This window comes from Ranitomeya variabilis, chromosome 4, assembly GCF_051348905.1.
Source record: "Ranitomeya variabilis isolate aRanVar5 chromosome 4, aRanVar5.hap1, whole genome shotgun sequence".
Taxonomy (NCBI): Eukaryota; Metazoa; Chordata; class Amphibia; order Anura; family Dendrobatidae; genus Ranitomeya; species Ranitomeya variabilis.
Genome location: NC_135235.1, coordinates 598,556,404 through 598,700,582, shown reverse-complemented (window position 1 = coordinate 598,700,582; position 144,179 = coordinate 598,556,404). Strand labels below are relative to the sequence as shown.

Sequence of the window (144,179 nt, the reverse complement as noted above, 5' to 3'; positions counted from 1 at the left end):
ATTATTGAAAAAAAAAAAAAGAATTGTGACGTCATTTCTTGGCCATACTTTTCATTTACATACTCCATTGAAGAATAATGTTTACACACACAGATAGATGGGTAGATAGATAATAGATAGATATATAGATAGATAATAGATATATCTATAGATAGATAGATCTATCTATAGATAGATCTATAGATAGAAAGATCTATAGATAGATAGGTAGATCTATAGATAGATAGGTAGATCTATAGATTTATCTATCTATCTATAGATATATCTATCCATCTATCTATCTATAGGTAGATAGGTATATCTATAGATAGATAGATAGATAGATAGATAGATAGATAGATAGATAATGCCAAGCCTGATTTTTAGTAATAAACATAAAATGGTACATAAAGAGTTAAATAAAGACACACACACACACAAAATCTGCATTAGGCCGGGGTCACACTTGCGAGAAACTCACATGAGTCTCACACCTCAATATCTGGCTCTGCCGCCCGCACTGGGACCGTAGCATTCAGCTGCATAGAAATACATGCAGCTGCACACTGTGGTCCACTCCGCCGGGTATTGATGCGAGAGACTCGTGTGAGTTTCTCGCAAGTGTGACCCCGGCCTTAAACGCTATATCTGTTTAATTTATTTAAAAAATTGAAAAAAAAATGGCGTGGGCTCCTGTTGAATTTTCTGCGCCAGAGAGGGAAAGCCAGCGACTAGGGTCCGATGTTTATAGCCTTAAAAGGGGTTAATACCCATGGATCTTCCCAGGCTATGAATATCAGCCCACAGCTGTATATTTAGCCTTTACTGGCTATTAAAATTGGGGGCCCCCCCCAAAAAAAAAAAAAAAAACGATGTGGGGTCCCCCTAAAATTAATAGCCAGAAAAGGCTATGCAGACATCTGCAGGCTGATATTCATAGCCTAGGAAGGAACCATGGATATTGCCAGCCCCCGGCTACAAACACCAGCTCACAGCCGCCCCAGAAATAGTGCATCTGTAAGATGTGCCAATTCCGGCACTTAGCCTCTCTCTTCCCACTGCCCTGTAGTGGTGGCATATGGGGTAATAGGGGGTTAATGTCACCTTTGAATTGTAAGGTGACATCAAGCCGGCTTTGTAATGGAGAGGCATCAATAAGACACCTATCCATTACTAATCCTATAGTTGTTAATGGATTATATAAACACACACATGCAGAATAAAGTATTTTAATTATATAAAACACCACAAAGTTTTGCCATCTTTATTGTTCTGCCAATCCATGCGACGCCCTCAATCTCCTGGAAAAAAAATTAAAATAAAGGATACCTTTCATCATTGTATCACCGGATCCCCTGGAGAGCGGTCACATCTGCCAATGTGACAGCTCTGCATGGGAGATCGTCGTGGGACACTCGTTATTAAATGTATTACATCGGATCAGGGAGTATACAGTTGGTTTATTATTTTTTATTTTTTTTTACAGGTGATTAAGGTGATTTTTGATCAAAATCAAACTGAAAATTTTGTAGTGGTCTCTTAATTTTTGCCAGAGCTGAAGATATATATATATATATATAGCTCTGGCAAAAATTAAGAGACCATTGCAAAATTTTCAGTTTGTCTGATTTTTCTCTTTATAGGTATATTTTTGAGTAAAATGTAAATAGTCTTTTTATTCTATAAACTACTGACAACATGTCTCCGAAGTTCAAAGCAATACATTTTATATTCATTTTCTGAAAATGAGAAAAGGTCAAAATAACAAAAAAATGCATTTCTTGCAGACCTCAAATAATACAAAAAAAGCAAGTTCATAATCATTTAGAAACAATACTAATGTTTTAACTCAGGAAGAGTTCAGAAATCAATATTTTGTGACATAACCATGATTTTTAATCATAGCTTTCATGCGTTTTGGCATGCTTTCCACCAGTCTTTCACACTGCTTTTGGGTGACCTTATGCCACTCCTGGTACAAAAATTTAAGCAGTTCTTCTTTGTTTGATGGCTTGTGACTATCCATCTTCCTCTTGATTACATTCCAGAGGTTTTCAATGTGGTTCAGGTCTGTTGATTGGGCTGGCCATGACAGGGATTTGATGTGGTGGTCCTTCATCCACACCTCGATTGACCTAGCTGTGTGGCATTGCACATTGTCCTGCTGGATAAACCTGTCCTCAGAGTTGGGGAACATTGCCTGAGCCTTGTTTGCGGCTTGATGCATACGTCCTTCGCAAAGGTTAACCTGCCCAAGTCCAGCCTTGCTAAAGCATCTCCAGATCATCACCGATCCTCCACCAAATTTCACAGTGGGTGCAAGACACTGTGACTTGTACGCTTCTCCAGGTCTCCGTGTAACCATTAGACGACCAGGTGTTGGGCAAAGCTGAAAATTAGACTCATTAGAGAAGATTACCTTACCCCAGTCCTCTATGGTCTTTTGCAAACTTCAGCCTTGCTCTCTTTTTCATCTCATTGATGAAAGGCTTTTTTTCTAGCTTTACATGACTTGAGTCCTGCCTCTGGGAGCCTGTTATGAATTGTTCTTGCCGTGCACTTCACCCCAACTGCCATTTGCTATTCCTTTTGTAGGTCACTTGATGTCATCCTGTGGTTGCTGAGTGACATTCGAATAAGATGACGCTCATCCCGGTCGGTGGAGAGTCGTTTTCGCCTTCTGCCGGTTTGTAGCTTTGTTGTCCCCAATGTCTGCTGCTTGACCTTGTTGTAATGGATTGCCATCTTAGAAATTTTAACCCCTTTACCCCAAGGACAGTTTGCATGTTAATGACCAGACCAATTTTTACAATTCTGACCACTGTCCCTTTATGAGGTTATAACTCTGGTTATAACGCTTCCATGGATCCCGGTAATTCTGACATTGTTTTCTCGGGACATATTGTACTTCATGATAGTGGTAACATTTCTTTGATATGACTTGCGTTTATTTGTGAAAAAAATGAAAATTTAGAAAATTTTGCAATTTTCCAACTTTGAATTTTCATGCTTTTAAATCACACAGATATGTTACACAAAATACTTAATAAGTAACATTTCCCACATGTCTACTTTACATCAGCACAATTTTGGAGCCAACATTTTTTTTTGTTAGAGAGTTATAATGGAGAAATTGGACCTCAAAAATTGTTGGGCAATTTGTCCTGAGTACACTGATACCCCATATGTGGGAGAAAACTACTGTTTGGGCACACGTCAGGGCTCGGAAGGGAAGTAGTGACATTTTGGAAGCAGACTTTGATGGAATGATCTGTGGGCGTCATGTTGCGTTTGCAGAGCTACTGATGTGCCTAAACAGTAGAAACCCCCACAAGTTACCCCATATTGGAAACTAGATCCCCAAAGGAACTTATCTAGATGTATTGCGAGAACTTTGAACCCCGAAGTGTTTCACTAAAGTTTATAACGCAGAGCCGTGAAAATAAAAAATATTTTTTTTCCCCACAAAAATGATTTTTTAGTCCCAAAATTTTTATTTTCCCAAGGGTAGCAGGAGTAATTGGACTGCAAAAGTTGTTATCCAATTTGTCCTGAGTACGCTGATACCCCATATGTGGGGGTAAACCACTGTTTTGGGCACACGGCAGAGCTCGGAAGGGAAGGAGCACCGTTTGACTTTTTCAACGCAGAATTGGCTGGAATTGAGATCAGATGCGATGTCGCGTTTGGAGAGCCCCTGATGTGCCTAAAACAGTGGAAACCCCCCAATTCTAACTCCAACCCTAACCCCAACACACCCCTAACACTAATCCCAACCCTAACCATAACCCTAATCCCAACCCTAACCATAACCCTAACCACACCCCTAACCATGACACACCACACCCCTAACACTAATCCCAACCCTAATCCAAACCCTAACTTTAGCCCAACCCTAACTTTAGCCCCAACCCTAGCCCTACCTTTAGCCCCAACACTAACCCTAATAGGAAAATGGAAATAAATACTTTTTTTAATTTTATTTTTCCCTCACTAAGGGGGTGGTAAAGGGGGGTTTGATTTACTATTTATAGCGGGTTTTTATGTTTGGCAGCTGTCACATGCTAAAAAACGCTTTTTATTGCAAAAAAATAGTTTTTGCATCACCACATTTTGAGAGCTAGAATTTTTCCATATTTTTGCCCACAGAGTCATGTGAAGAGTTGACGTTTTTATTGATACCATTTTCGGGCACATGACATTTTTTGATCGCTTTTTTATTACGATTTTTAGCAGGCAGAATGAACAAAAACCAGCTATTCATGAATTTCTCTTGGATGGGGCGTTTATACCGTTACGCATGTGGTAAAATTGATAAGGCAGTTTTATTCTTCGGGTCAGTACGATTACATCGATACCTCATTTATATAATTTTTTTATGTTTTGGCGCTTTTATACAATAAAAACTATTTTATATAAAAAATAATTATTTTTGCATCGTTTTTCGCTGATGACGCTGTCTGGCGGCTTGTTTTTTTGCGGGACAAGATGTCGTTTTCAGCGGTACCATTTTTATGTATATCCATCTTTTTGATCGCGTGTTATTCCACTTTTTGTTTGGCGGTATGATGATAAAGCATTGTTTTTTGCCTCTTTTTTTTTTACGGTGTTCACTGTAGGGCTTAACTAGTGGGACAGTTTTATAGGTCGAGTCATTATGGACACGGCGAAACTAAATATGTGTACTTTTATTTTTTTTTATTTACATAAAGAAATGTATTTATTGGAACAATATTTATTTTTTTATTTTTTCTTTATTTATGAATTTAAAAAATGGTTTTTTTACACAGTATAATATTTTTTTTTTACATTGTCCCAGGGTGAGAGAAAATCTCAATGAACCATAAGGCAGCATTATATCAAAGATTATATTAAATATCAAAATTTTCAAAAGGAGGAATCATCATCTTTTCATTTAAATAGCCGCAAAGGAGATGGACATATTAAAGGCCCAATCGCAACAAATATAAGTAGAAAACCAGAGAACAAAACGCGATCAAAAAAGGCCAAAATTCGTAAAAAATTGAAAAACTTTATTATACATATAATTTAGCAGGAAATAACAGTGGGTACTCCCACAAAACAATTGTGCTATCTAACAAAAGAAAACGCGGGACATGGACTGATGGCGGCATGAATAATCATAATGCATATATAGCTGCAATTAAATATTTATACATACTACCCCTCATGGCAATAAATATTATAGTGAGTCCAAGGAATCACCAAAGCCATCTAAAAAAAAGAAGCCAGGAGTAGTATAGTGATGTCACCAATAGAGAATCAATAAGTAATGCAAACACTAATGGTTTAGAGATATATCATACCTATATGGCTATCCAAGGACCACCGGAATAATGAAAGAGGGAGCCATCCATACAGTCCACGTCACCCCGACGCACTTTTCGGCAGAGCCTTCGTCAGGGGGGCATGGCTTAAACTAATAGTGCACGTTTAAATAGAAACCCGGAACCTATCGGTGAGTACCCGGAAGTGTTATCCCGTCACCATAGAGACACAATGCTGTTAATAGGCCAACGCAGTCACAAATAATGCGGCCAAGTATGTCAAATCTATCCAGAGTGCGGCATATAGCGTCAGCGTATATATTTTAATGAAAAAGTATCCCATTAATGTCACATATGTCCCATCGCTACCTAAATGACGCATGCGCTGCCGAAAACCGGGCCCTGTCAGCCGGCGTCCGCGTCACAGGGAGGCGGAGTCAGGACACATGTGACCTGACCCACGTGACCCCAAAGACGCCGAGAGCCGGGAGACACAGCCAGGTGCAGCGCGCATGTGTGCGGAGCGATGAGCACAGGGACGGGATCCCCACGGGGCCAAGAAAAAATGCAAATGTAGGTATAGCATGAAATAGTCATGACAAGGATTAAGACAACCTCAATTACATAATAGCAATACGTAATGCAATAATCATAATACAAGTATAATCAAAAATATTTAAAAGTATTATATAATACAGTGCATACGATCTATATAATTAAAGTTATAAATAGAATAATAATAAATCAATCCATCAAATAGACCAATGGTGATATTTTCAAACGAACAAAAGGTAAATTTGCTTCATTTATCTTGAGCCAGGGGGTCTAGTACTTGAAAATATTCCAGGAACACAACAAGGTTATAGATGACCCTAAAATATTAAAATAGAGTTAAAAACAAAGTAAAAAATATTAGATAGACATCGTCAGATGGAACAGAGACTACCAGCCACCAGTTTAGAGAAAAGGAGCAAAGCTAATCTGTTCATTCAGACCATTAGGGTGAAGTGTGTTTAGGGACCAGATCCAGCGTGATTCCATTTGGGCAAGTCTTTGTGACATCCTGCCACCACGGATATTACTATCTAGGGAATCGATACCCCTTGCCCGAAGTAGGGAGGCATCACAATTATGGTATAGCCAAAAATGCTTAGGGACCGTTTTCAATGATACTGAATCTGTATGTTCCTTGGCCGCAAAAATATCTCTTACATGTTCCCTTATGCGTATTTTCAGGGGGCGTGTGGTGAGCCCAATATAGATAAGCCCACAAGGGCAGGTAGCAAAATACACTACATATCGAGTGGAACATGTGATATACTTCTTAATTTTAAACGTCCTTGACCTGTCTGCATTAAAGAAGGAATCACACCTGTCGATGTTTGGGCACGCCACACACCTCCCACAGGGAACACAGCCAACTTTTCTGGGAAATTGATCCAGAAATGAAGACTTACTAGCTGCATTATAGTGGCTATGTACCAATATGTCCCATAAATTCTTGGAACGTCTAGTAGAGAAGGCAGGCCTTTCAGGTATGTATTTTGCAATTACGGGATCCGCCCGTAAAATAGGCCAAGATCTCGTAAGTGCCTCCCTCAATGATTCAAAATGATTGTGATAATTAGTAACAAATCTCACCATGTCAGTTTGTATTTTAGAGTCAGATTTGTACAATAAATCGTGGCGGGAGAATGTCTGGCACGATTGTAGGCATATTTTACCATTCTACGACTATAGCCCCTCTCATAGAATCTTGTTTTAAGGTCAATAGCCTGTCTTTCAAAATCAGCATTAATTGAACAGATTCTACGCAAACGAAGAAACTGTCCAATGGGGACCGATCAAATTACATGTCCTGGATGGGCAGATGAGGCGTGCAACAAGGTATTCGTTGATGTGGGCTTTCTAAAAATGTCCGTGTGTATATCATCACTAGCATCCCTTTGACCAAAACATCCAGAAACTCTACACTATCCCTGTCAAAGTGATATGTGAGTTTGATATTACAGTCATTCGTATTTAGAGATCCCATGAATTGTTTTAATAAGTCAACCGGACCCTGCCAGATCAGGAAAACATCATCTATGTACCGCATCCAGAGGGGGACGCGGTCAACAGATGAGGCCCGATCTGACAGGAAGAGGTCCCTCTTCCACAGCCCCAGGAACAGACCAGCATAGGCCGGCGCAAAGGCCGCCCCCATGGCTGTCCCTTGGAGCTGCAGGAAGAAGGACCCCTTGAATGTAAAAAAATTATGAGTTAACGTAAATTCAAGGATCTCCAACACAAAGTCCTGAAATTCAATAGGGTAATCCGACATACTCAAAAAATGCTTCACGGCATAGAGACCATCAGAATGTCTGATGCTTGTGTAAAGCGACTCTACATCAGCCACTACCATAAGTGCATCAGGATCAAGATGTAAATCATCAATGATCCTGAGGAACGCACCGGTATCCTTTAAGAATGAAGGAAGACTGGTAAGGAATGGCTAAAGTATGGAATCAATCCAATGATTGACATGTTCCAGGAAATTCCCCGCTCCAGAAATAATAGGGCGTCCAGGGGGGCAAGTATCATTTTTATGCAATTTAGGTAGCAAATATAAGGTAGAGATGGTACGTTCATTTATTACCAATGCCTGTGCCAGTTCTTTTTTAATAATACAGTTATCAACTGCCCTATTAAGTATGAGGTCAAGTTCAGATGTAAATTTAAAAAGAGGATTAAACGTTATTTTTTTGTAACATAGCTTATCATTCAACTGGCGAAAGGCTTCCTTCTCATACATGTTTTTGGGCCAAATAACCACATTGCCCCCTTTGTCTGCCGGCTTGAAAATAACGTCCGACAATGAACGAAGATGTTCCAGACGTTGACGTTCAAAGCGTGTCAAATTATCATGTCTGACATAGGGTACCGTCTCACAGTGTCACTTTGGTCGCTACGACGGCACGATCCGTGACGCTCCAGCGTCGCTCCAATATCGCTCCAGCGTTGTAGACTGCGGTCACACTTTGCAATGCACGACGCTGGAGCGATAATTTCATGACGTATTTGCGATGTAGAAGCCATTGGTTACTGTGCGCACATCGTATACAACCTTTGTTACACGATGCGATCATGCCGCCACAGCGGGACACTTGACGACGAAAGAAAGTTTCAAATGATCTGCTACGACGTGGGTCCCTGATCGCAGTAGCGTGTCAGACACAGCGATATCGTATGGATATCGCTGGAACGTCACGGATCGTGCCGTCGTAGCGACCAAAGTGCCACTGTGAGACAGTACCCATAGTGTGGTATTTTCATAAGGTCTTTAGTTACAACCTGGACAAACAAGTCCACGTTCGCACAAGTAGATAGAGGGGGGGAATTTCCTGGAACGAGGTCTAATCGAAGGAGGTATCTTACCATCAACTGAGGTGTTATGTTCAGCATACAGTTGTTCCAGTATTCTCAAAGCGGATTGTTCCTCTTCTGTAGGAAACAGAGAATGCAGATTACCATCGTGAAAATGCTTTTTAAATAGTAAGGATCTCGCAAAGAGATGTAAATCTTTGACAGCAGAGAAGGTATCGAATCCAGATGCAGGTGAAAAGGTAAGGCCTCTAGATAAAATAGATAGATCAGTATTAGAGAATATATGATCACTAAGATTAATTACCTTATTGTCCCTATTAAGGGGTCCAGGTGACCTATGGTTGTTACGTCTATAGGGATGATAATTTCGTTTATAAGTCTTTTTATAATTCACACCAGATCTTGTGGTATAGGTGGAAGCAGAGTCAGAAAGTTCACTTAGAGAGTATACTGAAGAGAAGGACGGAGTACGTTTAGTCCGTGCAGATGTAGATGTCGGTTTTCGCCAAAAGAAAACATTGTTCATTTGGTAATCTCTCATATCACGACTGAACTTAGTGGTTTGTGCTTCATTAATCTTTTTTACCACAGAATCAAGTGTTTTCTCCAATTGTCCCTCATAATCCTTAAACACATCAACTGGACATTTAGATTTAAATTCCATCAAAGCCACATCAACTGATGCATCAAGATTCACAATCGACTTTGAATTTAAGTCTATTAGTAGTTGCATCAATATAGTAGAACAATTACTGCACGCCTCCTCCCACTTCGAAACAAAGGACTCGTCCTCGACAGGAAAGGCTGGAATCACCTTTATACGTAAGCCTCTAGGTCAGTGATGGCGAACCTATGACACGCGTAGTCATTTTCAGTGACACGCGGCCGCCGGCCGCGGCCCCATAGAAATAGCATCCTTAAATTGCATGGCAAGCCGTTCCGATTTTTTATCGGATCGGATGCCATGCAGGAGGCCTGTAGGCCGAAACAACAGAGCTCCGGCGCAGAGCGTCTAGGCCTGGGACTTCCGGTAGACCCGGCGCAGCTCCCGGAAGTCCCAGGCCTAGACGCTCTGCGCCGGAGCACTGTTGTTTGGGGCGGCGTTGCGCTGCTCCCTGCTGCGCCGGCCGGAAGTTCGGAAGTCTGCTGGAGTGTACACGGCATGGATCCACCCTAGAAGCAGAAAGTCAGCGCCAGTGAGCAGGAGGTCGGCGGCGGCACAGGCAGGCTGGCTGCACAGCGGAGGGGGCGGCCTGCTGCAGAGCACGGCCGGCGGAGAGCACGGAGCGGAGCCGCGGAGAGCTGCTCATCGCGCTTCACTCTCCGTCACTGCAGCCAGCAATGCATGGCCTCCCAGCGGCAGGAGGAAGCAGGCGGACTCTGGCCACGGCTCACGCTCCCAACCCCCTCCCGGGGGGAAACACACACACACACTTGAGCCATTACTGACGGAGCTACGTGTGCTCCGAGGAAGCGATCCCAGGCCAGTTCAGAGGAAAGGAAGTGAACAAAAATCCTCAGAGGAGCTCATCACACGCTATGTATGGAGGGCGCCTGCCATTGTCGCACACTGCCCCTGGTGCCGCCACTAGAATGACTGGGGGTATTGTAGAGTACACCAAGGGCCGGAGGGAGAAAAGCAAAGGACTTTCACTAATGTCCTGGACAGTCACAGGACACTTCTAATTATAAGCTAGTGATTAGCATCTGCCCTGCACCCCAGCATCAGTGTACAGGAGGGACCCATCATCTGCCCTGCACCCCAGCATCAGTGTACAGGTGGGACCCAACATCTGCCCTGCACCCCAGCATCAGTGTACAGGTGAGACCCATCATCTGCCCTGCACCCCAGCATCAGTGTACAGGAGGGACCCATCATCTGCCCTGCACCCCAGCATCAGTGTACAGGTGGGACCCAAAATCTGCCCTGCACCCCAGCATCAGTGTACAGGGGGGACCCATCATCTTCCCTGCACCCCAGCATCAGTGTACAGGGGAGGCCCATCATCTTAGTTCACGGCACCCCACACAAGTTAAATAAAAGCAAGACCAACAAAAGAAACCAACTGACAGATGAACAAAGACGTCACTAAGCAAGTAAGTTAATTATAATTATACATATTTGTTATTTAAACTATACATGTCGCAAAATTATGTTTTTTTTTATCAAGGTGACACACCACCCAAGTTATGTTCGTTTTTTTGGCGAATTTTGACACACCAAGCTCAAAAGGTTGCCCATCACTGCTCTAGGTATAATTTTACTTGCTACATATTTCTCTAGAAAGGCCCGATTCCACCATATTTTGGCACGTTTGATGAATAATATTTTGAGGTCCGAATATTGGTTTTCCCAGGTAGAACTAGGTGGTGATTGTGTCTCAGGGGTGTCTCCACCGAATACCTGCTCAATTTGATTAAGCCAAGATTTTTCTTTAGCTCTATAGTCCATTTCATCAAGCAAATGAGAACCTGTGCAAAACACAGCAAATACAATCAGAGAAAATCTCAATGAACCATAAGGCAGCATTATATCAAAGATTATATTAAATATCAAAATTTTCAAAAGGAGGAATCATCATCTTTTCATTTAAATAGCCGCAAAGGAGATGGACATATTAAAGGCCCAATCGCAACAAATATAAGTAGAAAACCAGAGAACAAAACGCGATCAAAAAAGGCCAAAATTCGTAAAAAATTGAAAAACTTTATTATACATATAATTTAGCAGGAAATAACAGTGGGTACTCCCACAAAACAATTGTGGTATCTAACAAAAGAAAACACGGGACATGGACTGATGGCGGCACGAATAATCATAATGCATATATAGCTGCAATTAAATATTTATACATACTACCCCTCATGGCAATAAATATTATAGTGAGTCCAAGGAATCACCAAAGCCATCTAAAAAAAGAGGCCAGGAGTAGTATAGTGATGTCACCAATAGAGAATCAATAAGTAATGCAAACACTAATGGTTTAGAGATATATCATACCTATATGGCTATCCAAGGACCACCGGAATAATGAAAGAGGGAGCCGTCCCAGGGTGGGAGATCACTATATAAAGTCAAATCACTGATCTGACACTTTGCACAGCACTGTGTCAGATCAGAGATCTGACAGGCAGTGAAGGAGGCTTCTCAGGTCCTGCTCTCAGCAGGTACTGAAAGCCACCTCCCTGCAGGACCCGGAAATACACCGCGGCCATCTTGGATCACATCTCGTTGTTCTGAGGGTCTCAGGGAAGCACGCAGGGAGCCCCCTCCCTTCGCGATGCTTCTCTATGCCACCGGAATGCTGCAATCTTGTTTGATCACAGTGTTCCGGGGGTTAAAGTGTCGGGAGCGGTCCGTGACCACTCCTGGCACTTAGTGTTGGGTGTCAGCTGTGAGAATCAGGAGCGCGGTTGATCACATTGAACATTCTATTCGGTCAATGGGAATTAAGTCCCAGGTCACATGGACGGAATAGTATGTCCAATGCCAGAAAGGGGTTAAGGATGGAGGCTTACTGTGTCCCTCTGCTAGTAAAATCAGAATTGTGCCCTTCTTTTCCTCACTCAAGACTTTTCTTTTCAACTCCTTAGGCACGGTTAAAAGTTATTTTTTCATTCCTATTACTTTTGAGATATCACTAGCACTTGTTTTGCCATCCAGCTTGTCCTATTGCAAGAGGATTAAATAGAATTTGGTTCAGGTGATCACCTAATCAGAAGCACATTAAATAGAATGAGGTGTACACTTGTTGGCCCTTTTGCCTTCACTGTACGGTCCAGCTCACCCCAAACCATCTCGATTGGGTTCAGGTCTGGTGACTGTGGAGGCCAGGTCATCTGGCGTAGCACCCCATCACTCTCCTTCTTGGTCAAATAGCCCTTACACAGCCTGGAGATGTGTTTGGGGTCATTGTCCTGTTGAAAAATAAATGATGGTCCAACTAAACGCAAACCGGATGGAATAGCATGCCGCTGCAAGATGCTGTGGTGGCCAAGATGGTTTAGTATGCCTTCAATTTTGAATAAACCCCCCAACAGTGTCACCAGCAAAGCACCCCCACATCATTACACCTCCTCCTCCATGCGTCACGGTGGGAACCAGACATGTAGAGTCCATCCGTTCACCTTTTCTGCGTCGCACAAAGACACGGTGGTTGGAACCAAAGATCTCAAATTTGGACTCATCAGACCAAAGCACAGATTTCCACTGGTCTAATGTCCATTCCTTGTGTTCTTTAGCCCAAACAAGTCTCTTCTGCTTGTTGCCTGTCCTTAGCAGTGGTTTCCTAGCAGCTATTTTACCATGAAGGCCTGCTGCACAAAGTCTCCTCTTAACAGTTGTTGTAGAGATGTGTCTGCTGCTAGAACTCTGTGTGGCATTGACCTGGTCTCTAATCTGAGCAGCTGTTAACCTGCGATTTCTGAGGCTGGTGACTCAGATAAACTTATCCTCAGAAGCAGAGGTAACTCTTGGTCTTCTTTCCTCGGGCGATCCTCATGTGAGCCAGTTTCTTTGTAGCGCTTGATGGTTTTTGCCACTGCACTTGGGGACACTTTCAAAGTTTTCCCAATTTTTTGGACTGACTGAGCTTCATTTCTTAAAGTAATGATGGCCACTCGTTTTTCTTTACTTAGTATTTATTTCTTATGGCAAGAAAAAAGCAGCTAACAGTCTATTCAGTGGGACTATCAGCTGTGTATCCACCAGATGTCTGCACAACACAACTGATGGTCCCAACCCCATTTATAAGGCAAGAAATCCCACTTATTAAACCTGACAGGGCACACCTGTGAAGTGAAAACAATTCCCAGCGACTACCTCTTGAAGCTCATCAAGAGAATGCCAAGAGTGTGCAAAGCAGTCATCAAAGCAAAAGGTGGCTACTTTGAAGAACCTAGAATATAAGACATAATTTCAGCTGTTTCACACTTTTTAGTTAAGTATATAATTCCACATGTGTTAATTCATAGTTTTAATGCCTGCAGTGTGAATGTACAATTTTTATAGTCATGAAAATACAGAAAAATCTTTAAATGAGAAGGTGTGTCCAAACTTTTGGTCTGTACTGTATATATACATATATACATATATATATATATATATATATATATATATATATATATATATATATATATACATATATATACACTCACTGGCCACTTTATTAGGTACACCTGTCCAACTTCTTGTTAACACTTAATTTCTAATCAGCCAATCACATGGCGGCAACTCAGTGCATTTAGGCATGTAGACATGGTCAAGACAATCTCCTGCAGTTCAAACCGAGCATCAGTATGGGGAAGAAAGGTGATTTGAGTGCCTTTGAACGTGGCATGGTTGTTGGTGCCAGAAGGGCTGGTCTGAGTATTTCAGAAACTGGTGATCTACTGGGATTTTCACGCACAACCATCTCTAGGGTTTACAGAGAATGGTCCGAAAAATAAAAAAAATCCAGTGAGCGGCAGTTCTGTGGGCGGAAATGCCTTGTTGATGCCAGAGGTCAGAGGAGAATGGGCAGACTGGTTCGAGCTGATAGAAAGGCAACAGTGACTCAAATCGCCACCCGTTACAACCAAGGTAGGCCTAAGAGCATCTCTGAACACACAGTGCGTCGAACTTTGAGGCAGATGGGCTACAGCAGCAGAAGACCACACCAGGTACCACTCCTTTCAGCTAAGAACAGGAAACTGAGGCTACAATTTGTACAAGCTCATCGAAATTGGACAGTAGAAGATTGGAAAAACGTTGCTTGGTCTGATGAGTCTCGATTTCTGCTGCGACATTCGGATGGTAGGGTCAGAATTTGGCGTAAACAACATGAAAGCATGGATCCATCCTGCCTTGTATGGAGCATCTTTGGGATGTGCAGCCGACAAATCTGCGGCAACTGTGTGATGCCATCATGTCAATATGGACCAAAATCTCTGAGGAATGCTTCCAGCACCTTGTTGAATCTATGCCACGAAGAATTGAGGCAGTTCTGAAGGCAAAAGGGGGTCCAACCCGTTACTAGCATGGTGTACCTAATAAAGTGGCCGGTGAGTGTATATATATATATATATATATATATATATATATATATATATATATATATATATATAAGACAGCAGGACGCTATAGGAGCCAAGATATATGCAAACATTGGGTCTAAACTGTGTTATTATTCAGTAGGATGAACTTACAAAAATGGAGGTTTTTAGTGCATAAATTGGCCAATCCATGTGTGCCCATGAACCGCGGCAAGTTAACCTCCCTCTGATGGGTCCCTGTTCTACTGTACATACCTCTATTGAGCTATTAGCCTACAGTTAAATGGACAAAACATGTCTCTCCTGGGCCATGAGCCATCTTACTGAATAATGACACAGTTTAGACTCAATGTTTTCAGTGTTGAACTCTGCTGAACAGAGGTCAGACTGAGTCATGAGTAATTTTGCTGCCTCATTACAGTGAATGGATCCCTCGGGGGTTTCATCTGAACCACGTTGTTTGGAAATTCATATGGAAACCCCGATGTCAGTGCTCAGTGTAGAACGCCGAATAAATGTGATACTAAAAGTTATGTAAAATGTTGCCAATAATAGCTTCAGCTCAATTCAAAACAAAGCAAGTGCCTTTCCCCCCTTCCTCCCTTCTGAGCCCGTTTGCCTAAACCACATTTAGTGCCCACATGTTTGGCATTTCTGTAGTGATGAGTTTTGGTTTTTTTCCCATCCCCCCTCTTATTGTAAAGTATCAATTTTTTAGTGTATCTACATTGTTGGAGACAATTCTTACTAACAGTTCTTCACCCCATTCGTATAGGGCCTTCAATCGGTAGAAGGGATAGTCGACGGTGAGCGGGGACGCCTTTTGCGCAGGAATAGGGTGCCAACCTCCGCTGATACGTAGGGTGGATTCAGTTATAAATTAAGGTCAAGCACCCCCTTTGGCATTTCCCATCTAGTGCCTTTTTAGTATTTGGTGATGGTATTGGTTTGATTTGCACTGGTTGTTAATTTTAGATTGAATAATAAAAGGTACCTTTTAATATAGTGATTTAGTTGGGGTCTTTTTCTGTGAATTTGTTAATACTGCGTACTCCCAAAATTATCTTTTCTGCGCTGTGATTTAGTGATGAAATCCCGCCTAATTTACAGGTGCATACTGGGCACTACAACATACTGGGCACTACAATGTCCTCCACTGCACCTGCTCCCCTTCATCTATGTACTGCTTACATTGAATAAAGGATTGTTTTACTGCATCACTACATCGCATAGCACTCAGCCCAGTGTTAATTTATGGGGTAGAACACATCTGCGTTTTTTTTCTCCAGCATATTCGACGTGCGTGTAAAATCGCAGCAGGCTGCAATTGGCACCGAGACTCGCCAATGCAAGCCTATGGCTGCAAGAAAAAAAATTACGCAGCACTCGGACCAAGCAAGTCTGATGTTTACGCACCGATGTCCTTTGAAAAGTCATAAATTCATCTGCCGCATACAGTAAAATAACAGTGTGACAAGTTACAGTAGAATAGAATAGATATATACACATAGAAAAGATAGATATATAGATGTCATCAAAACCCTGTCATGGTCAGCTCATTCTCCAGTCCTGAACCCCATTGAAAACCTCTGGAATGTAATCAAGAAGATGATGGATAGTCACAAGCCATCAAACAAAGAAGAACTGTTTAAATTTTTTGCGCCAGAAGCAGTGTGAACGACTGGTGGCAAGCATGCCAAGACGCATAAAAGCTATGATTAAATATCATGGTTATTTCACAAAATATTGATTTCTGAACTCTTCCTGAGTTAAAACATTAGTTTTGTTGTTTCTAAAGGATTATGAACTTGTTTTCTTTGCATTAGTTGAGGTCTGAAAGCACTGGTTTTTATTTAATTTTGACCATTTCTCCTTTTCAGAAAAAAATAAATACAAAATGTATTGCTTGGAATTTCAGAGACATGTTGTCAGTAGTTTATAGACTAAAAGAACAATTTACATTTTACTCAAAAATATACCTATAAAGAGAAAAATCAGACAAACTGAAAATTTTGCAGTGGTCTCTTAATTTTTGCCAAAGCTGTATATATATAACATAGATAGATAGAAGAAAAATTGGCAATTCAACAGCCACGTACTGTAAAATCACAGCAGGAGCCGAAAGGATGTTAAAATCGCATTGTAATCGGATAGCAATCGCACTGCATTTGGATGTAAAGCGGATGCTAGACGTGAAAAATCAGATTGTACTAGCAGGACAGTTGCATTACACTCATGCGACTCTCCGCAGTGAGAGTCAGAAAGATTTTTTTAATACGTTTAGTGTGACTCCAGCCTTAGAACAGCAGCAGCACCCTTGCACGATTTCCCTGCCCCCTCTCTGGTTGGGTCGCCAGCGTGCTCCCTCACCTGTGCACGCTGCTCTGTTCCCTGCAGCGTCTGCTTCCACCCTGGACCTGATGTAGATCTCGTGGGAATGTTGTTAGGGCACGCGTGCACACTTCCAAAAGGGACAGCGCTCACACTTTTGAAAATGTCTCCAGCCAATGACTGAGAGACATCATGTATTCAAGGCACACTCCTCTATAGGGAGGTGCCTTAGTAACTTCAGCCTCTAGTTTGTTACAAGTGTGCCTAGTTGTAAGATCTCTGTATCCGAGCTCCCTCATCCTGTGTCAGTCCGTCCTCCTGATTCTGAGTCTGTCTGAGTCACCCGTCGGGGCCGTGGGGTACTCGATACCGGATCCGATCACAATTAAAGGGGTGGTCACGGTGGCAGCAACCCGGTCCGTGGCTCTGGGTGCCCAAGTAAAAGGGACGGTCTTTAAAGGGGTTGTGGAAATAATGAAAGTTTGTGACGCCACCTGTGGTTCTCGGTCAGAGGTGACCGACGCTGCTTAAAAGAGGGTTCTCTGGAGGCGATGGTGCTGCAGCAAAAATGGTGTCACTTCCCACAGGTGAAGCGGTGTCCCCAAGGCTCCTGATGTGTTTGGCAGGGATGGTGAAAGCCGGCGAATAAATGGAGGACACAGGGTTGAAGTCTTTACCTGGTCTACTGGTGTTAAACAGCCTCAGTCCAGGGTACCGGCAACAGGTAAAGATGAAGACAGGTGGAAATCCCCTTGACAGGTCAGTTTGGGAGCCTTCCACTATGCGCTCGTCTGTAGTCCCTTGCTGCCTGTAGTTATCTAACAAGGTACTCTTTCTTCCCTGTCCAGAGAGGCCATACTAGGCCCACGACACCTAAAGGGAGGCCGACATGACACGGTTGCGTGGGACCTGGTGAGCTGACGCAGGGATATAGCTAGGAACTGGAACAGTGGGGGTTAATTGGAATGTGAGGGGAGGGATAATCGCCACTGTTTAAACTGTGATGGAGGTGGGATTAAGGGGCGAGGGGAGAGGGTTTATAAGAGGGAGCACGTACCTCACGCAGGCATCCATTTTAGGTACATAGACGTGAGTGGAATCTCCCACCCACCCTCCCTTTATTGCTTGGTTAAACAGTGGGGTGTTGGCCTTGGAAGGGTTAGTTTATTTCTATTTATGGGGTACACAAAAAGGTAATTGCTTATGGTATTGTTAATACTAATGGTAAAAATGCCACGGCAGTTTGGCGGGGGTGGAGGTCCTCGAAGTCGGTGGAAATGGTAAATAGCGGTTCACTGGGGGGGATCTTGAGAAGTCCTGGACTCCCCATGAGTGAATTTAACAAGGTGTGGTTCGATTATCCCAATGTGGAATTTGGATATTTGAGGCTTATAACTTTGGGGCTTCGAGGACCACCCCTCCTAATTTTGGTTTGTTAAAGAAATTTGCGTTATACTTTGCTAATAAAATGGATGCTGTGGCCACTTAAATCCAAATATATGTCTCTGTCTGTTTATTGGGGTAAGGAAGAGGCGTTAATTTTATAAGGTGATTAAATGCAAGGGGACCTGTTTTAAGGGGATGGGGAGGTTTTATTCAGGTCACGGAACTCACGTATACCATTTTGTCAAGGGACAGTACCTGCACAGAAGGCAATTTGAGCCGTCTCTTTGGGGTCTCAGTCCACGATGACTCCGGACTCTGATTGCTGCTGTACCTCAGGTATTATGTGGGCAAGTCTCTTTTAGTTTCCTGCCCTCCGGTTCTGCCATGGGACCTGTAGTTCCTCACGATCCCGGTTTCTGCACTCAGCTTAGAGAGGCCAAGTCACAGCCTCCTCTAGCTCCTAAGTCCCTCTGTGCTCCTTCACTGTCTGCTACCAACTGTCAACTGTCCGCTTGTCTGCACCAGACTAACTGACTCCTCCTCCAGACCAGGATGTTCATAGGGAAGTTCCCCTTGAACCGGGTTTAGAGCTCCCCCTTCTGGCCTGGAGTCTGAATGTGTTGCATGTAAGGCTACCTGCCAAAGGGATTCCTCCTGTCTCCAGGCATGGCATTACCCTCTCCGAGAGGAAGGCAATACCACTGTGGTACCTGAACTCCTGGGGTGCCACATGTCCGTCCTGTCTGAGACTGTTCCTGATTCCGTCCTGCTTATACCAAGACCGGATTCTGATCCACCATGTCCGCACCTATACCGCTTCCCTCCTCCGTCTAGTCTGAACCTGCTCCTGTAATTCTGCACCTGTCCGTCTTGTGTTCTTGACGTCTACACTGTCTGTTTCTGTGTTCCGGTACCTTTCTTTTTACCAGCCGTGCAGTATCCATCCTGCAGCTATCCAGTTCCTGGTAGTTCTGAATTTCCAAGTCAGTTCCTGCTTCCCTACACCCTTTTGGGGGTCAGCTGCTACTTCTTCAGGGTATTTCCTGTAGTGGGACCTGGTGTCTACCTGAGTTCAAGTCTAACCACACCATCATGACTCTAGTGAAGAACCAGGTGGTTGCTTAGGCTAAGTTCACATTTGCATTTTTGTGTGCAGCGTATCATCTGCATGTGCAAACGCATGCAAAAACACATGTTTACGCAGCGTTTTTTATCCGCATCAGCTTATGCATGACGGCAAAAAAACGCTCCATGTGCATGCGTTTTTTTCCTGCTTTTGCATTATGCGCATGCGTTCGATATTTCCAGGAGGGAGTGGCTCAATGGGCGTATCTCAAAACAGTTCCTGGACATGCGCAGTCCGAAGTACTCAAGCTCATCAAACGCATGCGTACGCATGCGTTCCCATAGACAGTAATGCGTTTTTTAGCGCACTCATCCGCATGCGCATATTTGACGGATTTTTAATGCCTCCAAAATGAACCATGTTGCGTTTGCCGCGCCCAGCTGCACACCGCAAAACGACGCATGCATACACAAAAGCATGCAAACGCATGTCCATGCATACACCATGTTAAATATATGTATGCATGACGCATGCGGATCTATGAGGATCAAACGCTGAGCACAAAGACGTAAATCTGAAACCAGCCTTAGTTATGATCTTCCAGGCTCTACTCAGATTGTGGCACACTGGTTCAAAACTACGCATGTGTGAATAATTTTCTCTAGTATGAATATTTTTTTGGAGTTTTTTTGCATAGAGTTGCTCTGGAGAGATTAGATTAGAGCAGTCAGTCTGGATCCAGGCCGCCAGACCAAGAACACCGAGCGCCAACACAACTTCCCAGTTCACTTCACTGTATGAACATGTTTTCTATTATAAATCCCCCTTAGAAACGATCTGAGAAATACATCCCACTATGCGCCGCTCCATCTGTCTGATCAGTGCAAGTAGTGAGCTGTGTTGCAGGAGATTAATTCAGTGATCACAGCAAGGATGGCGAATCTGCTTGTCTTTTTAGTACAAAGCTTTTCTCAATCTGACAAACAAACCTTCCTACTTATTGTTACAACTGTCATATAAACTCCTCTCCACATGATAACCAGTAACAGAACATCTGTGTTTTCTAATGACTCATTCTCCCCCTAATCCTCCATATGGAAGTCTGCGCACAACAAAGTGCTCTTCTCACCCGAGCGAGTAGTGAACTCTGCAGAAAACTAGGGAAAGACTCACACGGAGGACGGACACGTTATATCACCACTTTATTCATTACAGGTGACCACCTCTCTGTGTACATATATCTACAAATAACATCTTATAAATAATATCATTTATGACAAAAATAATATTTCATACACAGAAGTTGTTATGCTTTGACACAAAAAATATGCTATTTTAAAGCTATTAACTGTTTATGGTTTCTGAGCGTTTGTGGCTTTTTAGCAAACTTGGATATCACATGCTGAAAGTGCACCTCATCATTTCAAGTTTTGTAACTTTACAATTAATTTACTTTATCTTTCTTGTACATATTCTCGCCACTTACTGAAGAATAAGACACAATGCAATTCAAGATTAATACAAGACAAGTAAAAGATGTAAATTGTTTTCTATATGGCTTTTTTTAACCTAAGGAGATGGGGTTAATCTAGAGTTCACTTTTAATGCCAGATACATTTATGACATGACACATTAGTATCTCTTACAGTGTTTAGCTAAGGATCAAAGGATAAGCACTATAGAGATGTAATAAGCTTCAGGGGATCTTATCCTTCTATGTTAACATGCTACAAAGTATGACATTTCCGTCCACATGAATCTTTAGCTCTAGTGTAGAGGGTGCAGTGTTTTCTTAGAAACCCAACGGATAACCACTCAAAATGTCATCTACTACCATTACTGCAATATATAGAAAAGAAATATAAGGAGACCACCATTCGTAAGAAACCCCTTCCAGTTACTGATTCCCTTTAAAAGTGCCTAAAGGGAACTAGCAGGAGATTCATGCTGCCCGAAACCACTGGCAGCATGAATAAGATGCTGGCAGTGTTATTGCAGTCGTCAATGTTTTACTCTTGAAATGCTTCAGCATTTCAGAGAAAATGTGTCTTGAAAAGTCAAGCAGGGACTATGCATCACAGATGGCAAGATCAAGACGGGTCTCTGACGTCTTCCCACTTCCCTCACTCAACTAAACTTATAAGTCTCTAGCTATACACACATAGAGAAAGACCTTTCAGTCTAGAGCAGTATTTCCCAAACTCCACTCCTCCCGGACCCCAACAGGTCATGTTTTCAGGATTTCCTTTATGCTGCACAAGTGAGAGAACTCCTGATACTTCCATCACCTGTGCAATACTAAGGAAATCCTGAAAACATGACCTGTTGGGATCCAGGAGGACTGGAGTTTGGGAAACACTAATCTAGAGGATAGATGTCTTCGAGCAGTCATCCCAGATGTCTAGTCTCTGGATGGCTTTTCTAAGTATGTTTTCACTGCATTTTGGAGTAAAACATACCAAACTGCAATAATGCAGTCGTGTCTGATTTATGTTCCCCGTGGATCGGACAGCATGAATCTCCTGACAGGTTACCTTTAAGGCTGCAGGTGACATTGTAGTCATCCCAGCTATAATGTACATGCAATCCCATCAAAGCTGTAGCCCAGCTAATATGTTATTCATATTGTGAATAAGATTTTCCTAATAGCATGAGTAAAGCCCACACCATGGATGTGTTATACTGTCCATGCCAAATAGCACTTGCTGATAATGTGCAGCTATACTAATTATAGGTTAATAAGTTTCTTAACTGCTTGTGGTGAATTGTTGTTTCATTTGTCATTAGAGATCTAAGGAACTTTGTGGTGCATGGCTCAAGTCACATGAAGTGACACTCTACAATTGTAGAGTTTATTTATTTTACTAGCTTATATTGCACCATTAATAAATAACAGCGCTTTACAGATATCATCACTGTCCCCATTGGGGCTCACAATATAAATTCCCTATCAATATGTCTTTGGAATTTGGGAGGAAACCAAAGAACCAGTTGGAAAACCACACAAGCACAGGGAGCACATACAAACTTCTCAGATGTTGTCCTTGGTGGGATTTGAGCCCAGGACTCCGGTGCTGCAAAGCAACAGTGCTAAGTACTGAGCCAACAAGCTGCCCATAGAGCTGAAGTCATAAGGGAGCTGTTCCCACCTGGGTGGTGATGATCTCAATTAATTGCTCACTTATTCTTTTTTACAGTTTGTAAGTACCATATTTTTTGGACTATGAGAAGCACTTTTCCCCAAAAAAATGTTTGTGAGAAATGGGGGGGTGTCTTATAGTCCGGATGTACTAACCAGGAGTATGGTGTTAGCAGGAGTCATGCGATTCTGCCGCTCTGGACTGGGAAGAGGGGGTGTTCGGTGGTCCAAAGATGCAGGCCGATGACCTGACTCCCATCGCAGGCCGGTGTGGCAGGTTCGGTGGTGCGGGGGCTCCGCCGACATTTTTGTGAAAGCCCAGAGCCACCGCACTTCCATTGTTGTAATGCGGTGGCAACTGGGAAAATGGCTGCCGGAGATGGCACATGTGCAGATTGAGATTTCGTCATCGAGATTTCGGGAGACGAGATATCGGTGCCGAGATCACATTCTGCGCATGCCCTGACTCCGGCGGCCATTTTCCTAGTCACCACCGCATTACAGCAATGGAAGTGCGGTGGCTTCAGGCTTTCAGAAAATGTCGGCGGAGCCCCCGCACCGCCGAAACTGCCTCACCAACCTGTGATGAGTCAGATCATTGCCAGACCATCAAACACCTCCTATGACCCTGCTCCAACAGCGATCACCCCCCCGTTAAGCTGAATTTAAACTGTAAGACGGACCCCCATTTGACACATTATTTTCCCTATTTTCCTTCTGAAAATTTGAGGTGCGTCTTATGGTCTGAAAAATATGGTAAATGTTTTTCTAAATAAACTATGGAATCGCTGTTATAAATGCATTTCTACTCTTGTACTGATCCTGCGTGAGAACCTGTTTTAGGGCTTGTTCACACATTGTGGTTTTGCAACATTTTTTTTCTGTGCGTTTTTGTGTCAATTGTTTCAGCACTTTTGCAGAGTTTTTCAAATAAAACCCACCAAAAAGCGCATGCAACAACATCCATATTTACACATTTTTCCCTGTCAACACTCTGGTTTTTACTGCCGAAAAATGTGCTGCACTCCAGAGCTGCAACCACAATTCTGCTGGAGGAGTCAGTCAACGTATATTGCTTATCATGAGCAAGAAGGAGGGGTATTTCCAGCATGTCCATCCAGTTTAAATAAAATTTCTTTTTATTGGAACATTTTAAAAAACAATTGTAAAATTGAGAGAAATAAAATGTCTTTGAATTGGAACATTTTAAAAAACAATCGTAAAATTGAGAGAGACTCTCAATTTTACAATTGTTTTTTAAAATGTTCCAATAAAAAGACATTTTATTTAAACTGGATGGACGTGCTGGAAATACCCCTCCTTCTTCCTCAGTTCAGCTGAAATCACTTCAGGTACGCCACCCATCAGTTATATTCATTTGCAACGTCTTATGATATATGTCTGTGTCAAGCTCCAACTTTTCCCAGTCCCCCACAGACATACAGGTGCTGCTCACAAAATTAGAATATCATAAAAAAGTTAATTTATTTCAGTTCTTGAATACAAAAAATGAAACTTATATATTATATAGAGTCATTGCAAACAGAGTGATCTATTTCAAGTGTTTATTTCTGTTAATGTTGATGATTATGTATTACAGCCAATGAAAACCTAAAAGTCATTATCTCAGTAAGTTAGAACACTTTATAACACCAGCTTCAAAAATGATTTTAAAATCTGAAATGTTGGCCTACTGAAATGTATGCTCAGTAAATGCACTCAATACTTGTTCGGGGTTCCTTTTGCATCAATTTGTACATCAATGCTGCGTGGCATGGAGGCGATCAGCCTGTGGTTTTGCTGAGATGTTATGGAAGCCCAGGTTGCTTTGATAGCAGCCTTCAGCTCGTCTGCATTGTTGGGTCTGGTGTCGCTCATGTTCCTCTTGACAATACCAGGCGAGTTTGCTGGCCAATCAAGCACATTGATACTGTTGTTTTTAAACCAGGCAGTGTAGACAGGTGCCGAGTTTTGCTGAAGAATGAAATTTCCATCTCCAAAAAGCTTGTCGGCAGAGGGAAGCATGAAGTGCGCTAAAATTTCCTGGTAGATGGCTGCGCTGACTTTGGTCTTGATAAAACACAGTGGACCTACACCAGCAGATAATATGGCTCCCGAAACCATCACTGATTGTGGAAACTTCACACTATTATTATTTATTATTATTATTATTATTTATTTATATAGCACCATTAATTCCATGGTGCTGTACATGAGAAAGGGGTTACATACAGGGTTATAAATATCGTTTACCGTAAACAAGTTTACAGTGACAGACTGGTACAAAGGGGAGAGGACCCTGTCCTTGTGGACTTACATTCTATGGGATAGTGGGGGAGAGACAGAAGGTCGGAGGTGCAGCAGCTCTGGCCGTGGTGAGGTGGCTGCTCTGGCGATGGCGAGGCAGCAGAATGGTTATTGCAGGCTGTAGGCTTTCTTGAAGAGATGGGTTTTCAGGTTCCGTCTGAAGGATCCGAGGGTGGTGGATAGTCGGACGTGTTGAGGCATGGAATTCCAGAGGATGGGGGATATTCGGGAGAAATCTTGGAGGCGGTTGTGTGAGGACCGAATAAGTGTGGTGGAGAGTAGGAGGTCTTGGGAGGATCGGAGATTACGCGAGGGTATTGGTAGATTAGTTCAGAGATATAGGGAGGGGACAGGTTGTGGATGACTTTGTAGATCAGTGTTAGTAGTTTGAACTGGATTCGTTGGGGAATTGGGAGCCAGTGGAGGGATTTGCAAAGGGGAGAAGCAGAGGAGTAGCAAGGAGAGAGGTGGATTAGCCGGGCAGCAGAGTTGAGGACAGACTGGAGCGGTGCAAGAGAGTTAGCGGGGAGGCCACAGAGGAGGGTGTTGCAGTAGTCGAGGCAGGAGATGATAAGGGCATGCACAAGAGCACAAGGATTCTGGCAATATTTGTGAGTTGGAGGCGACAGGAGGTGGCAAGAATTTGAACGTGCGGTTTGAAGGACAAGGCAGAGTCGAGAGTTACCCCAAGGCAGCGGATTTCAGGTGCGGGACAGAACGTGATGCCGTTTACCATAATAGATAGATCAGGTAGGGGGGATACGTGTGATGGGGGAAAGATGATGAGTTCGGTTTTGTCTACATTGAGTTTTAGGAAGCGAGAGGTGAAGAAGGAGGATATGGCTGACAGAAACTCCGGGATTCTGGACAGGAGAGAGGCGACATCTGAGCCAGAGAGGTAGATCTGAGTGTCGTCCGCATACAGGTGGTACTGGAAGCCATGGGACTTTATGAGTTGCCCTAGGCCAAGGGTATAGATGGAAAAAAGTAGGGGCCCTAGGACAGAGCCTTGAGGGACTCCAACAGAGAGAGGGCGGGATGAGGAGGTAGTGTGGGAGTAGGAAACGCTAAATGTGCGGTCGGAAAGGTATGAGGCAATCCAGGACAGGGCAAGGTCTTTAATGCCAAGGGAAGAAAGAATCTGTAGCAGTAGGCAGTGATCGACTGTGTCAAAAGCAGAGGACAGGTCAAGAAGGAGGAGGATGGAGAACTGTGTGTTATCTTTGGCTGTGAGTAAGTCATTAGTAATTTTTGTCAGGGCAGTTTCCGTGGAGTGGTTGGGGCGGAAGCCAGATTGGAGGTTGTCAAGGAGAGAGTTAGATGAGAGGTGGGAGGAAATTTGAGCATGGACATGCTGCTCAAGGAGTTTTGAAGCAAACGGGAGCAGTGATATGGGGCGGTAGCTTTGCATAGCAGTTGGGTCAAGGTTAGTTTTTTTGAGGATGGGTGTGATGGTAGCATGTTTGAAGGCAGAAGATAGCGATAGGTTGAAGAGATGTGTTAGGGCTGGAATGAGCATGTTAGTGAGGTTGGGGAGCAAGTGGGAGGGGATGGGGTCAAGTGCACAGGTGGTGAGGTGTGATTTGGAGAAGAGGTGAGTAAGCTCTCCTTCAGTGATGTTGGAGAGGGAGGTTATTAGGGAAGGGCAGAGGTCTGGTATATGGAGTGGTTGGGGTGGTGGAACAGTAAAGGTTTGCCTTGTTTGGTCGATCTTGTTTTTGAAGTAGGTGGCAAAGTCCTCGGAGGAGATGAGGGGAGTTGGGGGTGGCAGTGGTGGGCGGAGGAGGGAGTTAAATGTGCTGAACAGTTGTTTTGGGTTGTAGGATAGTGAAGATACAAGGTTAGTGAAATAGGTCTGTTTAGCAGCGGTGAGGGCTAATTTGAAGTCAAATGTAGCTTGTTTGAAAGCAGTGAAGTCGTCTGGCAGGCGTGTTTTCTTCCAACGTCGCTCTGCAACCCTGGATGCTTGTCTATACCTCAAGCTCGGATTGTGTGGCCTCTGCACTCTTCCTCCAGACCCTGGGACCTTGATTTACAAGGTCTAATGTGAAGTGTCCACAATCAGTGATGGTTTGAGGAGCCATGTCTTCTGCTGGTGTAGGTTCACTGTGACCAAAGTCAGCGCAGCTGTCTACCAGGAAATGTTATAGCACTTCTCACTTTCCTCTGCCAAAAAGCTTTTTGGAGATGGACATTTCATTCTCCAGCTGGACTTGGCACCTGTCCACACTACAAAAGTACCAATATCTGGTTTAAAAACAACAGTATCAATGTGCTTGATTGGCCAGCAAACTCGCCTGACCTTAAGCCCATAGAGAATCTTTAGAGTATTGTCAAGAGGAAGATGAGAGACACCAGACCCAACAATGCAGATGAGCTGAAGGTTGATATCAAAGCAACCTGGGCTTTCATAACACCTCAGCAGTGCCACAGGCTGATCGCCTCCATGCCACGCCGCATTGATGCAGTAATTGATGCAAAAGGAGCCAAGACCAAGTATTGAGTGCATTTACTGAGCATACATTTCAGTAGGCCAACATTTCGGATTTTAAAATCATTTTTCAAGCTGGTGTTATAAAGTATTCTAATTTACTGGGATAATGACTTTTGGGTTTTCATTGGCTGTAAGGCATAATCATCAACATTAACAGAAGTAAACACTTGAAATAGATCACTCTGTTTGTAATGACTTTATATGAGTTTCACTTTTTGCATTGAAAAACTGAAATAAATTAACTTTTTGATGAGAAATTTTGTGAGAAGCACCTGTATATTGCTTATCCTGTACTGAACCTGGATTAGGCTATGTTCACACATTGCGTTTTTGCTGCGTTTTTTAATGCAAATTTTAAGCTGCGTTTTTCAGTACCATCAAAAGCTAGGAGATTTCAGAAATCTGATGTACACACACTGTTTTTTTTCCTGACTGAATTGGAAAACTGCTGTGTTTTTGAAAACTGCATCACGTCACTTTTTTCAGCGTTTTTTCAGTGATTTTGCAGTGTTTTTTCTGGAATCAATGAGTAAGTGCAAAGACGCAGGTATCAGGTTTCGCTGTGTTTTTGGTGCAAAAACTGAAGGAGGTTGCATCATATTTTTTGTTGGGCGCTAAACATTATAAGCATTCACAAGAGACAATAAAAACGCAGCAAAACCTGCTTTTTTAAAGCAGCTTCTTTACAAGAGAGCGAGTATTGCTTGCAGAAAAAACACAGCATATGAACATAGCCTTACATTCTGAATTATACTGTTGAATAGGGGAGATTTCATCTCTGAAGCTACGGAGTTGTAAATCCAACTGTGATTTAGGATCAGTACAGGAGATTTAATGGAATTGATTTACAAAGTAACTCTACTTTTTATGCAAATTTAATCCAGGTATAAACTGTAACATTGCGTTAAATATACACGATACCATTTGACTTTCAGTATATTTGGATTCTATTGAATCTTGCTAAATTATAATTCATATCTCAAAAAATTAGGGATCTTGATTTCAAGTTAGTAGGAATTGCCTAGGAGACACATATTCTTTTTTTATTGACCATTTAAGCAAGTTGTGCTTGGTGATACCAGTATTGTTATTGGAAGCAGAAGTGCCCCATCAGTTTTGCGATTTCTAAAGCTCCTACTTAGCAGTTGCAATCAGCCTTAAGAAGCCATTACTCCAGCTGTAGCTTCTGTAGCAATTTTGTCTCGTAACGTATTAGTCCTTTGCTTCAGATGACATGCTTTCGGATACAATGTCACTTCCATGTGACATGTTGCCAAGCTGACTCTTACTCAGCAGCTGTGCCCTTCGGCAAATCATTCTCTCCTGTTCCTGTTTCAGCTCCAAATATGATCGAGAGAAGGTGTGGAAGATAGAAGTCACCGGAAAGGCCATCAGTAAAATCCCACTCAGAATGCTACTGAGAGCTACCACCTGGCCCGGTATGCTCCTCGGCACCATATCACCATAGCCAACTGTGGTCATGGTGATTACTGCCCACCAATAACAAGCAGGGATACTAGTGAACTCCTGAGAGTCTGCCATTTCGTTCTCAATCAAGTACAACAAAGGGGCAAAAAGGGCGATGGCTACACAGAGGAAAAGCAGCAACAGACCAAATTCACGAGTGCATCTTCTGGCAGTAAGGCCCAATGTCTGCAGACCTAGTGAATGCCTAGCAAGGCGCATTACATATAGAATCCTCAAGGCACGGAGTATGCGCAGTACAAGGCCTACTTTATCCAGATATGTGTTTCCTGATCCTGGCTTCTTCTGGTCCACAGACGTGTTGTCCACGACCAGCGTGATATAGTAAGGTAGTATGGCCACAATATCTATGAGGTTCAGAGGCCTCCTCAAAAATGCAAATTTGCTGGGAGCTTGAATGAATCTCAAGACAAACTCGAGAGAGAACCAGCCCACACAGACCGACTCCACTATGAAGATGTTATAGCACATGCTGGAACATTCACCCTGTAGAAAAGAGGAAACAGTCAAAAAGCAGGAAAAGAAGTCATGCAATAATTACCCAACCTAAATAAATGAATATACGGCTAGACCATTCACCATCCAGTTATTACCTAGGGGCTTGTAGTATTTCACTAAACTACTATGCAAACTGTCTTTTCAGAGAGGAAGAGGACTTCAACTCTAGCACCACTAATTGTAAGTTGCAATCCTGAAAGTCAATGTCAACTTTTGGTGAAGTTGGAGAAAAGTGGATTAAAATCTGAGCTGCCGGTGACCCAATGATAAGCAGGAGACAAGATCTGTGGAAATGCGGTTTGTCAACGTGTTTTGAAGTGACACACTACATCATGACAAACCACAAGCATTTGCACTGATCTCCTATAGAGGAACGTGTTTCAATATATTAGCTTTCTGGACCAAAAATTGGTTGCCTTCACCTACAGTGACACCTTATTTTACCAGATCCATTAGGGATACATAAGTCAACCATTTTTTGCACATGTTATAATTACATATGTCTTGTCCAGATGTTTCAAATGTATGAGTGACTCATAGATAAGATGGATACAATTAATGTGCTGACAAGCTGCTGTCATGTCTGGGACTAAATTTCAAGTGGATGTAGGATATCTTCCCCAGTGATGGAAAAATGTTTTAAATTTTATACATCTTTTACTCCAGTGATCATACACTGATTGGTGATACATGACAGGAACATGTATGTGATTATTTTATTCTACTCACTGTGTGATCAGTGTAATTTATTTCTGTACACTGACATTAGACCTGAGGCTACAGAGGTCAGTGAATGGCAACGTGACTAAATTTGATTAATGTTCACATCACTTTTTTATGACTTGTTCGATGCGTTCAACCTTTGAAGGCTACTCATTGATTGCATTCTTCATACTAAAGGCAGAGAGCATCAGGGAAAATCACTGCCCGTATCATCTAAAGCGGCTTGTTATGAAGAAAGGTTAGTGTAATTTTATATACTTATGAATATTTCTGTTTTTTGGTGTCTTTTTTCTGTAGGGCAAAATGATTGTATATTAAAATACAGCTGTGTAGACTTGTCTAACTTATTATAAAGGGACACTCTTGGCTTACAATTGCCTCTTTAAAACCTTTAAGAATTGTTGATAAAAGACAAACGTCCATCAAGTTCAACCAAGGGATTGTAGAGTATACTGAATGAAGGGATGGGGTGTGAGTACAACATACTGTACATGAACGAATCTCCTCTGAGAGCAAATTTTACCTCCTGATTCCAACTGTCAATAAACTGGATCAACATTGTACATTATAACAATTTTTCTTTTTCTCAATACAAAGATATTAATTTACATGGCCCAAATGAGATGTGGAAATGTTTAAAGGGGGGAACCCTCACAGCGCATAGTGCATCCGCTATGAAGGTTCCCAAGTCTACAGTCATATAAAGTGACTGCAGACTTGTACTCGAAGGCCCCTTTAATGACAAAGGCAATGACCAACACACACAAGTTACTTATCTCCAATGTTCAAAGGTACTGTTAACAGCCATGGTGGCCTTTTAGACATTTTTTTAAACAGGCATTATAGAAAATGAATATACAGCTCTGGCAAAAATTAAGAGACCACTGCAAATTGTTCAGTTTGTCTGATTTTTCTCTTTATAGGTATATTTTTGAGTAAAATGTAAATTGAGTAAAATGTAATTTGAGTAAAATGTAAATTGTTGTTTTATTCTATAAACTTCTGACAACATGTCTCTGAATTTCCAAGCAATAAATTTTGTATTTTTTTTTCTGAAAGGGAGAAATGGTCAAAATTAAAAAAAAACAAAAAACAGTGCTTTCAGACCTCAACTAATGCAAAGAAAACAAGTTCATAATCATTTAGAAACAACAATACTAATATTTTAACTCAGGAAGAGTTCAGAAATCAATATTTTGTGGAATAACCATGATTTTTAATCACAGCTTTCATGCTTCTTGGCATGCTTTCCACCAGTCTTTCACACTGCTTCTGGTACAAAAATGTAAGCAGTTCTTCTTGGTTTGATGGCTTGTGACTATCCATCAATCCTCTTGATTACATTCCAGAGGTTTTCAATTGGGTTCAGGTCTGGAGATTGGGCTGCCCATGACAGGGTTTTCATGTGGTGGTCTCTTAATTTTTGCCAGAGCTGTAGGTGCAGTTGGACATCTGATCTGCCACGTCATTTTGTAACGCATATAAAATTGCTTTATCATTGATAAAAATTCCCCATTTTCCCTTTCAGTGCAGGTCCCAGTTTTTGGACCCCACCTATTAGTAAGTTATCACTTATTCTGAGTGTAGTTATTAAAGTTATTACATCAAAGATCTTGTCTGACAGCTCGGGTCTGCAGCACCTCTCTCTCATCTTTTGAAAGATGATCTAAGCTTCTTTATCACCAAATCAAAGCTCAGCTTTTAGCTTTTAGGTTTTGATGAGGTTTTGATGCAGTGTATTTTCGCTGCGCAAAAAACCTATGGCATCTTACAGTTCCAGGAAAGTGGATGGGACATCTAGAAATCTCATGCCCAATGTGCTTTCTTATGCTGCATTAACTGACCTGCACAACATGCCAATGTCTCTTGCTGGTATGCTGAGTTTTATTTGCGGATTTCCCCTATAGACTTGTATTAGATGTTCAAAATCCACATTGATGTAAAAAATGCATATGCATGTACACTAAAAACATATAAAATCTGCACATGACTGTATCAACAACAAAGTGTCAAAAACAAAGCAGCTTTATGTCAAACATTACATACCAAAAAGAGATGAAAACCGCAGCCTCAAAAATGCTCATGTAAAGCGCAAGTAGCCTAATTTATCTAATAGGTGCAAAAATGCTGCATAAAATGTGCAACATCAAAAACTCACCAAATACTTATCAGGGGAACGTTGTATTAAAAAGCTTTGGAGCAATCTCTGTCTCCCAGTTGCAGTTGGCTTAAAAAAAATAACAAAAAAAGAGCCTTACTTCCCCTCCTTGGGTCCAGCACTGAGTTTCCACAGCTGCTCCCAACAGTTGATGGCATAAGATGATCAGAGCTCGGGACCTCACTGATTGGCGGCCGCAGAGCTGTCCACATTACATCAGTGCTGGAATCAATAATACAAACACTGGGTAGAGCAGCAAAGACTCAGCACTTGACCCTGGGGAAGGTGGATAAGGCACAGCTTGTGTTTTAAAACAAACCAGCTGCGGGAACTGGAAGACCCTTTTAAGTCAGAATTAAGGGTAACCTCAAAAAGTAGAGCATGCAAGTAGAAATATATGATCAGCCAAATGCAAGACAGTAACTGATATGTCAATGTCAAGCCAGTCTGCCCCATAGGCTAGGTACAGACGATCGTGTATTCTCTCATCCGAGAGAATTGGGATGATTATGCAAATCACACTCTGATCAGAATTTGATCAGAGTGTGATCATAGTGCAGTCCGATTTTTTTGATGAGAAGATGGAGTAAAAAATTTCCCCATCTACTCCATTCTGTGAGGAAAAGGAAATTGGACTCTACTCAGATGTCATCCGCGTGCAGTCCGATGTTTCCCACACACTTATTGATTGCATGGCCGGGTGCAATCTTAATATCAGATTAAACTCAAGCATGCAGCAATTTTTTTCCTTGATCAGTCTCTTTGGAAAAATTTGGACATGTGCACAGCCCCATAGAATAACATAGGTCTGAGTATGACCGATGTTTTGTTGGATCGCACTCGGACATAACGTGCACGAGCCCTTACTCACATAAAAGGTCTAGCACAGTAAATGGAATATTAGCCTTAAGTTATGGAAACACTAGATAGTCATTTGTAAAAGTATTAGGACTCGCTCATGTGAGAGAATCGGGCCAACTATGCCAAGGTTACTCGGATCAAAAATCTGTCAGAGTTTGATCCGAGTGTCACCTTAGAGTAATCTGATTCTCTTGCATGGTGCATTGTACTCTGTGAGAGTACATTGGACTGCTCTCGGATGACATCCGAATGCATTCTGACATTTCAAATGCACCCTTAGTCTTGTAAGGATGCACGTCATCTGATTATCAGATGCACTCGCAGCTTGCTGTGATTGTTCGGCATGAGAAAAAAGTTCTAGTTGGCACTGCCCCATAGTATAACTGGGCCGAGTGCTATCTGATAACACATCGGATAGCACTCGGCCCACTCCTGTTAGCGAGACTTTAGAGGGTTATTTCCAAAATAACAAGTTATGCCCTATATATAGGATAGGAGATAAATGCTGATCGATGGCTGTCTGACTAATGGGACCACTAGCAAATCAAGAACAGGGCTCTGCAGCACCACTTTCAATGGATCAATTGTGCGTATGCTCAACCTCTGCTCCATTCATTGTCTATAGCACTGCTGGCAAAAGCTAACTACAGTGCTCTGCTATTTCTTTTAGTCCAATGACAATAAAGACAGAGAACGTAGCATAGGTCGAGCATTCACACATGCTCTCAATTCAGGATGGCACTGCTGAGCTTTGTTCCCCATGTTTGAGTTTCAGTCCGCACCCACCATAGACAGCTATATACACACGTGGTCAAAATTGTTGGTACCCCTCTTTTAATGACAGAAAAACTCACAATGGTTACAGAAATAACAATCTGACAAAAGTAATAATAAATAAAAAATCTATGAAAATGAACAAATAAACATCAGACGTTGCTTTTCAACCATGCTTCCACAGAATTAAAAAAAAAATAAAACTCATGAAATAGGCCTGGACAGAAATGATGGTACCCTTAACATAACATTTTGTTGCACAACCTTTTGAGGCAATGACTGCAATCAAACGATTCCTGTAACTGTCAATGAGACTTCTGCACCTCTCGACAGGTATTTTGGCCCACTCCTCAAGAGCAAACTGCTCCAGTTGTCTCGTGGTTGAAGGTTGCATTTTACAGATGGCATGTTTCAGCTCTTTCCAAAGATGCTCAATTGGATTTAGGTCAGGGCTTATAGAAGCCACTTCAGAATAGTCCAATGTTTTCCTCTTAGCCATTCTTGGGTGTTTATAGCTCTGTGTTTTGGGTCATTATCCTGTTGCAAGACCCATGACCTGCAGACCAAGCTTTCTGACACTGGGCAGCACATTTCTCTCTAGAAGCCCTTGATAGTCTTGAGATTTGATTGTACCCTGCACAGATTCTGGACACCCTGTGCCAGATGCAGCAAAGCAGTCCCAGAACATAACAGAGCCTCCTTCTAAATACAATGGTTTATCAATGTAGTGTTTCTATGAGATGTGGCAGTAATGGGGAGCAAATGCACTAACCATAACATCTTGAGTGCGGGTGGTCATTAATCCAGTACACATACAACGATAACGTAGTATGGGGGTATTGGTATGCACAGAGTTAACATTTAGTACGCAGCAGGGTGCCTGTTGTGGGTGCATAAATCTGGAGCCAGTCATCTGGGGGCGGTAACCCTGAGGAAGGAGTGCGTTACACTCCGAAACGCGTCGGTTTGCTTTTTGCCCTAGTGAGACTCCGTAGGCCTGTGACGTCACACGCTGCCTGGCAGCGCCGGCCATTTTTTTCAGTACAACCAGGATCGCCTCCGGCCGGGATGGTTCCTGGCTCTGTACGATTACTGGCACCCGGTCCTCTGGCTGTACAAGTGGGAACCGGTGTGTGCCTACCTGACCGCTACTGCTTAGAGGACCACCCTTACCAACAGACCCCTTGTCCATCGTTGTGAAGGTCCGCATGTATCTGGTGGTATACTCACATCAAGCCACCAGCTAGAGCATCACGGTATGTGATTTATCATTTATTATTTATATATTTATATATTCATTCCAATAGGTATATATGGTACACATACTAGTTGCTATGTATTCCAATTAAAGGTAGGAACAGTGTCAGTTGACACTTGATTGGACACTAGTGCAGAATATTCACCATAATGTGCAGTTTGCTGTGTATAGGTGAACTGGATATTAACCTCTGGATCAGTTAAAAATAGTTTTTTAGACCCTTGTGGCGCGGTATTTATTATCATAAATTAGAGCCTCCTTCTTGTTTCACAGTAGAGACAGTGTTCTTTTCTTGATATACTTCATTTTTACGTCTTTGAACATAGAACTGATGAGCCTTGCCAAAAAGTTCCATTTTTGTCTCATCTGTCCATAGTCTTTAGAAATACCCTGGTTTAGGGAAAGAGGGAAAAAAAGAGACAAGTGCGGCGCTTCCTCTGAGCGTAATACGTTTTTACCAACAGTTAAAAAATTTGATTTTTTTTTTATAGTGCTTATTGTATGTCTGTTCTTTTTGGTTTTTTTTTGCTACCTGATAAAGGCTGCACTGTAAAAATAGCAGCCAAAACGCGTTGTACTGTATTTTAAAAATATTTAAGAAATATATTTTATTTTTTTTGTTTTGAGAAAATAAATGAATTTTTATTAACATTTTTCACTGGAAGTGGATGCATTCAACAAATCCGTAGGTGGTGCTTTGCGCCACATTTGCTTGGAGTTTATTTTCCCTTTGAATTCATCTGTCCATAGGACATTCTCAGAAGCTTTGTGGCTTGTCAACATGTAGTTTGGCAAATTCCAGTCTGGCTTTTTTATGATTTTTTTTCAATAATGCTGTCCTCCTTGGTCGTCTCCCATGAAGTCCACTTTGGCTCATGCAACGACAGATGGTGCGATCTGACACTGATGTTCCTTGAGCTTGAAGTTCACCTTAAGTTTTTCTGGGCTCTTTTGTTACCATTCGTATTATCCGTCTCTTTGATTTGTCATCAATTTTCCTCCTGCGGCCACGTCCAGGGAGGTTCGCTAGAGTCCCATGGATTTCTGAATATGTAAAGCTGTAGTCACAGGACCATCAAGCTGCTTGGAGATGGTCTTATAACTTTTACCTTTAACATGTTTGTCTCCTGATACAACTCTATCTTTCGCTTCTTCTGGTCCATGTTGAGTGTGATACCCACCATGTCCCCAAACAGCACAAACAAACAAACTGTAGCCCTATATAAAGGCCAACTCACTGATTCCAAGATTGTAGACACCTATGATGCTAGTTAGTGGACACACCGTAATTTAACATGTCCGTTTTGTCACATTATTTTCAGGGGTACCATCATTTCTGTCCAGACCTATTTCATGAGTTTTTTTTTTGTTTTTTTTTGTGGAAGCATGGTTGAAAAGCAATGTCTGGCTTTCATTTGTTCATGTTCATAGAACTTTTATTTATTATTACTTTTGTCAGATTCAAGTTATTTCTGTGACCATTGTGGGTTTTTCTGTCATTAAACGAGGGGTACCAACAATTTTGACGACGTGTGTTGATGAGCTTTGTTGGTAGAGAATGTATGCCACTTTTTTTTATATAGAAAAAGTATTTCTTTAACTACAAACCTGCTAAATATAAATGCATTATTACCCCCAGCATTTAGCTTGCTGGTTGAAATTGTGATCAAGTATTTATGAGACCATCTGTTCTGCAGTCTATCTACCACAATAACAGTACAGAAAATGCCTGAGAGGTTGTCAGAGCTCTGCCTCTTTCATTAGCGCAGGCAACAATGCTATTTCTAGGGTTCGGCTGCTCTGTCTCTGCACAGGATTATGGTTACCGTACTTGGTCATTTTATTCAAATATGTTAAAATGTGATTTGATTTATTTTTTTTATTATTATTTTTCATTTTGAAGTATATCACAGGGTAAAGTGAATATTTAGTATCCGCTTCTAAATAAAGAGACCAGAAAGTGTTAAATTGTGTCAGTGGAATTCACAAGAAGCATAACTAATTTTTTAACCCTACCATAAATAATTTGTTTTGCTGTAGAATTCATAATTTTCCTTTTTTAACTTGTACGTTGTAATTAATGATCAAGATGAAAGCAATGTTACCAATGGCAGACAGCAATTAAGCCTGGATGACGTGAGATCCACTCATTACAGCCATGCTGAAACCAGTCACCGGTGCCAAATTCTGTAATCACTCTCTGGCATAAGAGATGGTTGTGTCTTTCTATTCCTACGTTATCACAGTGATGGAACAAATATTGGACTTTACCTGCTGTGTTTAGAGAATATATCAAACAGAACTAACACAAAAGTAAATCTGTGCTTACATGTACAAAAAATTAGATACTGCAAACAATTTTTCAAACTGGTTGTTCACCAGTAGTTGAAAAAATTGTATTATGTCCATGTAAGCTGACCCACATCTAATGGACAGAGCAGAAACATTGGAGGACTCAGCATGTCTATACATTGTTATGCTTCACTTAACCTGTGGAAGTGCTACAGGGAAATTGTTCACTTCCTGCCAAGCTTCCCTGCAGATTACAACTGAATATTTTGTCTCCTAGATAGCAGCATGTTTTTGGGGACCTTTCTACCAAAAAGAGTTGAAAAAAAAATACAGGTAATGCAGAAGAATGCACTCACTATATGGATCGCGTTCATGAGCTTACCTGCTCTATACAGCATGGGTGACAGCTGTGTTATACAGCCAGCATCCAAGATAAACAGTTGCGATTGGACCTCCGATCACATGAATTTTACTTCTAAGATGACACTATCACTTCAACTCAAAAATATTTCACAAATCCGTTCATTCCTCAACCAAGAATCTGCAAAAACCCTAGTCCATGCCCTCATCATCTCTCGCCTTGACTACTGCAACCTCCTGCTCTGTGGCCTCCCCTCGAACACTCTCGCACCCCTCCAATCTATTCTCAACTCTGCTGCCCGACTAATCCACCTGTCCCCCTGCTATTCCCCGGCCTCTCCCCTCTGTCAATCCCTCCACTGGCTCCCCATTGCCCAGAGACTCCAGTACAAAACCCTAACCATGACATACAAAGCCATCCACAACCTGTCTCCTCCATACATCTGTGACCTCGTCTCCCGGTACTTACCTACACGCAAACTCCGATCCTCACAAGATCTCCTTCTCTACTCCCCTCTTATCTCCTCTTCCCACAATCGCATACAAGATTTCTCTCGCATATCACCCCTACTCTGGAACCCTCTACCACAACACATCAGACTCTCGCCTACCATCGAAACCTTCAAAAAGAACCTGAAGACCCACCTCTTCCGACAAGCCTACAACCTGCAGTAACCACCGATCGACCAAACCGCTGCATGACCAGCTCTATCCTCACCTACTGTATTCTCACCCATCCCTTGTAGATTGTGAGCCTTCGCGGGCAGGGTCCTCACTCCTCCTGTACCAGTTATGACTTGTATTGTTTAAGATTATTGTACTTGTTTTTATTATGTATACCCCTCCTCACATGTAAAGCGCCATGGAATAAATGGCGCTATAACAATAAATAATAATAATAATAATAATAATAATAATCATGACAGCAGCATTTAAGAGGATGGGAATAGGGGGGCGGTGTATTGTATAGGCAATCAAGTATTCTCAGGTTCAAGTCCCCCTAGAGGACTAATTGAAAAAGTAAAAAACATATCAAATATATTTTTTTAAATATATAAAAAAAAGTTCCATAAGAGTTTAAATCTCCTCTTTTTTCCCCAAATGTAAATAGTGAAAGCTAAAAAATAAAAAAATTAACATAATATTAAAACATTTATTCTATTTGGTGAATACTGAATCAGAAAAAAAAATCTTTATTGCAGAATCAATGTTGTTTAGCCACACCATCTGTAAAAAAACCCTGACAAATAAAAAAAATCCAAATGTCTTTTGGATCCACAAACCAGCCCTCATGCAATCAAAAGGTTCTGAGAAAAAAAGAGGTGTAGACAAATGCACATAGGGTGATATTAAAAGGTACAGATGAGAAGGGAATTAGTCTTTGGTCCCAAGCCTGGACAACCCTTTAACATACTTGATAATGCTTTGTTACATTATTATTTAGTGTGAAGTATCAAATCTATTTTTCACCAAACAAATAACTTGTTTCCATTTTTTTTTGTTAATGTTTACTTGTTAGTTTTTCAAAACAGCATTTTGTGATATTTTTTTCTAGTTTCTAGCGACAGAGTCTGTGTCCTAAATAGTCCAACTTTTTATCTCTATTGAAAACAATGTAAATAGATTGTAATGTCTTAAATAGCGTAGCTAACATTTACTGCAATGTAATCCATTTTTATAAGTGGAAAACACCAGTATGCATTACCAGAAACTCTGTGACCCATGTTATACATATCTCAATATAGAAAGCAAGATGCAATAGTAGAGCCCTGATATTCACTTATTCTTCTGCCTGAGACACACTGTACTTCAATTCAAGCAGTCAGCAGCAAAAATGACAAAAGAACAAGCTTTAGTCATACAACCACCCGAGCTGCCTCCTCACCAACCACCCGAGCTGCCGCCTCACCAACCACCCGAGCTGCCTCCTCACTAACCACCTGAGCTGCCGCCTCACCAACCACACGAGCTGCCGCCTCACCAACCACCCGAGCTGCCTCCTCACTAACCACCCGAGCTGCCACCTCACCAACCACCTGAGCTGCAGCCTCACCAACCACCCGAGCTGCTGCCTCACCAACCATCCAAGCTGCCGCCCCACCAACCACCGGAGCTGCTGACAAGTCACCAACTACCCGAGCTGCCGAGTCGCCACCGCCAGAGCTGCTGCCTCACCAACCACCCGAGCTGCCGCCTCACCAACCACCCGAGCTGCCGCTTCCCCACCACCAGAGCTGCCGCCTCACCACCACCAGAGCTGCCGCCTCACCACCACCAGTGCTGCAGCACCCCCGACCTCCTGTCTCTTCCCCGTTATCCCAAAGAATGTAAGTATGCAAGGACAGGGTCCTCTCCCCTCTGTACCAGTCTATCGTAAATTTGTTCACTGTTAGCGATATCTATAACCCTGTATGTAACCCCTTTTCACATGTACAGCACCATGGAATTAATGGTGCTATATAATTAAATAATAATAATAATATAAGGTTGCAGTAATTTTTTTTTCACCCTGACTTTTTGCTTACCACCGTAATAAAGATCAGTAGTGTTTAGTTATGAAATCTGACTTTGTACTTGAAACGTCCATTATGCAGCATTTTCCAGTTACAGCCTGCAGTGTGAACAATCAGAAAAGCCAGGCGGGGACTATTGGGGGAGACCTGACTAATCTTGTGCAGCCACTGGACGACTTTCCTCTCAGATACTTGTCAATTAACTGGAGCAGGGCAAGGAGAAGACGGCCGAGGGCCGCACAGGACTAGTACCCAACAGGGTTACCAACTTTATTTTTTATGTTTTGTGGACGGCTTCTCAAGAAATCACAGCCAACTTTTTTTTATAGACATATTCGAAAACCATAATAAACCATTAATATTTTAAGTGATACATGTCTCCAGCCCATAATTCTCATAGTAAGACATTATCTGCATTCACTCTGAACTGTAAAAGGATGATAATTAGGGTGGATTCAGACGTCCGTGCAAATCAGTCTGAGATTGGACCGCAATGCACGGACAGAAAAATATGAAGCAGTCACGCTCTGGTAGGGAGACACAAGGCCAGTCCGTGCATTGCAGTCTGATATTGGACCAATTTGCATTGATGTCTGAATGCACCCTTGCAATCATAATAATCTGAATGAGTTTCTCAGTCTTGGAAATCATGGATGCAACAAATATTTTTTACAGCCGGGGAATAAAAGTGTCCTATTTTTCCCAAATGTCCAGAAATTTCGGGACACTGGCAGCCCTGCTGTTCAAACTGTTTTCTCTGACCTGTCTGCAGTCGCACAGCCAGGCTTTGATTTGTGCTACCCATTGTTTTAAAATATTGAACTCTTGCATTTTTTACGTAGAAATTAAATCATTTATATATGTTGCACTTCATGCCAAAAAGGTTAACCACGCTACCTTTTTTCGTCATTCTTAAGTTTTAGCACAGGTACTGAAAATGGTGTAATAAATGGCATAAAACCTTGATCAATTTGGCTTAGGCATTTACAATAACGAAATATCACAATTTTCTCAGAATTTTTTTTAGCAAATGCAATAATAAATGCTCTTCACTGTCTCCATAAAAGCTAATTCATCTGGCCGTATAGAAGCCATATTAAGTGCAACCGCAGGACCTGTGACTTGAACCAACAGCATCAAGGACATAAAAGAGGCAGTTATTTTGGGTCATGAGAGCTGCCAATGGGTATTAAGAAAATATGTTTATCATAAAGTCTCATGAATTAGTGCTAACAATAAAATGATAGCTACATGAAAATGGGAAATAAGTGTGGGGGGATGCTGCAGGAACTCCCCTTAAGTCTGTAAGTTAATAAGTTCCTTACAAATGGAGATGAGTCTGCAGAACACATAGCTGTTATAAATTGTCAGGGCGGACATACCATTGGTGCAACTTTCACCTCCAACGTGGTTGGAATTTTGCACTATGATGAGTTATTGGACTGCAAAGGGCCCATATATTGTTTTTGCACAGGGGCCCTCTTCTGTCTGTGTCTGCCAGTGGATTGTGAAGTATGATGGTGAATTTGCTATATGGAGTAATGTATTATTTTTACTTTATGATGTATTTGCTCTCCGTATGGACAAAGTACGTACAGATAGTACTGTAATATTGTAACATCTTCCATTGTGTTATATAGTACTACCTCCTTGGATATGGTAATTCCTGCAAGAGACACAGAGTTCAAGTCCATAAGTACCGTATATAAAATATATCAAAGTTTATTACATCAAGGTATTATTATTATTTATTATTATAGCGCCATTTTTTCCATGGCGCTTTACATGTGAGGAGGGGTGTACATAATAAAAACAAGTACAATAATCTTGAACAATACAAGTCACAACTGGTACAGGAGGAGAGAGGACCCTGCCCGTGAGGGCTCACAATCTACAAGGGATGGGTGAGGATACAGTAGGTGAGAGTAGAGCTGGTCGTGCAGCGGTTTGGTCAATCGGTGGTTACTGCAGGTTGTAGGCTTGTTGGAAGAGGTAGGTCTTCAGGTTCTTTTTGAAGGTTTTGATAGTAGGCGAGAGTCTGATATGTTGTGGTAGAGAGTTCCAGAGTAGGAGGGACGCACGAGAGAAATCTTGTATGCGATTGTGGGAAGAGGAGATAAGAGGGGAGTAGAGAAGGAGATCTTGTGAGGATCGGAGGTTGCGTGCAGGAAAGTACCGGGAGACGAGGTCACAGATGTATGGAGGAGACAGGTTGTGGATGGCTTTGTATGTCATGGTTAGGCTTTTGTACTGGAGTCTCTGGGTAATGGGGAGCCAGTGCAGGGATTGACAGAGGGGAGAGGCTGGGGAATAGCGGGGGGACAGGTGGATTAGTCGGGCAGCAGAGTTTAGAATAGATTGGAGGGGTGCGAGAGTGTTAGAGGGGAGGCCACAGAGCAGGAGGTTACAGTAGTCGAGGCGGGAGATGATGAAAGCATGGACTAGGGTTTTTGCAGATTCTTGGTTTAGGAATGTACGGATCCGTGAAATACTTTTTGAGTTGGAGGCGGCAGGAAGTGGAAAGGGTTTGGATATGTGGTTTGAAGGAGAGATCAGTGTCAAGGATTACGCCAAGACAGCGGGCTTGTGGGACTGGAGAGAGTGGGCAGCCGTTTACTGTAATGGATAGGTTCGTTGGGGAGGTCATGTGAGATGGGGGAAAGACAATGAATTCTGTTTTGTCCATGTTAAGTTTTAGAAATCTAGCGGAGAAGAAGGATGAAATAGCGGATAGACATTGAGGGATTCTGGTTAGTAGGGAGGTGATATCTGGTCCAGAGATGTAGATCTGTGTCGTCAGCATAGAGATGATACTGAAAGCCGTGAGATTCTATGAGCTGTCCCAGGCCAAAGTTGTAAATGGAGAAGAGCAGGGGCCCTAGAACTGAACCTTGCGGGACTCCGACAGATAGGGGACGAGGTGAGGAGGTGGTGTGTGAGTGGGAGACGCTGAATGTCCGGTCAGTTAGGTATGACGAGATCCAGGATAGGGCCAAGTCTGTGATGCCAAGGGATGAGAGGGTCTGCAGCAACAGGGAATGGTCCACTGTGTCAAAGGCAGAGGACAGGTCCAGGAGGAGGAGGATAGAGTAGTGCCGCTTGCTCTTGGCAATAGGTCATTGGTGACCTTAGTTAGGGCAGTTTCAGTGGAGACCGGAAGCCTGATTGAAAGCGGTCGAAGAGGGAGCAGGAAGATAGATGGGAGGACAGTTCAAGATGGACATGTTGTTCCAGTAGTTTTGAGGCATAGGGGAGAAGTAATATATGGCGAGAGTTAGATACGGAGGATGGGTCAAGAGAGGGCTTTTTGAGGATAGATGTGATTGAGGCATGTTTAAATCTTGAGGGGAAAACAGTTGTTAGTGATAGGTTTAAGAGATGGGTTAGGGTTGGGATGAAGACTGTGGCAAGGTTTGGGATGATGTGGGATGGGATCAGATCAAGTGCACAGGTGGTGAGATGCGAGCTTGAGAGTAGAGTGGAGAGTCCGTCTTCTGTAATGGTGGAGAAGTTGGTTTTGGAGGTGGAGGGCTGGGTAGTTGGGAAGAAGGGTTCTGGGGGTTGTTTACTAAAACTGTCTCTGATGTTCTCAATCTTCTGCTTGAAAAATGAGGCAAAGTCTTCAGCTGAGATAAGTGGGGAGGGAGGAGGTGCTGGGGGACGGAGGAGAGAATTGAAAGTGTTGAATAACTGTTTGGGGTTGTGAGACAGGGAGGATATGAGAGATGAGAAGTAGGTTTGTTTTGCTGTGGCGAGTGTGGTCTTGAAAGTAGTGAGGGACTGTTTGAATGTGATGAAGTGCTCGTTGGAGTGGGATCTTTTCCATCTGCGCTCAGCAGCCCTGGAAGCTCGCCTCAGTTCTTTGGTCAGGCGGGTGTGCCAGGGCTGTCTGTTGATTTTGCGAGCTTTGGTATGTGTGAGAGGGGCAAGAGATTCCAAAGCTACAGCTATTGTGATGTAGGTACAACATAAACGGGTAACAATTAGATATAATTATAAAAACAGAAATCAGAGAACACAAGTGTTTGTGGCACGTGGTCCACAAAAAGTGCTGGGCGCTGGTGGTATAGGTCCTAAACATGTATAGAAGATTATATAGGAATAATCATGTATCCCTACACCATGTAATGACATGAATGAGGATTTAAACAGAAATTGGAAAATATCCCATGTCTAAACTAATGGATCTAATAAAGTGCATTTGCATTTGACCTGGGAAGGAACATAAATCATATCTAGCATTAACCAAACTTCATGTTAAAACACAATTTAAAGCAAAACAGTAGGTGCCAAGGTGTTGTTAATGTTAATAAGGAAAGAAGTTTGTATCAAAATAAGACACCTTACCCATCATAGACCTGTGTGGACCCACACTAACAGCAGCCCCAAGGCTGCGACAGCCCCCCTGAGGAAGCCCACACAAAACGAGTGTTGGGGCTGCTGTTAGCGCCAGTCCACACAGATTTATAATGGGTAAAGTGTCTTATCTTGGTACTAACCTCTTTCCCTATTAATATGTCATTCTGGCACGTACTCATGTTTTTTGAGTTGTGTTGTGAAATGGAGTTTGGTTAATGCTAGACATGCTTTATGTTCTCAGCTCAGATGCACATGCACTTTATTAGATCCATTAGTTTAGACATGGGATTTTTTCCAATTTTTGTTTAAATCCTCATTCATGTCATTACATGGGGGTAGGGATACATGATTTATCCTATGTAATCTTCTATACATGTTTAGGTCCTACACCACCTGTGCCCAGCACTTTTTGTGGACCACGTGCCACAAACTCCTGTGTTCTTGCATTTCTGAAGACTGTTTTTTATAATTAAATTTAATTGTTGCCCGTTTATGTTGTACCTTGAGATGTAATAAACTTTGATATATTTTATATACTTATGGACATGGACTCTATGTCTCTTGTAGGAATTATCTATTAAGGAGTGTTCTAGTGGTAAATCCTCTACAGCCTTGATTTGGGGCATTAGGCTGTACAAAGTACTATGATATATACGGTAATATGCATGTCAGATAATATTGATCCTCCGTGCATATGGTGTAGGCACAAATACTTTGGGGGACATTTTTCTGCAGTCTCTCTTATTTTTTAATGCAGCAGTAATTGCAGGGTTTGTTCAGGCTTGAGGTCACACTATGTGACTGCTAAGTTTTCAGTCTTCATAGCGTGCACACTGCACGCTGTGAGGATTCTCTAGTGACAGTGCTGGAAGCATGTAGGCACGTAACTACAAGTATGTAATTTGAATACATGCTGTCACGTGCAGACTAGATATGTGCCTCCTCACTCAGTACACTTATATTGAGCAAAGCCATGCACATCTAGTCGAAATGTGGCCAGTAGTTTGCAAATTGTATACTTGCAGTCATATGTCTGACTGCTCTCGGCGCCGGCACATGAGAATCATGACAGTGCACAATGAGGATTCTGAAGTCTGCAGTCACATACAGTGACCGCAGACTTTAATCTCAGGCCTGGACAACCCCTTTAATAAAAAACCAATAACATCCTCATGCTAAAACCAGAGAAATTATGACTGAAGCTCATATTTTCTAAGATAGCTAAGTGGATTTAGCTGGCAATATAACAGGAGATTGCAGATAAGCACTTATAATTAGCAGACCTTTGAGGTACTCTGGGGATTTTCTTTGAGGTCCAATAAAACCATTTAAATACTGTCTGTAAATATATTGTACTGCAGGAAGAGAAAAAACGATTACTCTGCGACACTGCAGATCTGTTAACAATAAACTGCAGCCTCCCGCTACAACTGCAAACTGCATTTTCTGGCAGCCTGTATCTGGCTATTGGACCCCAGACTGCCATAAAATCGACTGTGTTTGTAGCTGGAGGAGGAGAAGAGTACAGTTATGAATTTCTCCAACTGAGATGTATAAGCTATCACAAGTCTCTCGCTTTCCATGTAAAATTAATTTTTGGTTAATCATTCCATTATGCAAAGAGGGGCAGTCTAGTTCTTAGAGCGGGCTAGAGGTTAAAGGGATTGTCTACTTTTAAAAAAACTCATTTTTAAATACCTTATTAAAGTAATTAGCCCCATCAATTAGCCAGGGCTGAGAACCTCCACAAAGAAAGTTTCAATCTGGAGAACCAGGCATGTCCATTCATTACACAGAAAAAAACAATAATGTCACTGAGATGTGTGTAATGCTTCATTTGCCCTGTGGAGGTGCTACAGCAAAATTGAATACTTGTTGACTGATTCACCCATTGATTTCAGCTGATCAGTCATGGTCCTAGCAGGGAGACAACTTGTGATCAGCTTATCGAGATATTGTTTTAACAAAAACAGATGTTCCAAAGCTGACAACCCCTTTAAAGACAGTTTAATATTCACAACATTTTTTTTCTGTCAAGTTCTACAACATTCATTCTTTAGTTGGTGAATTACCAAATACACAATGGCCTTACTTTTTCCTCTTCTTCCCTTAACTCTGGCATGGTGCTGATAGAGAGATTCACTGCTGTGATAGTCACAAATAAAACAGACAGACAAGCAAAGATTTTTCCAGGTAGCCCAGACTGTGGTTTTTCCACCATATTGTGCAAATGACGCATGCACATATTCAGCTTGCTCTCATCCTCACATTCTGATGACCCATTTTCAGTCTCAAGGAGCTCGTCCTCCTGTAGATTAAGCTCTGCAAACTCTTCCATCTTCTGGATATACCTTCGTTTACAGCACCACTCTAGACTGTCCTCCTCAATGCCCCAATACAGAAGCTCCTCTTGGAATGACAGAGCACACATTTCACGCAAGAGTCTTAATTTTCCAACACGCAGGAACGTTAAAATAGTTCTAAAAGCACCAGGATTCCGGTCAAAGAAAAACTCATTGCAGGTCACGTCATAATCATCGCAAATGCTTAAAATCTCGTCAAAGTTGCTGCACAACTTAAGCTGCCCCAGACGCGTCAGTGGGAACTCTTCCAGTGTTGTCCATGGAAGTACATACCTGATGCCTCCAACATTTATAATAGCATGGTGCTTACGATCTTCTGGGTGGACACTATGAAAGAGGTCCTCTCCCGCTTGTATGAGCCTGGCCCTCTTGTAAAATATCCCTTTTAAGGACTCTGTTTCAGTAAAGAAGTTTTGGTTGAAAGATGTGTCAGAAGCGCAGCTTAGAGCACTGTAGTCATAGTCTGAATTCTCTCCTCCAAGAAGAGTCATAATGGCCGTGTCAGTGACATCCTGTGGATACTTTGCCACGAGAAAGCTGCAATAGAGACAAAAAGAAAAAAAAAATTGTAAATTACATGATTTATACATTAAATCGTGTATTACATATTACGACAGAAAACATAAAATAGGCTGCATTTTCTTTACAACTTTAAAGGGGAGCTTCCACTGGATTTTTTAAATTTAAGCTCGGTACCTTCTCTAACTACCACTGTTCCACTGATCTGGAATAGGTTTTTCTTCTGTTCCCCTATGTTACAAAGTTATGTCTCCTAGTAATAAAGGTGCACATTTTCCATTCAACCAATTGAACTGAATACTACAGGACTTCTGTGGTTGCAGCATTATTTTGATAGACCAGTGTCAGGGGAGAAAAAGCAAACTCCCACAGGGAAGTTCTACGGTATACGCACAGCTGGTTAATGGGAAAAATTTGCACCTTTATTACTAAGGGGCATAACTTTGTAAAGGAGTGGAACAGAAGAAAAAGCAAACCTATTCCAGAATCAGTGAAACAGCGGCAGTTAAATGAGTTACTTAACTTACTGTAGAGTTCAAAATAATATCAGTCCAATATGACTAACCAGATTAATTACTGTTTTTGGTATAAATTATATTACCACATGTAGTGTTGAGCGATACCGTCCGATACTTGAAAGTATCGGTATCGGAAAGTATCGGCCGATACCGGCAAAGTATCGGATCCAATCCGATACCGATACCCGATACCAATACAAGTCAATGGGACTCAAGTATAGGACGGTATTCCTGATGGTTCCCAGGGTCTGAAGGAGAGGAAACTCTCCTTCAGGCCCTGGGAACCATATAAATGTGTAAAAGAAAGAATTAAAATAAAAAATATCGCTATACTCACCTGTCCGACGCAGCCGGGACCTCAGCGAGGGAACCGGCAGCGTTGTTTGTTTAAAATTCGCGCTTTTACTTGGTTACGTGAATTCCCGGCTTGTGATTGGTCAGGGCGGCCATGTTGCCGGGACGCGGACCAATCACAGCAAGCCGTGACGAAATTACGTCACGGCTTGCTGTGATTGGTCCGCGTCCCGGCAACATGGCCGCCATTAACCAATCACAAGCCGTGACGTCACGGGAGGCTGGACTTGCGCACTTTTTAAAAAACGCGCGTGTCCAGCCTCCCGTGACGTCACGGCTTGTGATTGGTTAATGGCGTCCATGTTGCCGGGACGCGGACCAATCACAGCAAGCCGTGACGTAATTTCGTCACGGCTTACTGTGATTGGTCCGCGTCCCGGCAACATGGCGCCATGACCAATCATAAGCCGGGACGTCACTGGAGGCTGGACACGCGCGTTTTTTAAAAAGTGCGCAAGTCCAGCCTCCCGTGACGTCACGGCTTGTGATTGGTTAATGGCGGCCATGTTGCCGGGACGCGGACCAATCACAGCAAGCCGTGACGTAATTTCGTCACGGCTTGCTGTGATTGGTCCGCGTCCCGGCAACATGGCCGCCCTGACCAATCACAAGCCGGGAATTCACGTAACCAAGTAAAAGCGCGAATTTTAAACAAACAACGCTGCCGGTTCCTTCGCTGAGGTCCAGGCTGCGTCGGACAGGTGAGTATAGCGATATTTTTTATTTTAATTCTTTCTTTTACACATTTTTACATTAATGTTGTTTCGATACCGATACCCGATATCACAAAAATATCGGATCTCGGTATCGGAAATTCCGATACAGCAAGTATCGGCCGATACCCGATACTTGCAGCATCGGAATGCTCAACACTAACCACATGTCAACCAATTTGCCAGTTGGTGCAGTAGATTCTAAGAATACCAACAAACTCGGCATTCATGATCTGTATGTTTTTGAGTCGTCTGTGTATTAGAATAATTAATTGAGAAGGGGTGTGTTCAAAATAATAGCAGTGTGGAGTTCAATTAGTGAGGTCAATCATTGTGTGAAGAAACAGGTCTGAATTAGGTGGCCCTTATTTAAGGGTGAAGCCAGGACATGTTACATGCATTTCTCCTTGAAAGCCTGAGAAATATTGGTCGTTCTAGATATTGTTCAGAAAAATCGTGTACTTTGATTAAAAAGTTGATTGGAGAGGGTGAAACTTATAAAGAAGTGCAGACTATAGAACAATAGAGTGTTCAGCTAAAATGGTCTCCAATGCTTTAAAATGGAAAGACAAACCATAGAGACGTGTAAGAAAACGGAAGACTACCATTCCAATGGACGGAAGAATAGCCAGAATGGTAAATGATCAGCTCCAGGATGATCAAAGACAGTCTCAGGTTACCTGTGAATACTGTGACAGTTAGAAGACGCCTGTGTGAAGCTCATCTCTTAGCAAGATGTCCCCACAAAGTGCACTGTTAAAAAAACACATGTACTGAAGCGGATACAATTTGCCAAGCTGGCCTAAAGAGAAATGTAGAAACATTTTGTGGACTGATGAAAGTAAAATTGTTGTTTTTGGGTCCAAGGGCAGCAGATAGTTATCAGACGGCTCCCAAACTCTGCATTCAAGCCACAGTACACTCCGAAGACAGTGAAGCATGGTGATGCAAGCATCATGATATGGGCATGTTTCTCTTGCTATGGTGCCAAACCTGTTTATCGCATACCAGGGATCATGGACCAGTTTGCATATACTAAAATACTTGAAGAGGTCATGTTGTCTTACGCTGAAGAGGATATGACCTTGAAATGGGTATTTCAACAAGATAACGATTCTAAACACGCCAATAAACAAGCAAAATATTGGTTCCAGTCCAACAACCTTAATCCGATAGAACACTTATAGGGTGACATCAAAAATTCAGTTTCTGAGGCAAAGCCAACAAATGCCCCAAAATTGTGGCTTGTACTCAAAGCATCCTGGGATGGAATAACAGGTGACAGGTACCAGAAGTTGGTTGGCTCTATGCAATATAGATGTGAAGCAGTTCTAAGAAACTGCGGGTATAGAACCAAATATTAGGTTAGTGATTCACAGGAATGCTAAATCCTCAAAATATAGTACATATAGTGAGTTTGTAAAGACAAAAGCAGACACTGCTATTTTTATGGAACAACCCAATGCTCATTTTTTTTATTTTCTGTAAAGTAGGTAAAAATTATATATATTTCTCTTCAAGTTTGAAATTAAAAAACAGTGTGCAATGTTCGCAATGCTGGAAATAAAAACTAGTATAAAGATTTTGTGATTTTGTTTTTAACCCCTTCACCCCCAAGGGTGGTTTGCACGTTAATGACCGGGCCAATTTTTACAATTCTGACCACTGTCCCTTTATGAGGTTATAACTCTGGAACGCTTCAACGGATCTTGGCGATTCAGACATTGTTTTCTCGTGACATATTGTACTTCATGATAGTGGTAAAATTTCTTCGATATAACTTGCGTTTATTTGTGAAAAAAACGAATATTTGGCGAAAATTTTGAAAATTTCGCAATTTTCCAACTTTGAATTTTTATGCCCTTAAAACACAGACATATGTCACGCAAAATACTTAATAAGTAACATTTCCCACATGTCTACTTTACATCAGCACAATTTTGGAACCAAAATTTTTTTTTGTGACGGAGTTATAAGGGTTAAAAGTTGACCAGCAATTTCTCATTTTTACAACACCATTTTTTTTTAGGGACCACATCTCATTTGAAGTAATTTTGAGGGGTCTATATGATAGAAAATACCCAAGTGTGACACCATTCTAAAAACTGCACCCCTCAAGGTACTCAAAACCACTTTCAAAAAGTTTATTAACCCTTCAGGTGTTTCACAGGAATTTTTGGAATGTTTAAATAAAAATAAACATTTAACTTTTTTTCACACAAAATTTATTTGTTTTATTTTACCAAGGGTAACAGGAGAAAATAGACCCCAAAATTTGTTGTACAATTTGTCCTGAGTACGCTGATACCCCATATGTGGGGGTAAACCACTGTTTGGGCGCATGGCAGAGCTCGGAAGGAAAGGAGCGCCATTTGACTTTTCAATGCAAAATTGACTGGAATTGAGATGGGACGCCATGTTGCGTTTGGAGAGCCCCTGATTTGCCTAAACATTGAAACCCTGTACAAGTGACACCATTTTGGAAAGTAGACCCCTTAAGGAACTTATCTAGATGTGTGTTGAGCACTTTGACCCAACAAGTGCTTCACAGAAGTTTATAATGCAGAGCCGTAAAAATAAAAAATCATATTTTTCCACAAAAATGATCTTTTCGCCCCCAATTTTTTATTTTCCCAAGGGTAAGAGAAGAAATTGGACCCGAAAAATTGTTGTGCAACTTGTCCTGAGTACGCTGATACCCCATATGTGGGTGTAAACCATTGTTTGGGCGCAGGGCAGAGCTCGGAAGGGAAGGAGCGCCATTTGACTTTTCAATGCAAAATTGACTGGAATTGAGATGGGACGCCATGTTGCGTTTGGAGAGCCCCTGATGTGCCTAAACATTGAAACCCTGTACAAGTGACACCATTTTGGAAAGTAGACCCCTTAAGGAACTTATCTAGATGTGTGTTGAGCACTTTCACCCAACAAGTGCTTCACAGAAGTTTATAATGCAGAGCCGTAAAAATAAAAAATCATATTTTTTCACAAAAATGATCTTTTCGCCCCCATTTTTTTATTTCCCCAAGGGTAAGAGAAGAAATTAGACCACAAAAGTTGTTGTGCAATTTATCCTGAGTACGACGATACCCCATATGTGGGGGTAAACCACTGTTTGGGCGCATAGCAGAGCTCGGAAGGGAAGGAGCGCTATTTTACTTTTCAATGCAAAATTGACTGGAATTAAGATGGGATGCCATGTTGCGTTTGGAGAGCCCCTGATGTGCCTAAACATTAAAAACCCCCACAAGTGACACCATTTTGGAAAGTAGACCCCCTAAGGAACTTATCTAGATGTGTTGTGAGAACTTTGAACCCCCAAGTGTTTCACTACAGTTTATAACGCAGAGCCGTGAAAATAAAAATTCTTTTTTTTTTCACAAAAATGATTTTTAGCCCCCAGTTTTGTATTTTCACAAGGGTATCAGGATAAATTGGACCCCAAAAGTTGTTGTCCAATTTGTTCTGAGTACACTGATACCCCATATGTGGGGGGGAACCACTGTTTGGGCGCATGACAGAGCTCGGAAGGGAAGGAGCGCCATTTGGAATGCAGACTTAAATGGATTGGTCTGCAGGCGTCACGTTGCATTTGCAGAGCCCCTGATGTACCCAAACAGTACAAACCCCCCACAAGTGACCCCATATTGGAAACTAGACCCCCCAAGGAACTTATCTAGATGTGTTGTGAGAACTTTGAACCCCCAAGTGTTTCACTACAATTTATAACGCAGAGCCGTGAAAATAAAAATTTTTTTTTTTTTACAAAAATGATTTTTAGCCCCCAGTTTTGTATTTTCACAAGGGTATCAGGATAAATTGGACCCCAAAAGTTGTTGTCCAATTTGTCCTGAGTACGCTGATACCCAATATGTGGGGGGGAACCACTGTTTGGGCGCATGACAGAGCTCGGAAGGGAAGGAGCGCCATTTGGAATGCAGACTTAAATGGATTGGTCTGCAGGCGTCACGATGCATTTGCAGAGCCCCTGATGTACCCAAACAGTACAAACCCCCCACAAGTGACCCCATTTCGGAAACTAGACCCCCCAAGGAACTTATCTAGATGTGTTGTGAGAACTTTGAACCCCCAAGTGTTTCACTACAGTTTATAACGCAGAGCCGTGAAAATAAAAATTCTTTTTTTTTTCACAAAAATGATTTTTAGCCCCCAGTTTTGTATTTTCACAAGGGTATCAGGATAAATTGGACCCCAAAAGTTGTTGTCCAATTTGTTCTGAGTACGCTGATACCCCATATGTGGGGGGGAACCACTGTTTGGGCGCATGACAGAGCTCGGAAGGGAAGGAGCGCCATTTGGAATGCAGACTTAAATGGATTGGTCTGCAGGCGTCACGTTGCATTTGCAGAGCCCCTGATGTACCCAAACAGTACAAACCCCCCACAAGTGACCCCATATCGGAAACTAGACCCCCCAAGGAACTTATCTAGATGTGTTGTGAGAACTTTGAACCCCCAAGTGTTTCACTACAGTTTACAACGCAGAGCCGTGAAAATAAAAAATCTTTTTTTTCCCACAAAACTTATTTTTTGGCCCCCAGTTTTGTATTTTCCCAAGGGTAGCAGGAGAACTTGGACCCCAAAAGATGATGTCCAATTTGTCCTGAGTACGCTGATACCCCATATGTTGGGGTAAACCCCTGTTTGGGCACACGGGAGAGCTCTGAAGGGAAGGAGCACTGTTTTCCTTTTTCAACGCAGAATTGGCTGGAATTCAGATCGGATGCCATGTCCCGTTTGGAGAGCCCCTGATGTGCCTAAACAGTGGAAACCCCCCAATTATAACTGAAACCCTAATCCAAACACACCCCTTACCCTAATCCCAACAGTAACCCTAACCACTCCTCTAACCCAGACACACCCAACCCTATTCCCAACCGTAAATGTAATCCAAACCCTAACCCTATCTTTAGCCCCAACCCTAACTGTAGCCCCAACCCTAGCCCTAACCCTAGCCCTAACCCGAGCAATAACCCTAGCCCTATCACTAGCCCTAACACTAGCCGTAACACTAGCCCTAACCCTAGCCCTAACCCTAGCCCCAACCCTAGCCCTAACCCTAGCCCTAACCCTAGCCCAACCCTAGCCCCAACCCTAACCCTAACGCTAGCCCTAGCCCTAACCCTAGCCCTAACTCTAGTCCTAACTCTAGTCCTAACTCTAGCCCTAACCCTAACCCTAATGGGAAAATGGAAATAAATACATTTTTTAATTTTTTAATTTTTCCCTAACTAAGGGGGTGATGAAAGGGGGTTTGATTTACTTTTATAGCGGGTTTTTTAGCGGATTTTTATGATTGGCAGCCGTCACACACTGAAAGACGCTTTTCATTGCAAAAAATATTTTTTGCGTTACCACATTTTGAGAGCTGTAATTTTTCCATATTTGAGTCCACAGAGTCATGTGAGATCTTGTTTTTTGTGGGACGAGTTGACGTTTTTATTGGTAACATTTTCGGACACGTGACATTTTTTGATCGCTTTTTATTCCGATTTTTGTGAGGCAGAGTGATCAAAAACCAGCTATTCATGAATTTCTTTTGGGGGAGGCGTTTATACCGTTCCGCGTTTGGTAAAATTGATAAAGCAGTTTTATTCGTCGGGTCAGTACGATTACAGCGATATCTCATTTATATCATTTTTTTATGTTTTGGCGCTTTTATACGATAAAAACTATTTTATAGAAAAAATAATTATTTTGGTATCGCTTTAATCTCAGGACTAACTTTTTTATTTTTTTGCTGATGATGCTGTATGGCGGCTCGTTTTTTGCGGGACAAGATGACGTTTTCAGCGGTACCATGGTTATTTATATCAGTCTTTTTGATCGCGTGTTATTCCACTTTTTGTTCGGCGGTATGATAATAAAGCGTTGTTTTTTGCCTCGTTTTTTTTTTTTTCTTACGGTGTTTACTGAAGGGGTTAACTAGTGGGGCAGTTTTATAGGTTGGGTCGTTACGGACGCGGCGATACTAAATATGTGTACTTTTATTGTTTTTTTTTATTTTATTTAGCAAAAGAAATGTATTTATGGGAATAATATATATTTTTTTTCTTTATTTAGGATATTTTTTTTATTTATTTTTTTACACATGTGGGGAATTTTTTTAAAACTTTTTTACTTTGTCCCAGGGGGGGACATCACAGATCATTGATCTGGCAGTGTGCACAGCACTCTGCCAGATCTGCGATCTGCTGTGCAGGGCTGCAGGCTTACCAGCGTCTGCTCTGAGCAGACACTCGGTAAGCCACCACCCCAAAACTGACACCATTCTAAAAACCGCACCCCTCAAGGTACTCAAAACCACATTCAAGAAGTTTATTAACCCTTCAGGTGCTTCACAGCAGCAGAAGCAACATGGAAGCAAAAAATGAACATTTATCTTTTTAGTCACAAAAATGATGTTTTAGCAACAATTTTTTTATTTTCCCAAGGGTAAAAAGAGAAACTGGACCTCAAAAGTTATTGTACAATTTGTCCTGAGTACCCCAATACCCCATATGTGGGGGGGAACCACTGTTTGTGCACACGGCAAGCCTCGGAAGGGAAGGAGCGCCATTTGACTTTTGAATGAAAAATTAGCTCCAATCGTTAGCAGACACCATGTCGCGTTTGGAGAGCCCCTGTGCGCCTAAACAGTGGAGTTCCCCCACATGTGACCCCATTTTGAAAACTAGACCCCCCAAGGAACTTATCTAGATGCATAGTGAGCACTTTGAACCCCCAGGTGCTTCACAAATTGATCCGTAAAAATGAAAAAGTACTTTTTTTTCACAAAAAATTTCTTTTAGCCTCAATTTGTTCATTTCCACATGGGCAACAGGATAAAATGGATCCTAAAATTTATTGGGCAATTTCTCCTGAGTACACTGATACCTCACATGTTGGGGTAAACTACTATTTGGGCACACGGCAGGGCTCGGAAAGGAAGGAGCGCCATTTGACTTTTTGAATGAAAATTAGCTTCACTGGTTAGCGGACACCATGTCGCGTTTGGAGTGCCCCTGTGTGCCTAAACATTGGAGCTCCCCCACATGTGACCCCATTTAAGAAACTAGACCTCCCATGGAACTAATCTAGATGTGCGGTGACCACTTTAAACCCGCAAGTGCTTCATAGAAGTTTATAACGCAGAGCCGTGAAAATAAAAAATCATTTTTCTTTCCTCAAAAATTATTTTTTAGCCCGCAATTTTTTATTTTCACAAGAGTAACAGGAGAAATTGGACCCCAATAGTTGTTGTCCAGTTTGTCCCGAGTACACTGATACCCCATATGTGGGGGTAAACCACTGTTTGGGCACACATCGGGGCTCGGAAGGGAAGTAGTGATTTTTGAAATGCAGATTTGATGGAATGGTCTGCAGGCGTCAAGTTGCGTTTGCAGAGCCCCTGATGTGCCTAAACAGTAGAAACCCCCCACAAGTGACCCCATTTTGGAAACTAGACCCCCAAGGAACTTAACTAAATATGTGGTGAGCACTTTGAACCCCCAAGTGCTTCACAGACGTTTACAACGCAGAGCCGTGAAAATAAAAAATAAATTTTCTTTCCTCAAAAATTATGTTTTAGCAAGCAATCTTTTATTTTCATAAGGGTAACAGGAGAAATTGGTCCCCAATAATTGTTGCCCAGTTTGTCCTGAGTATGCTGGTATCCCATATGTGGGGGTAAACCACTGTTTGGGTGCACGTCGGTGCTCGGGAGGGAGCACCATTTGATTTTTTGAATACAAGATTGACTGGAATCAATGGTGGCGCCATGTTGCGTTTGGAGACCCCTGATGTGCCTAAACAGTGGAAACTCCTCAATTCTAATGCCAACACTAACCGCAACACACCCCTATCCCTAATCCCAACTCTAGCCATAACCCTAATCACAACCCTAACCCCAACACACCCCTAACCACAACCCTAACCCCAACACACCCCTAACCCTAATCCCAACCCTATCCCTAATCTTAACCCTAATCCCAACACTAACCACAACCCTAACCCTAACACACTCCTAACCAGAACCCTAACCACAGCCTAATCTTAACCCTATTTCCAGCCCTAGCCCTAATTCCAGCCCTATCCCTAAGGCTATGTGCCCACGTTGCGGATTTGTGTGAGATTTTTCCGCACCATTTTTGAAAAATCTGCAGGTAAAAGGCACTAAGTTTTACCTGCGGATTTACAGCGGATTTCCAGTGTTTTTTGTGCAGATTTCACCTGTGGATTCCTATTGAGGAACAGGTGTAAAACGCTGCGGAATCCGCACAAAGAATTGACATGCTGCGGAAAATACAGCACAGCGTTTCCACGCGGTATTTTCTGCACCATGGGCACAGCAGATTTGGTTTTCCATAGGTTTACATGGTACTGTAAACCTGATGGAAAACTGCTACGAAATCAGCAGCGGCCAATCCGTGGCGGATCTGCCGCCAAATCCGCACCGTGTGCACATACCCTAATTCTAGCCCTAACCCTAGCCCTAACCCTAGCCCTAACCCTAGCCCTAACCCTAACACTAGTGTAAAAAAAAAAAAAAATTCTTTATTTTATTATTGTCCCTACCTATGGGGGTGATAAAGGGGGGGGTTATTATTTTTTTTATTTTGATCGCTGTGATAGAACCTATCACAGCGATCAAAATGTACCTGTAACGAATCTGCCGGCTGGCAGATTCGGCGAGCGCACTGCGCATGCGCCCGCCATTTTGGAAGATGGCGGCGCCCATGCAGCACACGGACGGACACGGAAGGGACACCGGAGGTCGGTAAGTATGAGGGGGGGATCGGACAGCGGGGGGGGGGGGATCGGACTGCGGGGGGAGCGGACAGGAGCATGGAGGGGAGCGGAGGACAGCAATGACAGGACAGAGAGGAGGAGATCGGTGGCGGTGGAGGGGGGCAGATGGCGATCTCCAGCCATGGCTGATGCTATTGCAGCATCAGCCATGGCTGGATTGTAATATTGCACCAATTTTCATTGGTGAAATATTACTATTGCTGATTGGCTGTTGAAAGTGATGTTTCATTTTCACTTTCAATCAGAGCGATCGTAGCCACGGGGGGGTGAAGCCACCCCCCCTGGGCTCAAGTACCACTCCCCCTGTCCCTGCAGGTCAGGTGAAATTACAGTTAACCCTTTCACCCGGGCTGCAGGAGCGCGATCCGACCATGACGCATATGCTGCGTCACAGGTCGGATTGGCTCAGGTTTTCATGACGCATACGCTGCGTCAAAGGTCGGGAAGGTGTTAAAGTGAACCTGTCATGTCGTTTTTAGCATGTAAACTGTCCCCAGTGCGTTGTTAGTGATGCAATATGCATCACTAACACATTTTTTTAATTGAAAACGGTGGTCTAACCATGTGCAAAAAAGCACTTTACATAGTTTGATTGTACCTGCTCATTTAGTCATAGGGGTGTGCTTCATTACATTCAGTCACAGTTGCCACAGCCCAAGCAACATGAATGATGTTCCCTGGGATGCGCCAACGTCACTCAAATCCGCTTTGAAAAATCTTGCGTATCGTTGAGCCGCACTTGCACAGTGTCTATCAGGGAGCTACGAATGCACCATGACGAGCAGCTCCCCGCGCATGCGCACTGAGGCTGTGTATAGGATCCAAATTCACTGCTTGTGCAGCTGGAGCTGCTTGTCAAGTCACGATAGTTGAAATTCCTGTTTGAAATTTTGCATTGGGACCCATGAGCTTTAACTTACACTAATTGGCTTAGGTGCACGCCAGTTAACCCCTTAAGCCCCAAGGGTGGTTTGCACGTTAATGACCGGGCCAATTTTTACAATTCTGACCACTGTCCCTTTATGAGGTTATAACTCTGGAATGCTTCAACAGGTCCTGATGATTATGACATTGTTTTCTCGTGACATATTGTACTTCATGATAGTTGTAAAATTTCTTCGATAAGACTTGCTTTTACTTGTGAAAAAAATGGAAATTTGGCGAAAATTTAGAAAATTTCACAATTTTCCAACTTTGAATTTTTATGCCCTTAAATCACAGAGATAAGTCACACAAAATACTTAATAAGTAACATTTCCCACATGTCTACTTTACATCAGCACAATTTTGGAACAAACATTTTTTTTGTTAGGGAGTTATAAGGGTTAAAAGTTGACCAGCAATTTCTCATTTTTAGAACACCATTTTTTTTTAGGGACCATATCTCATTTGAAGTCATTTTGCGGGGTCTAGATGATAAAAAATAACCAAGTGTGACACCATTCTAAAAACTGCACCCCTCAAGGTGCTCAAAACCACATTCAAAAAGTTTATTAACCCTTCAGGTGTTTCACAGGAATTTTTAGAATGTTTAAATAAAATGAACATTTAACTTTTTTACACACAAAATTTAATTCAGCTCCAATTTGATTTATTTTACCAAGGGTAACAGGAGAAAATGGAACCCAAAAGTTGTTGTACAATTTGTCCTAAGTATGCCGATACCCCATATGTGGGGGTAAACCACTGTTTGGGTGCATGGCAGAGCTCGGAAGGGAAGGAGCGCCATTTGACTTTTCAATGCAAAATTGAATGGAATTGAGATCTGACGCCATGTTGCGTTTGGAGAGCCCCTAAAGTGCCTAAACATTGAAACCCCCCCACAAGTGACACCATTTTGGAAAGTAGACCTCCTAAGGAACTTATCTAAATGTGTGGTGAGCACTTTGACCCACCAAGTGCTTCACAGAAGTTTATAATGCAGAGCCGTAAAAATAAAAAATCATATTTTTAAAAAAAAATAATTTTTTCGCCCCCAATTTCTTATTTTCCCAAGGGTAAGAGAAATTGGACCCCAAAAGTTGTTGTGCAATTTGTCCTGAGTACGCTGATACCCCATATGTGGGGTAAACCACTGTTTGGGCGCATGGCAGAGCTCGGAAGGGAAGGAGCGCCGTTTGACTTTTCAATGCAAAATTGACTGGAATTGAGATGGGACGCCATGTTGGGTTTGGAGAGCCACTGATGTGCCTAAACATTGAAACCACCAAAAGTGACACCATTTTGGAAAGTAGACCCCCTAAGGAACTTATCTAGATGTGTTGTGAGAGCTTTGAACTCCCAAGTGTTTCACTACAGTTTTAAAACGCAGAGCCGTGAAAATAAAAATTATTTTTTTCCCACAAAAATTATTTTTAGCCCCCAGTTTTGTATTTTCCCAAGGGTAACAGTAGAAATTGGACCCCAAAAGTTGTTGTCCAGTTTGTCCTGAGTACGCTTATACCCCATATGTGGGGGGGAACCACCGTTTGGGCACATGGCAGAGCTCGGAAGGGAAGGAGCGCTGTTTGGAATACAGACTTAGATGGATTGGTCTGCAGGCGTAACGTTGCATTTGCAGAGCCCCTGATGTAACTAAACAGTAGAAACCCCCCACAAGTGACCCCATATTGGAAACTAGACCCCCCCAAGGAACTTATCTAGATGTGTTGTGAGAACTTTGAACCCCCAAGTGTTTCACTACAGTTTATAATGCAGAGCCGTGAAAATAAAAAATCATTTTTTTCACACAAAAAAATGTTTTTTAGCCCCCCAAATTTTTATTTTCCCAAGGGTAACAGGAGAAATTGGACCCCAAAAGTTGTTGTCCAATGTGTCCTGAGTACGCTGATACCCCAAATGTTGGGGTAAACCCTTGTTTGGGCGCATGGGAGAGCTCAGAAGAGGAGCACTGTTTTACTTTTTCAACACAGAATTGGCTGGAATTGAATTCTAACTGAAACCCTAACCCTAGCCCCAACCCTAACCCTAGCCCCAACCCTAACCCTAGCCCCAACCCTAGCCCCAACCCTAACCCTAGCCTTAACCCTACCCCTAACCCTAGCCCTAACCCTAGCTCTAACCCTAATGGGAAAATGGAAATAAATACATTTTTTAATTTTATTATCTTTCCCTAACTAAGGGGGTAATGAAGGGGGGTTTGATTTACTTTTAAAGCGTTTTTGTAGCCGATTTTTATGATTGACAGCCGTCACCGACTAAAAGACGCTTTTTATTGCAAAAAATAGTTTTGGCGTCTCCACATTTTGAGAGCTATAATTTTTCCATATTTTGGTCCACAGAGTCAAGTGAGATCTTGTTTTTTGCGGGACGAGTTGACATTTTTTTTGGAACTGTTTTCGGGCACGTGACATTTTTTGATTGCTTTTTATTCCGATTTTTGTGAGGCAGAATGACCAAAAACCAGCTATTCATGAATTTCTTTTGGGGGGGCGTTTATACCATTGCATGTTTGATAAAATTGATAAAGCAGTTTTATTGTTCGGGTCAGTATGATTACAGCGATACCTCATTTATATCATTTTTTTATGTTTTGGCGCTTTTATACGATAAAAACTATTTTATAGAAAAAATTATTATTTTTGCATCGCTTTATTCTGAGGACTATAACTTTTTTATTTTTTTGCTGCTTATGCTGTATGGCAGCTTGATTTTTGCGGGACAAGATGACGTTTTCAGCGGTACCATGGTTATTTATATCTGACTTTTTGATCCTGTGTTATTCCACTTTTTATTCAGCGGTATGATAATAAAGTGTTGTTTCTTGCCTCTTTTTTTTTTTTTTTTTTTTTTACCGCGTTCACTGAAGGGGTTAACTAGCAGGACAGTTTTATAGGTGGGGTTGTTACTGATGCGGTGATACTAAATATGTGTACTTTTATTGTTTTTTTATTATTTAGATAAAGAAATGTATTTATGGGAACAATATATTTTTTTATTTATTTAGGAATTTATTTATTTATTTATTTACACATGTGAACTTTTTTTTACTTTACAACATTGCCCCAGGAGGGGGCATCATGTTATAGGGTCAGATCGCTGATCTGACACTTTGCACAGCACTGTGTCAGATCAGCGATCTGACATGCAGGTCTGCAGGCTTACCAGCGCTTGCTCTGAGCAGGCGCTGGTAAGCCACCTCCCTGCAGGACCCGGATGCAGTCCCACGGCCATTTTGGATCCGGGCCTGCATGGAGAAGAAGGTAGGAGACCCTCGGAGCAACGCAATCACATCATGTTGCTCCGAGGGTCTCAGGGAAGCACGCAGTGAGCCCCCTCCCTGCGCGATGCTCCCCTATGCCACCGGAACACTGCGATCATGTTTGATCGCAGTGTGCCGGGGGTTAATGTGCCAGGGGCGGTCCGTGACCACTCCTGGCACATGGTGATGGATGTCAGCTGCGATAGTCAGCTGACACCCGGCCGCGATCGGCCGCGCTTCCCCCGTGAGCGCGGCCGATCGCATATGACGTACTATCCCGTCACTGGGAATTAAAGGGAACCTGTCACCCCGTTTTTTCCGTATGAGATAAAAATACTGTTAAATAGGGCCTGAGCTGTGCATTACAATAGTGTATTTTGTGGACCCCGATTCCCCACCTATGCTGCCGAAATACGTTACCAAAGTAGTCGTTTTCGCCTGTCAATCAGGCTGGTCTGGTCAGATGGGCGTGGTGTCTTCCCCCAGATCTTGCTTAGTTTTCCGTTGGTGGCATAGTGGTGTGCGCATGCCCAAGTCCAGAATCCACTGCACAGGGGAGGGAAAATAGCGCGATCTGCGCTATTCCCCTGGTGATCAGTGGGGGCGGCCATCTTCCTGTGGCCGCGCGTGCGCAGATCGAGCGCTCTGCTGCCCGGGGCTTCAGGAAAATGGCCGCGGGATGCCGCGCGTGCGCAGATGGAGATTGCGGCGGCCATTTTCCTGAAGCAGAGTTTGTTGACATAAAGCAGGCTGCACAGTGTCCCACTCCTGAGACCTCCAGCATTCATTTTTAGGGGTAACTTATAGTAAAAGTGCAATTCCTTATTACCTTACTGAACAACCAAGACAACCAGGAAGAAAATCAAGCATTACATGGTGGCTTTTGAATTAATGCAGGCACCAGGTCCCAGAGAAACACAGATACAAATATAGTAAGTATGGTACACTGATAATAGGGTGATACGGCCAGTCACTGGAGGTGCGTGAAATTGGATGCAATAGTGTCGTTGGAGTGTTCGATATGAGAATACTGAATAGGGGTAAAGTGGGAACCTCTGTATGTAAGTACAGATTTCTGTGGGAAAGCTTTGGCTTTCATTATACTGGTAATGGGTGCTATGAGTGTCATTATTGTTGGGGTAGGGGAGGGGGACCCTGGATGTCACTACTCAGGGGAATTTGAATCTGGCTTATGACCCGCTCTCACAGTTGAATATACAGTGGCTTGCACTGCCCCTTGGCTTTTAATCTATTTGTTTACATTTACATTATTGTGTTTAAATATTTTTGTAATTTGATTTGTATGTAATGCATCAGTATTAAATAGTATAAGTTGGTGATAAAGTGAGAAAAATATAGGCAAAAATGTAATTTATAGGATATAATAGATAAAAATTGGCATGATGTCACGCTCGCGCCCAGACTGGTTGGCGTGGGTGTGTTGCCCCACTGGGCCACAAACCAGACTACCCTGGAAGGGGCGTAACTAAGTAGCTTCCTTGGTGTTCGCTGCAGCCTCTCATGGTGAGGTCAGGCTTGTGCGGCAGGAAGCTACCAGGTACCACTCCAGGTTGGTGTCTGACTGTGGCTGCTGATCCCACCGGATAATGGAACACAGGCAGGCAGGCACGGCTATGACACTGGCAGGCGGACGGGTATGGCAGAGACACAGGCAGGTGGGCAGGGCTGGTAATCTGGCAGACAGGCGAACACGGCTGGGACACTGGCAGGCAGACGGGCACGGCTGGCAGGACAGGCGGACAAGGATGTCTTAAGTACAGGAGGCCTCATGGCAATTGGCCCGGGACACCTTAGCAAGGTGCACACAGTCTCAATAAGAAACAGGAATTGCCAGCGCCGCCCCCCTATGCACACAGACAGAAAGCATGCACAGAGCAAGCAGGAGACATGAGGCAAACAGCATGGAGCTGGCAGCAGAGAGAACTCAGAGCATGGCCTGGAGAAGTGAGTGAGTTTGTGTGTAATGCAGGTGGGGGATGGGAAGCCATGCAGTGATGCCGGCAGGGTTGTTACACATGTGCACATCTATTCACCCATTTTGCTATGAAGTACCTACAAATTTCTTGGGCAAGCAGTGACCTTAATAACTCACATGTTTAGTGAAAGGAAGTCTACCTGTGTGCAATCTAAGTGTCACATGGTCTCTAAGTATAAACACACCTTTTCTGAAAGACCACTAAGGCTGCAACACCATTAAGCCAGAGGCACCACTAACCAAACAACTCAATGAAGACAAAGGAGATCTCCAAACAAGTCAGGGATAAAGTTGTTGAGAAGTGCAAGTCAGGGTTGGGTTACAAAAAAAAATAACCCAATCTCTGATGATCCCCAGGAGCACAATCAAATCCATTATCAAATGGAAAGGATATGGTACCACAACAAACCTGCCAAGAGATGGCTGTCCACCAAAACTGTCAGCCTAGGCAAGGAGGGCCTTAATCAGATAGGCAGCGCAGAGACCAAAGGTAACCCTTAAGGAGCTGCAAAGTTACCAAGCAGAGACTGGTGTCACAACTCTGTTGTCAGAATACCCGGGCCAGAGGCTCCTCCTCAGTACTTAACGCTAGGGGCGCCCTACCTATCCCTGCTCCCCGGATTACGTCTGATGGTTAAGACACCGGGGCCACGTACCTTGCTGAACTCTTGAATCAGCTCTATAGCCCCCTCCACCACCCAGGGAAGTGGGAAGTAATAGTATAAGTATATACACAAACCAGACTAACAAGGAAGGACGTACAGGGATAAACGAAAATACCAGTGACACAATTATGCATTCACAGACAACATAGAAGAACAATGTGGAGAAACGGAGGGAAAACCAAATATGAGAGGAAGAGGATTTGCACAGAGCCGAAACACCTATCAACAGTCACAAATCAACACTCCAAATGCCTCTACCAACAACTGACACTTCCACTCCACACCAGGCAGTACAAGACTAACACTGGCAATCCATATTTCCAGAAGCAAGTATATATGGGGTAGGGGAGTGGCCAACACTGGACAGCTGAGATAATCCAAGCAGGAAAGTTTCAGAGACCCTAAGCTGAACAGTTTAACCCCTGCACTGCTAACAGAAACCTGCACAGTTTAATATGAAGAAGTGCTTCTAAATCAGTGCCAGAGTACTTTAAATCAGACGCTGCAGACTTCTGGCCCCTCTCTGTCGCGGTAAACCCGTGACAACTGGAGTATCTGCCCATACGACCACATTAAGCCGTACAATCCATAGAGGTAGCCTTTATGGAAGAGTGGCCAGAAAAAAGCCTTTACTTACACACAAAAATTGTAAGGCTCGTTTTCTTTTTGCCAAAAGACGTGTGGGAGACGCCCCAAATGTATAGAGTGATGTGATCAGATGAGACCAAGATTTAACTTTTTGGCCATCAAGATAAACTCTGTCTGACACCAAACCAACATAGCTCATCATCCCAAGTACAAAATACCCACACTGAAACATGGTGGTGGCATCATGCTGTGAAGATGTTTTTTTCAGCAGAAAGGACAGGGAAATTGGTCCCAGTAGTTGGGAAGGTGGATGTGGAGGAAGGGGCAAAAATCCCAGTGGCCAGATTTGGAAAGCTGATAGAGACTTCTCCAAAGCGACTTGCAACGTTAATTGCTGCAAAACGAGACTCTAGTAAGTACTGACTTTAGGGGGGTGAATTGTTATGCACACTGAAGTTTTTATTTATTTTGTCCTATTTGTTGTTTACAGTTGCAGGCATTTTCTTTACATGAACTGAGGCAAACCCTAAAAGAACCCAGTGAAATTCCAGGTTGTGAGGTAGCAAAATACAAAAAATGCAAGACGGTGGAGTGAATACTTTTCCAAGCCACTGTAGCTGTTTTGTCAGGCAAGCACTTCACTTGAAATATACTGTCTTACATATGACAACTAAAAGGTAAACCCCCTATCCATTTCACTACAGAAAGCTAAGGTAAGGCTCCATAGTCAGTACCAACAGCACTTAAACCACATTAACCGCAATGTGACAGCATTACAGTGATGAAGATGACTGCTTAGAAGTGCAGGCATTGACAGACACTCGTAAAGCATGATTATTTATGAAGGATCCTTAGATGAAAAAGCAGTGGTAATGAAACTCTTATGATATGGATGAGAGAAGATACTGAGTGAGCACCAATTATTCAGCAGTATTTTACTGGGGACACAAATCTGTTTATTACATTATCACGTTAGCCAACAGTTTTTGGGCATTAGCCACAAACTCGAAAGAATTATGAGTGGGACGTCTCTACCAACAGCACAAAATGTTGTCCATAATACAGTGATTAATACTGCCGACATGGCTGTTCTGATAACTGCAGTGAAATGTCTATAGCTATTAGTGACATCACCAGAGGTGACCTTGAATGGGCTCAAGCTCCAGGAAAAAGTTTGGTGTTTTTACACTTTGATTTTAAGTTTTAATAATACAATATTATTACCATATAATTGCTTTGTATCATAATAACTAAAACCCATGTTACAATCCATATTGCATTTTGTATCCTTTGCATTGGTATTAACAACACGCCAGACTTACACATTTGCTCTGGGTTTCGCCGCCATCATGCTGCACACCTGGTATGTAAAATTGATTTAAAATTTAGTATTTAAATGGGGACTACACCACTAGATGACTGTGGACCTTGAGGAAGACGCTCTACGAGTCGATACGCGTGGGTCTTTCTTTGTTTTAGTCTACTTTATCATTAATTAAGGTGACCTGTCTGATGGTATGGGGGTAAGATACCGGGTCTTTATATGTGGCTCTTTTGAGAGATTGCTATATATCGTTTTCTCCTACAATGATCAACTTTATTGAGCCCTTTGGACTTTTAGATATCCCCACCGATCCGTATGGGGTGCTGCCAGATTAGTTTGTATGTCACCTGTATATTTAATATGGTATTGGGACATTAAGCTTATCTGAATTGTCGTACCGATAGGAGACACAGCATGCTTATACTGTCTGACCCGCACCATTTTGTATGTGGTCACACTTTGAGAATTGTATTCATATATTTGATATAGACTATGCAATGTTTTCTTGAGCATTTAACTCATGTATTGTATGGACCCTTACCTCCCTTTTTTGTTTATGGGAGCCTTTTAATTGTTTTTAACTACAGTTTCTGTGTGGTGTTGTCTAAATAAAAATTGTTATATTTTGTATCTAAACTATTGGTGTGTTGATCCCATTTGTATGATGCATGTACTTGTCTTTGTGTGGTGTAGGATTATATTGATATGCATCAGGTGATCCCCCCCTCCTTCATTTGAGGTGGATGGTGCCCACTCAACCTATGTTTCTGCATTTTCTATCCTTCTTCCAAATATTACATGAAATAAAAGACTTTACAATTTGTAAATCCTTCTTGGATTTCTTAGTTCATTAATTTGAGAACTACATAAGTGGAATCTTACTTTTCATTTTTACGCAAATTCAGGGTGAGCAGAAAGCTAAGCCCTAATGGATTTGGAAGTGATCAGTGGTTTTCACTCAATATTCTGTTACCTGTGCCAAGATAAAGAGCTAAAATGTAGATTCAAAAGAGGACGGCCTGTAAATGTATAATTCAGGGAAAATGGTCTTAGAAAGTTGGAATGTTTTATACTTAATAGAAGATGCCATTCACTGCAGTTGGGCTCAATAAGGTTTTATGGGAAATTTTCTTCATTATCAATCACAATTTGGTTGTTTAGTGTATATCAAATAGAATTTTGCTTTGTAAATAGTTACATAATTATATAGGTTGAAAAAAAGGCAGAATACTATCAGGTTCAACCTTTCTCCACCAGATCTACATTCTTTGAATAGAAACAAACTGAGGACACTACTAAGATCTAAATATATGGGATCACTGACCACACACCTAAAAGGTACAAATGGAGAAAAGAAAAAAGAAATGCGTAGAAGGCAAGGATCACCATTAATAAACAAAAATGACATTTATTGAGGTTCAAAATAACAAGCAAGAGAAGAAATACATTTAAAAACTATTAAATAAGCCAGAAAGGCTATGAGTAAATAACAACTGGAGGGCCATATAAGGACCCTCCAGACTCCTCCACTATGTGGACCTGGGTGTTCTAAAATATTGCACACTGTAGAAAGTCAGTCTATAAAACACAGTTTACATACTATGGACTTGACCATACCAGAAAATGCAAAATCCATTGAGCCCTTCAAACAAAAAATAATTCCTGTAAGAAGATAGGAAAAATAGAGGCAAATGTAGAGGTATCCCAGATGTAGGAGATACAGAAACACAAATGGAAGGACACAAAGGGAAACGGGTAAGTAAGACTGTATTTGATCTGTTGGTAAAAATATTTGGATAAAGGTCACCTGGTCACGTCATGGTGTGTGGAGGAAAGAGAACCTCACGCATATCGCCGCATAGCTTCATTAGGGGAGAGTAGAGAGCAGGGGGTTGCTTGTCAGCTTATATAATCCAAGTAATCAAATTACCTGTGAAGCAGGTGTGTAGAGGTAAGATGGCATCAGGGAGCAGAAACTGCACAGGTGCGCAGAAGGGAGCGGTCACTTCCTGGTTTACGCTGTGCAAACATAGTCCTGTACACCCAAGTTATTCTGATACAGCGCATGCGCATAGGTAGAGCGAGTGGCAGGACCTGCAAGCCGCACCATGGTGCATGCAAATTTGCGCATAAAACCTTTGAGCAAAAGTGAAGGAAATAGGACCTTATGGTTATGTGCTTTTGTATGCGCACACACGTTAGGTGCACATAAGTTTGGCGAGTACGCAGCACAATGCCGGTGATCACAAGTAGAGAAATGCTGGTGATCACAAGTAGAAAGACACGTTAGGGGTACATAAGTTTGGTGCGTAAATATTGGGGCTGTGACAACAAAGTGCACGTAGTGGAAGAATAAAAATATAGAGCGAGTAATGATCTTGATACAATTTAAACTACGTAAACAGAAAAATATTAGTAATGCGTAAGAACAATGCCAAAAGGCAAAGCAGACATTACAAAAAAGTGCACATGGTGAAGGAGTCAAAATATAAGACGAGTAGTGTATATTTGATACATTTTAATTTAAACTGCGTCAGCAGAAAGGTGATGCATAAATGCGATGCCCAGGCTGGGCAGACCTTGCAGAGAAGGTCAAAACAGACTGTGATGCTAGTGGACGAGGAGTGAGAATAAAACCACTAGGAAGGAACCTGTGGAAAAAAAGGCGAAATAATAAGTATTCAGGCAAATAAAACAATAGGAAGATATGAATGTAGTTATGGAATTACTTATTATAAAAAACGGTGAAGAGTAGTTCTTCATTCAGACCTCTAGGTGCTAGACTATTTATTTAGATTATAAATCCACCTTGACTCACACCTGAGAAGTTCATCCATGACACTTCTTCCCCTAATGAATGAAGCGATTTTATCCACTAACATGACCTGTACTTATCGAGTCTTGTTGGCACATATCCATGTGGGAACTGCACTATATCTCTAATAGACAGATCTCCATCTTTTCCCACTCATCTCCTATCTATACATGACATTACTCCAACTGCCGGACCAGAAATGTCATCGACCTTCTAATTTGTGGTTGTCCGAAATTGTACGTGGGCCAGGCCAGCCAAGCAATACGTCGGAGAGTGCAGCAACACACATCCAATATTGTGTTTGCCAAGAAAGATAAAGCACTTGGTAAGCCCATTACGTGAGTGATATCCCACTTCCTGGACTTTCACAATGGTTCATGTACACAACTACAGGTCACGGTAGTGGATAAAAGTGCATGAATACATAATACTGTCATGCACTTGCCTTAACTCCTTTCTGACATCAGACGTAATCCGTTCATGTGCCCTGGGCCTATTTGACCAGGGACAGATTACTACGTCCGTGCGATCACCCGCGCACACGAGCCACCGAATGTCAGTTGACATCCGGCACTAAGTGCTGCATCCCCATGCTGTAGAAGAGATCAGCCTGCAAAAAATGATAGTCCCATAGTGGGACAAAGTAAAAAAGTTAGAAAAGCGTAAAAAAAAAAAAAAGTGTAAAAATATTTTTTAAAGAAATCAAAAATAAGAAAAATCAAAAGATACCCATAAACAATAAAAGTACACATATTTGGTATCGTCACGTCTGCAACGTCCCATCCTATAACACTGTCCCACTAGTTAAACCCATTAAGTGAACACCATAAAAATAAAATAAAAAACAAGGCAAAAAACAATGCCTTATCATCATACTGCCGAACAAAAAGTGGAATAAAACGCGATAAAAAAGATAGATATAAATAAACATGGTACATCTGAAAACGTCATTTTCAAAAAACAAGCCACCATACAGCTCCATCAGTGGAAAAATAAAAAAAGTTATAGCTCTCAGAATAAAGAGATGCAAAAATAATTATTTTTTCTATAAAATTGTTTTTATTGTATAAAAGCGCCAAAACATTAAAAAAATATAAATGAGGTATCGCTGTAATCGTACTGACCTGAAGAATAAAACTGCCTTATCAATTTTACCTCACGGAACGGCATTAAGCCCCCCCCAAAGAAATTCCTGAATTGCTGGTTTTTGTTCATTCTGCCTCCCAAAAATCGGAATAGAAAACGATAAAAAAATGCTGTGTGCCCGAAAATGGTTCCAATACAAACGTCAATTCATCCTGCAAATAACAAGACCTCACATGACTCTGTGGGACATAATATGAAAAAAGAGCACTCAAAATGTGGTGATGCAAAAACTATTTTTTCCAATAAAAAGCTTCTTTTAGTGTGACAGCAGCCAAACATAAAAACCTGATACAAATCTGGTATCTCTGTAATCACACCAACCCGAAGAAAAAAGTTGCCTAATCACTACATGTACATATACTACACGAGGAAAAAATAAAATCAATTCTTCACATGCTGTTGAGTTTTTCATTCTGCCTCCCAAAGATCGCAGTAAGTCTCAGTGCACATTTATCCTGTGCTCTGCACTGAGCGCTTACACGGGGTTTCTGTGTAAATCTCTGAAATACGTGAATCAGATGGAGCCCCTGGCAGAAGATTCCCTATAATGAGGCAGATGAAGGCACTGTGGATGCTGTCTGACCTGTGATCCGGCGTTGTCCATCTTTTTTGGATTGCATAAAATGCCATCGGTCACAGTTTTGTGCACTTCTGAAACACAGCTGAACAGAGGCCAGATGGAGCCCAGTGTAACTCTGCTGCCTCATTATAGTGAATGAATCCCTCGGGGGTTTCATCTGAATCACGTCACTCAGATTTAGATGTAAACCCCAAAGTAAGTGCTCAGCGTTATAAACTTCTGTGAAGCACCTGAGAGGTGAATATGCTCACCACAGATCTAGATCAGTTCCCCGAGTGATCTAGTTTCCAAAATGGTGTCACTTGAGGGGGATTTTCATTGTTTAGGCACATCAGAGGCTCTCCAAATGCGACATGGCATCCTCTAATTGTGCCAGCAAATTTTGCATTCAAAAAGTAAAATGGCGCTCTTTCCCTTCCGAGCTCTGTGTGTGCCCAAACAGTGGTTTTCTCCCTCATAAGGGGTATCGGCATGCTCAGGAGAAATTACACAACACATGTTGGGGTCCATTTTTTCCTGTTACTATTGTCAAAATAAAAACAATTGAATCTGAAGTAAAGGTTTTGTGAAAAAACGTTAAAGGTTAATTTTTTTTTTATTTTTTAATTCCTGTGAAGCCCCTGAAGGGTTAATAAACTTCTTAAATTTGATTTTGAGCAAGTTCAGTGGAGCAGTCTTTAGAACGGTGTCAATTTGGGTATTTTCTGTCATATTGACCCCCAAAAGTCACTTCAAATGTGAGGTGGCCCCTAAAAGTAATGATTTTCTCAATTTTGTTGGAAAAATAAGAAATCGCTGGTCAATTTTTAACCCTTATAACTTCCTAACAAAAAAAAATTTGGTTCCAAAATTGTGCTGATGTAATGTAGATATGTGGGAAATGTTATTTATTAACTATTTTGTGTGACATCTCTGTGATTTAAGGGAATGAAAATTCAAAGTTGTCAAATTGCTAAAACAGTCTCAGAATCACCGGGATCCGTTGAAGCGTTCCAGAGTTATTACGTCATAAAGTGACAGTGGTCAGAATTGTAAAAATTGTCCCGATCATTAACTTGCAAACCACTGTCAGGGTAAAGGGGTTAATTTAATTAAACAATGTAGGAGATTTGCCAAGTGCCTTTGTCTTGTTCACATTCCAGACACTCTTAGGTAACTTTCACATTTGTGTTGTTGGGCGCAGCGTCGCCGACGCAACGCAAAACGCATACACAACGCAGCGTTTTTTGATGCATGCGTTCCACGTTTACATGAATTTTGGCCGCAGAAAAACTGCATCATGTAGCGTTGGCTGCGCCCGGACTGTTGCCCCCAAATGACGCATGCGTCAGACAACGCTAGTGATCTGTACTTACATTGAGTCGCGGTGAGGCGCCCTCTGCTGGATGTCCTCATGAACTGGAGCCTTGGAAAAGTTCCCATGCTCGAGTTCATATGAGTTCATCCAGCAGAGGGCGCCTCACCGCGACTCAATGTAAGTACAGATCATCCTGCTTTCCTTTCAGCACTCGGGGTTTACAGGCACGAGCGAGTGCTTTAGCACAGCTTCTGCCTGTAAAATGATTTAACCCCTTCAGATGGATTTACTTTGTGGGACGTGACAGATCAACAGAAGGTATGTATATTGTTGGTTTATTATTTTGCAGAGCGAGTGTCTTCAAGTGGATTGAGAGAGCAATAAAATATTAAAACAACCTGTGTGTTTATTTCATTAAAATACTTTTTAATAATGTGTGTGTGTTTTTTTAACCCTTTCATACAATTGGATGAATAATGGATAGGTGACATAATTGACGCCTCTCCATTATTAATCTGGCTTAATGTCACCTTACAATAGCAAGGTGACATTAACGCTTCATTACCCCATATCCCACCGCTACACGGAAGTGGGAAGAGAGTGGCCAAGTGCCAGAATAGGCGCATCTTCCAGATGTGCCTTTTCTGGGGTGGCTGGGGGCAGATGTTTGTAGCCAGGGGGGGCCAATAACCATGGACCCTCTCCTGGCTATTAATATCTGCCCTCAGTCACTGGCTTTACCACTCTGGCGGAGAAAATTGCGCGGGAGCCCACGCCAATTTTTCCCGCCATTTAACCCTTTATTTTAGCAGCTACAGCACCCAAATTTTGCACATACACACTACTAAAATTAGTAGTGTGGAATATGCAAAAAAAAAAAAGGGATATGAGATGGTTTACTGTATGTAAACCATGTCTCATATCCTGTCGGGTTTGGGAAGGAGAAATGAGAAGCCGGCAATTGAATTACCGGCTTTTCACATATATCGCGCTGAATTAAATATAAATACAGAATATATATATATACAGTATGTGTCTCAATGACATATATATATATATATATATATATATATATATACATATATATATATACTGTATATATATTTTAACGAACATTTGAGCACATAAATCCATTAGATGTCGGTTTTGCAAGCCTGCGAAAAAATATCGCAGTACGGACGCCATACGGATTAGATACGGAGGATGACATGCGCAAAATACGCTGACACACCCTGCCTACGGATGACATACGGACCACTATTTTGGGGACTTTTCTGCGTATTACGGCCGTAAAAAACGGACCGTATTTACATACGCTGAGTGTGAGGCCGGCCTAAGAGTGCGGTAATTTATATTGTGCCAAAACACATACTCTAGTCCTCTTCCCTAACTTTTACTCTTTTATCTACCTCTGCTTCTTGTTTTCCCCCTTCTGTATCTCTTTCTACCTTTCATTGGTTTATGTAAATGTAATATGCTCACATAACATATCAATATACCAAACCTTTATGACTGTCATATATCTGAAATGTAAGGAGCTGGAAACGTTCCTTCCTGACATTATTTTCGCTTTGCCTGCCTTTGTACAATAAATGAACATGGTGTTTTTCTATATTTCCCAATTTGTTTAATAAAGCTTGACTGCACATGTGCATGCACCTCTTCCACAATGGCACCTGACACCCCCTATATGCAGGATATATGGGTGTTTTGGAAGTTGAACACCCACTTGTCAGAATTTTATGGTCTATGAAATGAATACATGTCTCTGAAACAAATATCTAAAGCACTATTCATGAAAAAAAAATCCACTTTTATTCTTCATAATTTCATTTTTAATGAAACTACAGAAAATGGTGGAAAAACACTTTAAACTTTTGTAACCGTCAAGCAACTATCCTTAGTATGATATACTGAGCCTTTTTTGTGTCGAACATATCTTTTCATTTATGTCTAAAATATTGATTGTGCCTCAGTTGGAAATGTTTTGTCAGAATCAAAGTTTTAATGATAGTACATGACATATTCAGCCAAAAATCCTATTATTCTAATCTGGACTCCAGATTTACCATCCAAATCCCCCTGTCACAAAGCAGCAGGGAAGTATCGGTCATAGAGACACTGGACCGTACAGTCTGCAAATTGGCTCCTGGATGTGAAGGGAAGAGGTTGCAGATTAAAGAGTTTTCCATTTTTGTTAATTTCCAGCTTTCATCGTTTTCTTAAAATCATTGACGACTTTTACTCAGTAAGTGTAGGCAGCCGAGCGATGTCATATGTGTTTGGAGAAGCAAGAATTAGGGATGTGTCAGTGGATCAACTGAGCGAGAAGATCTGAATGTTTGTGGTTTTGCAGCTTGTCAGTAGTCTACATAAAGGAGTCATTTTGTAGATATATTACTTATCCCGTACTGATCCTAATTACATTATACTTAATAACTGCACTCACTATTCTGCTGGTGGAGTCAGAGTTTACATACATTACATTACTTATCCTGTACTGATCCTGAGTTACATCCTGTATTATACTCCAGAGCTGCACTCACTATTCTGCTGGTGCAGTCACTGTGTACATACATTACATTACTTATCCTGTACTGATCCTGAGTTACATCCTGTATTATACCCCAGAGCTGCACTCACTATTCTGCTGGTGCAGTCACTGTGTGCATACATTACATTACTTATCCTGTACTGATCCTGAGTTACATCCTGTATTATACTCCAGAGCTGCGCTCACTATTCTGCTGGTGGAGTCAGAGTTTACATACATTACATTACTTATCCTGAACTGATCCTAATTACATCCTATATTATATTCCAGAGCTGCACTCACTATTGTTATGCACCTGTCTCGGCTCCAGGGCAGGGCTTTGCTCCCTCTCCCAAAGTCTTTGTTGGCTGACCAGACACTTTGTGTTCACTTATCTTGTGCTTTTGAGCTGCATTCCAGTACTATCGGCTGGCAGTCATCTCAGCAACTCTTGTTTTTTTTCCAAACTATGCTTACTTCTTGAGACAGACCTGCAACTAACCCATCATTTGCCTGCAAGCATAACAAACTGTTTTCTAGCATTGTTCACATTACAAACACTGCAACTACCCACTGTATCTTCTTTACAAGCTATACTCCTCAACATTGAAATTGCAACACCAAGATGGAAAAGTCGTGGCATTATGGAAATCACAGGATCAATAGACATTTTAATGATATGCAAATTATGAATAAAGGAAACAAATATTTTAAAATTTGATTTAGTATTCTGCACCATATGCAGAAATCCCCGCTGGCTGCCTTAGTTGCTACCAATAGGGTTATTATTGATTGTCTAATCAATGTTCTGCCGCACTGAATCCATTTGGACATGCAAATCATCATGAAGATCCACTGCCGGCAGCTCCTTTTGCAATCGCTGAACAATGACTTCCCAGATGTGCTCAATGGGAGACAAATCCAGAGAAGGTGCAGGTTATGGAAAAATGAAAATGACAAGCAGGTTGATCACAAGTAGCACAAGAAATATGCTGCCCAGCCTCGTGTTGAAAAACAGCTCCTAGGACACTTTGGAGAAATGGCTATACCACTGGTTGCACCTCTAAATCAATGTAATGCTGAGTTGTCACCAATCATTAAGTCATGCTTAATTTGTGGCTGCATTTTAGGGACTAATTAATTTATTCTTACAAAAATATGATGATTCTAAGTCAGAATAACAGGAAATAAAGATCATTTGGATAAGTACTGATGACAGAATGTTTTGGAATTTTTTTTCTGCAGTTTCCAATTCCAGAATCTGTATCCGAGACGTTCTGAGCAAACTGTCATTTCTCAAGCACCATGCACCAGGTTGGCACAGAGCATTGCTGACAATGAGTTTGGACCTAGTTTGTATAGAGAAAGCCAGGGATGGAAAGATTTCCCACAATCTCGCAATGTTTACAGTCAGACTGTCCAATTATCAGAAAGTTGAACTCAATCCAGAATATGAATCACCATAAATTTCACATGAATTTTACTATGAGAAAAGGAAAGCTAATTCTCTTTATAACCTGCTCTGGACCTGACAATATGACAGCTGGATTTTTTGGGGGAATACTTTGCATTTCATTACTTTCATAACTTGAAGTTTCTTACCCCAAAAGAAAAATATGTTCCAGGGTGCTAGATATTGACATTTAAAGTGCTAGTAAGGGCGCCACTGCTAATTCTTCAGTCCCAATCGCTATGCTGTAAAATGCAGCTTATAGCTTTAAATAAGTTTTTGATACTGTGCAGGAAGCTGACCTCTGTGACATATAACATTGCCACCTTTTTAATGAAGAACAGCACTCTGATTGCAATGGAAATTTTATTTTTATTTAAACATCACCATAATGCACAATGTGTAGAAATATATCCAAGTTTCTGGCTATAATAGCTTAGCCTTTTGTCAAACTTATGCTGTGCACTGAGTAGGGACTTAACAATGTGTTTACCAATGTCACTGTGACGGTGAGTCACAAATATGAAGCTGAGTCACTACTCGCGGACAAACTCTGAGATAGGGTAGTCAAGAGGTACGGGGTCATATACTAGCAGAGCTCATAATAAACAGAGGGTGAGACAAAGGCATAGTCAGGTCCGACGTCAGAATTCCAGGAAGGTAGCGGATGAAGACTAAGGGGCTAGGCAAATGGATGGTCAAAAACAAGGTCCAAGGTTAAGCAGCAAAAGATCAGAAGCAGAGCACTGGAAAACAAGGCACACACACACACACCACTGGGCTAAACCTATGACTGGACATAACCAGACACTGACAACCAGCTAAATAGCCATGTAATCTCCAAGAACGCACGACACCTGGAAGAAACCCAGCACGCCCCTACCTTAATTGGTGGCTGTAGTATCACCCACAATACTGAGAGCTCACTACATTTCCGTCTCTGATTGGATGGCTGAGCTGTCACTCACAATACTGATGGCTCGACACGCCCCTAGCCCAGATTGGACGATTAAGCTGTCACAATAATTACATCTCAACACGACCCTGATTGGGTGGCTGAGCTGTCACTCACTGTGTCCAAGACACTGGTTTAATCATAACAGTCACATTTCTTTAGAACAAAGTTCTTTTAACCCCTTTACCCCCAAGGATGGTTTGCACGTTAATGACCGGGCCAATTTTTACAATTCTGACCACTGTCTGAGGCTATAACTCGGGAACACTTCAACAGATCCCGGTGATTCTGACACTGTTTTCTCATGACATATTGTACTTCATGAAAGTGGTAACATTTCTTTGATATTACTTGCGTTTATTTGTGAAAAAAACGGAAATTTGGCGAAAGCTGTTGTCCAATTTGTCCTGAGTACACTGATACCCCATATGTGGGGGTAAACCACTGTTTGGGCGCACGGCAGAACTCGGAAGGGAAGGAGCACTGTTTACTTTTTCAACGCAGAATTGAAAAAATACTTTTCTTTATTTTATTATTTTTCCCTAACTAAGGCAGTGATAAAGGGGTGTTTGATTTACTGTTTATAGCGGGTTTTTATGTTTGGCAGCTGTTACACACTAAAAGTCGCTTTTTATTGCAAAAAATAGTTTTTGCGTCACCACATTTTGAGAGCTATAATTTTTCCTTATTTTGGTCTACAGAGTCATGTGAGGTCTTGTTTTTTGCGGGACGAGTTGACATTTTTATTGGTAACATTTTCAGGCACATGACATCACTTTTTTTTCCGATTTTTGTTGGGCAGAATGAACAAAAACCAGCAATTCATGAATTTAGCATACCGTTCCGTGTGTGGTAAAATTGATAAAGCAGTTTTATTCTTCAGGTCAGTATGATTCCAGCGATATCTCATTTATATCTTTTTTTTATGTTATGGCGCTTTTATACAATAAATACTATTTTATATAAAAAATTATTGCATCGCTTTATTCTGAGGGCTATAACTTTTTTAATTTTTTGCTGATGACGCTGCATGGCGGTTCATTTTTTGTGGGACAAGATGTTGTTTTCAGCAGGACCATGTTTATTTATATCCATCTTTTTGATCGCGTGTTATTCGACTTTTTGTTTGGCGGTATGATAATAAAGCGTTGTTTTTTTACCTTGTTTTTTTTTTTTACGGTGTTCACTGAAGGGGTTAACTAGTGGGACAGTTTTATAGGTCGGGTCATTATGGACGCGACAATACTAAATATGTGTACTTTTATTGTTTTTTTTATTTACATAAAGAAATGTATTTATTGGAACAATATTTATTTATTTATTTTCTTTATTTAGGAAATTTTTTTTAAATATTTTAACACAGTGTAATATTTTTTTTAAACTTTTTTACATTGTCCCAGGGTGGGACATCACTATATAAAGTCAGATCGCTGATCTGACACTTTGAGAAGCACTGTTGTTATGATTTTCCCAATGGCAGGGAAATCAAAATAACAACGGACTAGCTCTCGGGTGATGGGAACTAAAGTGACCGTGACCTGAACCTGACACGACACTGGAAGTAGCCGGGGAGTGTTTCCTACCATGCCCTAGACACCACGCGCCAGCCGGAGATCTAACTACCCCTATCAGAGGAATATACAGGCCTGCCTTACCTCCAGAGATGAACCCCAAAAGGAGATAGCAGCCCCCCACAGATATTGACGGTGAGTCAAGAGGAAAAGACATACGTAGGATGAACAGCAGATTTAGCACAGTGAGGTCCGCTTACTAGATAGCAGAAGTACAGGAAAGAGTCACTTCACGGTCAACTTCAAAACACTACTCAAAAACACCATCCTGAAATTACTTTAAAACTCCAGTGACAACTCATGCCACTGGAGTGGCAATTTCAGTCCACGAGAGCTTCCAGCTACAGAGAGTCACATTGCAAAATAGCTGGACAAAAATAGCATTAACTAGAAACAAAATTCAACTTAGCTGAACAGGATCTTGAGGCAGGAGAATGCAACAGAATGCTACTGATACATTGTTGGCCGGCATCGGACCAGCAGCCAAGCAGCCTTAAATAGGAAACTCCCCTAATGGGTGTCAACAGGTGATCAAGGATAGAAGAAGGCAAATAAGTGGCACTACCATAAAACACCACCGGGGGAGCCCACAAACAGAATTCACAACAGTACCCCCCCCTTAAGGAGGGGGCACCGAACCCTCACCAGAACCACCAGGGCGATCTGGATGAGCACTATGAAATGCACGAACCAAATCAGGAGCATGAACATCAGATGCTGTCACCCAAGAATTATCCTCCTGACCATAGCCTTTCCACTTAACCAGATACTGAAGTTTCCGTCTGGAAACACGGGAGTCCAAGATCTTTTCCACCACATACTCCAACTCACCCTCAACCAGCACAGGAGCAGGAGGATCAGCAGACGGAACAACCGGCACCTCATACCTCCGCAACAATGACCGATGAAAAACATTATGAATAGTAAAAGATGCTGGGAGGTCCAAACGAAAGGACACAGGATTGAGAACCTCCAGAATCCTATAAGGGCCGATAAACCGAGGCTTAAACTTAGGAGACGAGACCTTCATAGGAACAAATCGAGAAGACAACCAAACCAGGTCCCCAACACAAAGACGAGGACCGACACGCCGATGACGATTAGTGAACTGTTGAGTCTTCTCCTGGGACAACTTCAGATTGTCCACAACCTGTCCCCAAATCTGATGCATTCTATCAACCACAGCATCTACTCCAGGACAATCCGAAGACTCCAATTGACCGGACGAAAAGCGAGGGTGAAACCCTGAATTACAAAAAAAATGGAGAAACCAAAGTGGCAGAACTGGCCCGATTGTTAAGGGCAAACTCTGCCAATGGCAAAAAATCAAGCCAATCGTCCTGATCAGCGGACACAAAACACCTCAAGTAAGTCTCCAAGGTCTGATTAGTACGCTCAGTCTGGCCATTAGTCTGAGGATGGAATGCAGACGAAAAAGACAAGTCGATGCCCATCCTGGCACAGAACGCCCGCCAAAATCTAGACACAAACTGAGTACCCCTGTCAGACACTATATTCTCAGGAATACCATGCAAACGCACAACATTCTGAAAAAATAGAGGGACCAGCTCAGAGGAGGAGGGCAATTTGGGCAAAGGTACCAAGTGAACCATCTTGGAAAAACGGTCACACACCACCCAGATGACGGACATCCTACGAGAAACAGGAAGGTCAGAAATAAAGTCCATAGAGATGTGCGTCCAAGGCCTCTTAGGAATAGGCAAGGGCAACAACAACCCGCTGGCCCGGGAACAGCAGGGCTTAGCCCGAGCACAAACATCACAAGACTGCACAAAAATACGTACATCTCGAGACAAGGAAGGCCACCAGAAGGACCTAGACACCAGATCCCTGGTGCCAAAAATTCCAGGATGACCTGCCAACGCGGAAGAGTGAACCTCCGAAATAACTCTACTGGTCCAGTCATCAGGGACAAACAGTCTACCAGGCGGACAGCGATCAGGCCTATCCACCTGAAACTCCTGCAAAGAGCGCCGCAGGTCTGGGGAGACAGCTGACAATATCACCCCATCCTTCAGGATGCCAGTAGGTTCGGAATCACCAGGCGAGTCAGGCTCAAAACTCCTAGAGAGGGCATCCGCCCTCACATTCTTAGACCCAGGCAGATATGAAACCACAAAGTTAAATCGAGAGAAAAACAACGACCAGCGCGCCTGTCTAGGATTCAGACGCCTGGCTGACTCAAGATAAATTAGATTTTTGTGGTCAGTCAAGACCACCACCTGGTGTCTAGCACCCTCAAGCCAATGACGCCACTCCTCAAATGCCCACTTCATGGCCAAGAGCTCCCGATTTCCAACATCATAATTTCGCTCAGCGGGCGAAAACTTTCGAGAGAAAAACGCACATGGTCTCATCACTGAGCAGTCAGGACCTTTCTGCGACAAAACTGCACCTGCTCCGATCTCGGAAGCATCTACTTGAACCTGGAACGGGAGCGAAACATCAGGCTGGCGCAACACAGGAGCAGAAGAAAAGCGGCGCTTAAGCTCCCGAAAGGCCTCCACAGCCGCAGAGGACCAATTAGCAACATCAGCACCCTTCTTGGTCAAATCAGTCAAAGGTTTAGCAATGGCAGAAAAACCCGCTATGAATCGGCGATAGAAATTAGCAAATCCCAAGAATTTCTGAAGACTCTTTAGAGAAGTAGGTTGTATCCAATCACAAATAGCCTGAACCTTAACAGGGTCCATCTCCATAGATGAAGGGGAAAAAATATATCCCAAAAAGGAAATTCTCTGAACCCCAAAAATACACTTTGAGCCCTTCACAAATAGAGAATTAGCTCGTAAAACCTGAAAAACTCTCCTGACCTGTTGAACATGAGATTCCCAGTCCTCCGAAAAAATCAAAATATCATCCAAATACACAATCATAAATTTATCCAGATATTCACGGAAAATATCGTGCATAAAGGACTGAAAAACGGAAGGGGCATTTGCGAGACCGAAAGGCATTACCAAATACTCAAAATGGCCTTCAGGCGTATTAAATGCGGTCTTCCACTCATCCCCCTGCTTAATCCGCACCAAATTATACGCACCACGTAGATCGATCTTAGTGAACCACTTCGCCCCCTTTATGCGAGCAAAAAGATCAGTAAGTAAAGGTGACGGGTACTGGTATTTAACTGTAATCTTATTCAGAAGTCGATAGTCGATACAAGGTCTCAATGAACCATCCTTTTTACCCACAAAGAAAAACCCTGCCCCCAGTGGAGACAAAGAGGGGCGAATATGACCCTTTTCCAAAGATTCTCTGATATACTCCCGCATAGCAGTATGTTCAGGTACAGACAAATTAAACAAGCGACCCTTAGGAAATTTACTACCGGGAATCAACTCAATAGCGCAGTCACACTCTCTGTGAGGGGGGAGAGAATCAGTTTTAGGCTCCTGAAAGACATCATAAAAATCTGACAGAAATGCTGGGATCTCAGAGGGAGTAGATGAAGAAATGGGAACCAAAGGTGCATCCCCATGAATCCCCCGACATCCCCAGCTCAGCACAGACATTGATCTCCAGTCCAAGACTGGATTATGAATTTGTAACCATGGTAATCCAAGTACTAATACGTCATGTAGATTATATAACACAAGGAAACGAATAATCTCCTGATGGTCTGGGGAAAGATGCATAGTCACTTGTGTCCAATATTGTGGTCTATTGCTAGCCAAAGGTGTAGAATCAATACCCTTTAAGGGAATAGAAACCTCCAGAGGCTCTAAATCAAACCCACAACGCTTGGCAAAGGACCAATCCATGAGACTCAGAGCGGCGCCAGAATCCACATAAGCATTCACAGTAACAGATGATAAAGTACAAATCAATGTCACGGACAAAAGAAATTTAGACTGCAAGGTACCCATAGAAAAAGATTTATCAACCTTTTTATCAACCTTCTTTATGCGTTTAGAGCATGCTGATATAACATGAGCTGGATCTCCACAATAGAAGCACAACCCATTTTTGCGCCTGTAATTCTGTCGTTCGCCTCTAGACAATACACTATCGCATTGCATATGCTCTGGTGCCTTTTCAGAGGTCACCGCCAAATGATGCACAGGTTTTTGCTCAAAAGATACCGCCATATGGTGCACAGATTTTTGCTCAGAAGATACCGCCATATGGTGCACAGATTTGCGCTCCCGTAAATGCCGATCAATCTGGATAGCCAATTTCATGGCATCATTCAGACCTGTAGGCACAGGGAACCCCACCATGACATCCTTCACGGCATCAGAGAGAGCTTCTCTGAAATTAGCTGCTAGAGCGCACTCATTCCATTTAGTAAGTACCGACCATTTACGAAATTTTTGGCAGTATATCTCAGCTTCATCTTGCCCTTGGGAAAGAGCTATCAAGGCTTTCTCAGCCAAAATCTCTAAATTAGGTTCTTCATAAAGCAACCCCAAAGCCAGAAAAAACGCATCTACATTTAATAACGCAGGATCCCCTGGCGACAATGCAAATGCCCAACTTTGTGGGTCACCCCGCAATAGAGAAATAACAATTTTAACCTGTTGCGCAGGATCACCAGCAGAGTGAGATTTCAGAGACAAAAACAATTTACAATTCTCTCTGAAATTCAAAAAACAGGATCTGTCTCCGGTAAAAAATTCAGGCATAGGGATCTTAGGTTCAGACATTGGAGCACGTATAACAAAATCTTGTAAGTTCTGGACCTTTGTAGCCAGGTTATTCAGACCTGCAACCAAACTCTGTGGATCCATGATTCAAACAGGTGTAACCAAAGCCATTCAGAGATTAAGAGGAGAGGAAAAAAAAAAAGGCTGAAGACTGCAGTTTAAGCAAGGAGTACAAATAAGTACTAAGGTGCACTTTCCAAACACAGAAGGAAAAAAAAACCTTTTCATATCCTTTCCTGCTTTAGTGCATAGTTTAAACACATGTGGCCGGCCAAACTGTTATGATTTTCCCAATGGCAGGGAAATCAAAATAACAACGGACTAGCTCTCGGGTGATGGGAACTAAAGTGACCGTGGCCTGAACCTGACACGACACTGGAAGTAGCCGGGGAGTGTTTCCTACGATGCCCTAGACACCACGCGCCAGCCGGAGATCTAACTACCCCTATCAGAGGAATATACAGGCCTGCCTTACCTCCAGAGATGAACCCCAAAAGGAGATAGCAGCCCCCCACAGATATTGACGGTGAGTCAAGAGGAAAAGACATACGTAGGATGAACAGCAGATTTAGCACAGTGAGGTCCGCTTACTAGATAGCAGAAGTACAGGAAAGAGTCACTTCACGGTCAACTTCAAAACACTACTCAAAAACACCATCCTGAAATTACTTTAAAACTCCAGTGACAACTCATGCCACTGGAGTGGCAATTTCAGTCCACGAGAGCTTCCAGCTACAGAGAGTCACATTGCAAAATAGCTGGACAAAAATAGCATTAACTAGAAACAAAATTCAACTTAGCTGAACAGGATCTTGAGGCAGGAGAATGCAACAGAATGCTACTGATACATTGTTGGCCGGCATCGGACCAGCAGCCAAGCAGCCTTAAATAGGAAACTCCCCTAATGGGTGTCAACAGGTGATCAAGGATAGAAGAAGGCAAATAAGTGGCACTACCATAAAACACCACCGGGGGAGCCCACAAACAGAATTCACAACACACTGTGTCAGATCAGCGATCTGACAGGCAGTGCTGAAGGCTTGCCGGCGCCTGCTCTCGGCAGGCACTGACAAGCCGCCTCCCTGCAGGACCCGGAAGGACCCCCGTGGCCATCTTGGATCCGGGGGCCTGCAGGTAGGAGACAGGAGGAGACGCTCGGAACAACGAGATCACATCACGTTGTTCTGAGGGACTCAGGGAAGCACGCAGGGTGCCCCCTCCCTGCACGATGCTTCCCTATGCCACCGGAACGCTGCGATCATGTTTGATCTAAGTGTTCCAGGGGTTAACGTGCCGGGAGCGGTCCGTGACTGCTCCTGGCACATAGTGCCGGATGTCAGCTGTGACAATCAGCTGACACCCGGCCGCGCTCCCCCCGTGCGTGCGGCTGATCGAATATGACGTACTATTCCATCATACAGGTCCAGGTCACCTCGACGGGATAGTACGTCTAATGTCAGTAAGGGGTTAAACACATGTACACAAAATCCAAAGGGTAGAGAGCAAAGGCTAGTTAAACCAGGTATACCATAGAACAAAACCATAATTTTTAAAAATAGTAATTTATTGAAAAATCCTTAATAGCAAAATTATCGCGTATGCACATAAAAAAGAGAAAGCAATATAATTCACTTAGTGGTGACATACCATACTCACCCTACTGAACTGAATTCTACCCAATATGGTAGGTAACCACTATTGCTATTCCTGCTCAATGTCGACTTACCATCTGCCAAATACCCTAGTCTACAGATAAACTGGTCCTTAAAAAAGTCTTATCAGATAAAGTAAAATAAATTTACTTGACTGAATAAAACAATTCCCCTTCTCTATGCTCCTTCCAGGTATTCATCAAGAGAATTGAAAGGCTAGAAGCCTGTTGGTGGTTACCAGCAACAGGCCATGATGTATGACTCAATTTCCCTGTTGCAAGCTACGGCTGGTTTCACATTTGCATCTTTGTGTGCAGCGTTTGATCCGCATAGATCCGCATGCGTCATGTGTACATATATTTAACATGGTGTACGCATGTATTTCGTATGCATGCGCCGTTTTGCGGTGTGCGGCGGGGCGCGGCGAACGCAATATGTTGCATTTTTGGAGGCATCAAAAATTTGTCAAATATGCGCAGGCATGCGCATCCGGATGAGTGCATCAAAGAAAGCATTACTGTCTATGGGAACACATGCGTTCGATGCGCTTGCGTACTTTGGACTGCGCATGTCCAGGAACTGTTTTGAGACACGTCCATTGAGACACGCCCTCCTATCGAACGCTTGCGCATAAACAACGCAAATGCACGCAAAAGCGCATACAAATCCTGCCGACTTCAACTCAAAAATATTTCATGAATCCGTTCATTCCTCAACCAAGAATCTGCAAAAACCCTAGTCCATGCCCTCATCATCTCTCGCCTCGACTACTGCAACCTCCTGCTCTGTGGCCTCCCCTCGAACACTCTCGCACCCCTCCAATCTATTCTAAACTCTGCTGCCCGACTAATCCACCTGTCCCCCCGCTATTCCCCGGCCTCTCCCCTCTGTCAATCCCTCCACTGGCTCCCCATTGCCCAGAGACTCCAGTACAAAACCCTAACGATGACATACAAAGCCATCCACAACCTGTCTCCTCCATACATCTGTGACCTCGTCTCCCGGTACTTACCTACACGCAACCTCCGATCCTCACAAGATCTCCTTCTCTACACCCCTCTTATCTCCTCTTCCCACAATCGTATACAAGATTTCTCTCGCGTATCACCCCTACTCTGGAACCTTCTACCACAACACATCAGACTCTCGCCTACCATCAGAATCTTCAAAAAGAGCCTGAAGACCCACCTCTTCCGACAAGCCTACAACCTGCAGTAACCACCGATCAACCAACCGCTGCACGATCAGCTCTATCCTCACCTACTGTATTCTCACCCATCCCTTGTAGATTGTGAGCCTTCGCGGGCAGGGTCCTCACTCCTCCTGTACCAGTTATGACTTGTATTGTTTAAGATTATTGTACTTGTTTTTATTATGTATACCCCTCCTCACTTGTAAAGCGCCATGGAATAAATGGCGCTATAACAATAAATAATAATAATAATAATAATAATAATAATAATAATACAAATGCATGCACACAGCTTTTTTTGCAGTGATGCGTAAGCTGATCCGGATAAAAAAAACGCTGCGTTAAACATGCATTTGCATGCGTTTTGGCATTCGTTTGCGCATGCAGATGATACGCTGTCCACATATACGCAAATGTGAACTTAGCCTAAGATATATAGCTGCATGACATCAGTGAATGCAGCAGCGAGTGTTCCACACCAACAGCACTTATTATAAGGAGCAGTGGATGTGAACTATTACCAAGATTCCTCCCCTACGATAGTTGGAAAATACTGGTGCATCCTAAGGGCGGACCCTGACATTAGAGGGGTAAAACTGAGACTTATTACGTCACCTTTAGGAAGGGACCCTCTTTAAATAATCAACTCATATACAGTCATTATGTTAGTTACAGACAACAGGACACTTGTTTAGACAGAAAAATCTTGGGGATGTTCAGATGTGGCCAGTATCATTACTAACATTTTTATGAAGCCATGCAAAATCCTTTCCAATACTACAAGTGACCAGGTTTTTTCAGATTCCAGACTTTTCCCAACTGCAGAACACAAGGAGTAGTTTATCTCTGTACCTGTCCCTTGAATTATTTTGGAAAAACGAAAAAAAGAACCTGCAAGACTGCATTAGTAAGCATTTAGGAGACATGAAATCCTTCAGGAATACTCTCAATTCTAGGCATGTTCATGAAATACATAAGGGTAATCCCAAATCAATTTATTTTGAGTGATTGAAAGTGTGCCTCCTCTGGCAGGAGGGATGACTGGAATAAGGGTACCGTTGCACTAAACAATTTACCAACGATCACGACCAGCGATACGACCTGGCCGTGATCGTTGGTAAGTCGTTGTGTGGTCGCTGGAGAGCTGTCACACAGACAGCTCTCCAGCGACCAACGATGCCGAAGTCCCCGGGTAACCAGGATAAACATCGGGTTACTAAGCGCAGGGCCGCGCTTAGTAACCCGATGTTTACCCTGGTTACCATTGTAAATGTAAAAAAAAAAAAACACTACATACTTACATTCCGGTGTCTGTCATGTCCCCCGCCGTCAGCTTCCCGCACTGACTGTCTGCTTTTACTTTACGGCCGGCGCTCACAGTCAGTGCGGGAAGCTGACGGCGAGGGACGTGACAGACACCGGAATGTAAGTATGTACTGTGTTTTTTTTTTTACATTTACAATGGTAACCAGGGTAAACATCGGGTTACTAAGCGCGGCCCTGCGCTTAGTAACCCGATGTTTACCCTGGTTACAAGCAAACACATCGCTGGATCGGTGTCACACACACCGATCCAGCGATGACAGCGGGTGATCCAGCGACGAAATAAAGTTCTGGACTTCTAGCTCCGACCAGCGATGTCACAGCAGGATCCTGATCGCTGCTGCGTGTCAAACACAACGAGATCGTTATCCAGGACGCTGCAACGTCACGGATCGCTGTCGTTCTCGTTGGAAAGTTGCTCAGTGTGACGGTACCTTAAGAAGGTCCTACAGAGGGAGACACAATGGATTCCTAGTCTTTTGTCAGTAAACCCTAATGGCTTGAATGAACTGCTGAATTACAGTTGTTTTATGTGTCCTTTTTTCTTTTTTAGACATTATCCCTTTATTAAATAGAACATATTTACAAATTTAGTTCTGAATCTTATTTTTGGGACTACAGTGAAAGCTTGCCATTTGGGTATTTGGTCTGAGAATGACATGACCCTCCCTCTCCTATTTTTGCTATCATTAGCAACACTTTCACTTTGAAGTGGCTTTGGTGGTGTCTTTTATGCAGACATCTCACCACACTTTGTCTTTATAATCTCTTTATCTCTATATCTAATACATTACTGTAGACCTACTTTGTACAATTTATCACTGGTTGTTTGTGGGTCGATGTTTGATGTCTCTCCCAGGAGCCACTTATAAAGCGATTGTCCTGAATACAAGTTGAGTGTTCTTGTATACATTGAGATATATTGTTATGAAATGCCTGTATTTTACCCCTAGCTTGTGGCTTTTATTTAGTGTAGCTCATAGTTGTACTCCCTAACAGATAAAATACCTACTGAAACTGTCATATTGGCGCCCCAGATGTTTGACCAATCTGCCTGGTAATGTGATTGGGGCTCCGATTGCCATGACACAATGATAATTCGTCATTGAGCTTCATCACATTGGGTAGGATCCTATAGAAATATCACCGCCCCTTGTGGCGTGGGGGGGGGGGGGCTAGGATGCATTACATTGCATTAAGAGGCTAATCACATGTCTAGGGGATGTGCTAGGCAGGGGAGGAATCCTTCACATCTTCTGCTCCTTATGACAAGCACAGTTCACATGGAATGTAACCAACTGGAAAATGCAGCATACATCATGACCTGCCCCTGGTAACCACTAACAGACTTCTGACCCTTCATCTCCTTTGAAGAACCCCTCTCAGGAGTACACAAAGGGTGGAAATGCATTGGTAAAATAGGTACATTATATATCTTAAAAAATTTTTAGGAGGTAAAAGTAGTTTTCAAAGGCATCAGATCTATCTACCCAATCAAAAACTTCCTTTATTATAGCTTCATAATAAGATATCAACAATGGAAAAATGCAACATTTCAGCTATAAATGGCCTTTTTCAAGCTATAGAATAAAAACCAACACCAGAAGAGTGATTACCAAGAAGCACGGAGATACAGGAATCGTTGTGGATTGTAAGATGTTTTTTTAGGGAGAAGCTTATCTGTAGACTTGGACATTTTTTCCTCTTATATTGGAGGGTACACTTTATCTCTGTTGCTACTGTATTATGATGTCAAACTGTGAGGTGATTTTGACTTTTACCTCCCTTACCCCAGGGACATTTGATGGTGAGCCGACAATGAGTGAGGGTGTCATGTCTCTTACCTACTAGGGTGCCAACCTTCAAAATAGGTAGAATTTAGTTCTCTACACTCATTGAAATATATTGTTTTACCTTTTTCACTGTCACATAAGTACTATTATAGGCTGTAAAGATGGTGCGAATCAATCCCCATTCCATCGTCCAGAACAGTGGTCTGTGGACGCTGGAATGGGAAAGGGAGTATTGTCTCTTAGATGATGGAGTCCACATCTCTTCTTTTGATTAGCTGGCCTGGTGCGATGTAACATGCCCTGGTGCGATGTCCCCAACTGTAGGGATCACTGTACCTTACAGGATAGCTACAAGACTTCAGCTCATTCTGTCTTTATTGGCAGACATCTATACAGCTGTGCACCTATTTGTTATCATATCTTATTGTTCTTTGGTTTATGATGAGCAGTGTTATTTGGGTACTTGTCGATATTTTTTTCAATTTTGAATATTTTTCGATGTATTACTGTTTTTAAAAAATAAGGTTGGTTTCTATGGCCTGAATTAGAAATATGGATTACTTATGACGTCAACGGTTTAATTGGCTTAAAGTATAATTTTTTTGTTACATTTCCAACAAATTATCCTTTTTTGTTTATAATTGTCCATTTTGATCAGCGATTGACTAAGACCTAATTCACAAAACCAGAAGTGGTGCATATGTTTCTATTACACTTTTCCTCTGACTGTTCCACTCCTGGTTTTGGCTTACAAATGCTGACGTAAAATACTGATCAAATACTCAACGTGTGAATATGGCCTTAGTCTTGCATCAGTGCAAAGATATAAAAATTCTACCAGTGGGCTTCTTCAGATGTCTGTATTTTGTGGGTGCAAGAGAAAAACAAGTTGATTTTAATCAGTCTTTTTTATTTGACTGTCATCCATTTTTGGTCCGAGTTTCCATTTTTATTCATTATGTACTAAGCACACACAAGCCCCATACATTGAGCAATCAGGGAGGCAGTAACATACTGTACATAAAAGTGCATTTATGCTACCATATTTTACTGTCTGTGTTACTGCAGAAATACCTCCTGACATGAACGTGTGTGACATATGAGGTGTTTAGGTTTGGAGTCGTACGGTCGAGTGAATCCAAACTAAGCCATCTCTGCGTTCTCTATAGCGGGTCTTGTCTCCGTTCTCCGGAGGCTGCCTTAAATTCTGCAGTGCAAGCAATTACATATAAAACCTTATTTTCGCCTCTAAGATAGCTTAAATTATATCAATTCTTTATGATTTTAAGTTCACGTTAAGCCCTTGTGTCTTGAGTTTCATCCAGAAAACTGTTATGATTTATTTCTCATTTCTCATCCGCATACAGTCCGTTTTTATACAACAGCAGTTATTAAAAATGTACAAGACTAAATACAATTTCTTATGTTATGAATTGCAATGTATTCATAAAAATTGGATGCCATACTGTGGCTCCGTATATGATCCTTTTTTTTTTCTGTGCAGCCATTGACTTGAATAGGGGAGTCTCATCCGACACATGGAAGAAAATAGTGAATGCTGCAATTTTTTTAATGCGTAGATTCGGTCCGTGAAATAAAAAAAAACAAAAAACGCTTTTTTGCACTGCCCCATTTTGATAACATTAGTTGGACTGCTGTCTGAACAGCACTTGTCTGAAAACACGGTTGTATAAACTTGGCCTGAAACTCATACAGAAGTTGCATAAAAATACTTAGCAGTTAGATCTCAGTGAAACAAAAGACAACGTGGAAAAAATAGGGCAGGCAATCATTTCAAAATGATTAATAAATTCCTTTTTACTACTAGGAATCATCGGACTCTGTGTTCTATAACTTTTATATTAGAAAACTCCTCTTAAATGCTTCGGTTGGACACTGCAGTCTGACAGAGGCTTAATTCTGGAGATTAAGAGCTGTTTAACCTTCTATGTCCTTGGCACACGGCTCCAACAGAAAAGAAGAAATCATTTCAACTGTGCGGAGAAACGACATATGCAGCATAATGAACCGGGAGCCAAAGATGCGTAAAATGTGATCTTGTGTGGGATGTCTAGTCCTGTCCACACCAGCGGTAAATTGTGTTTTATACAGGGCAGCCTGATTGCCTTGCTTCAGCCCTATATAAAACACAATTATCTGAGAATAGGAAAGCAAGCGACGGGGAAATGATGGCGCTTCCAAAGCAACCTGTATATACAATAAGACTATTCACAGCAGAACACAAGACAATGAACCCAGAGGTAGAAAATGTTTCACAAAACCCACCGGTAGACTGTTAAAGGGTTAATGGGACAGTACTGAACAAAGTAAATATCAAAAATCATAGATTTGCTCATGAAGCTTTCTTCACACACAATTTTTCTGTGCCATAAAAGTCATATTTTTTTACAAGCATTTTTAAAGCTTCTCTCTTTATTCAGCCAAGCCTGTTTTCACATCTTCTAACCAGTGTCACTTTATGGGGTAATAACTCTGCAATGCTTCAAGAGATCCCACTGATTCTGAGACTGTTTTATCATTATACTGAACTTCATGAAAGTGGTAAAATTTGTTCAATATGACTTGCGTTTATTTGTGAAAATAGCGGAAATTTGGTGAAAATTTCACAATTTTAAAAATGTTAATTCTTATGCCCTTAAACCAGAGTTATGTCACACAAATTAGTTACTAAATAACATTTACCACATGTCTACTTTACATCTGTATAATTTCTGAAACATTTTTCCAACAAAATTTACAAAACCATTTTTTTAAAGGAATCACATCACATTTGAAGTGACTTTGAGGGGCCTACATGACAGAAAATACCTAAAGTGACACAATTCTAAAAAAATGCACCCTTCAAAGTTCTCAAAAACACATTCAAGAAGTATTAACCATTCAGTTGTTTCACAAGAATTAATGCATCGTGGAAGGAAAAATTAGCATTTTATATTTTTTCAGAAAAATTTTGCTTTAGCCCCATTTTTTTATTTTCACAAGGTTACCAGGAGAAAATGGACCCCAAAATTTGTTGTTCAAGTTCTCTTGAGTACACCAATACCCCACATGTGGAAGAAAACTACTGTTGTTTGGATACATGGCAGGGCACGATAGGGAAGTAGCACCGTCATTAGCGGATGACATGTCGCATTTGGAGAACCCCTGATGTGCCTAAACAGTGGAAACCCCCACAAGTGACCCTATTTTGGAAACTTCCAAGGTGCTTTACAGAAGTTTAAAATGATGAGCTGTGAAAATAAAAACATCTATTTTTTCCCACAAAAATGTTCTTTTAGCCCCAAATTTAGCATTTTCACAAGAGTATCAGGAGAAAGTGTACCATACAGTTTGTTTTGCTATTTCTCCTGAGTACGCCAAGACCCAATATGTAGAGAAAAACTACTGTTTGGGCACACAGCAGGGCTTGGAAGAATTTGCTGGAATCATTAGCAGATGCCATGTTGCATCTGGAGAGGACCTGATGTGCCTAAACAGTGGAAACCTCCCACAAGTGACTTTTATGCACGCCTAAAGAGACAGACACAGCCGGATCATAGGCTAGACAGTCCATTGTGCCTCCATCTGCTTCAATATAGGGAATCTTCCTCTGGGGGTTCCATCTGAATCTTGTATTTCAGAGATTTACATGGAAACCCTGGTATAAGTGCTCAGCGCAGAGTACAGGATAAATCTGTTCCTGGGCTGGTGGGAGGATACCATTGTTTTTTTAGAAACCCATGAGGAATATATGTTCAACATTGACTTATGGGTAAGATTTATTGACATCTTTGTCCTATGGAGGGGTACAAAAGAAACCTTCCATGGTTTTACTGCATCTCTGAACTATAATGATGTTGCGTTGAAATTAACCTTTGAAATAGAAGAGGATAAGTTGCCATTCCTGAATGTCATGATTGGAAGGTCGAGGAGGGGGGATGGTTTGGAGACTACCATCTACAGAAAGCCAACCTCCACCAATTTCCTATTGAGGTGGGATAGCCATCACCCATACCCACAGAAAAAGGGCATACCCAAGGGACAATATCTCAGACTTAGACGAAATTGCTCAAATGGAAGAGATTTTAACGCCAAAGCGGATGACCTTAGACAAAGGTTCATCTCAGGGGGGTACCCTGACCGAGCGCTAAGGGAGGCTTTCCACCAGGTGAATAGCCAAGCAAGGGGAACACGTTTTACAAGTGAAAAGAAAGTGGAGACAGATATAAGGACAAGACTAGTATGTGTATTTGACAATGGGGCACCATTTATCACACAAATTCTCAAAAGACATTGGGAGATCTTGAGAATGGATGAGGACATCAGGGATATTGTGGGGGAGGGACCACAAATCACCTACAGAAGATGTAAGACCTTGGGGGATCGTTTGGTGCATAGTCAATTCAGTTCGCTGAAAGGGGAAACCTGGTTGCCCGAAAAGTCCTTTGGGGTGCTTCAAATGCAGGGCTTGTGTGGCATGTGAATTGGTCAAGGTGGCAAAGGAGTTCTTTAATGAGAACAAGTATGAAATGTATAAAATCAATGAATTCATTAACTGTAAGACCAAAGCGGTCATTTACAGAGCCGTGTGCGAATGTGGTATGACGTACATCGGGAAAACTATAAGGGAGTTCAGGAGGATGGTGGGGGACACTTGGGTGATATCTGAAATAAGAGAGATACACCAATTGCCAAACATGTGAATACATTGCATGGGGGTGATGTGAGGGCAATATGATTTATGGGTATTGATAAAGTTAAAGTACCTCTCGGAGGGAGATTTTGATGAAATGCTGTTACAGAGGGAGGCAAGGTGGTTATTTCTACTCAACACCTGCCACCCTCGGGGGTTAAATGAACAACTGAATTATGGATGCTTTTTTTGTAAATATATTTTCATCCTAGCAGCCCGAAAGACAGAGCAGGATTAATGCTCATAGTATACCCTATACATCCAAACACCCCCCATTTCCTCCCCTCTCCCTCCATATTCTCCTTTCCTATCCCTCCCCCTTGTTCTGGTATGTGTTTTTAGGATCCCGTGGTCTGGTGTCAAAGTTAGGGGGCCACCAACAAAAACAGAACAATTTATTTTGTCTATTATGACGAATTGTGTACCATGAGGAATAGGATCACATTCCGTTCTTCGGTATAGGGCTCTCTGTTAGTATTTTAAAAAACCTTGGTTCTCCACTGCGAGATCAACTACTGAAGATTTACGTTCCACTATGTGGAACGCACGAAGCCATGCCCCATTTGTCCTGAATTGGACAAGCGTTGGTTTCCTTAGCGATGGGGATTAGCCCAGATGTGACGCGGAAGTGGCGTCATCTCAGGAGTCCCCGAGAGTCGTGTAGAGGAGCACAAGGAGGCGGCGGAGCAAGGATGATGTCACACGCCAGAGGCGTGTTATAACTCTTAAATCCATTTAAAAGGAGCCCAGACTGCGGGGCTTATGGCTACCAAAGACCCATATATAGGCTGTGACACAGACGGTCATACCAGTTTAAGGGGATCCTGCCACTGCAGGGCCCTATAATTTAGACGGACATACAATTATATTATCCCACTGGCTTTAATCCAATTGAGATCCCCTGATGAATCCCCAAGACCGGGGAGGAAACGCGTAGGGAGATATTACCGTTTTTGTGATGGTGGGCAATCCATAGCAGGGCACACTTGGGGCCTGTCCTTGTTAGGGCAGGAGCAATACAGGGGCACGAAAGGGAGTTAGGAAAACTATAATCCCTCCCTTTCCCTTCACATCGATAACTGATCCTGATAAAGGCTAAATGCGAACCTGCTGTGAAAATACGTCTGTTACATTGGAGAGACTAACCAATTTTTTATTAGAGCACTGGTATGCACAAGCACTTTATTTATATGAGTTTTGTGTCACTCTTGTCCAAATTTTTAATTTATTAAGGGTACTATTATAGTGAAGTACGAATACACTATAGCTGATTGTGTAAATCTGCGCCGAGCCTAACTGCGATCTTTGGGAGACAGAATAAAACAAATCAACAGCAGGTGAAGAGTTGGTTTTATTTCTTTTTTTAGTTTTTTCATGTTTGGCTGCAGTCACACACTAAATGACTTTTTGTTGCAAAAACAAGTTTTTGGATCAGTATTAGTGATGAGTGAGTGTGCTCGTTACTCAGATTTAGTTTATGTCGATGCAGCTGCATGATTTGCGGCTACTAGACAGCTTGAATACATGTGGGAGTTGCCTATTTGTTAAGCAACCCCCACATGTATTCAAGCTGTCTAGCAGCCGCAAATCATGCAGCTGCATCGACATAAACTAAATCTCTGAGCACGCCGAAATACTCGGAGACCACCCGAGCATGCTCCGAGAAACCCAAGTAACGAGCACACTCGCTCATCACTAATCGGCATATTTGAGAGCTATAATTTGTCCATATTTCGTCTGACAGAGCAAAATGTGAAACTCATATATTATATAGAGTCATTACAAACAGAGTGATCTATTTCAAGTGTTTATTTTTGTTAATGTTGATAATTATGGCTTACAGCCAATGAAAACCCAAAAGTCATTATCTCAGTAAATTAGAATAATTAACAAAAACCACCTTCAAAGGCATCCTAAGTGCTTAAAAAGGTCCCTTAGTCTGTTTCAGTAGGCTCCACAATCATGGGGAAGACTGCTGACTTGTCAGATGTCCAGAAGGCAGTCATTGACACACTCCACAAGGAGGTTAAGCCACAAAAGGCTATTTCCCAAGAAGCTGGCTGTTCACAGAGTGCTGTATCCAAGCATATTGATGGAAAGTTCTGTGGAAGGAAAAAGTGTGGTAGAAAAAGGTGCACAAGCAACCGAGATAACCCCAACCTTGAAAGGATTGTTGAGAAAAGGCCATTCAAAAATTTGGGGGAGATTCACAAGGAGTGGACTGCTGCTGGAGTCATTACTTCAAGAGCCACCACACACAGACTTATCCAGGACATGGGCTACAAGTGTCGCATTCCTTGTGTCAGGCCACTCATGACCAACAGATTAAGCCAGAAGCGTCTTACCTGGGCAAAGGAGAAAAATAACTAGACTGTTGCTCAGTGGTCCAAGGTGTTGTTTTCAGATGAAAGTAATTTTTGCATTTAATTTGGAAATCAAGGTCCCAGAGTCTGGAGGAAGAGTGGAGAGGCCACAATCCAAGCTGCTTGAGGTCTAGTGTGAAGTTTCCGCAATCGGTGATGGTTTGGGGAGCTATGTCATCTGCAGGTATAGGTCCACTGTGTTTTATCAATATCAAAGTCAGCGCCGCCATCTATGAGGCAATTTTAGAGCACTTAATGCTTCCCTCTGCCGACAATCTTTTTGGAGATGGAAATTTCAGTATCCAGCAGGATTTGGCACCTGTCCACACTGCCAAAAGTACCAATACCTGGCTTAAAAACAACAGTATCACTGTGCTTGATTGGCCAGCAAACTCGCCTGACCTTAACCCCATAGAGAATCTATGGGGTATTGTCAAGAGGAAGATGAGAGACACCAGACCCAACAATGCAGACGAGCTGAAGGCTGCTATCAAAGGAACCTGGGCTTCCATAACACCTCAGCAATGCCACAGGCTGATCGCCTCTATGCCACGCCGCTTTGGTGCAGTAATTTATGCAAAAGGAGCCCCGACCAAGTATTGCGTCCATTTACTGAACACATATTTTGGATTTTAAAATGATTTTTCAAGCTGGTGTTATAAAGTATTCTAATTTTGGCTAAGTTCACATTAGCATTCAGGGGCTTTGCGGAGGGCTGCGTACGTCCTCTGCTAAGCCCCGCCTACTTCCGCATACATCCGAATGTCCTGTGTACACAATGTTAAGGATAGGTATGCAGGATGCATGCAGAAGTATGCAGAAATAGGCGGGGCTTAGCAGAGGACTACGCAGCCCTCCGCAAAGCCCCCGGACGCTAATGTGAACCGGCCTTACTGACTGACTTTTGGGTTTTCATTGGCTGTAAGCCTTAATCATCAACATTAACAGAAGTAAACACTTGAAATAGATCACTCTGTGTGTAATGACTCTATATAATATATGAGTTTCACTTTTTGTATTCAAGAACTGAAATAAATTAACTTTTTGATGATTTTCTAATTTAGTGAAAAGCACCTGTATATTGTTTTAGGTCCCACAAAGTCTTACTGCCTTGTAACAGAACATTTAGCAGGTTTCCGAATTTAGCTTTAGTTGGGAATGTAGAACACAGGTCCCCAACCTTTCTGACCTTGGGAGCCACATTTAGCACTGAGAGACGGTTGCCACATCCAGCTCCTGCCCCACTCACAGTAGTGACATCCACAGCCCCCTATTACCGATATAATGACAGCCAGAGCTTTGCCACTGAAATCACACCAAGTCAGTATGTCTAGACCCCCGGTTTCCTATCTTGCCCCATTCAAATCTGCTCATCTTTGCAGGACTAGACACAAAAGTCGCAATCTAGAGAGCTACTCTTAGAAGCTGTTTGCTGCACTTGGTGCTAATGCACCAAGCTGGCACACAGCTGTGAGCCACACATCACGGGTCCATAACTAGAGATGAGCAAATATGTTCGGCTCCCTCCTTATTCAGCAACCTAAGCTGCAGAGGGAACCTGGCTAACTGGATCGCTCCTGCTGATCAGCTGTCCGGCGCTGCAGCTGCATGTGCCGCACCTGTGTGTTGGGCTCTCCATGCATGTGTTGTGACTGTGAAACAGCGGCGACGCATGCAGCTGTGGCGCCAGACAGCTGATCAGCAGGAGCAATCCAGGAAGCTGGGTTCCCTCTGCAGCTTAGGTTGCTGAATAAGGAGGGAGCCGAACATATTCGCTCATCTCTATCCAAGACCTACTGTACATGTGGCTCTGGAGCTACAGGTTGGGGACCCCTGATGTTGAAGAACACATCCTGCTGCTAAGAATCAATAGAAGAGAAGTAGGAGGCAGGATTTAATAGGTAGATTGCTATACCGTAATCAATGGAATGTTATAGAGCTTGGCCCTTCAGGACTGGTTACATATCTCACATTGTCTATTTATTAGCTTCTATTACTGCATGCCTGGGGAATGTAATTGAATGGTTTGTATATCTTCTCTTCTGCTGGCATCCTAGCGCTGAATATTTGGCACTGATATGATTTCTACAACTCATAACCCCTCTGGCGGACACAGACAGAAGTACCCTGTGCAAGAACAATATATGGGCCCTTTGCAGCCCAATAGCTCATCATAATGCACAATTCCACCTGTTTTGGATGGAGAAGGGGCCCATTTACTTCTTGGACCCCTGTGCTGCTGCACAGGTTGCACCAATGATATGTCCACCCCAGCGTATCCCATCTGCAGAGTAGTCCTCTACACAAATACTATGTATAAAGATACAGGTACTGCCAGTGAGACCCATTCACATATAGAGGTTTCATGATCAACCATTTGATGACACAAAAACATCAGCCTGAGCTTACGAAGTTATGTTGTCTCTTTTTTTCCACAAACTACGCAGATATCTACTATGGAGATATTAGAAGAGACTCGTTCAACTCCCTCCTCCATTCCTTACATTGGTATAAATGGGATAGTGTCTTGGTGTTTTAAAATAATTTATTTTCTTGGTTTGCTTATGACAGTGCACATTTTCTGAAAATGTAACCTACTCATCTGAACAAGAAAGCTTGCAGTGTAAAGCATGGCACTAGAGTTAAGCCTGAGCCTCTCATGCAGGTGTAGGTGCGGTTATGACAATCTCAGTCCACCAGAACTAGAGCCGCTGATCACAGCTACAGAGAACCCGAAACTAAAGAAAATAATAGGTATCTAATACCTAAAAGGATTCTGTCACCAGGTTTTTGATAAATAATCTGAGAGAAGCATAATGTAGGGGCAAAACCCCTGATTCTGAAAATGTGTCACTTATTGGCCTGCTTGGTGTAGTTTTTATAAAATCACTGTTTTATCAGCAGGAAATTATCAGTAGAGGACTAATAAACCTGCTCCAAGGAGTCTAACCCCACCCCCACCACTGATTGGTAGCTTTCTGCCTACACACAGTGTGTATAGAAAGCAGCCAATCAGTGGTGTGGGCGGGGTTATACACAGCTCAGCATTCAGAGAACTGCTAGATCTCCAGAAGATCAAACTGTTTTTAAAGGGAATCTGTCACCCCAGGGACATATATAACTTTTTAATATGGGCATACAGGTGATAGGAATGTTACACTAGTCCTACCTGTATGCCTCATATTTGCAGTCTTGTTATTGAGAAATCTCATTTTATTTCTGCATGCTAATAATTTCTTCCAGGCTCCAGGATATGGGGTGCCCATAAGAAATCTCTGCCTCCTGTCTTCATTAACATATCACACCCCTCCCATGCACGTCACACTTCCCTGTGGCGTGCAGTTGTGGCGCCAGAATCCCGCATCTGCGCCCTGCACTCCCTCCACAATCTGTACCTTTTCCTCCCTTCTATTGGCAATGTATAAAGGCGAGGGATTTCACCAACTGCTCGCCACACGGAAGTGTGACATGCATGGGAGGGGGGTGGTATGTTCATGAAGACAGGAGGCAGAGATTTTTTACAGGCACCTCAAGCCCTGGATCCTGGAAGAAATCATTAGTATTCAGAAATAAAATAAGATTTCTCAACAAGACTGCAAATATGAGGCATACAGGTATGACTAGTTTAACATTTCTATCACCTGTATGCCCATATTAATAGGTCATATACATCCCAGGGATAGGTTAAATATATCCCACAGTCCCTTTAAGCAAAGCTACAGCAGCAAGCTGCCATGCAAGTGACATATCGCTGAAATCAGGGCCTCTTTCCCTACATAATGTTTCTCTGAGATTAGGTAGTAGAATAGATTCCCTTTAAAAGTCAGTGACTTATGATGGTCTAGATGGTTAATCATCTAACAGAAAGTGATGTCATCTTGTTCTCTACCTGATGCCACTGTTCCCTGCTCTGAACTAGTTACATTATTATTTCTGCAGCTATACTATTCCTCACTTGCTACATTGTAATACTGTAAGATGTAGAGATTTGAAAAGATAAAAAGCAAGGTGTGCAGGCGACAACAGGTGCTCCCACTGCACATGGCTTTCCTAATCTAGTTTAGCATGTTCTCATTTTCTTGTCACTGTTTTTCCTATCTCCATGGCAACTGTCCTCATCACAAAGAACATAAATACTCTGGTTTTACCCATTAATGTCTGAATCATTTGTGCTGTGAGAGTTTTGCCTGCGCTATCCCCATGTAGCTGCAAAACTACAATGCTCAGCATGCCCTGCCGACATTGGGAGTGGAGTTGTATTTTTGCAACAGGTGAAGAGCCACAAGTTGCAGGAAACTATCCAAAAACATGAAGCTTTCCACAATGCACCCACAGATGTCGGGGTCACCTGGAGTCATCAATGTATCAAGTATAATAACCCACTAAGTAAAAATTCAACTAACAACAAGACATTTCCAGCAAGTCACACGGCTTCAAGTGATTCCAATTATACATGCAATGAACTGCAGTTAGTAATGAGGAAATGATTTAAATTTGACAAAAGTTAATTATACACTTCAAATGAGCGCAGAAACGGGAAAATACATAATCTCTCAGCCGCCAGAAGAGGGTGAACTGCATGAATATGACTGCAGCATACTAACAGGCAGCAAACCTTGCTGCCCCACATGTTGCCATTGTGTAAAATGTTCCACAGGATCTGGTGTAAATTATATCAAGTGGTCAGGTCCCTAGCAAAGGTCCCAGCAGCTTTTCTGAAAAGTGATGAAAGCGGCATTTTTTTCTGCAGAAAACCTGGTGCAATTCATATAATACAGTAAGTCTCTCTCAAAATATATTAGTATGTAGTAGAACATGATGTTGACTAATGGCCCAGGGATAATATAAAAATCGGACAAGTGTTATCCAATGTTTTGACGTATAGCACTCATCCCTATGTTTCTCTTTCCGTCCAACTGGTCCAAGGGAAAAAGTTGCAGCATGCATGACTTGCCTTTTGTTTATCGGATCGCACTCGGCCATTTGTGTCTATGGGTTAGTTCAAAAAATTGGACCACATGTGGATGATAACTGAGTACGGTCCGATTTTCATGGACAGACTGAATGGAGAAGGTTTTGTGTTTATCAGATCACACTCTGATCAAACTCTGATCAGAGTGTGATTAGCATAATCAGACAGATTTCTTCAGATAAGAGAAAACCGGTCTTACGGCCCTCGCCTATAAGTGTTGTCTCTCCAGGACAACCTGTCATGACTCTGTTGTTGGGTGTCCCAGGACCAGGGGCTCCTTCCCTGTCCCTAATGCCAGGGGTGCCCTTGCTCACCCTTTTCCTCAGATTACTTCTGATGGTGAAGATGCCGTGGCCACATACCTTGCCTTAGCTTCTGAATCCACCCTCAGTCTGTACCCTTCCCCCACCTAGGGAAGAGGAGAGTAGTAGTGTACCGTAATACACCAACCAGACTAACAGGGTAATACGAACAGGGATAACGAAAAATACCAAACATACAAATATACTCAGACAACAAAGGAATGCACCGGGGAGTGGAGGATGGGGTTAAACCAAAGTAGTAGAAGGTAATTATCACACACTCAAATCCTAGCAACAGTCACAGTTAAATCCACCAAACGCCTTCTCCAATAATAGCCACCAACAACCTCCAACCATGCAGCAAAAACTAGCTCTGACAATGAATACTAGCCAGAGCCTAGTTCATATAAGAGATCAGTGATGTGACACGTCAAATGCTGCTCTTTTGATGCATAAGGCATAGGATTATCTTCTACCACATGCTTCAATAAACCGACATTTGCAGTTTCACAATAAACTGATCTGTCAGCAGCAGGTAACAATTACAGCTCTACACTGCCATTGTGGAGGCAGAGCTTTGTGGAGAGTGGAGCTTTGCTAGAGCCATCAACCAATTATCTTAAAATACATGGGCAGCTATGCCCATATAAATGGCAGAAAACATAATCGGTCAGGCAGGTTACTGTACAGGAACAGAGAGTGCACAAAATCATTAAGGTTAATTCTACACTTAGATTGGCCTGAAGATAACCAGTTGTGGTTGGTCAAGAGCACACAGGAAAGAGGGGAGGGGTCTGCAGCACTGAGCAGACGCAAGTGCAGCTGTGTGAAGATGGATGCACAGTGGGGCAGATAGAGATGAAGATAAACACAAAGATACAAGAAAGAAATCATATTTTGCTTAGTCTGAATATTAACAATAATTATGCATTTACTGAGCTTTGTGAAAAATAATGCAATTCTGGGAATAACCCTTTAACTCACTGCCACCAGTCACCAATTTTTTTCTAATACTATTCAACCCTCTTGATCTTTTTCTGCTTTGGTTCAGCTTCTAGATTGGTCCTGTAATTAATCTACTGACTATTTAGGAGAGGGGTAAACTCACCATAGATGCAGACCACCTCAGTGAAGCCCATTTTGAAAAAGGGGCCAAACTCTGTACTCCTGCTTTCCGATATAGAGTCAAAGTATTTTCCTACAACTATCTTCAGGGTGAGATTGGTGAATAAAGCTATCATCGACTTCAATGATAGCTGTAGTGTTCACATTATTTTACAGTGAGCTCCCTCTAGTGGTGGCTTCAGGTTGGCAGTTTTGTCATTCACTGCAGAGTGTGAAGGGAAGCAGGATTAAGCATTGTATGGAGGAGAAATATCAATGTATGGCTGCAGTAAAAGTACATTAAAAAATAGTTTTATATTGATAAAATATATATTCTGAGAGGTAAAGTTGCTGAGGTCTTAGTGTGGGGTACTACAATTTTAGCTCTTAGTCTAAGACAGGATTATCAACAAGTTTTGCACCCTATTGATGTATATGTTACACACTGCACAAGGGACAGATGCCTGCACACTGATAGCACTGTGCATAAATTATAGTACAGTGGGTACGGAAAGTATTCATACCCCTTTAAATTTTTCACTCTTTGTTTCATTGTAGCGATTTGGTAAATTCAAAAAAGTTCATTTTTTCTCATTAATGTACACTCTGCACCCCATCTTGATGGAAAAAAACAGAAATTTAGAAATTTTGGAAAGTGTAATAAAAAAGAAGAACTGAAATATCACATGGTCATAATCTCTCTTTGATTATTATTAAAGGGAACCTGTCACCCCCAAAATTGAAGATGAGCTAAGCCCACCAGCATCAGGGGCTTATCTACAGCATTCTGTAATACTGTAGATAAGCCCCCGATGTATCCTGAAAGATGAGAAAAAGAGGTTAGATTATACTCACCTGGGCGGGCGGTCCGATCCGATGGGAGCCGCGGTCCGGTCCGGGGCCTCGTATCTTTATAGGATGACGTGGTCAGGTGCCGGGCCTCTCTGGCCTTTCCAGGCGCCTGCGCACTGCAGTACTTTGCTCTGCCCTCAACAGGGCAGACAAAGTACGCCTGCGCCGGAGCCGCAGCATGAAGACAAGAAGAGGACGTCATCGTAAGATGGGAGGCGCCGGACCGGACCGCGACGCCCATCGGACCGGACCGCAGCGGGACCTCCCCTGGGTGAGTATAATCTACCTTCTTTTTCTCATCTTTCAGGACACATCGGGGGCTTATCTACAGCATTCTAGAATGCTGTAGATAAGCCCCTGATGCTGGTGGGCTTAGCTCATCTTCGATTTTGGTGGTGACAGGCTCCCTTTAACCCATTTCTGCCATCGGACGTACCATCACGTCCATGTGACCTGGGACTTTATTCCCATTGATGAGATAGTACGTCATAGGCGATCAGTTGCGCTCGCGGGGGGAGCGTGGCCGATCGCGGCTGGGTGTCAGCTGATTATCAAAGCTGACACCCGGGACTAAGTGCCAGGAGCGGTCACGGACTGCTCCCTGCAGTTTAACCCCCGGAACACGGCGATCAAACAAGATCGCAGCGTCCTGGTGGCATAGAGAAGCATCACGCAGGGATCGCGTGTGATCGCGTTCTGAGGTTCTCCCTGCCTGCAGACCCCCGGATCCATGATGGCCACAGGGTCCTGCAGGGAGGTGGCTTGTCAGTGCCTGCTGAGAGCAGGACCTGAGAAGCCTCCTTCACTGCCTGTCAGATCGCTGATCTGACACAGTGCTGTGCAAAGTGTCAGATCAGTGATCTGACTTTATACAGTGATCTCCCACCCTGGGACAATGTCAAAAAGTAAAAAAAAAATATTATACTGTGTAAAAATATTTTTAAAAAAATTCCTAAAAGGGAAAAAAAAAAATTGTTCCAATAAATACATTTCTTTATGTAAATAAAAAATAAACAATAAAAGTACACATATTTAGTATCGCCGCATCAATGGCCCGACCTATAAAACTGTCCCTCACTAGTTAACCCCTTCAGTGAACACCGTAAAAAAAAACAACAAAAAAAACCAATGCTTTATCATACCGCCGAACAAAAAGTGGAATAACACGCGATTCAAAAGACAGATATAAACATGGTACAGCTGAAAATGTCATCTTGTCCTGCAAAAAACGAGCCACCATACAGCATCATCAGAAAAAAATAAAAAAGTTATAGCCTTCAGAATAAAGAGATGCAAAAATAATAATTTTGTTATACAGTATAAAATAGTTTTTATTGTATAAAAGCACCAAAACATAAAAAAATTATATAAATGAGGTATCGCTGTAATCGTACTAACCCGAAGAATAAAACTGCTTTATCAATTTTACAACATGCAGAATGCTATAAACTCCCCACCCAAAAGAAATTCATAGATTGCTGGTTTTTGATCATTCTGCCTCCCAAAAATTGTAATAAAAAGCGATCAAAAAGGTCATGTGCCCGAAAATGGTACAAATAAAAACGTCAACTCGTCCCGCAAAAAACAAGACCCCACATGACTCTGTGGACCAAAACATGGAAAAATTATAGCTCTCAAAATGTGGTGCTGCAAAAACGATTTTTTGCAATAAAAAGCGTCTTTTAGTGTGAAACAGCTGCCAAACATAAAACCCCCCCTTTATTACCCCCTTAGTTAGGGAAACATACTAAATTTAAAAAAATGTATTTATTTCCATTTTCCCATTAGGATTAGGGCTAGAGTTAGGGTTAGGGTTGGGGCTAAAGTTAGGGTTAGTGTTGGGGCTAAAGTTAGGGTTGGGGCTAACGTTAGGGTTGGGGCTAGAGTTGAGGTTAGGGTTTGGATTACGATTACGGTTGGGGTTAGGGTTTAGATCAGGGTTAGGGGTGTGTCAGGGTTAGGGGTGTGGTTATGGTTAGGGTTGGGATTAGGGTTAGGGTTGGGATTAGGGGCGTGTTTGGGTTAGGGGTGTGGTTAGAGTTATGGTTAGGGTTGGGATTAGGGTTAGGGGTGTGTTCGGGTTAGGGTTTGAGTTAGAATTGGGGGGTTTCCACTGTTTAGGCACATCAAGGGCTCTCCAAACGCGACATCAGGTCCGATCTCAATTCTAGCCAATTCTGCGTTGAAATAGTAAAATGCTGCTCCTTCCCTTCCGAGCTCTGCCGTGTGCCAAAACAGTGGTTTACCCCCACATATGGGGTGTCAGCGTACTCAGAACAAATTGGAAAACAACTTTTTGTGCTAATTTGTCCTGTTACCCTTAGGAAAATAAAAATTTGGGGGCTAAAAAAATCATTTTGTGGGAAAAAATGATTTTTTATTTTCACGGCTCTGCGTTATAAACTTTAGTGAAACACTTGGAGGTTCAAAATTCTCACTACACATCTATATAAGTTAATTGGGGGGTCTAGTTTCCAAAATGGGGTCACTTGTGGGGGGTTTCTACTGTTTAGGCACATCAGTGGCTCTGCAAACGTAACGTGATGCCCGCAGACCATTTAATCAAAGTCTGCATTCCAAAACGCCACTACTTCCCTTCCGATTCCCGATGTGTGCCCAAACAGTAGTTTTCTCCCACATATGGAGTATCAGCGTACTCAGGATAAATTGCACAACAACTTTTGGGGTCCAATTTCTCCTGTTACCCTTGGGAAAATACAAAACTGGGGGCTAATAAATCATTTTTGTGGAAAAAAATGATTTTTTATTTTCACGGCTTTGCGTTATAAACTTTAGTGAAACACTTGGGGGTTCAAAGTTCTCACAACACATCTAGATAAGTTCCTTGGGGGGTCTAGTTTCCAATATGGGGTCACTTGTGGGGGTTTCTCCTATTTAGGTATATCAGGGGCTCTGCAAACGCAACGTGACGCCCGCAGACCATTCCATCAAAGTCTGCATTACGAGCTCTTCCATGTGCCCAAATGGTGGTTCCCCCCACATCTGGGGTATCAGTGTACTCAGGACAAATTGCACAACAACTTATGGGGTCCAATTTCTCCTGTTACTCTTGGGAAAATAAAAAAATTTGGGGCAAAAAGATCATTTTTGTGGAAAAAATATGATTTTCTATTTTTACAGCTCTACATTATAAACTTCTGTGAAACACTTGGGCGTTCAAAGTGCTCACCACACATCTAGAAAGTTCCTTAGGGGGTCTACTTTCCAAAATGGTGTCACTTGTGGGGGGTTTCCACTGTTTAGGCACATCAGGGGCTCTCCAAACGCAACATAGTGTCCGATATCAATTCCAGCCAATTTTGCATTGAAAAGTCAATCTGCGCTCCTTCCCTTCCAAGCTCTGCCATGCGCCCAAGCAGTGGTTTACCCCCACATATGGGGTATCAGTGTTCTCAGGACAAATTAAACAACAATGCTTGGGGTCCAATTTCTCCAGTTACCCTTGGGAAAATACAAATTGGGGGCGAAAAGATCATTTTTGTGAAAAAAATATGATTTTTTATTTTTACGGCTCTGCATTATAATCTTCTGTGAAGCACTTGGAGGTTCAAAGTGCTCACCACACATCTAGATAAGTTCCTTAGGGGGTCTACTTTCCAAAATGGTGTCACTTGTGGGGGTTTCCATTGTTTAGGCACATCAGGGGCTCTCCAAATATGACATGGCGTCCGATCTCAATTCCAGTCAATTTTGCATTGAAAAGTCAAACGGCGCTCCTCCCCTTCCAAGCTCTGCCATGCGCCTAAACAGTGGTTTACCCCCACATATAGGGTATCGGCGTAGTCATGACAAATAGTACAACAACTTTTGGGGTCCAATTTCTTCTGTTACCCTTGGTAAAATAAAACAAATTGGATCTGAATTAAAATTTTTGTGAAAAAAAGTTAAATGTTCATTTTTTTAAACATTCCAAAAATTTCTGTGAAGCACCTGAAGGGTTAATGAACTTCTTGAATGTGGTTTTGAGCACCTTGAGGGGTGCAGTTTTTAGAATGGTGTCACACTTGGGTATTTTCTATCATATAGACCCGTCAAAATGACTTGAAATGTGTTGTGGTCCCTAAAAAAAAATGGTGTTGTAAAAATGAGAAATCGCTGGTCAACTTTTAACCCTTATAACTTCCTAACAAAAAAAAATGTTGGTTCCAAAATGGTGTTGATGTAAAGTAGACATGTGGGAATTATTACTTATTAAGTATTTTGTATGACATATCTCTGTGATTTAAGGGCATGAAAATTCAAAGATGGAAAATTGGGAAATTTTCAAAATTTTCGCCAAATTTCCATTTTTTCCACAAATAAACGCAAGTTATATCAAAGAAATTTTACCACTAGCGTGAAGAAAAATATGTCCCGAGAAAACAGGACTGCCGATGTCATGTTGATTGACAGCTGGCTTCTTGCAGTTATGCAGCGGGGAGCTGCTCTCTATCAGCATGACGTCAGCAGTCACACCCATTAACAGAGCAGAAGAGAATAATAATATAATAATAATAATAATTTTTATTTATATAGCGCCAACATATTCCGCAGCGCTGTTCTGCTGATGTTACGTCAGCGGAAGCTGCGGCAGGAGCGATCAGTGACTCTAAAGGGGCAAGACTCTGAGAACTTCATTACAATGGTATAATAAATTAATGCAGCAATATAATCTGATAAACGAGGATTCTGATGTCTGATATATTTGTGTTTTTGCTTTGGGTTACTTTATCTATATATATAATCGTCTAAGGTCCATTTCCGTCTGTTTGTCTGTAATGGAAATCCCGCGTCGCTGGTTGGTCGCGCCCGGCCGCGACCAATCAGCGACAGGCTTTACTATTGATGCTGCCTATGCAGCATCAATAGTAAAACGATATGTTAAAAACAATTTAAAAAAAAAATCGTGCTATTCTCACCTTCCGGCAGCCCCCGAAGCTTCCCCATCCTCGCGATGCTCTCGGCAGCTCCGTTCCCAGTAATGCTTTGCGAAATGACCCCAGATGACGTAGGATCATGCGAGACCGCTACATCATCACAGGTTATTGCCGCAAAGCATCACTGGGAACGGACCTGGCGAGAGCATCGCTAACTCCTCAGCTGGATTCGGGGGCCGCCGGAAGGTGAGTATTTAACTATTTTTTATTTTAATTATTTTTTTTAACAGGGATATGGTCCCCACACTGCTATATACTGTGTGGGCTGTGCTATATACTACTTGGCTGTGCTATATACTCTGTGGCTGTGCTATACACTACGTGGGCTGTGCCTGTGCTATATACTAAGTGGCTGTGCTATATACTACGTGGCTGTGCTATATACTACATGGATTGTGCTACATACTATGTGGACTGTGCTATATACTACGTGGGCTGTGTTATATACTACGTGGACTGTACTATACTACGTGGATTGTGCTATATACTATGTGGACTGTGCTGTATACTACATGGACTGTGCTATACACTACGTGGGCTGTGTTATATACTACGTGGCTGCTATATACTACGTGGCTGTGCTATACACTACGTGGGCTGTGACTGTGCTATATACTATGTGGCTGTGCTATATACTACGTGGCTTTGCTATATACTACATGGACTGTACTATATACTACGTGGGCTGTGTTATATACTATGTGGACTGTACTATATACTACGTGTATTGTGCTATATACTACGTGGACTGTGCTATATACTACGTGGCTGTGTTATATACTACGTGGACTGTACTATATACTACGTCGACTGTACTATATACTATGTGGATTGTGCTATATACTACGTGGACTGTACTATATATTACGTGGCTGTGTTATATGCTATGTGGCTGTGCTATATGTTATGTGGGCTGTGTTATATGTTATGTGGCTGTGCTATATACTACATGGGCTGTTATATGCTACGTGGCTGTGCTACGTGGCTGTGCTATATGCTACGTCGCTGTGCTATATACTACGTGGGCTGTTATATGCTACGTGGGCTGTTATATACTACGTGGCTGTGCTATATGCTACGTGGCTGTGCTATATACTACGTGGCTGTGCTATATGCTACGTGGGCTGTTATATGCTACGTGGGCTGTTATATGCTACGTTTACTGAACAAGTTCTGTCATACTTATTCTAGAATACCAGATGCGTTAGAATCAGGCCACCATCTAGTTACTCTGTAAACACTGGGTTACAGTACACTTGAACTATTTCCACGTTGCAAGGCTCAGCAGTATCTCTTGCACAATATCAGATCCATCCAATGGATCACACAGTGTTATATTCTGGTCAGTGTCACATTAATTGTTGTTTTGACAGCTCGTCCTGAAAGAGAACAGAGCAAAATCATGGTTTTATTTTTGTTTCATTGAATCATGTAATCAAAATTGTGATGATTCCCATAAACAGCCATAATAGTGTATTAGTGACACTGACAGCTATAAGAATTTAACTCCGGGCACCATCTCATACCCTGAGCCCTGTTTACATGATCTCAAGTAGACCAGTGAAATATTATAAACTGGGAGAAAGCATTGAGATGAAGGGCGCAGATATAACAGGAGAGTTTAAACATCGCCCACAGGAGCCATGAAGATTTACGCCGCCATTTCAGCAGGAACTTTTTTCACTGTTTAAGTAAACGGCATTTCAGTAAACAAGAGTGACAAAGACAAATATGAAATGCAGGAGTGTGGATCTGGATCCAGACTCCGAGGCATGGGATAGTAAATGAAGGAATTATTCTTACCAAACTGAATAATTAAGATGTGGGTATACACAGCAACATATTCTCTGAAAAGTTGCTAAAATAAAATTGCGACTTTCCATCACATGACTATTTTAAAGCTCTGATTTTGCCATAATAGGTGAAAAAAGTTGAAAAAAGGCTGAAAGAATTGACGTGCTGCAGGTAGGAAACTGCTTCAAACCTGCAAGGAAAAAACAAGCAATGTGTGTGCAGCGCCCCAGAGTCCTGGTCGTTGCAGTACTGTGGCTCCGCCACTAAGGGGAGCTGCGGTGCGTCCGATGGCACTGAAGGAGTTCATCTGATCAGGTATCACAGACACCAATACATTTCACAGCTGGGCCTCCGGGGGGAGCTAAGGGTTCTATTCATTAGGCCACTCCCCACCATAGTGGGTAAACTGGGGGTCAGGCAGGAAGTTAGATCAGAAAGCTGACTGGATTGGACGAAGCAACACCTAGTGGCAGAGGGTGTTGTGGAGGAAGAGACAGTAGGGTCTCTGTCAGGGGTGGGATCCTGACAGAGGCTTGGCATTGAAAAGAACGTAACGGGTCCGCGCCAGCTCCGGGAAGCGGCGGGACCCAAGAAAGGACTAGAAGCGAGATAGATTGTGCTGAGTGAGAAACGAGATCAAGCAATAGGAGAATACCAGTAGGGGTCGTGCTGTAAGACCGGAGCAACACCCTACTGAGGCGCACTACCGGTGGCCGGAACGCCGAGGGAGTATTACAATAACCAGCTTCAAGCAATACTCTAAACAGCGGCAGGACAGTCAGTTTAAGGCGGGCTGTCTAACACATATCACCTATGAAGTCTTGGGAGGCAATTGCGGGAGAGGGGCGTCTCTAGGGTCCCGGAAGAACTCCAGGCCTATCCGACAAACGGGTGCCGTTCTAACTGTAACATCAGGAAGGGACGGAAGATTAGAAGAACATCATTTAATCGAGTTGTGAGGGAACTTAAGAAACAGACAACGGTTGTGGGGTACTTTCCGTAAGCACAGCAGGGAAGGACTACAACACATAGCGCTAAGAAGGAAGGCACCGATTTCCACCTGTGAAGTGAACTCTGGAGGTGCCATTGGACCGGCCGGACTTGCGCAGCCTGGTGAACCATATTCTGGACTGAGGACTCAGAGATCTCCAGTAAAGAGGTAAAGAGACTGCAACCTGGTGTTCTCGTTATTCACCGCGACCTGCACCCCACAACTGCACCACCAACATCCACACCTAGCATTGACTGTGCGCCCCACGGCAGGGTCACGGACCGGGGCCTAGCCGCCGTGACAACCCTAGGAGCAGAGACTCAGAGGCCCGGTACCGGGTACCCCTCGGCCCTGCGGCGGTGGGGGCACTACATGTGCATGAGACTAACTGTGTAATTAATCTCTCAGATTATAAACCCAACAAAGTGGAGCTGGCCGTGCTTTCCAGAGGACTCCCATTTTGTCCCACTAAGGCCCTAAAACTGAACTCTGCAGAGATATGGAACATTTTTTCAGGAGACTGCACCTGAGGGAATATTTCAATGATACAGAAGATTCAGAAAACACTCGGACTGAAGAAAAAGGGATCCTAACAACCAAGAAGAGGTCAGACTGGACACCTCCACCTGGACGCAACCCTCATTTGGATAAATATATAGACTCCTTCAGACATTTGATAAAATCCACCATCATAGATACTAACAGGAGACAAGCATCGAACATCAGTGCCCAGGAGAGAAAGGTCATACAGTCTCTGAAAACCAACAAAGAATTCATCATTAAACCTGCTGACAAGGGAGGTGCAATAGTCATGATGAACACATCAGACTATATGAAGGAAACAAACAGACAACATATGGACACACGCTACTACAAAAAATTGGAGTCGGATCCTACACAGGACTATTACAAGGAACTAAACAAGTTGGTATCTTGTCTGCCTGACGAGTCCATAAGAGCCAATGACCTGATACCAGAGAGTCCAAGAACAGGGACATTCTACATGCTTCCCAAAATCCACAAATCTGGAAATCCAGGAAGACCAATTATTTAATGCGTGGGCACCCTTACTGAGCAGTTATCTGGATGAGTAGAGGGCATTCTTAAACCCCTGGTAAATGATACACCCAGCTACATTCAGGACACTACTGACCTATTGAATAAACTAACAGCAATAGGTCCTCTACCAGAAGGAACCATCCTGGCCACCATGGATGTGGAATCTTTGCACTCTAATATCCCACACCAGGATGGATTAAATGCCTGCAAATTCTTTATGGAAAAGACAGGGACTGATGCTGATTCTGTGGTGAAACTTAGAAAATTCATCCTCACCCGCAATTACTTTGAATTTGACAATAAGATATATCTACAGGAGACTGGCACAGCAATGGGAAGTAAAATGGCTCCACAGTATGCAAATCTTTTCATGGCCAAGCTTGAAAGTGACTTTTTGTCCTCATGTCCCATCAGGCCTCTCGCGTACTACCACTACATTGATGACATTTTAATCATCTGGATGGAGTCTGAGCCACAGCTAAAGTCGTTCCATGAACAGTTTAATCAATTTCAGCCCACCATCAACTTACTTAACACTCAACTACTCCAGCACTGAAATTAACTTTTTGGACACCATCATTAAGCTGCAGAACAATGAAATAGAGACATCCCTGTATCAGAAGCCAATCGACCGTCCAACATACCTTAAATGGGACAGTTTCCATCCAAAACACTTAGAAAACTCTATTGTCTACAGCCAAGCCATCAGATACAATCGTATATGTTCCAACCCCATGGATAGGGATGAACACCTTAGTCACCTCAGAAAGACCTTTTTGAATCAGGGCTACCATCCAAGAACAATTCAAAACCAAATTACAGGAGCCACGAGAATGTCAAGGAATCACCTGCTACATTACAAAGCTAAAGAAGAAAATAACCGGGTGCCTCTAGTAGTCACCTTCAATCCAAATCTGGAGGTGCTAAGGGGAGCTGCATGGAAATTACAACCTTTACTACAAAAAGTTGCCCGCTTACAATCCATTTTTCCAGACCCCCCACTACTGTGTTATGGGCAGCCCCCAAATCTAAGCATCATTGTCAGAAGCTCTCTGTCCTCTCCAACAGCTGCAGGAACCTTTCCTTGCAGTCAGAAAAAATGTAAAACCTGTCCATTTATAATGACCACGGACAAGAAAAAGATCCCCAATTCACATCAAGACTACAAGATACCAGGTACTTTCAGCTGCGTCACTTCTAATGTGTACTTATTTGTACTAAGTGTCCAACTGGGGGTCTGTATGTAGGGGAGACAAGGCAAAAGCTTAGAATAAGGATGAATTCTGACCGCCACACAATAACAGAAAAAATAATGGATCTACCAGTGGCAGCAAAACATTTTTGTATCCCAGATCACAGAACCATGGACATGAGATTACTTGTATTAAAAGGTAACTTCAAATCTCAGAGAGACAGAAGAGTCTGGGAGTATAAACTCATGACAACCTTTGACAGTCTCAGTGCAGGAATGAATGTGTCACATGGATTTATGTCTTTTTACATCAATTAAGGAATTTGCTCCTCAGACTTTGTGGAGGCATCAAAACACAAAATCAGACCCCAATCAGAGGACAATAAAACATTCACACTCCTTATCTATGAACTGTTCTAATATTTATGGACACAACTGTTTATCACTCTCCCATATTGGTAGTTCTGCTTCACGTCACCTGTCTTATCTATGGCATTAATTCTGTGCTGTGTTGTGTATAAATATGTGATTCTTCAGATTTTGCGTTAGTCTATGCTTGATGAAGAGACCTGAGTAGTCTCGAAAGCTTGCAATTTGTTACCATCTTTTCAGTTAGCCATTTAAAGGTATCAACCACTGAGGATTCTCAATTCTAACTATTTTTCATGAGACTTCCGGATTCTCAATCATTTTGAGGGCATTAGGAAATCCTTCAGTTTTTGTGACAAATCTGGGTGGAAAAAAACATAGCAAATACTTGTGTACAACCCCTCAAGAGAACTTTCCCCCATCCCTATAGCAATCACGGCTGCAGCTTTGTGTCCTTGCATGCTCTAACAGTTGCCTTGATGAAAAGGGTTCAGTATGGAGGCTGCACAATCATGATCTCAGATATATACAGTAGTTCATTTTTAGCTCTAACCTGTTACATGCGGTGAACAGATTACTGGACACTTCAAGAGTCAATTGATTATTGTAGCAGCACAATTTTGAAGGGCACATCAATCTTGTATTGACTGCTATGCCCCCTTTAAAGGGTGAAGGTCTTAGTGTCACATGTTCTTTCTCCTCCCCTCCTGTTTTTTTCACACATTGGTCCGTTTTCTCCTCCCTTGTCTACCTCTTTATAAATGCAAACCCTGCCTCTTCCTCTCTCTCCTCACAGCCATGAGATCCGCAGGCTGCGCTGTTCTGTTTGTCTGCTCTGCCTGCTAGTGAGAGCTGGCTGACAACTTGGTTGCGGCGATAAGAGACAAGACTAGGAGAGAAGGTGCTTCCTGGCTTACCGGTATCTTGGTTGTGCAGGAAACACCCCTTCCTGAAGTTCATGCCCCTCTTCCCAGTGGCCGGTGGTCTGCTTGGTGCATCTGCCCGCTGGATCGATTAAGCCTCGCCCCATGATGTCATGGGGTGCACGCACGCGTCATATGGGCACTCTTGATCTGGCCACACCCCTCCAGCTCTTGTGGCGGCTGCAAGCCTCTCTTGTCTCATAAGCAACACAGCACGCTCCCAATCTTGCCATGACTGTTGTGAACTATACTTCTTGGCTCCCTCTTGTGGTCACTAGTGATTTGGCACTTGGATTGTCTTTTACCAGGTTGGTACTCACCTGCTTCGTTAGGTCTGGGGTGTTGCTATTTAAACTTCCTGGATTCTCAGTCCAGTGCCTGGCATCGTTGTAATCAGTTCATTTCTGTTTGCTCCTGTCTTCAGGTCCTGGTTCCTTGCAAGATAAACTAAGTCCTGCTTTCTTATTTTTGTTATTTTGCTTTGTTCATATTTTTGTCCAGCTTGTATAAAATGTGATTCCTGTTATTGCTGGAAGCTCTAGGGGGCTGATATTCTCCCCCCTCACCGTTAGTCGGTTTGGGGGTTCTTGGATATTCAGCGTGGATATTTTGCAGGGTTTTTTGCTGACCATATAAGTCATCTTACTATTTTCTGCTATTAGTCAGTGGGCCTCTCTTTGCTAAAATCTAGCTCATTCTTATGTTTGTCTTTTCTTCTTACCTCACCGTTATCATTTGTTGGGGGCTTGTATTACTTTGGGGTCTTTTCTCTGGAGGCAAGAGAGGTCTTATTTTCCCTGATAGGGTTAGTTAGTTCTCCGGCTGGCGCGAGACGTCTAGGATCAACGTAGGCACGTTCCCCGGCTACTGTTAGTGTTTGCGCTAGGATCAGGTATATGGTCAGCCTAGTTACCACGTCCCTATGAGCTGGTATTTATGTTTGCAGACTTTGCTTTTATCTCTGAGATCCCTTGCCATTGGGATCATAACAGTATGCCAGGCCTATGAATAGTTAATGCATTGCAGAAGTGGGATTAAAAGAAAAGGAGTTCTGAGTTTTTTGGGTTTTTTTTTCCTCTCCTCTTTCTTCCTTCCCCTTTTTCTCAGAGTGGCTGTAAGCTTTGCTGCAGACATGAATGTTCAGACCTTGATTACTAGTGTGGATCAGCTTGCTGCACGAGTGCAGAGCATTCAGGATTTTGTTGTTAGCAGTCCTATGTCTGAGCCTAAGATACCCATTCCTGAGCTGTTCTCTGGAGATCGATTTAAATTTAGGAATTTTAGGAATAATTGTAAATTGTTTCTATCTTTGAAACCTCGTTCGTCTGGAGATTCAGCTCAGCAAGTTAAAATTGTTATCTCCTTTTTGCGTGGCGACCCTCAGGATTGGGCTTTCTCGTTAGCGCCAGGAGATCCGGCATTGGCGGATGTTGATGCGTTTTTTCTGGCGCTCGGATTGCTTTATGAGGAGCCTAATCTTGAAATTCAGGCAGAAAAAGCTCTACTGGCTATCTCTCAGGGCCAGGATGAAGCCGAAGTGTATTGCCAAAAATTTCGGAAATGGTCCGTGCTTACTCAATGGAATGAATGTGCTCTGGCCGCAAATTTCAGAAATGGCCTTTCTGAAGCCATTAAGAATGTGATGGTGGGTTTCACAATTCCTACAAGCCTGAATGATTCTATGGCGCTGGCTATTCAGATTGATCGGCGTTTGCGCGAGCGCAAATCCGCTAATCCTCTGGCGGTGTTGTCTGAACAGACACCTGTTTCAATGCAATGTGATAGAAACCCCGATCCAGCAATGCAATGTGATAGAATCCTGACTAGAACCGAACGACAAAATCATAGACGACAGAATGGGCTGTGTTTTTACTGTGGTGATTCTACACATGTTATATCAGCATGCTCTAAACGCCTAACCAAGGTTGTCAGTCCTGTCACCATTGGTAATTTGCAGCCTAAATTTATTTTGTCTGTGACTTTAATTTGTTCATTGTCTTCCTACCCTGTTATGGCGTTTGTGGATTCAGGTGCTGCCCTGAGTCTTATGGACTTGTCGTTTGCCAAGCGCTGTGGTTTTGTCCTGGAGCCTTTAAAAGTTCCTATTCCTCTCAGAGGAATTGATGCTACGCCACTGGTGGAAAATAAACCGCAGTATTGGACACAAGTGACCATGTGCATGACTCCTGAACATCGGGAGGTGATTCGTTTTCTTGTTCTGCATAAAATGAATGATTTGGTCGTGTTAGGTCTGCCATGGTTACAGACCCATAATGCTGTTTTGGATTGGAAGGCTATGTCTGTGTCGAGTTGGGGTTGTCAGGGAATTAATTGCGATTCTCCGCCGGTGTTTATTGCTACTTCTACTCCTTCAGAAGTTCCTGAGTATTTGTGTGACTATCAGTATGTATTCAGTGAGTCCAGGTCCAGTGCTCTTCCTCCTCATAGGGACTGTGACTGCGCTATAGATTTGATTCCTGGCAGTAAATTTCCTAAGGGACGATTATTTAATTTGTCTGTACCCGAGCATGCCGCGATGCGTTCTTATGTCAAGAAGTCTTTGGAGAAGGGGCATATTCGTCCATCCTCTTCCCCTCTTGGTGCGGGATTTGTCATGAATCCCCAATGGCTAGGGATAGCACAGGACAAGCAAAGTACAATAAATATCGGACGAGCTCTAGGGTGATGGAACCTGGGCTGACCGCTGCCCTACGCCTGACAAACGCAACTAGAGATAGCCAGGGAGCGTGCCTACGTTGGTTCTAGACGCCACGCACCAGCCTAAGAGCTAACTAGTACTGCAGAGAAAACAAGACCTCACTTGCCTCCAGAGGAACGAACCCCAAAAGATATAGTTGCCCCCCACATGTATTGACGGTGAAATGAGAGGAAGGCACACACATAGAGATGATGTATATAGCTTTAGCAAATTGAGGCCCGCTGTAAACTAGAAAGCAGAATGATACAAAAGGGGACTGAGCGGTCAGCAAAAAACCCTAATCAAAAAAACCATCCTGAGATTACAAGAACCCATGTGCCAACTCATGGCACATGGGGAGAACCTCAGTCCACTAGAGCTACCAGCAAGCCTTAAGACATAATAAGCAAGCTGGACAAAAAACCAAACAACTGAAAATCAGCACTTAGCTTATCCTGAAAGATCTGGGAGCAGGTAGGCAGGAACCAAACAGAGCACATCTGAACACATTGATAGCCGGCAAGGGAAATGACAGAAAGGCCAGGTAAAATAGGAAACACCCAGCCTCTGATGGACAGGTGGAAACCAAAGGCCGCAACCCACCAAAGTCACCCAGTACCAGCAGTAACCACCAGAGGGAGCCCACAAACAGAATCCACAACAGTACCCCCCCCTTGAGGAGGGGTCACCGAACCCTCACGAGAACCCCCAGGGCGATCAGGGTGAGCTCTATGGAAGGCGCGGACCAAATCAGTCGCATGAACATCGGAGGCGACCACCCAGGAATTATCCTCCTGACCATAACCCTTCCACTTAACCAAATACTGGAGTTTGCGTCTGGAAACACGAGAATCCAAGATCTTTTCAACAACATACTCCAATTCTCCCTCCACCAGCACCGGAGCAGGAGGCTCGACCGAAGGAACAACGGGCACCTCATACCTCCGCAACAACGACCGATGGAACACATTATGAATAGCAAACGATGCTGGGAGATCCAAACGAAAAGATACAGGGTTAAGAATCTCCGAGATCCTATAAGGACCGATGAACCGAGGCTTGAACTTAGGAGAAGAAACCTTCATAGGGACAAAACGAGAAGACAACCACACCAAGTCCCCAACAAGAAGTCGGGGACCCACGCGGCGACGGCGATTAGCAAACTGCTGAGTCTTCTCCTGAGATAACTTCAAATTGTCCACCACCTGATTCCAAATCTGATGTAGCCTGTCCACCACCACGTCCACTCCAGGACAATCCGAAGACTCCACCTGACCAGAGGAAAAACGAGGATGAAACCCCGAATTACAAAAAAAAGGAGAGACCAACGTGGCAGAACTAGCCCGATTATTAAGAGCAAATTCGGCCAGTGGCAAAAAAGCAACCCAGTCATCCTGATCAGCAGAAACAAAACACCTCAAATAAGTTTCCAAGGTCTGATTAGTTCGCTCCGTCTGGCCATTCGTCTGAGGATGGAATGCAGACGAGAAAGACAAATCAATGCCCATCTTGGCACAAAACGTCCGCCAAAATCTAGACACAAACTGGGATCCCCTGTCAGAAACGATATTCTCCGGAATCCCATGCAAATGAACCACGTTCTGAAAAAATAAAGGAACCAACTCAGAGGAGGAGGGCAACTTAGGCAAGGGCACCAAATGAACCATCTTAGAAAAGCGGTCACACACAACCCAGATAACGGACATTTTCTGTGAAACCGGGAGATCAGAAATAAAATCCATGGAAATGTGCGTCCAAGGCCTCTTCGGGATGGGCAAGGATAACAACAGCCCACTGGCCCGTGAACAGCAAGGCTTAGCTCGAGCACACACTTCACAAGACTGCACAAAGGTACGCACATCCCTAGACAAGGAAGGCCACCAAAAAGACCTGGCCACCAAGTCTCTTGTACCAAATATTCCAGGATGACCAGCCAACACAGAAGAATGGACCTCGGAGATGACTCTACTGGTCCAATCATCCGGAACAAACAGTCTTTCTGGTGGACATCGATCCGGTTTATCCACCTGAAACTCCTGCAATGCGCGTCGCAAGTCTGGGGATACGGCGGACAATATTACCCCATCCCTAAGGATACCAGTAGGCCCAGTGTCTCCAGGAGAGTCAGGCACAAAACTCCTGGAAAGAGCATCTGCCTTCACATTCTTTGAACCTGGCAGGTATGAAACCACGAAATTGAAACGAGAAAAAAATAACGACCAACGAGCCTGTCTAGGATTCAAACGCCTGGCAGACTCAAGGTAAATAAGATTCTTGTGATCAGTCAAGACCACCACGCGATGTTTAGCACCCTCAAGCCAATGACGCCACTCCTCAAATGCCCACTTCATGGCCAAAAGCTCCCGATTACCCACATCATAATTGCGCTCGGCGGGCGAGAATTTTCTAGAGAAGAAAGCACATGGCTTCATCACCGAGCCATTAGAACTTCTCTGTGACAAAACCGCCCCCGCTCCAATCTCGGAAGCATCAACCTCAACCTGAAAAGGAAGTGAAACATCTGGTTGACACAACACAGGAGCAGAAGAAAACCGGCGCTTAAGTTCCCGAAAGGCCTCCACGGCCGCAGGAGACCAATCAGCAACATCAGCACCCTTTTTAGTCAAATCAGTCAAAGGTTTAACAATACTGGAAAAATTAGCAATGAACCGACGATAAAAATTAGCAAACCCCAAGAACTTCTGAAGGCTCTTAACAGATGTAGGTTGTGTCCAGTCACAAATAGCCTGAACCTTAACGGGATCCATCTCAATAGTAGAAGGAGAAAAATGTACCCCAAAAAAGAAATCTTCTGGACTCCGAAGAGACACTTTGAGCCCTTCACAGAGAATTGGCCCGCAGAACCTGAAACACCTTCCTGACCTGTAGAACATGAGACTCCCAGTCATCAGAAAACACCAAAATATCATCCAAATACACAATCATAAACTTATCCAGATATTCACGGAAAATATTGTGCATAAAGGACTGAAAGACTGATGGAGCATTGGAGAGTCCAAAAGGCATTACCAAATACTCAAAATGGCCCTCAGGCGTATTAAATGCGGTTTTCCACTCATCACCCTGTTTTATCCGCACCAGATTATACGCACCACGAAGATCTATCTTAGTGAACCACCTAGCCCCCTTAATGCGAGCAAACAAATCAGTAAATAATGGCAATGGATACTGATATTTGACTGTAATCTTATTCAGAAGGCGATAATCTATACAAGGCCTCAGGGAACCATCTTTTTTTGCCACGAAAAAAAAACCTGCTCCCAGAGGGGACGAAGATGGACGAATATGTCCCTTTTCCAAGGACTCCTTAATATAATTCCGCATAGCAGTATGCTCTGGCAGTGACAGATTAAATAAACGACCCTTAGGGAACTTACTGCCAGGAATCAATTCTATAGCACAGTCACACTCTCTATGAGGAGGGAGCGAATTGAGCTTAGGCTCCTCAAAAACATCCCGATAGTCCGACAAAAACACAGGGACCTCAGAAGGAGTAGATGAAGCGATTGAAATCAGAGGTGCATCATCATGAACCCCCTGACATCCCCAGCTTAGCACAGACATTGTTTTCCAGTCCAGGACAGGATTATGAGTTTGTAACCATGGCAGACCAAGCACTAGTACATCATGTAAATTATACAGTACAAGGAAGCGAATCACCTCCTGATGAACGGGAGTCATGCGCATGGTCACTTGTGTCCAATACTGCGGTTTATTCATAGCCAATGGTGTAGAGTCAATTCCCTTCAGAGGAATAGGAACTTCCAGAGGCTCGAGACTAAAACCGCAGCGTTTAGCAAATGACCAATCCATAAGACTCAGGGCAGCGCCCGAATCCACATAGGCATCGACGGAAATGGAAGACAGTGAAAAAATCAGAGTCACAGACAAAATGAACTTAGACTGCAGAGTATCTATGGCAAAAGATTTATCAACCCTTTCTGTGCGTTTAGAGCATGCTGATATAACATGAGCTGAATCACCACAATAAAAACACAATCCATTTTTCCGCCTATAATTTTGCCGTTCACTTCTGGACTGAATTCTATCACATTGCATAGTCTCAGGTGCCTGTTCAGAAGACACCGCCAACTGGTGCACGGGTTTGCGCTCCCGTAAACGCCGATCAATCTGAATGGCCATAGCCATAGACTCATTCAGACCAGTAGGCGTAGGGAACCCCACCATAATATCCTTAATGGCCTCAGAAAGACCATTTCTGAAGTTTGCAGCCAGGGCGCACTCATTCCACTGAGTAAGCACCGACCATTTCCGAAATTTCTGACAATATATTTCCGCTTCATCATGCCCCTGAGAGAGGGCTAATAAAGCCTTTTCAGCCTGAATCTCTAGGTTATGTTCCTCATAGAGCAATCCCAATGCTAGAAAAAACGCATCCACACTGAGCAATGCAGGATCCCCTGGTGCCAATGCAAATGCCCAATTCTGAGGGTCGCCCCGTAGGAAAGATATAACAATCTTGACCTGTTGAGCAGGGTCTCCAGAGGAGCGAGATTTTAACGAAAGAAACAATTTACAATTGTTCCTGAAGTTCAGGAAGGTAGATCTATCTCCAGAAAAAAACTCTGGAATAGGAATTCTAGGTTCAGACATGGGAGTGTGAACAACAAAATCCTGTATGTTTTGAACCTTTGCCGCGAGATTACTCAGGCTGGAAGCCAAACTCTGGACATCCATGATAAACAGCAAAGATCAGAGCCATTCAAGGGTGAAGAGGAGGTAAGAAGCAGCTAGACAGCAATTAAGGGCTAGGCAGCAAAACTCTGAAGGGAAAAAAAACAACAACAAAAAAACTTTCCCTTGAACACTTCTATTTCTCCTGCTTCAGCCCAAACAATTAACACTTTGTGGGCCGGCTATACTGTCATGAATCCCCAATGGCTAGGGATAGGACAGGACAAGCAAAGTACAATAAATATCGGACGAGCTCTAGGGTGATGGAACCTGGGCTGACCGCTGCCCTACGCCTGACAAACGCAACTAGAGATAGCCAGGGAGCGTGCCTACGTTGGTTCTAGACGCCACGCACCAGCCTAAGAGCTAACTAGTACTGCAGAGAAAACAAGACCTCACTTGCCTCCAGAGGAACGAACCCCAAAAGATATAGTTGCCCCCCACATGTATTGACGGTGAAATGAGAGGAAGGCACACACATAGAGATGATGTATATAGCTTTAGCAAATTGAGGCCCGCTGTAAACTAGAAAGCAGAATGATACAAAAGGGGACTGAGCGGTCAGCAAAAAACCCTAATCAAAAAAACCATCCTGAGATTACAAGAACCCATGTGCCAACTCATGGCACATGGGGAGAACCTCAGTCCACTAGAGCTACCAGCAAGCCTTAAGACATAATAAGCAAGCTGGACAAAAAACCAAACAACTGAAAATCAGCACTTAGCTTATCCTGAAAGATCTGGGAGCAGGTAGGCAGGAACCAAACAGAGCACATCTGAACACATTGATAGCCGGCAAGGGAAATGACAGAAAGGCCAGGTAAAATAGGAAACACCCAGCCTCTGATGGACAGGTGGAAACCAAAGGCCGCAACCCACCAAAGTCACCCAGTACCAGCAGTAACCACCAGAGGGAGCCCACAAACAGAATCCACAACAGGGATTCTTTTTTGTGGCCAAGAAGGACGGGTCTTTGAGACCTTGTATAGACTATCGGCTTCTGAATAAAATCACTGTTAAGTTTCAGTATCCTTTGCCACTATTGTCAGACTTGTTTGCTCGGATTAAGGGTGCCAAGTGGTTCACCAAGATAGATCTTCGTGGTGCGTACAACCTTGTGCGCATTAGGCAGGGAGATGAATGGAAAACTGCATTCAATACGCCCGAAGGTCATTTTGAATACTTGGTGATGCCCTTTGGGCTCTCTAATGCTCCTTCAGTGTTTCAGTCCTTTATGCATGATATCTTCCGGAAGTATCTGGATAAATTTATGATTGTTTATCTGGATGATATTCTGGTTTTCTCGGATGATTGGGATTCTCATGTAAAGCAGGTCAGGATTGTGTTTCAGGTTTTGCGTGATAATGCTTTGTTTGTGAAGGGCTCAAAGTGTCTCTTTGGAGTGCAGAAGGTTTCCTTTTTGGGTTTTATTTTCTCCCCTTCTGCTGTGGAGATGGACCCAGTCAAGGTCCGAGCTGTTCATGATTGGACTCAGCCCACGTCTGTTAAGATTCTTCAGAAGTTCTTGGGGTTTGCTAATTTCTACCGTCGCTTTATCGCTAACTTTTCTAGCGTTGTTAAACCTTTGACGGATATGACCAAGAAAGGTTCTGATGTGGCTAATTGGGCCCCTGCAGCCGTGGAGGCCTTCCAGGAGCTGAAGCGCCGGTTTTCTTCGGCGCCTGTTTTGTGCCAGCCTGATGTCTCACTTCCCTTTCAGGTTGAAGTGGATGCTTCTGAGATCGGTGCTGGGGCTGTTTTGTCGCAGAGAGGCTCTGGTTGCTCTGTGATGAGACCATGTGCTTTTTTCTCTAGGAAGTTTTCGCCTGCTGAGCGGAACTATGATGTTGGTAATCGGGAGTTGTTGGCCATGAAGTGGGCATTTGAGGAGTGGCATCATTGGCTCGAGGGTGCTAAGCATCGTGTGGTGGTCTTGACTGATCACAAAAATCTGATGTATCTCGAGTCTGCTAAGCGCCTGAATCCTAGACAGGCTCGTTGGTCATTGTTTTTCTCTCGTTTTGACTTTGTGGTCTCGTACCTGCCTGGTTCGAAGAATGTTAAGGCTGATGCTCTTTCTAGGAGCTTTGTGCCTGACTCTCCTGGAGTCTCGGAGCCAGCTGGTATTCTTAAAGAGGGAGTTATCGTGTCGGCCATATCTCCTGATTTGCGACGTGTGTTGCAGAGATTTCAGGCTGGTAGACCTGACTGTTTGTTCCTGATAAATGGACCAGCAAAGTCATTTCCGAGGTTCATTCCTCGGTGTTGGCAGGGCATCCGGGAATTTTTGGTACCCGAGATTTGGTGGCTAGGTCCTTTTGGTGGCCTTCCTTGTCACGGGATGTGCGGTCATTTGTGCAGTCCTGTGGGACTTGTGCTCGGGCTAAGCCTTGTTGTTCTCGTGCTAGCGGGTTGCTTCTGCCCTTGCCCGTCCCGAAGAGGCCTTGGACACACATTTCCATGGATTTCATTTCTGATCTTCCGGTGTCTCAAGGAATGTCTGTCATCTGGGTGGTGTGTGATCGTTTTTCCAAGATGGTCCATTTGGTACCCTTGCCTAAGTTGCCTTCCTCTTCCGATCTGGTTCCTTTGTTTTTTCAGAATGTGGTTCGTTTACACGGCATTCCGGAGAATATCGTGTCCGACAGAGGATCCCAGTTTGTGTCCAGATTCTGGCGATCTTTTTGTGCTAAAATGGGCATTGATTTGTCGTTTTCATCTGCCTTCCATCCTCAGACTAATGGTCAAACGGAGCGAACTAATCAGACACTGGAGGCTTATTTGAGATGTTTTGTTTCTGCGGACCAGGATGATTGGGTGACCTTCTTGCCATTGGCGGAGTTTGCCCTTAATAATCGGGCTAGTTCCGTTACTTTGGTTTCGCCATTCTTCTGCAACTCTGGTTTTCATCCTCGTTTCTCCTCGGGTCATGTTGAGTCTTCTGACTGTCCTGGGGTGGATTCCGTGGTGGATAGGTTGCAGCGGATTTGGAATCATGTGGTGGACAACTTGAAGTTGTCACAGGAGAAGGCTCAGCGTTTTGCCAACCGCCGCCGCGGTGTGGACCCCCGTCTTCGTGTTGGGGATTTGGTTTGGTTGTCTTCTCGGTATGTCCCTCTGAAGGTTTCCTCTCCTAAGTTTAAGCCTCGCTTTATTGGTACTTATAAAATTTTGGAAGTTCTTAACCCGGTTTCTTTGCGTTTGGATCTTCCGGTGTCGTTTGCCATTCACAACGTGTTCCATAGGTCTTTGTTGCGGTGGTATGTTGTGCCTGTGGTTCCTGCTGTTGAGCCTCCTGCTCCGGTGTTGGTTGAGGGCGAGTTGGAGTACGTGGTGGAGAAGATCTTGGATTCTCGTCTCTCTAGACGGAGGCTCCAGTGTTTGGTCAAATGGAAGGGCTATGGTCAGGAGGATAATTCCTGGGTGGCCGCCTCTGATGTTCATGCGGCCGATTTGGTTTGTGCCTTCCACGCTGCTCATCCTGGTCGCCCTGGTGGTCTTGGTGAGGGTCCGGTGACCCCTCCTTAAAGGGGGGCTACTGTTGTGAACTATACTTCTTGGCTCCCTCTTGTGGTCACTAGTGATTTGGCACTTGGATTGTCTTTTACCAGGTTGGTACTCACCTGCTTCGTTAGGTCTGGGGTGTTGCTATTTAAACTTCCTGGATTCTCAGTCCAGTGCCTGGCATCGTTGTAATCAGTTCATTTCTGTTTGCTCCTGTCTTCAGGTCCTGGTTCCTTGCAAGATAAGCTAAGTCCTGCTTTCTTATTTTTGTTATTTTGCTTTGTTCATATTTTTGTCCAGCTTGTATAAAATGTGATTCCTGATATTGCTGGAAGCTCTAGGGGGCTGATATTCTCCCCCCTCACCGTTAGTCGGTTTGGGGGTTCTTGGATATTCAGCGTGGATATTTTGCAGGGTTTTTTGCTGACCATATAAGTCATCTTACTATTTTCTGCTATTAGTCAGTGGGCCTCTCTTTGCTAAAATCTAGCTCATTCTTACGTTTGTCTTTTCTTCTTACCTCACCGTTATTATTTGTTGGGGGCTTGTATTACTTTGGGGTCTTTTCTCTGGAGGCAAGAGAGGTCTTATTTTCCCTGATAGGGTTAGTTAGTTCTCCGGCTGGCGCGAGACGTCTAGGATCAACGTAGGCACGTTCCCCGGCTACTGTTAGTGTTTGCGCTAGGATCAGGTATATGGTCAGCCTAGTTACCACGTCCCTATGAGCTGGTATTTATGTTTCCAGACTTTGCTTTTATCTCTGAGATCCCTTGCCATTGGGATCATAACACATGACCGCCCCAGCTCTCACGGCATCTGCAACCCTCCCGTCTTATAGGCAATGCAGTACCTCCTTTTTATATCACCGCCCCACCCACCTGCCCTTCTGTTGCATCTTCTGACCGCAATGGAAGTCAGGCCAGCAGCAGTGCATCCTCGGTTCAGACACCAGACATAAATGTTGCACACTGCCCAACTATGCACAGACTGTTGCAGCTAGTGCACAAAATATAAATAACACTGGTGCTATGTCACCCCCTACACAAATTCTCCTCTGAATTTACCCAGTGTGAGTACAGTGCCCGCTAGCGGTCCCTTTATGCCATCTACAACCACTGCTCACGTGGCCGGTGCTGGATCCCCAGCCCTGACTTCGTATCATCACGGGTGCGACAACATGATCGCCAAGTCTCCATCTCTGTTGTCATCATACAGTCCCGATCGGAAGCGTCACTCTGTTAGAGCACATAGCAGAAGGAGCAGGCATTCATAACGCCGCTCTAGATCCTCCAGGTGTAGCCATTAATCCAGATCCTCACAATGGCGATCACCTTCGTCCTCAGACGGGTCGTTCGATGCATCCATTATTCCACGTAAGAGGTGGTGTTATAGGTCCAGGCGTCATTGCAGATCACCTGGAATCTCCTGCCTATTCTGAAGTGGTTGTTCCTGCATAGGCTGTTCTGGTTCATCCCGTTCCGTTGGCTCCATAAGGTATTGGTGAGTACCAGTATTTGGGGGTTGGGGTGATGGTGTGAGAGTACTTCAAGCTCTTAAAGCACTTTTGGCTCAGGGTACTAATCTTCCCCTGGGTCAAAAGATTTTGGTTAACCCTCTTTTATTAAACCAAAATCCTTAAAAAGACCTCGTGCCACGCGCTAGCATACACAAGGACATCTTTTTCTGAGGTATTTCTCCACTCAGATCTAATTTAGATGAAGAAACTGTTAACAAAATTTGGTTTAACAATTATGTCTACATTTGGTCCCTCGTGTCAACTGACCAACATACAGTTAATAAAGAACGACCTGCAGATAGACCTTTCGAGCGTAAACCGAAAGTCGTAAAAACAATGAATAATTGGCTGCAGGCATTTTTTGTTATGAGCCAAAAGCACCCAGAGCGGTGTTCAGAAATGTTTATTTATAATTCTTATAAGGCTCATGGTGGAAAGGCCTGGTGGCGCTATGAAGAGGAGTTTAGGAAGCGTTTAGCCTTACAGCCTCATTTGGATTGGGGAGTAAAAGCTATGGATACTTGGATCCGCATCATGTATGATCCTGTCAAACTAATCTCATCAGTTTATATAAGGAGGTAATTCCCAGACGGGACTATGGTAAGTCCATGGATGTTGTCTATCAGGACTTTTCAACGGCATTTGATACAGAGCCTCATAAAAGGTTGGCACATAAAATGAGAGCAATGGCACTACAAGAAAATATGTGTAATTGGGTTAACAACTGGCAGAGTGAAAGAAAACAGGGTCATTATTAAGTAGAACACACTCTGTTTAGGTTACAGATAACAGTGGGATCAGTATTGGGTCCTCTTCTTTTTAACTTATTTATTAATGACCTTGTAAAGAATAAAATGTCAATATTTTCTGGTAATACTACACTTTTTAAGGTAATCACCACAGAGGAGGATAATTTAATATTGCAGAAGAAATTTTTCCTCTAATATAGTGCAATTAGCATCTGCCTCATGAGGTTTTTGCCTTCCTTTGGATCAATACGTAAGGTTATAGGTTGAACTTGATGGACTTATGACTACTTGCAACCATAAAAACTATAAATTAAACTAATGTGCATTCGGGCCATAAGGATACATTCATATAAATTTTACCAATATGCTGGCTTTATGTGCCACACACCGGAGCCATCCATCAAATGTATATGTAATGGAATACTACCAAGTCCTGGCACAATCCTATAATGAAAGCATTTGAAGTGATGAGAACCAGACCTAAGATAGCAATGCATAGCATAGAATAAATGTTCAGTGAAAGTGTTAATATCTGGATCCCTGATGTTTTAAAGTAGTGAAGGGGTAATTTTCTAGTATACTTGTTGTTCTAGGGCCATGAAGGAATATATTTTAGGATCCTTGGTATAATAGGGAAGTATATGGGTTAAGTCAGAATTTCTTATGTTCTTGGGCAGTGAAGGGAGTGATGTCAGTATGCCTGGTGGTCTAGGAAATTGAAGGAAGTAATATCAGTATGCCTGGTGGTCTAGGGCAGTGAAAGAGGTAATGTCAGTTAATGTAAATGCACTGTTTCTCACATTAAACGTATGGAGAAGATACATTTCAGAAAAATTGCACTTTGAATTCAAAGCAACCACTGACTTAACCTTCATTCCTGGTAGTTTAGGGAAGTGAAAGGAGTAATGTCAGTATACCTGATGGTCTAGGGAAGTGAAGGAGGTAATGTCAGTATGCCTGGTGGTCTAGGGAAGTGAAGGGAGTAATGTCAGTATGCCTGGTGGTCTAGGGCAATGAAGTGGTGATGTCAGTATGCCTGGTGATTTTCAGTGCCCTGTGAAGAGATTAATTTTAGGATCTCTGGTAAAGTATGGCAGTAAATGGGTTAATGTGAGAATTCCTGGAAGTCTAGGGCAGTCAAGGTGTTACTTGAAATTATGGATCCCTTATGGTCCAATGCAGTTAAAGGATTATTAGAACTCCTGGTAAAGAGCAGTCATAGGGATAAATTTTCATATCTGTGCTCCAAGGGATTACGCACTTCTCCAAGCTCCAGCAAGAAGCTGAATGAACACTGATACATTACCTTGAAAAAGTATTCATTTCCCGTTAACTTTTCCACATTTTTTCTCTTTTTCCTAAAAAAATTGGCATATTGGCATAAAAGCTTTGAAAAGTAGCAACATTCTTGTGAAATACAGAGTTGAGCAAAAATGTTGCGACTTTTGTTGTTTGAACACCGGTATGAATCAGTTCAACAAAAATGGGTAGAACTATACAGCCTGCCATCTAGCAGAGACACTGAGCTGTGTGTGCTTGCTCAGCTCTGTGTCCCGCAGTGAACTCCTTTCACCTCACTTATGTCAACACAACCGTGAGAAAGTTCTCATGGTCACAGTGCCATCAGAAAGGTCCTGGGAGTTCACAGCCAATAAACTCAGTTCAACTCATTGACGTCGCTTGCAATGACTTCAGACACTGAGCAGCGTTAGCACACGCTGCTCAGTGTCTATGCTGGATGGCAGGCTGTATAGTTGCATCATACAACAATGCAGCCTGCCATCTAGATGTAGCAGAGCTAGACCCGTTGCGGAACAAATAGATAATTATCTTCTCAGCAGACAGGTTAGAAATATTGTTTATTATTTTAATTCAGTTACAGGAGACATTGGCTTCTGTGGACTGGGTGAGGTCGTACGTATGACTTAATTTAGATTGATTAAATAAGTCTGTCATTCTTTCAATTAAAGGGTTTTATTCTGGATAAATGAGTTTTTTTAATCAATATCACTATGGGGTTAGTAATGGGGCATCTTATAAACGACTCTCCATTACTAACTTCTGGGATTGATATCACCGGACAAAACAAAGGTGACATCAACCTCCCAAACTATCACCCCACTTGCCACCGCACTAAGACAAGTGGGAAGAGCCAGGCCTTTTTTGGGAAGGCTGCGGTCTACTGGGGGAGCAATATCCATGGCCCCTTACCAGCCTGAGAATACCAACCCCAGCTGTCTGCTTTTGCTTGGCTGGTTGTCAAAATGGGGGGACCCATGCCGTTTTTTAATGACTTATTTAAATAATTAAAAAATATATATGTGGGGACCCCTCTATTCTTGATAACAAGCCTTGCTAAAGCTGACAGCTGAGGGTTGCAGCCCACAGCTGTCAGTTTTGCTTGGCTGGTTATCAAAAATAAAGGGGAACCCCACATCATTTTTATAATATACAGTGTGTCCGTAAAGTCATGGTGCACTTTTGACCAGTCACTGGAAAGCAACAAAAAAATGATAGAAATGTGAAATCTGCTCCTAATAAAAGAAAAACTCTCCCAGTTTCATACATATTTAGTGCAGTTCGATGTGGGCTCCATTTGTTGCCCTACACACATCGAAACGATAGCGTAAGCTTGTGGTGGAAACACAGTACAAGGCTGAAAGAGCCCTTAGAGAAAACTCAATGATTTATCAAACTTTAGCCAAATTTTGCCTATTTTTAGAAAAAATGCTTAGGAATCTGAACACGAATCAGAATGTGCTATGTTTGTGCAGAATTTGAGATTAACGAACGTTTTCCGAACAAATTTGCTCATCTCTAGTAAGCACTGTTGCTTTGCAGTGCTGGTATCCTGGGTTCAAATCGAACCATGGACCACATCTAGTTTGTATGTTCTCTCTGTGTTTGCGTGGGTTTTCGTTCACACTTCAAAGACATACTGATAGGGAATTTAGATTGTGAACCCCATTGGGGAAAGTGATGATAATGTATGTACAGTGCTGAGGAATATGACAGCGCTATAGACTAAAGCATAATAATTCATTTCTGGTGTGGGACCACTGGTTTGCTCATTTTTTGTTATGAACTCCTCTGTCCAGACAGCACACACCTGGCTACTCTGCACTGACTGCTCAGGTAAATGCAAAACAAGCCTGTGCATGAGATTATATTTTATAAAGTCAAATGAGATGGAAATGTGTATCTTTACAGGAGTAGATGATCCGGAGTGACGCACAGTGATAAAATGATACTCATTCATGCTTCAGATCAGAGACCAGCTTCACATCGCTGGAATCAATCACAAACAATTACTGACAAAAAGTGCTCACAATGACCCAGGAGTTTAAGTACATATAGCTAGGTGTTCGTATGAATGTGATAATCAAACCTGACATTGGTTGGAAGTAGAAAATATAACAAATTATTCCAAGATATTTAGTTTTGTAAATTGAATTGGCACACTCTGTGCCTCATTCACACATCATCATTTTACACGTATGAGAAAAATGGACAGATTATTTTTATGAGACTTTGATCAGTGTTATCCATTTTTCTCGAACAAGGAGAAAAAAAATGAGAATCTGCCTCCAGAGATTAACATAGTAACATCGTTAGCAAGGCCGAAAAAAGACATTTGTGCATCCAGTTCAGCCTATATTCCGTCAGAATAAACCCCCAGATCTACGTCCTTCTAAAGAACCTAATAACTGTTATTAAATGAAAGGGGCGTTACCAGTGTGAGACATGTAATGACTGACAGTCTGCTCTCCTGATCTACATATCTCACACTGTTAACGCCTCCTTTAATTTAAAATAAGCTCTGGAGATCAGTGGTTTTGTCTGGAATAAGACATCAGATTGTAGATATTGAAATATCATTTTATTCAACTTTCTATGACCTATTGTCCACATATACAGCTTAGGAGGGCTGATCCTACTGGCAGATTCCTTTTAAAGGTTGTGTATGTAGGGAAATTAGATTGGTGATAATGTCTGTAAAGCACTGTGGAATATGTTGGTGCTATATAAGCTAGTATAATAAAATTGAGTATTGCATGAAATTTTGCAAATAAATGAAACATGAGCATAATTATAATGCACTACAGTGAATGCTGCTCAATATAGCTTTTATACTGTCAGATGAGCTCTCTGATGGCTCTTCTGCAAACTTTCTATTACCTCTACTATGGCTAATCTATAATTATTATTTTATTTTTTTTAATTTGAGCTTAGATTAAGTTTAGTTAACATCATGGAAGGGTTGCAGAGAGAGCTGTCACTAGCACATCTGATGATTGAGCAACCTACTATATAGTATATTACAAGCAAGGTCAACTTGCTAAATGGTAAAAAATGCTTAAAAGACCACTCCAGCATGTTTTTTTAATTGCCTCTTCTGTTAGATATCAGTAATAAGCACATACTATACACACATAGCTAATAACTAATTTATGGTGCAATAAAAAAAATGCTGTAGTGGTAATTTAATGATAACCAATAACAAATATCTTATTTTTGCAAAAGTACATGCAAAGCCATTTTAACCCCTTAGTGACCGAGCCAATTTTGATCTTAATGACCAGGCCAATTTTTACATTTCTGACCACTGTCACTTTATGAGGTTACAGCTCTGGAACGCTTCAATGGATTTCACTAATTCTGAGACTGTTTTTTCGTGACATATTGTACTTCATGTTAGTGGTAAAATTTCTTCGATATGACTTGCGTTTATTTATGGAAAAAAAATGGAAATTTTGCAACAATTTTGAAAATTTTAAAATTCTATTTTTGTGCCCTTAAATCATAGAGTCGTGTCACACAAAATAACGTGTCACACAAAATAACATTTCCCACAAGTGACCTTTACATCAGCACAATTTTGGAAATATAATTTTTTTCTTTGTTAGGAAGTTATAAAGGTTAAAAGTAGACCAGTGATTTCTCATTTTGCATTATTTTTAGGGACCACCTCACATTTGAAGTGACTTTGGGGGAGTCAGTATGAGAGAAAATACGTGACACCATTCTAAAAACTGCAGCCCTCAAAGTGCGCAAAACCGCATTCAAGAAGCTTATTAACCCTTCAGGTGCTTCATGAGAGCTAAAGCAATGTGGAAGGAAAAAAATTAACATTTAACTTTTTTCACAAAAAATTTACTTTAGATCCAAACTTTTTTATTTTCACAAGGGTATCAGAAGAAAATGGCCATAAAATTTGTAGTTCATTTTCTGCTGACTACGCCGATACCCCGTAAGTGGGGGAAAGCCACTGTTTGGGCAAATGGCAGGGCTCAGAAGGGAGTAAGCACCGTTTGATTTTTTAAATGCAAAATTGGCTGGAATTGATAGTGGGAATCCTGTCGCATTTGGAGACCTCCTGATGTGCCTAAACAGTGGAAACCCCCCTTATTCTAACCCAACCCTAACACAGCCCTAACCACAACACCACAACTGTAACCCCAACACAACCGTAACTCCAACACAACTGTAACTCCAACACAACCGTAACTCTAACACAGCCATAACCACAACACAACCGTAACCTCAACACAACCCTAACCCCAACCGTAGCCCCAACCCTAACCATAACTGGAAAGAAAGAAAAAAAATACAATCTTTTTATTTTATTATTTTTATCTAACTAATGGGGTGACAAAGAGGGGTTTGATTTACTATTGTGTTTATTTTGATCACCGTGATAGGGTCTATGACTGTAATCAAAACGAACCAATAGGAAAAATCTCCTACTGTTGCCAGCTGATCTCAGCACGTGCACTGCGCATGCGCTCGATATTTTCTTCCAGGAAGATGAGGCGGAGGGCCGGGAGATGGAGCAGGAGGGTCCAGGGATGGCGGAGGTACCAGGGGGCTCGGTGGACCCCATTTTTCTTTCCTCTGTGTGATAGATCATATCAGAGGAGAAAGAAATGAATTGTAAATCGTACTTTATTTGTGATTGCCATTATTTGGTGAATAACGGTGATCACAATACTGAGGATGGCAAAAACCAACCCGAATCATGTTCTCCGTGGTCTCGACTATCCCCGTTAACCGAGACCTTGGAGATATTCCAACACTGCGGGGCGCTATACACTTATTTCTCAGCGCCGTTAAAAAGTGGCGCTGAGGAATGAGGCCTCTTAACTGTCGCCATTAAAAGGCGTATCAGCGGTTGTTAAGGGGTTAATACCAAGTGTACAAGGGTGTTACTCATTTCTATAGTGCTGTGACGAGCATGCCTGTGTATGGGTGGTTGGAAGGTAGAACTGTAGGCCAAATGACTGATCAACTGACAGCTATTTAAAGAAGTCTCAGTAATTTTTTCCTTAAATCCTTCTAATTATTTATGTGATATACAGCTTTGGCAAAAATTAAGAGACTACTGCAAAATGTTCAGTTTGTCTGATTTTTCTCTTTATAGGTATATTTTTGAGTAAAATGTAAATTATTCATTTATTCTATAAACTTCTGACAACATGTCTCCGAATTTCCAAGCAATAAATTTTGTATTTTTTTTTTCTGAAAAGAAGAAATTAAAAAAAAACAAAGCAGTGCTTTCAGACCTCAAATAATGCAAAGAAAACAAGTTCATAATCATTTAGAAACAAAAATACTAATGCTTTAACTCAGGAAGAGTTCAGAAATCAATATTTTGAGGAATAGCCATGATTTTTAATGACAGCTTTCATGGGTCTTGGCATGTTTTCCACCAGTCTTTCACACTGCTTCTGGCGCAAAAATTTAAAGCAGTTCTTCTTTGTTTGATGGCTTGTGACTATCCATCTTCGTCTTGATTACATTCCAGAGGTTTTCAATGGGTTCGGGTCGGAGACCATGATGGGTTTTTATGTGGTGGTCTCTTAATTTTTGCCAGAGCTGTATAACGGTGGTTGGTGTTGACCCACTGCACCACGTGTTAGGCTTACCCTAGAGGGGCATGACTGAGTGTCTACCAGATCTTTACTTAGGCCTCTGATGGTGGCGATAGGCTTTTTTCCCCCACACTCCATTCCGGCCTTATTATGGTCCTTTATGGCGTTTATGCCATTTTTTGCTCCCGGGCCTAGTAGCCTTTTTCTCCTCTCCCTCCCTATATCTGCCTTACTATATGGGCCTTATGCATTTTGGACTTTACATCTTCTGACCTTCCTGACCACATATGACGGTATATTACTGCCACTCCTAGATACCTTCTGGATTACTTACCAGGTTGTATGATGACAATACATAGGTGTAATTAATTGTGGTCTGGGGCAGGACTGTCTTGCAAGTTGACCTTATGAGGGATAGATGTTACTATTGTTATTCTTTCCACCTTATATATGATATTATGGTGTTATGTGGGCTTAATCCCTATGGAGTGACCTGGCACACATGATAAATTGATAATTGGCATTTACATTATCCAGGAATGGGGATGTGTTTTGTATATATGCTTGTTTTTTAATTGTTTTTACATATTTTCTATGATGTTAAATAAAGGTTTGTTATTACTCTTCTACCTTATGTGGTTGTGCAGCTCTTTTCTTTAGTCCAACCTTTTTCTTCTCTTTTTGTCATTATACATGCGGACTAAGCTTTGCACCCCCTCCATTATATAAACATAACCAGAGTGCACCCTTTTCTATATATAAAGGCTGCACTGCCGTTAGACACCCGGGGCCTGCAGCAGCTGACCAGAGGGTCAAAGACACGGGTACGAGGTACAGGAGGGAGAGACGGAAGCGTATTGAGATGGTCCGAGTTAGGGGCAAGCAGCATGGGTTCATAATACAAAGCCGGAGTCAGGGATGGAGAAGTCACACTGAGCTGGTAAGCAGACTGGGTCGATATATATATATACATATTGTCTTAGCCAGTCTGTTTTCAGGTTCGATGGGTCAGAAGAGGACTGTAGCATCCTAGAAACCAGGGAAGACGGCGATCAGTAAGTATTTTAACAAAGTTGCACAACATCACATACATAATTAGGAGGGTTTAGGGAAAATAATACTGAGAGTTTTTCTTTCTGATAGAAAGCAAGCTTTAGTCCAACTCAGCTTCCTGTTAGGGATGCTTTAGAGAGATTAAACCTCTCTGCTGCAAGTGTTGTTCTCAGTGAATCTTGTCTCTACATGTTTTGTAAGTTGCTGCAAACTTTGTGACTTTTACATTATATGAGAACCCATCTATCTATATATATAATTGTCTAAGGGTTTTTCCGTCTGTCTGTCTGTCTGTCTGTCTGTCTGTCTGTCCTGGAAATCCTGCGTCTCTGATTGGTCGAGGCCACCAGGCCTCGACCAATCAGCGACGGGCACAGCATGGCGATGATGATGTCATAATGGAAATCCCGCGTCTCTGATTGGTCGAGGCCGCCAGGCCTCGACCAATCAGCGACGGGCACAGCATGGCGACGATGATGTCATAAAGGTTGCCTCGACCAATCAGCGACGGGCACAGTCTGCCGCGAATTCGCCTCGACCAATCAGTGACGGGCACAGTATCGACGTAGATGTCATAATGGTTGCCATGGCGACGATGATGTCATAAAGGTTGCCTCGACCAATCAGCGACGGGCACAGTCTGCCGTGAATTCTGGAATCATCATTGTCCATATACTACGGGGACATGCATATTCTAGAATACCCGATGCGTTAGAATCGGGCCACAGTCTAGTATATATATAATTGTCTAAGGGTTTTTCTGTCTGTCTGTCTGTCCTGGAAATCCCGCGTCTCTGATTGGTCGAGGCCGCCAGGCCTCGACCAATCAGCGACGGGCACAGCATGGCGACGATGATGTCATAAAGGTTGCCTCGACCAATCAGCGACGGGCACAGTCTGCCGCGAATTCGCCTCGACCAATCAGCGACGGGCACAGTATCGACGTAGATGTCATAATGGTTGCCATGGCGACGATGATGTCATAAAGGTTGCCTCGACCAATCAGCGACGGGCACAGTCTGCCGCGAATTCTGGAATCATCATTGTCCATATACTATGGGGACATGCATATTCTAGAATACCCGATGCGTTAGAATCGGGCCACAATCTAGTATTTCTATAAGTGTCCTTTATCACACTATACAATCACAGTGTTAATATAGTCTTCCACTATACAGTCCTAGTATCTACACAGTCTTCCACTATACAATCCTAGAAGCCATACATTCCTCCATACAGTCCTCCAATATACAGAACTAGCATCCATTCAGTCCTCCACTATATAGCATTATTATCCATACAGTCCTTCACTATACAACTCTAGTATTCACACAGTCCTCCAATATACTTTATAATGTCCATACAGCCCTCCCAATATACAATCCTGGCATCCATGCAGTCCTTCAATATACAGGCCTATTATCCATACAAACCTCCATACAATCTCCCACCATACAGTCATATCATCCACACAGTTCTACAATATACATTCCTAGTATCCATTCAGTCCTTCACTAAACAATCCTATTTTTCCATACAGTCCTCCAATCATCCACCATGCAATTCAAACATCCATATAGTCCTCCAATATACATTGTTTTTATCTATACAGTCCTGCAATATACAGTTCTAGTATCCATACAATCCTCCATTATACACACTCAATATTCATAGAGTCAGCCTCTATATAATACTAGTATCCGCTATGTGCTCCTAGTATCCATACAGTTCTCTGCTATACAATCCTAGTTTCCATACAGTCCTCCAATATACAATCGTTGTATTCATACAGTCCTCCTGCACTTTATAATACCACTTTATTAAAGTCTCACTGACTTCCCAGGTTGTAACTATATAATCCCAGTGTCGCTTCATTTTACTGTACTATATTACCCTGGAGTATCTCCAGCACTAAAGTATATAATTCCAATATCCTTCTAGTGCTTCTCTACAAACCTTCCTGGATTATACCATTCAAAAGGCAATCCCAGTATTCTTCTTTACCGTCGGTGTCCTGGATTGGAGTCCTACCAAAGGCAGCATCTGTATAGAGTTTGTATGTTCTCCTAATGTTTATATTAGTTTCCTACAGGTTCCCTCGTTTCCGTTCACACTCAGAAACATATTGGTGGGTTTACTGGCATCCTATGAAACTAATGTTTATATTAGTTTCCTACAGGTTCCCTCGTTTCCGTTCACACTCAGAAACATATTGGTGGGTTTACTGGCATCCTATGAAACTGATTCTAGTGTAAGGAGGTATGAGATGGGGGGAAAAGCTTGTGTGCACCAATAGGGACCAGTGATGGCAATCTCTACAATGCTATGGATCATGTTGGTGCTATATAAACAACAAGATAACTGTTAATCCCAGTACTAAACTATGCAATCCCGGTATAATCCAAGTACTTCATTATACATTATCAGTTAAATCCAAGCACTTCAGTGTTCAGTCCAAAGATTACATTATGCATTCCCAGTTTTTCCCCAGTACAATCCCATTATGATCCCAGTACTCCATGATACAATCTCAGTATTACAGTATACAATTCTAATGTGATCCCATTTTTCACTATGCAATGCCCAGTACTTTACAATCACAGGATTGAAATATACAATCCCAGTAAAATCTCAGGATTGCACTGAATGCTTCTAGTACTTCACTATACAATCCCAGTACTTTACTATCTGATCCCAGTATTGCATTATATGATCCCAGTATACAGGTGGCTCAGTGGTTAGCACTGCAGCCTTGCAGCGCTGGAGTCCTGGGTTCATATCCCATCAAGGACAGATGCAAGGAGTTTGTATGTTCTCGTGGGTTTCCTCCGGGTTCTCTGCTTTCCTTCCACACTCCAAAGACATACTGATAGGGAATTCAGATTGTGAGCCCCATCGGGGACAGAAATGATAATGTGTGTAAAGCGCTGTGGAATATGTTAGCGATATATAAAGATTATTTTATTATTATTATTCACTACACAATCCCAGTATAGCAATACACAATCCCAGTACTTTACTATTTGATCCCAGTATTGCATTATACGATCCCAGTATTCACTACACAATCCCAGTATAGCAATACACAATCCCAGTACTTTACTATTTGATCCCAGTATTGCATTATACAATCCCAGTATTCACTACACAATCCCAGTATAGCAATATACAATCCCAGTACTTTACTATTTGATCCCAGTATTGCATTATACGATCCCAGCATTCACTACACAATCCCAGTATAGCAATACACAATCCCAGTACTTTACTATTTGATCCCAGTATTGCATTATACGATCCCAGCATTCACTACACAATCCCAGTATAGCAATACACAATCCCAGTACTTTACCATTTGATCCCAGTATTGCATTATATGTTTGCATTATACAATCCCTATATAATCCCAGTATTGCACCATGTGTTTCTAGTACTTTACTATACAATACCAGTATGATCCCTGGTCTTCACTGTCCAATCCCAGTATAAAACTCTCCCAGTCTCACACCCTTGAATCTCTATATGGCAGGACATAGGAGGCATCTGCTAGAGATTTGCCAGTGATTTTGTGCCATATCGGATGACCTGTCTGTAAGTTTTTTCCATTTGTTTGGCGTGGCAGCCCTGGGATGGGCACCAGTGTCACCAGTATCACCATTTCACCCTTTCCTCTCTCAGTTACAGTGTTGCTGCTTTGAGGACAAAGTCACCTTCCGGCGATAGAGACTGTGTATTACACAGCAACGACCTGTCCCTGGCACCACACTGCTGCTAGGTGCCAACTTGGCACTAAAGTTCCCATGCAACCCTGCCAGCCCCCCATGCCCCTGCACCTCACTTGTACATAAGTTGATGCCCCCAGACCACCTGCATTTATCGCCTGGCATCCCATGGTACAGCTAATCTGGGCTACTCCTTGCCCCAAGTTAGCAGGCGAGCTACATCAGAGCAACACGTGTCCACAGCCGAACTTACTTCTCAGGACTGGCAGCTCCTGATGCCAGCGGCTGCGGGTGGCGGTGCCAGGGAGGCTGCAGCACACATTGCCCGTGCGCCCAGTGCAGGTGGTTGCAGGGAAGGCGATGCTAGCAGTGCCGGAGCCAGGGCTCTGTGAGACTGAGGAGAGGGAGGAGGCTCCATCACTGAGCTCCGAGGAGGGGCCTGAGCAGAAGAAAACGGCGAGGTGATAAAAGTCCCCCAGCAAAAGAGGAGCTGATAGAACCGGACCGTGCACATGTGTCCTGTGTGTGCCGCATTGCATACTGTGTGTGTTCACTGACGGCAGCAGTCCCACTGCACTGACTAATGGTCACACTCACACTGTGCTGACTGATGGCTGTCACTCACACTGCACTGTGCTGACTGATGGCTGTCACTCACACTGTACTGTGCTGACTGATGGCTGTCACTCACACCACTGTGCTGACTGATGGCTGTCACTCACACTACACTGTGCTGACTGATGGCTGTCACTCACACTACACTGTGCTGACTGATGGCTGTCACTCACACTGCACTGTTCTGACTGATGGCTGTCACTCACACTGCTCTGTGCTGACTGATGGCTGTCACTCACACTGCACTGTGCTGACTGATGGCTGTCACTCACACTGCTCTGTGCTGACTGATGGCTGTCACTCACACTGCACTGTGCTGACTGATGGCTGTCACTCACACTGCACTGTGCTGACTGATGGCTGTCACTCACACTGCTCTGTGCTGACTGATGGCTGTCACTCACACTGCACTGTGCTGACTGATGGCTGTCACTCACACTGCACTGTGCTGACTGATGGCTGTCACTCACACTGCACTGTGCTGACTGATGGCTGTCACTCACACTGCACTGTGCTGACTGATGGCTGTCACTCACACTGCACTGTGCTGACTGATGGCTGTCACTCACACCACTGTGCTGACTGATGGCTGTCACTCACACTGCACTGTGCTGACTGATGGCTGTCACTCACACTGCTCTGTGCTGACTGATGGCTGTCACTCACACTGCACTGTGCTGACTGATGGCTGTCACTCACACTGCACTGTGCTGACTGATGGCTTTCACACTGCACTGTGCTGACTGATGGCTGTCGCTCACACTGCACTGTGCTGACTGATGGCTGTCACTCACACTGCACTGTGCTGACTGATGGCTGTCACTCACACTGCACTGTTCAGAATCATGGTTGTCACTCAGACTGTACTGTGCTGACTGATGGCTGCCACTCACACTGTACTGTTCAGAATTATGGTTGTCACTCACACTGTGCTGCCTGATGGCTGTTACTCAACCTGTGATGGCTGTCACTCACACTGTGTTGACCGATGGCTGTCACTACCATAACTGAAGGCTGTCACTCACACTACCATGACTGATGGTGGTCACTTACACTGTGCTATATGATGACTGTCAATCACACTACCATGACTGATGGTGGTCACTCACACTGTGCTGACTGATGGCTGTCACACTGCACTGTGCTGGCTAATTGCTGTCACTTACACTGCACTGTGCTGACTGATGGCTGTCACTCACACAGCACTGTTCTGACTGATGGCTGTCACTCACACTGTACTGTTCAGAATTATAGTTTCACTCACACTGCACTGTGCTGACTGATGGCTGTCACTCACACTGCACTGTTCAGAATGATGGTTGTCACTCACACTGTACTGTTCAGAATGATAGTTGTCACTCACACTGCACTGTGCTGACTGATGGCTGTCACTCACACTGTACTGTTCAGAATGATAGTTGTCACTCACACTGCACTGTGCTGACTGATGGCTGTCACTCACACTGTACTGTTCAGAATCATGGTTGTCACTCAGACTGTACTGTGCTGACTGATGGCTGTCACTCACACTGTACTGTTCAGAATGATGGCTGTCACTCACACTGTACAGTTCAGAATGATGGTTGTCACTCACACTGCACTGTTCTGACTGATGGCTGTCACTCACACTGTGCTGCCTGATGGCTGTCACTCACCCTGTGATGACTGATGGCTGTCACTCACACTGTGTTGAGCGATGCCTGTCACTACCATAACTGATGGCTGTCACTCACACTGTGCTACCTGATGGCTGTCACTCACACTGTGATGACTGACGGCTGACATTCACACTATGTTTACCTATGGCTGTCACTCACACTACCATGACTGATAGTGGTCACTTACACTGCTATTTGATGACTGTCACTCACACTACAATGACTGATGGTGGTTGCTCACACTGTGCTGACTGATGGCTGTCGCACTGTGCTGGCTAATGGCTGACACTCACACTGCACTGTGCTGACTGATGGCTGTCACTTACATTTCACTGTTCTGACTGATGGCTGTCACTCACACTACACTGTGCTGACTGATGGCTGTCACTCACACTGCACTGTGCTGACTGATGGCTGTTACTCACACAGCACTGTGCTGATTGATGGCTGTCACACTGCACTGTTCAGAATGATGGTTGTCACTCACACTGCACTGTGCTGACTGATGGCTGTCACTCACACTGTGCTGCCTGATGGCTGCCACTCACACTGTAATGACTGATGTTTGTCACTCACACTGTGTTGAGCGATGGCTGTCACTCACACTACCATGACTGATGGTGGTCACTCACACTGTGCTGCCTGATGGCTGCCACTCACACTGTGATGACTGATGTTTGTCACTCGCACTGTGTTGAGCGATGGCTGTCACTCACACTACCATGACTGTTGTGATTCGGTTCGTGGGCTCCCCCGGTGGTCTCTTGTGGTACTGGTGTCCTGCAAGCTTTGCCTTCAGTTCACCTGTTCCTATCAGGATGTGGGAGTATCCTATTTAACCTTGCTCCTCAGTCATTCTAATGCTGGCCATCAATGTATCCAGAGTAATTCTGTTGCATGTTCCTGCTCCCAGTTTTCTGCTCAGCTAAGTTGGACACTTTAGTCCTTAAGTCTATTTTTGTATGTTTTGTCCAGTTTGCACTTATGTGAATCTCTGCAGCTGGAAGCTCTTGTTGGGCTGAAATTACCACTCCAGTGGCATGAGTTGTCACATGAGTTAAGGTAATTTCAGGATGGTGTTTTGAAGGGTTTTTCAGCTGACCGCGAAGTCCTCTGTTGTATCTTTCTGCTATTTAGTTAGCAGGCCTCTCTGTGCTAAATCTGCTTTCATACTACGTGTGTCCTTTCATCTGCTCTCACCGTTATTATATGTGGGGGGCTGCTATCTTCCGTGGGGACATTCTCTGGAGGCAAGCCAGGACTGTGTTTTCTTCTACCAGGGGTAGTTAGTTCTCCGGCTGGCGCGCGGCATCTAGAGACAACGCAGGAATGCCCCCTGGCTACTTCTAGTGTGGTGTGTAGGTTTAGCATCGCGGTCAGCTCTAGTTTCCATCACCCGAGAGCTTGTCCGTTTATTCTATGCTTCTGATGTTTCCTTGCCATTGGAAACCATAACAGTATGGCCAGCCCAAATGTTTAATCTATAGGCTGAAGCAGGAGAGAAAAGGAACTGTGTGAAACCTTTTTTTTTTTTTTCCTTCCTCTGAAGTTGCACTCCAGCTCTAATTGCAGTCTCCTGTTTTCCTCTCCTCTTAACCCCTGAATGGCTCAGACTTTATCTGTTGAAATATGGATCCCCAGAGTCTGGCTACCAATTTGAATAATCTTGCCTCTAAAGTTCAGAATATACAAGATTTTTTGTTACATGCTCCTCGGTCTGAACCTAAAATTCCTATACCGGAGTTTTTTTCTGGAGATCGATCTTGTTTTCTAAATTTTAAATACAATTGTAAATTGTTTCTTTCGCTGAGATCTCATTCTGCTGGA

At 42.8% G+C, this 144,179-nt stretch overlaps 1 protein-coding gene and 1 long non-coding RNA gene across 2 annotated transcripts; both read right to left on the bottom strand.

Moving 5' to 3' along the window:
* Window positions 1–4,436: 4,436 nt before the first annotated feature.
* LOC143769216 (uncharacterized) lies at window positions 4,437–18,861 on the bottom strand. The gene is made up of 3 exons (XR_013214272.1): window positions 18,639–18,861; window positions 8,685–8,750; window positions 4,437–6,139 (listed from the first exon to the last, which is right to left on the bottom strand). It is a non-coding gene; the product is annotated as an uncharacterized LOC143769216 (long non-coding RNA).
* Window positions 18,862–27,387: 8,526 nt separating this feature from the next.
* Window positions 27,388–140,457, bottom strand: KCNG1 (potassium voltage-gated channel modifier subfamily G member 1). The gene is made up of 3 exons (XM_077253217.1): window positions 140,333–140,457; window positions 46,763–47,570; window positions 27,388–29,360 (listed from the first exon to the last, which is right to left on the bottom strand). The coding sequence occupies exons 2-3, from the start codon at window positions 47,522–47,524 to the stop codon at window positions 28,602–28,604; spliced, it is 1,521 nt and encodes a 506-aa protein (XP_077109332.1). The 5' UTR covers window positions 47,525–47,570; window positions 140,333–140,457; the 3' UTR covers window positions 27,388–28,601.
* Window positions 140,458–144,179: the final 3,722 nt, after the last annotated feature.

Bases quoted from the DNA above. Each gene is read 5' to 3' on its own strand.
- KCNG1 (XM_077253217.1), bottom strand. From the start codon at position 47,524: ATGACTCTTCTTGGAGGAGAGAATTCAGACTATGACTACAGTGCTCTA. The intron at 29,361-46,762 runs GTAAGGCCATTG...TCTTTTCTACAG, and splicing joins TAAGGGAAGAAGAGGAAAAA to GGTGAATGTTCCAGCATGTG.